General features: G+C 38.8%; 1 protein-coding gene across 1 annotated transcript; it reads right to left on the bottom strand.

Annotated features, from left to right (window-relative positions):
- Positions 1-10,239: 10,239 nt before the first annotated feature.
- jam3b (junctional adhesion molecule 3b) lies at positions 10,240-55,664 on the bottom strand. Its single transcript, XM_084730659.1, has 9 exons — positions 55,538-55,664; positions 18,190-18,258; positions 17,981-18,094; positions 16,672-16,824; positions 15,950-16,152; positions 13,349-13,448; positions 13,067-13,196; positions 12,892-12,946; positions 10,240-11,127 (listed from the first exon to the last, which is right to left on the bottom strand). Exons 1-9 carry the CDS (start codon positions 55,584-55,586, stop codon positions 11,092-11,094), a joined length of 909 nt encoding a protein of 302 aa, XP_084586785.1. The 5' UTR covers positions 55,587-55,664; the 3' UTR covers positions 10,240-11,091.
- Between the last annotated feature and the right edge of the window lie 78,212 nt (positions 55,665-133,876).

Here is a 133,876-nt window from a genome sequence, read left to right on the forward strand (position 1 = left end):
AGAATTTTAATACTTTTAATTAAAACTATTTAATTTTCAGGCACCAAAATAATGACAGATCGGGTTCACAGCTCAGTGTGACTGAATTTTTAAATAAAATTTTGTTGACTTTCTAAAAATTCAAGATTTAGGTTTATCTAAAAAAGAATAGTACATTTTATTTCAAAACATTTTGAGTTGGCCTCAAAACTGATCAGTTGCAGCACATTGTCTTGAAATGCTGAGTTGTCTCGGGTGTAATGTTTTTTACAGTGTAAAGTTGTTTGTAATTGTAAAAATATGTGGCCTATACACCAAATTAAAAAACTAGGTTTTAATATTTTGTCACCTAAAATGTGCGTCATAGCCTACATGTATGGCTCAGAGCCATTTCCCCTAAAGTTTGATGGTGAAGGCGTCTTCTTAAGTCTCCTTAAACTCCTCATGGATGTCAAATAAAAAAAAAAGCCAAAAACGTCTCCTCTGATCATAAAGGTTACAGACTCCTGTTGTAGTGAGATCCACTGAAATGCTTTGGACCTCAGATTCTGGATCCTCTGCTTGAAGGAAAAGAGATGGTGAGCCGCTGTTGAACCTCATCATTCCTGAGGAGAAAAATATCTCCTCCTTCACTCCTCCTCATTTTAATGACACCAGTGTGGTCAGACTGTGTGACGAGCCCTGCAGGGCAGAACTAAACCTGAACCTGATCTCAGAACTAACAAAGGATCTGAAACTGACTCAGAATCTAAAACTTACTGACTAAACAGAGCACACTGCTGAACCTCAAAACACCCACTGGTTAGATTATATTGCAAGATTATTTGGTTTGTAAGATCTGTTAGTTCAAGTGTGTTTTGAAGCTTTAAGGGATGTTTGTAGTTTGTTGTTGATGTGTTTTTATAGAGTTTTTATTTCACTGTGTCAGTTATGCAGTCATGTTAAAGTTTGGGAGGCAGCTCAGGATATTATCATGAACAGATTTGTATTGATGCACTGAGAAAGTTTCATGCACTTACATAACTCACATATTTTGCTTCATCCAAGCCTATGAATAAATGTCACCTGTCTCATCATAGATTTTTAAAACTGCAAATTTCTAGATCGCAGTACTGGATCATGAAAACTGAAGATACCCTGTTATTTACAGCCTACAGCTGTTTTTATTAATATGAAGAAAACTTACAGTTGCTTAATGTGATACAGTTAGAGATTGTTAAAGTCTAGAAAAACATCATATTATTGACATGATAGCAACAGTATTACACTGTAAACTTACTGTATGATACTGTAAGAACATTACAGTAATAAACTGTGGTGTAAATCACAGCAGTTAAGCTGTAGAAATAACAGTATAATAATAAAAACCCTGCTGCCACTTGTTTACAGTTATTTCACAGGGTCATGTGTTACAGTGTAGAATTAGACCACATGAGAAATATGGTGAAATTCTGGACAGAGTTGAATTGTTGCCTACATAACCGATTTGATCAGAATATTTTATAGGATTCATATGTCGTCTATAACAGTTAATTTTGGGGACAACAAGGACACAGTTTGGGACAACTATTTGCAATTCGGGACTGTCCAGAATTTTTCATGACACCTGAACGGACAGAAGTGTTCACAAGCTCCTGCTTCACTGAGTCACATCTTTTAGTCTCACTCATCTCTTCATAACTATTGGTCCAGTATTTTTGTTATCAGTGTTACTTCAGGTGCACGTTGAGTCAGTTGTATTAACATCACTTTTCAGGGTAATGTTGGATACAGGAGTCTTGTCTAAAATAAAAGCAGATGTTGTGGCCTTCTTGACTGATATGACTCTGCTGGAGGTCATCTTCTCCTGAGGCTTGGATCAGAGATGTTCAGTGAAGATTAAATACAAACTGCTCGAGTCTATGGTTAAATGTTTCAGTGAAGCTGGCTGCTGTTTTTATTTTTACTTTAATGCTGCTCATGAATCCATTAATCTGTGGCAGTAATGTTTTAGCAATTTACCATGAAGACTGTGCTTGTTTTTTTGTTTTGTTTTTTTTCTTTATTCTTCTGATGGAAAATCTGACAGAGTTGACGTCATTTCACAGCAGATATTTTATTTTTTAAAGTTGCTCAGAGTTCTTTAAATGCTAATCAAAACACACATTTTTAAACTATAATTCTTATTTATTTTTTTTCTTTTCAGAAGGGCTACAGAGCTGACATGTTATGGTTGAGACACATCTGATAGCAATATTATTTAATGAATTTGTCAAAAAGTAGAAAGTTTGCCTGTTAAACATGAGACCTTTTTATGTCTGACTAAATAATGTTTTTGTGACAACTTTTGACAATAATACAATTATTATAGCACATGTTATACATATCTTATGAGACTATCTATTGTTAGTTTTATATTCTGAAGGTTTTTAACAATTTTTTTAATTGTTTGAAATTGAATTCTTATCTGGGACAATCAAATCATATCAAATCCATTTAATGTCAGTTTTACTCACATGGCAAAATAATTTTTTTTTTGTTTTTTTTTAGAATCAAAGTGCCGGGTTACATACTTAAATAACACATAACTACCTATGGACAGGTATATATATATTGTATATTCTTTCATTCAATATTTTGATGAAGTTGTTAAATTTTAATTTCAAACTGGCTGTGATTTATGTGCTTTAAATTTCCCTCTAACTTTCATGAGGAAATTACAGGAGGTGCTGTTTCTGATTTTAAGTGTGTTCAAGTGTTCATAAATTTAGAAAATGTGCATCCTCCCAATGAACTGCAACTCTGATGTAAAATTCTGGTTAAGTCAGAAAGTCAAGTTGCTCAAACTGAAATGGGTTAAAACTGAAATGAACTTGAACGTCGGGGCTAACAAGCCCAGTCAACAACTGAGCCTGAACAGAATCACTCAGAGCGCGGCGCGTCAGACTGGCAGGAAGAAGAGGACTTGACTTATATACTCACCCTCGTGTGAGGAGGATACTAGGAGATACTAGGGTATGAGGAGGGGCCCACACAGAATGCCTGTGTACGGGGTCCAGAATTTTGTGCTACGCCCTTGGCTCAGACCTCCGTCCTATCAGGTTCTGTCTGTTGGTTGAGTCTGACCAAAATACAAGTGGATCAAGTGTTCCTGGTAGCAGATATTCAAGTGTGAATTTGTCATCTAGAATTCACGCTTCTGAATTTCTGAAACCGATCAGGTTGCCGTGGGACAGACACAAATGATACAAGGTCCTAATAATGGACAAATCTCTAATAATAGAATGGTCAGAAGTCTTCTATATAGGTCACTGAACTGTCATGTGATGAATCATGAGCTAATGTTTTGTTGGCAGTGTCTAAAACTTGATGTTTTTCAGTGTACCATGTGTACTGCATACAGGTTGAAAAACCAGTGTCTCTTTCCAAAGATCATGACTCTGTTACTCACCATAATCCACACACCTTGTTGTTTGCAGTAGAAACTACTTTAGAATCTACCGGAACTTCTTTCCTTCTACTCAAAACAAAATAGTTCCTACATGAAACTGCTCACAATAAGGTCTGTGGATTATCTTGATTAACCAGGTCATGATTTTTGGAAACAGAGACCGGTGTTAAATTTTTCAAATGATTTCTTTTTTGATGTTTTGAAAAAAACAAAACAAAACAAAAGGATGGACATATAGCACTACAGACCAGAGGAAAAAATATGTATTTTTGGGGTGAACTGTCCCTTTAAAATCAGCTTTTAAAAACTACACCATCCGATATGAACTTCTGCAAACATTCATGGAAAACAATGGTTCAAAACCATTGCCAGTTTTCCATTGCATTAATTAACTAGCATTAAAATTAACAAGTTAATTAAAATTAACAATATGTTTTATGTTTTTTTTAAGTTTTGCACTTATATTATCCAAAATGTTTCCAATAATGTTTAAACCCAGAGCATTTCCATTTTAATTTAAGTAATGCTAATGGTGTGTTTCACTTGGTTGCCTTTTGAATGTGCTCTACATCAGAGAAGATGAAGGAAGTCAGATGTAAACAAAACTTCAATACGTCACCTCGTCCATGAACATGATCTGTGCCTGAGTCGTGCCAGACAGCTTTTCATTGAAAACAATAACTCTCATGATCCCACAAACTAAATGTTGGATTATTGTTTCAGTGTGAGTGTGGCAGAACCTACATGTTGTGGGTTAAACTTCAACATTAAAAGCGCTGTGTGGATTTTTCTTGTAAACAAAAAAGAATGTCTTTTTTGACATCCATAGCCAGCCAAGGGTGACTTAAGACAAGCACTGATAACATTTAGAAGAAAACGTGTGGCACCTTTAATTTTATGAAATATTAATACTTGTTTTGCAATCGGAGAATGTAAGAATGACTTCAAACCTATGACAATAATACATGAAAATTAAAATGTTAACAAAACATAGCTGTTATTCATTTCAGTTTAAGTTTTTGTAAAAGCCACTGGAGATTTGAAGGTATCTAGCTGAGTTTCAGGAGCAGGACCTCAGCTCAGCCGTGCCTCCTCTGGCACCTAACCCTCTCCTCCTTTATCCCTCTGTCCGTCGGGTCCTGAGGAGGTCCGTTGAATCTGGGTGCTGATTCCCCTCCTAAGTCTCCCCAGAATGCAGCCATTGTGCGAAGAAGAGGAAGATTCAGTTCTATTCAAAATGTTTTCACTTTTCATTTGTTCCACCTTGTAATTAAATCACTTAAACACAGACTGTTGATGGTGTGGTCCTTGCTAGTGAATATACATGAATGAAAACAGACTTGTGAATATAATATTCTACCAATAAATCCCTGTAAATCTTACTCACTGGATCTTTAAAGTCACTGTTGCTTTGTTGAAAATATGGTATAAAAACAGAAAGAAATTCATCATTACAGATTAACCCCACATCAGCTCTTTAGACTTAACTTTTGTATGGTAGTAAGAGGATGAAGGGATGAACTGAAGTTACATACCAGCAGAACTGACCACAGATCTGTCTGTCGGTTCTGTCAGGATTGTGAGAAAGCCAGTATTTTATAACTTCATAGGAGGAGCGTCCAGCTGCAGTGACTCAGCCTCCAAATCCTTGTGGTTTGTCCAGCATCTAAAAAATGGTCTTAAATGTTGGAAAGTGAGATGATTCATCAGTTTCACAGTCAGGAGGGTGTTTTTTTTTTCCTCCCACGTTGAACCAAACAGGTGACCTGAGCTTTAATAGATTTTCCTGTGAATTAAATAGAAGTGTCCATTGGCTCTGCTGCAAACTACAATATATTACTGTGCTGCTGAGCTCATTGATTATAATGCTCTTTATCCAGGAAGTTGCTGCCAGTTGGCACAGTCACCAGAGGGGAACAAGAAAGCTGTTCTCAGTGTGGAAAGTGGAAATGGCTTAACCCCTCAGATAGATTATGGCTTTAGATCAACAAAGATGCTGTCAGTGGGATATTTGATGGACTTTCATACTGAACAGGATTTCTGTGAACAGCAGGAGACTCTCGAGGAGGATTGGGAGGAGCAGAGACATTATGGAATGACAAGACTGACAGCGCAGATCCAGAATCCTCACTTCACACAGACACACACACACACACACACACACACACACACACACACACACACACACACACACACACACACTAGGGATGCATCTAAAAGCACAAATAATGAAATGGAAACAGACATTTCTGCACCACTTTACAATAAAAATACTTATTTATAAATATTTTATAATTAAGTCAACTAGGCAATTAAATTGAACCATTAATAGATAATTAAACAAGTTATAACACAGTTTTCATAGGTCGATGTGGGCTCACTATTTGGCATGATTGAGCACTACCACTAGTGAGTATGAAACAATTCACTCTGAAAATATCACCATAAAAAATATTACCTAAAATTAAGTGTTTGAATCTGGTATTTTCATAATAGTTCATTTGAGATTTGTTAATTTAATATACTAAATTAAACTTCTTACTATAGTAACTCATTAATAAAAATGTGGTGTAGCTGATAGGTATAAATGCTGCTGAAGACAAAGTGAGTTCAATAAGAAATGAGATCTGAGGCTTCACAGAACAGATAAATGTTGGCTCACTATTTGGCAAGGAAAAAAGTCACTGTTGTCCTGTTTGTCCAATGTTTTGTAACAGCTTAGTGATGATTTATAACTTATTTACAACCTGTTATATAAAGTACAAAATAAAATATAAAATAACCTGTTAAATAAAGTATAAGTTGCTCATTATTCAGAAAAAAAACATTACATTAAATGTAACAGTAATGTTTAGAGTGCGACTTTTTTACTTTTATCTAAATACATTTTTACAGGACTTAATTAAACATATTATAATACTATAATGCTATTATAGTATTATAATACGTTATAATATTATTATATACTCATAATATTCTAGTAGAGTGAACTGCAATAAGATTAGCAAGTCAGGGAACATGAACACAGCATCATTGCAGCTTAAAGCTACTACAAGGAACTTTTTTATTATGTTTATTTTGGAGGACACTGTGGACAAAGGTGGTCATAATTGATGTTTCAGCCACAAAATACAAAGTCAAAATTAAAATGATATAAATAAAAACCTCCTCCTGCTTTTTTTTAACTGGGTAAGGTACTATTTACTGTAACTCGGGCTGTGAGAATGTAAACACAGGCTCGTTTCAAACATGATTCCCTTCAACTGAAGGATATATATCTTTAAATTTCCTCTGTGCTCGGTGTGCTCCAGTTTAAGGGATGGTGGTGGTTGGGTTCAGTTCATAAAACTTTAATAACAAAAATAAAAAAAAAAGTGAGAGAGATGAAAAGTACAGTATGAGCATGTGGAAACATATTTCAGAATAAATCATATTCATGCTTTGAAGGCACAAAAATTGCAGTGCTAATGAATATTAGATTAGAAAATACAACATGTGCCTTATGTAATGTGATTTCCAGTATAAACCACGCCCACTTGAGGTCTTCTATCCAATTACAGATACAGAGACAGATAATTTTGTTGGTTGAACAGATATAAATACAAATAATGACATATGTGTAGCTTTAACACACACAGACGCAGAATAAAAAGCACACACAAACGTCTCCAGTAATATTAGAAGTGAGTTTTATTAATCACAAATAGAGTGGTTCTAAAATGAACAAAAACAGCCCCAGCAGGCCCCAAATGGACATTCTACTGTATGTGAGTTTGGTTCAGAGGATCATGTCTTCCTTACATGACACACCAGTCCTCAGTCAGTGACAGTTTAACAGTGCTGGATCAGTGGAGCGCTGCTATCCATGAGTTGAAAGACAATGGTGAGTTAGCTTTAATACAGAACACACACTGGAAACACGTCTCCCCGTGGTGTAAACGATGTAAATAACCTCTCGCTGTGATGTAAATATAATCTCCATCACCGCTGCCTTACAACATCCAACCAGGTCACAGGCGAGCTCGTTCAGGACCGCCTGTGGGATAAATGGAGGCCTACATGTAGCTGCTGTACATGTTTGCGGCTGACACTGTGCATGAACTCGGCTTCATAAAACGCTCAGACTGCCTGAATAATTAGAGCTCCATCACAGCTGCATGACACCTTCATGAATACAACTCTTGGTTTGAACACTGTGTTCTTTTCTGAAGCCGCAGTGGGCTTCAAAATCAAATCCCCTTGGTGTTTTACTGTAAATGAACGTCTTCTTAAACGCGTTATAAACCACAGCTCAGATATAAACGTCCCTGCTTCGGGTATCCTTCTTTCTCTTTTTGCCTAATAGTGCTATTTATGTGTCTTTACCAAAAATAATTCCCACTATATTTAGGCACTTATAAATTTCTATTTCTACTTCAACATGTCTACACCTTCAAATCTATGGAAAAAAAGCTATTTACACAATTTGCAGATACGTATGTAAAGACGGGAGGTGGAAATTTGCGGTGATATCATTCCTCTCAAACGCCGTGCTCGTGGTCAAATGAATGCAAAACATGAAGTCTCCTTCCGACGGTATCACAGAAATGTACATGTGGGAGAGAGTCTGGCTGCAGAGAATCTGGGCTACTTTAAAGGCTGAAGGCACTTAAGAGGAATGAAATTTGTACAAATGAAGAGGGGAAATGTATGGAAGTCCATTACTGATAATGTGATGAAATATAATGAGCCATTATAACAGGAACCTGTCTTCAAATAATGGTTTAGTAAAATAATAATTTAGATACTATGTCATTATTTTGAGATACTGAGTCACTATTCTGAGAGTTTCTCCTTATTTTGAAAAACTAACCCATTATTTTGAAATTCTAAGTCAACATTTTGAAAACGTTTCTAATTATTTTGAGAAACCAGCTAACTGTTTTGAGAAAGTAATTCATTATCAGTATTAATTCTACTAAGTCATTATTTTAAAATGATGAATCGTCATTTCTTAAAATATTATTATTATTCTGAGAAACTTTGGAAGATAATTTTGAATATTAAGTAATCATAATGAGAACGTTTCTCATTATTTTGAGATTCTGGGTCATTTTTCCAAGAAATTTTTATCATTATTATGACTTACATGATCTTTTTTCCATCTCACTGGCATTAATGAGCTTCCACAGAAATGCATCTGTGTGCTGCAGCGTAACTTGTCTGTCACCATATAATACACCTGTAACAGGACTGATCTGTGAACTTGATTGGGTTAATAGTACACTTTAGAAACATCTCGTGGTTCCTCAATGCAACGTGTTAACTTGGAAAAAAGACTGAGCAGTGTTGACTTCCTATGTGCAAATGTTGGGCTGATCGTCTCTACCACGACTGATATTCGGGTTCATATTTTACCACACTCGATTCAAAAACATTCATAACAGCTGAACAAGAGATTCATACGAGCTGCATGGAGGCTACATAAATACTGAGACATATTTTTGTGATTGTTTTATCTGGTTGGAGCTCAAAAAGACGATGAGAAGCAGCCAAAAATAACAGAACTTTAAGTTTTGTTGTTATAACAATGTACTAGTCACCTTGTTATGATGAAAAATGTTTCACATTATCACATTTTAATATGAAACATTTCATGTCGTAACAAAATAAATAGCATGTTATTATACATCTGTTATTTCTTGTTATAAAATGTTGTTATGAAATGTTGCCAAATGGTGAAAATATATTGTGATAACCTGGAAACATCAATAAATGTTTCATGTTATAAAAAATATATTATTATGCTTTGATGTGGAGTGTTTCATGTTATAACAATAATTTATTTTATAGCAAGAAACCTTTCTTGTTATAATGTGATAAGTTTGTATGTTATAATAATGTGAAAAATGACTTGTTATAATGTGAAAACATCTACAGTTCCATAGAGTCAATTTGCCACGTTGCTGTTAAGAAGCTCTTGTTCATGTGTTATGAATGACATGATAAAATGTCACCTTTTCTCAGTCTCACAAATGGAAAGAGTTTCATATCGCCTCAAATAGGATTTTTTTTTTTTTTTTTTTTACATTTTTCACCACTTTACATAATCTTGAGAGAGAGAGAGAGAAAAAAACAAATATCTATATACAATCAGTACAAGAGTTAACCCTCCAGACCCCAGCTGTGTGTGAGTGTCAGCTCAGGGTCAGCTCTGTGTGCCTTCAGCTCGGCTGAGAGGAATGAGTCCAACATGAGCTCAACAGGATTCTTCTTTCCAACTAAAACATTTAGTCACAACTAAAGGTTAGAAATGTTAGAGGAGCTCTACTCTCTAATTAGCACAAATATTAGCCAAAAAAAAAAAGAGTTTGTAAACAGACTGGACATCAGCAAATACCAACCAGGATCCGTGTCAAAGACTGTTGTGATTAATGCACTGTAGACTCGGGACATTTTACTGATGTTGGTGCTACTTTTAGCAATTTTAGCTTAAAATAGGTGACTCAGTAGTTCAATTAACAATAAAAAATTCTGGTAACAGGTTTCAAGTGTCTCTGTATCAGGTCATCCTTTTTGTTTCTGTTCAGAATTCAATTTTTACTCAGTAAAATGTCAAAGTACCATGTCTAGTTTTTCAAGGTGTTACAACCTTTCACGCAGATTTTCCTCTAGTTCTGTTGGGTCTGGAAGGTTAACTTACAAACCCTGTCTTATTATTATTATTATTATTATTATTATTATCATTATTATAGTGTAATACTGAACGTATGTATGACAGCAAAACTCTATCCTGGACAGTAAATTCAATATATACAAGATTAACAGCAAGCATAGAAGGACACTTAAAATCAAGAAAATGCAGCACTGATTGTGGACAGTGTTTCACAGCATTTGACTGGCACTCTTCAAAGCCTCTTACAAAGACTATCTACAAACATCAACATGGAAGTCTCTCACAACAGAAGCTGGGCGTCCCCAGAGGAGAAATTAAATATGTAAGACCGCCGATCAAGAACCACATCTTGATATGTTAATACGAGTTGTTTTTGTCTTTCTTTCTTCCGATTGCAAAGGTGTAAATGCTTACAGCTTGATGCAAAGTGGTTAAAGTGTTACATATTTTTATCCACAACCAAATAAAAAAAAAAGAAAACAACACATGTTAGTATTTTACAAATATTTAAAAAAGTAAACCTTTATCTATAGGCATTTTAAAATATATTCCATCAAAAATAGTCTGACAAATTTCAACAGTAGAAAAGAAATGTTATACAAATGACAAAAGGTTTGAAGCTAAACGTTTACAGTAGAAAGGTGTCATGATAGACTGACTCTGGAGGACAGAGGCTCCTCCGTTTCTACCTGCAGAATAAAGAAATGTTTTGTTTTCTCCACCTCGGTCAGTATTTGAAACCATGCACTAACTGTAAAGTAAATACTCCATAATTGAACAAAAGAAACCAGTTGGCGGTGATAAAAGTAGACAAATGAATCTCAGTCCCTACGTGTGTAATAGTTTGACATATTGTTTGTCCTGTGGAATCTTGTCACCTTTGGCAAACTTGAGTAGTTGGATTTGTCAGTCATGCTGAGAGCTCAGAGCATGAGCTGTGGCAGCTCCGTGGTCAGACGGCGTGGAGTGCAGTCCCACATGTCATGTCTTTCACTCAGCACAATGCCCCTCATCATCCTCTCCCTTTTCAGATCACAAATGACGACTTGTGTCGGAAATCTCCCTGCAGAGAGGAGCAAGAGTTAACACTTCATCATATGGCAGAAGTGGTTCCAGAGTAATACAGAGATTTTTCTCCTGACACTTTCATGAGTGTATGTTTGTCTTGTATTATGGGAGAGATTTTACAATTAACTTTCTCTAACAGATCAAATCTAAGTTACTTTAAACAGGAATTTGTTTTAAGAATAACTCATTTTTAACCATGTTGTTGTGTCTACCTGACTAATGGAGATGCCTTTTTTGTCCATCATCAATGTACAGCCACTAAAAATGCTTGTTTTTACCACTGATGGGCTCAGATTGTTATTTTAAGTGACAACATTATGGAAAGGATCCCTACAGAGACAGAGTTTTTTTTTATTTAAGAGTAAGATCCTGTTTGTTTAACCAAAAACAGCTGTTACATCGCTCTTGTCAAAGCCACCAGACTCCATTTAGAGAATCAGTAATTGTATCATTGTAAAAGACTCCGAATTCAAACATGACAGAAACAAAATCTGTCCATCTGTCTTGCCACTGTCCCAACAACTACTCTGATTTGGCTGAAAATACTGTACTGAACAATATAACACCAGTTTCAGGTTAACAAAAAGATTTCTCTCTTTAGGAATAACGACACTTAAAAGAACAATCTGAGCCTGTCAGCGGTAAAAACAGTTTTAGTGGACGTATGACGGTGGTCAACTTCACATTGCGGCCTGTTTCGTGGCTGACGGCTGCAGCGGTCTGCCTCAACAGAGGCTGCAGGACAGAGTCCTTAAAGTCAGAAATTATTTAGTATATTAGCACTTTCAGTCTCAGTTCAGAGTCAGTGGGTTTTTTGACAGGTTTTTGGTTAGATGCCTGAAATAAGGTCTGTGGTTAACACAAGCTTAAGAGGTTTTCATGTTTTGTTTTACAACATAAAACACATTAGTAAATACACACCTCATGAATTTTGAAGCTTTTACGTGGTTGCTAACAAGTAACTAAATGAGACTACAGTAGCTGTGCCAGACATTAAATGTCAACACAACAACCACTAGTTCATAGTGCCGGTGATCCTGAGTCACACAACCGTCTTGTAGTTTGTCAGCCATTAGCTAACGTTAGCTTTTCACTTCTGATTGCATTATCTCTTCCAAAATCAAGTGGTGTTCATTTTTGAAGATTATCTCGCTGAAGAAAATGGCCACATGGCTCATTTTCTGCACAAATTCTTAGGAAAAATTTTCGTTTAGCTTTTTGTGGATGGAACCAAAGTGATGCTTACTTTTGCCTACAAAAATCCATCCAAATGCCATCCCAATACTGGACCGATTTCAAAAACTGTCCCCATCAGTCACAAAAGCATGGGAAAATACCTTTTAACTCTTCACATTTTATACACAATCACAGGTACACAAAAACAGAAGGATGCATATACATTCTTGTTGATAGATTAAAATATCTGTATTCATGATTCTGTTTTATAAAGCTCAATCAGTGTGGAACATGAACCTCAGTTCCACTCCCAAAAGTAGGCACCCTCTCAATCAGCTAGTAATAACATGACATGACATGACATGACATGACATGACATGACATAACATAACATAACATAACATCAGAACTCATTAGAACTTTCAAGAAGTACAGTTTTACTGATTGGCAATTTTTCCAACACTGCCAGAGTGGCTGCCCTTATGCATGACTGTGTTTATTTATAGCACACATGAAGTCATTGCATGTACCTGTAACCCATCACCAGCATCTACATTATTATTAGACATCAAGAAAGACAAACCTCATCCTCTGTCCTGACGTAGTCCACTCCATCTCCTTTACTTGGAACCTTGTAGCTAAAAGACACAAAGCACATTGTGGTTTTATGTATGGCAGGTTGGAGCAGAGCTGATTATAAACAGCTACACGTGTGTTTGTTGATCGTGTGAATGGGATGATTGATCTTGATGTCTTACTTGTTCCCCGTCTGTTTTTGGCTGGAGAAGAAGCCCCGCTTGTATGCACAGCAGATCCCCACTGTTATACATAAGAGCACTATGACCACCACCAGAACTCCCAGTCCAATCCCAAGAAAATCAATGTCATCTGTGGAGGTCAAGACGGTAGAAATTAAACACAAAAGACACAATGACAGTGGAGTATACTCTCCAATGCGTCTTTCATTAAAGCGTCTATCAGCCCTGATGATCTGTTCCATCACCACAAAGGTCAGATATTTGTATCTGTGCCACACTTACAGACTTCCATCTGCTGCGGTGGACACTCAGCGTATCCTGCATCGTTCTTCGCTCGGCAAAAATACTCGCCTGCATCTTCTTTTCTGACAGCGATGAAGTTCTGCATCAGGGAAATCAAAACAAATCCGATTAATGAACAGACTCTCTGATGGTCATGCTGTCAATGGTTTGATGCTGCGACTATTGATTGTTTTTATTGTCGATTAGTCTGTTGATTATTTTCTAAATTAATCGATTAATTGTTGTTGTTGTTTCCAAAAGCCCAAGGTGATTTCCTAAAATGTCTTGTTTTGTCCACAACCCAGAAAAAATCAGTATACTGTCAGAGAGGAGTGAAGAAACCAGAAAATATTTACATTTAATAAGCTGGAATGACTGAATTTTGACTTTTTCGCTTAAAAAATTACTCAAATCGATTCTCAAAATAGTTGGAAATTAATTTAATAATTGGTTCAATGATTATTAGTTGCTGTTCTACAATATTCATTTAGTCAATAGCTGATTATAAAAGGCTTTAGAGACTGCATTATGATTAATTCTATTATGAATTTTATGTATTGTTCTTTACAATAAATAAAGTCACAGTGGCAGGATGTAGGTGCAGTCTGCATGGAGGGAAACAGCAGCACTGACAGTTACTGGTGAGTAGAGAACTGACATTCATACCACATTTACATATTTTTGATAACTAAATGTCATTACCATGTCAGGGGAAGTTCAATATGAAAATTGAACAAAACTGGACTGACTGCTGTCTGGTTCTGATAAAAGAGTGAACAAATGGAGCAGCTAAGCGGTCAGAGGTATCAGATGAAATCCTCTGGGACTCAGTGAAAGACGAGACCTGGTGGTGCTATATTTCATTTACCTTTTAAAAACGATATAAAACCGCTGGCAGTCTGCTGCTCTGAGTATTCTAACTCAATGCACTTACTGCCATGTTCAATCAGAAAATACTCAGAAAGACAACTGTATGGTGAACATTAAATCTAACTTTGGGTTTAAAACAAGATTTCTAAAATAATTAAATGAGTAAATTTATGACTATTTTCTTTTCTGTTACCACTTTGTATTGTACAGTTCATTTTTGCTTGTTTTTTTCTTCCTCCTTCTTTACAGTGTGGATTTCTTTGACTTATAGTTTTCATGAACATAATTGTTTTCACTGATGAAAATGAGATGATCTAAATAAAAAGTAATTCATAATGACAAAACTATGATGACATCTACTGGCACTTACTGAAACGGATGAAAATGAGAAAGTTGATAGAAACATCAGTGAGAAAGAGAAGAACAGACATTACATTATTTATTTTTTTAAACATTATATTATCAGTTAACATGAGATGGTGTATTTCTGCTAAACCTGAAATACAATTCACCCTAAAGGAAACTGCCGCAGTCTGCTACTAATTAGAGAAGTGAAAGACCCAGAGATGCTCGTGTTGGATCATAAATTAAGTGACTAATTGATAACAAAAAATAATAAATTAATTAGTAAATTTCACTGTCCTCAAATTGAAAGAAATAAAAAGAACACTTGTTTGAAGAAATTTAAGTTGTATACTTATTGTGAAACATATAACAGGATAAAGGAGCATAAATGTAGTATACTTGATATTATTACGTGTTATTATAATAGATATATTATAATAGATGTTTCCTCCAGGAATCCATAATAAGTTCAGAAATTTTAGAGCAAATAATTAAAAAAAGACACATTTAATTAAACGTACTGGAATTTAGTTACCTAAATAAGATTTAGTCAACTAAAACTAGAATACAACTAAAATAATTCAGATGATTAAAGTAAGACTAAAACTAAAGCAGAATTTGCTGTAATAATAAACACAGCTTTTTGCGTATATGATATTATGTACGTGAAAGTTTGACTCTTGTTTTTAAAAAGCTTGCTTTTCATCTTCAAGAAAAACGACATATTCATATTGTAAAACTGCAGAAATAATGCAATGTAGAATAATGGAGATCAGAAATGTGTGGTCTGAAATAACTTGTGTTCATAGACTTATGATTACAGAAAAAAAACAACAAGAAATTTCCAGACGTTTACAGACATGATTAAGCTGAAACTTTCAAATAACGTAGTCTAATCTAATAGAGAATAATAATAAATTCCACTCTCTACATCAGTCGGTGGGCACTATTTCCTGACATGGGAGCAGCAGAAGGGAGTGATAACTGTGTTTCTGAGAACGTTCTAAAAATAACAGTCAAAACAAGATAAGTCCAGTGGAAAAACCTCATTAGTTTACAGCTGTGACGGTAACTTTGATTGTTGCTACACTTGTGCTACAGTTTCCCATAAAGACAGATAGTGTGGTTTGCTGTGGTGCGTCACATCTTAGAGGCCAGCATGAAGGTTGACAGGAGAGTGTTCGAGGCGAGCCGTCGTGCTGGAAAGCAAGCGAGAATTGAGGAATGTGCAAACGAGGACAGCAGATTCCCCTCGTGGCTCAAGCCCTCTCGCACCATCAACTGTCTCCCCAAAATATCTGCCCCCACCCCTGGGCGTCGGGCCACCGTCCCCTTGCTGCCCCGCCCTTGCCGCTCATGCGTGTCCTTGTCCAAACACATACTAACCAGAGTTCCTGTCTCTGCGCTGAGCGTGTATGAGGAGTTGTAGAACTTGAGGCTGGTCTTTGGGTCGTCAGGGATCTCCTCTCTGTTCTTGAACCACTGGTACTGAGACTTGGGGAAGCCCTCCTCCTCCACGCAGCTCAGCTCAGCTGACTTCCCAAAAGGCACTGATTTTGGGACACTGCACTTTGGCACCACTGGCTTCACTGTGGTGACACAGAACATATGATCAGAGTCTTCATGGAGAGCTGCACACCTCAGATGACTTTCTATTCTCTGTAGCATCACAGTGACAAACAAACTGACACATTCTTTCATGATGCTGCTCTGTTTAGGATCGACTCTGACAATGTCACCCTGGTTCACCGGACTGAGAGGACGTCCGGTACACGATTTTTGGCCTGTGCCAAAAAACGCCACCAAAACACGCAGCGCTTGCTTTCTTTAGCACTGCAATTCAGAGCAGATGCAGTTTCAGAGGTTTCCTCTTATAGCCCAGAACACGCCTTTGCAGCTGGGCAGGTCTGGTCATAACACATCCTCGTATGGATGCCAAAGAGTTGGTGCGACCTACGACACGGTTTCATCTTACACCATCGAAAGTGTGAATCGCTAAGCCAGGTCCCTCTTTAAGGACACAATAATGGCTTGAACTTTGTCATATCATGCATTACAGGTTAACACACACATACAGATGAATGTATGATGCAGGTAAGTCAGAGTACCTCTTACAACGAGGTCGATCACAATCTCATCAAATGACTTCAGGTCATCAGCAGCAGTGACCTCACAGCGATATTTGGCTGTGTCTGATCTTGTGGCGTTTGTTATCAGTAATGTGGCAGGTTCTCTGATCACTGCTCTGTTCTCCAGGTCACCTGTTGGAAGAAAAACATGTTCAACAATTAGAGCCAGACAGATATATTGCTCAGCCAGTATTGTCAGCATATATATTGTGTCATATGCGTCCATATAAAAACTTGTTTTTGTTTGACAGAACATTATGCAGATTGTTTCATTGTATTTTAGATTTGTAGGTAGCATTTTATGTGTCTTTGACCCTTTTTCTTAATTAAAGTTGAACATATATTTTTATTTTATTACTGTTCTTTTTTTCCATTTTAAATTATTAAAAATACCAGTGAAAGTGCCCACTATTTCAGTGCCCTGATGTCATTCCGACACTTTTCAAAAGTCAAATTTAAGCATTTTCAAGCTTTTTCAAGCTGCATTTTTGAGCTTTTACAGCAACTTACAGCTATTGAAAATTAAATATTTACATACTGTAAACACAAAATGATTACTTCACATCTTAATCATATTCAATCAGATATTATTGTGCTATAAACAACCAACATTTTGTTTCACAATAACTTTCTACAGAAAGATGACAAATTAAAAGGGAAACACAGTTTCATGTTTCTGACTTTTATGTCTTTATCTTCAAAGCAGTACTCACTCACTTATTCTGCCATATTTTGGATAGTGTAGAGAAGTGTGGGCAATACACATATGACAAATCCTAAACCTTTGTATGTGTTACAGAAAGGAGTGAATAGACTTAGAAACAAGGTGTAAGGAAGAGGACAAACTAACAGAGCGTTGATTTAAAAAAAATATTAGTAATGCATAAAGCTACATTTAGATTATTACCTGAAAATGAACAGAGAATTTCTACATTGACTTCAAATAGTGAGGATCACAGAAGGAAATTTAATTTCAAGTCTTCAGTCTGTATGCACATACAATATTAAAGCAAATATTATTTTCAAATATTATTAAATTTAGGAAAATGTATAGAGAAAGAATATTTTTACTTCATTTGATCATTTATTGTTAGAGCTTTTTATGTGATCTGTGAAAATAATTATTATAGTTATATTATTATTAAGAAAAGGTCAGGCAATATAAGATTTATCTTCCTCCCACTCATTTTTCGATCACAGAATGTGTGTAATTTGTTTGTGTTGTTTGGTTGTGTACCATCTGTTTTGTGAAATTGGTATTGAAAAATATACGTTAAAAATACGTTACCTGAGATCTTCTTGTCAAAGTACACGTAACTTGGTCCTCCATTTGTTATCTTCTTCCATTCAATTCTGGGATTGATTGTAGAAATGGACTCAATCAAACATGATAACTCAATTTCTACAGGATACAGAAAAGGGGAATAAGATGATTAATGTGAAAAAGACAAGCAGCTTTTGCACTTTCAGTTGGGGTATTTGTTCATCAGCTCTTACTGTCAAACTCGTCGGTCCTTGGCGAGGCGTCATTTGTTTTCAAGACCACTGCTAACACGCTGAAGTAGCCTGCAAAACATGAGGGAAGAGGACGATGCAACGTGAGACTCTCCACAGCATGAATTTTCATGATACACTGATGATCTCATGCTAGATGCACAATACCAGCTGACATCCACTGATGTGCGCTGCTTATTTTAACACTCTCCTTGGGGATGTTTGTAACACGTTCACTCATCTTAAATTTAACAAACACAGTCAAAGTGACGATAAATGTGAGTCCCACATCACGTTACGGTCTTGACATCCTGCTGCTCTTTGGCCGTGTTTTGTTACCGTCCGTCTTCCATTTTTAGTTGTGCTGGTCAAACCATTGTGTGTGTCTGTGATGAGAGTGGGGGTGCTGTTTCTATGCACAGTGGATAATTGCGCAGGGAGGCATGTGCCCTTTTCAGGGCAAGCTCACCATGCCAGTAGTTCAACTGCCTGCCGAGCCCTTCTCTCTTTCCCCCTCTCTCTCTGTGAGCCTGATGCTGTTGCCCATGTGGGACTAATGGTGCAAAAGCACCCTGCAAAGATCCCTGTGTTGGTATGTGGTGGAGGGCTAAGGCCTTGGGAGGGGGCACTGCTGAGTCATCCTGACTGCCTATGGTCCACAAACAAATCCACACAAAGTCACTTCCACATGAATGTGAACTGAGGACCACGCTGGAGAACACTTTCAGAGATAGAAAATGATGGTACAGCTCTTAGATGCAAGGTCACTTGTGCAGATTGTACTGTCACTGAAAATCTATGGAATGCCTAATCTTAATTTGTGCAACCTCTCCTGCTGCCAACTCCTGGCTCACTCTTAAAAAGAGGCTGCTTTCACACAAAGTACTGGCTTACAGCACACAGGCCACTCAAGTCTTGGTACATATCAGTGGTCCATTGTACTGTATAGAAATGGATTATAACACCGAGGTGACCTGGATTACATATGTTAAAGTGTTATATAACTGAAGTGTAAAATATGTTCAGTGCATGTCCAACTTTTGATAGGTAATTGGGTCATTAGTATCAGAGCTTGAGACTAAGGATATTCTGTTGTGGGAGACAATGTGTGTGAGACAAACAGAGATCTATGTGCTAAGTGAAGATCTGCCTGAAATTTGCTTTGCAGCAAAACAGCAGTATTTGACAATCCAGTCTGATTCAGGCTAAAACAAGACAGTGTTCAGTGACATTTTCTGTGCCACTGTGAACAGGTTGTTTTTTTTTTTGTGCACCTAGGAGTTTGTTCTTTTGGCTTGGTATAAAAGAAGTACAGCGAGTATCATTTCTTTATACTAGTTTTGTATCATTGTCATCACAACATTCTGGTATCATGACAACTCTGTTTTGCATAATTTCTGGATGTTTAACTATCGCTTGAAAAATCACAAATTGAACCGAGCGATGACAACAACAAAGCATGTCCTCCCATCTTTTTACAGTGACATTAGTTACTGTCACTGGCTGGCTATTAAGGGATTCTCATTCTGAATTGAAAATTCAAGGTAAATAAAGTTAATATCATTTTAATGGTGCTTTTGTCATGACAGTAAAATCTAATAAACATTATCCCACTATAGTGCCATGACTAAATATTAAATAAATGTTAATAAAGTAAATAAACAACTATTTGAATTTGGCACAGTTTACACTTATGTCAGGGCGGTTAAATTTTTTTTTTTTTTTTGTCACAGTGGTGATGATAATCTCAATGGTTGATTATGTAGAAATGGATCAAGCTCATATATGTGTTAAGTGTAACTTTAATGGCAATGATTTTCAGTAGTTGTACAACTTTAGGGCATATTGTTGTGGACTCAGTGAATGCACTGGGAGTAGGCATAAATTGAAGTGATGTGTTCGAAAGTCAGTCCAAGGAGAAAACAGTCATGAAGACATACAGACGACCACAGAGATAAACCACGGGGGGACACTGAATGTACCCTTGATGGTGCATGCAGTATTTACAGTTGGTACTAATGCTTCTAATTAGTGGAGGAAATGGTCACGGGCCTCTCATTCAAAAAACCTACTCAAACGGGGATAACCTGGCCTCCACCAACTGTCATCTAGACACACAGCAGTGTCTAGGGTCACCTGCTAAAGCAGACAGGGTAAGCTGATTAGCCCACGGTCTTTCTGGAGATCATGACAAGACGACAGCTTGTTTTTAGCCACCACTGATGACCGCACGGAGGTCACAGTAGTAGGTCACACTTACATTTGACAATAAAACATCTACCATCAGAAAGTTGCTCATAAAGATTAATTTTGAAGCTCAAGCACAGGCTTTTTTTTCACATTCTTGTGTCAGATACAATGTAGGTATAAACAGTGTAAAATCATTTTCATAAGTTTAATTTATGTGCTTATTCTACAGCCTCTTAATAATTTAACAGCAGCAGATCTACCAGAGCAGCTTCAAGTGGCAAACGTACAGTTCCATTTTGTAAAACATCTGTAGCTCAGACACCGTTTTCTGTGAAAAGAACAAGAACAGTCCTGGAACTCACAACCTGATCACTTGCAGTCTGCTGCAGACTTCATCACCTTTAAGAGAGCTAATCCTCCTTAATTCAGCAACAAAGCTTTACTCACGTCTAGTTTTTAAATAAAATGTGTGCTTAACTGTATCTTGCTGTACAACTTGTACCTTCACGTTTTCATCTCTTACTTTCATAAAAGCTCTTTCAGCTCTTGTCGGCTGTTGCAAATTTGTATCCACTATAAATACTATGAACACACTGCCCCTATCAGATGAAGCTTAAATAATAAAAAATAAATAATAGTCGGACAAGTAGGTCAGAAATTTACTTGCTCAAAGTCAATTTTCACTTGAACCTGTTTTAATAGCAGTTACTGAATAAATACCAAGATTAAGGTTATTTATCATGCTTAATCTAGGACCTCAGCATCTATAAAATACCAAAAAACAAGTCAAAGTCCAAGGCAATGTCTTCAGATGTCTCTTTTGTCAGAGAGATATTCAGTTTGATATGATAATGAACAGAGAAAATCAGGAAATTGCCACATTTGAGAGGTATGGCATATGACTATAATGATCAATCGATGACCAGAGCAGTTTAATTGTTTTAATCTGTTTTTTCACCACTTGCCTGGTCGGGCAAGTGAGTTGCCAGATTTACTTGCCAAAGATGGTATTTTATTTGCCCCAGGCAAGTGGGTCAACTTTATTGTTGAGTCCTGACAGCAGAGATGCACTTTTTTTTGTTAGTAGTTACTTGGTGATGACAAAAAACAAGCAAGATCTACACTATCATCTTTGCTGATGATGAGTCCAAGAACTGACCAGTGTGTTGCTCTGTACATAGCTGTCCCTAATCTCCCAGGGGAAGAAAGAAAAACAGGAAATTTCCCTACAGCAGGGGCCTGCAACCTGCAGCCCCTTAAATATAGCTCGGCAATAAAACTATTTGTTCTGATTGTTATTGTAAATTTCAATAAATATTTGATTTGCCTTCACATTTCCAGGCGTAATTTATTCTGTACTGTGCTACAGCTGCAATGACAACAAAGTTTGGTCCCAAGTGAATTAAGTTTAGCTCTACAGCACTAAATGAAAAAGTTCTTGACAACCTAAAAAAGTCTCACTGAAAACTTGAACAAAGAACTGCAAAGGAATAAAGATGAGAATCTGCGCTTGTGTTCACAAACGTGATAGTCGAAACATCACCGATGCATTCGAAGCCTGTCACCTATTTAGCTTCCTCTCCACATGCAGAGAGGCACACACACGGTTGTGGCAGAATTAAAAGCTGTGTGCAGAGGAGAGAATGCCTTTTAACTCCCGGTGTTTCGGAGAGCTCCTTGTACTGAAGCTATATTCTTGTACAAATGTATACCATCTTCTGATGAGAAGTGACTGAAGGCTTTTCTTCACGCTGAAAGGGAGAAATACGACTGAATCCATGTTTATACAACAGTGCAGGTACCTGCTCTTCAATAAAAACCCCTGTCAGTTAACTTAGCTCATTCATGTACTTGAAGAAATATTCTATTTTTACTATTTCTGACAAAAGCTTGTGTATGTGAGGCATGTCAGTGCTTACTTCTGGGTTTAAGTTTCAAATGCACTGCATGTACTGTGTAACTCAACACCAAATCTAACTAGGCCAAGTATGCCAAGAGTCCAAAATACCAGAATGTGCCGTGTTGAAATAGAATACAAAGTTAGTTTACAATAAATTATTGCAGGTGATTCAGTTCATAGTGTGTCTTTGTGTTAAACGCAGCAGCACTCGGTTTCAACTCTGTTCTGACAGAGCTAATGGAGTTTAGCCCCTGTCCCTGTGCTCCTCCTTAATTCGGAGAGTATTAGCGCAGATTAGGTGCCTAAGTGAGCTTGACGTAGAGATAAAAAGCTTGAGAGGTCTGCCATGGAAACAGCTGTCCAGGAAAACACATGAAACCCCCACTCAAAATGACCAGCTCTGAGGTTCATCTAGGCCTACATTATATAACTCAACACAGGGAGGGGAAACAGGGAGAACTGAGCAGTTATGACTTCTGATTCATTCATTCATGGCAATTATTGTTGTGCATTACAGAAAACAGATATTTAGATAGAAGCATTCAATGCAAATTGTGAAATGATATGCTGCTGCACAATGTTAAAATGATGAGCTGTAACAGTGTCTAACCCTCTGCTCCAACCTTACAGAAGGGAGGACACCTGGGGCCTCATTACAGAAACTTCATAGGTCTGAAGTCCTATTTTATCTCAGTTTAGGATGACATTTAATATTTTTGGTATGAGAGAAACATATTTTCTGACTGCATTTTATCTTAGGATAGGAATTTAGCTGCCACAGAACCTAACTGAAGATTGTTTAAGAGTTACAGTGGCATAGTAGACCATGTCTTAAATTCAACATAACTGTCAAAAGTAGCAGCACCACCGTTGTTAGGTCTGTAGTGTGATGACAAAGATGAAGAACAACATTTTGACTGAAATACTCAAACTGTCTGGTGACACCTTAATTTTCCTAGATCATATTTTGATGTGTGTACTGACTGGAAAGACTGTTGATTTAGATATTTTTCTGTAATAGGAAAACAGGATTTTTCCTTTCTTTGCAACTTAAGACAGAACAAGCAGTTTTTTTTTTCTTTAACGACACCCCTGTTTTCTGACAGCTTTCAAGTTTTTAGAACTGTTTTTGAGAATTGTTTTTGTTGTTGATAAAAAATTCCCCTTCTTTGACTTGTCTCCGATTTACAGCCCAAGGAAAAGCAGCATTTTAAATGACACTGAATATTCCAGTGGAGAACTGGAGAATTCTGGGAGATTGTGTTTTCATAATTTTCTTGAACTTTTTAGACAAAACAGTCATTTAACTGAGAAAATGAAGGTCAATATATTAATGAATTTTACTGTTAGTTTGCAAAATATTTCAAGTAGAAATGTTAAATTCCTATAGCCTGGGATCCAGATGAATCAGTAAGTTTGCTCTTTGCTCTTTGCCTATACGTCTGGTCAGTCACGACTGTGCATTTAATATGGGGCGGGTTTGTTACAATGACTGATAAAGGAGTGTCACTGTCAACACACCAGGCTCACAAGACTCAGATCAAAATGACAAACATCTCAAATATTTTCAGAAACGCATGTTCTTTTAAGATGTAATTTGAGAAAGTTTGTCACTTGGCTGCCATTTTTGCCGTGCTTGAAACCAGACCAAGCTCTGCCCCAACTTATATATGTCACTCAGCACTACCTCTGACTGGTTGTAGGTCTGTCCAATTAGGTCCAAATGCAGAAGACAGAAGATGAACCGAGAAATCCCAGACTAAGGTGATGCCAGGCTAGAATTCATAATCATTTACTGGCAACAAGGTGTTTTTAGGAAGTGATGGTGTATTGTGAGAAATCTTGTAATCTGCAGGTCCTCCAAACTGTGTGCTTTTTCATAATGCTGATAGGAATAATAGTGACAGTTTAGCCATTCCTATGTTTTTTTATTTCCATTCCTTAAAAAAACTCCTCTACCAATTTATATAGCTACAAAACAGACAAACATAACAAAAAAGGTGCAACTTTTGGCAGGAATTAAATGACACCCCTCCTAAGTATTCTGGGTATCATTTCAGCAAAGACTGCATCTTTTTGGGGCGACAGCAAGAAACAGCTGGACTATCCAGTAAAGTGTCTGAAAGCTCAGGAAGCGCTGACTGTGTGTTATGAGAGCAGTGTTTTCCATCTCTCCTCCAGTCTGTCTGACACATCCTTCCCCGCTCATGTCATACTCATCCTCTCGTCTCCTTGAATAGCCTCGTACCAATGGAGCCAATGATAACTAGATATTACTTATTTTTATGTGTGGTGTGGTCATTATGAAAGTGGGACACATCCGTCTGACACAGTAAAGGCTAGAAGTACATGACCGGGTCTGCGTGGAAGATGTCTGTGATGTGGATTATTAGCTTTTAAACAGTGCAGGTGCTCAGTGACCTACATATGCCATGAATTTCATGTCTCTGTTTCCCTTCTCTCTTGTTTCCATCTTGGTTGGACACATCTGTGTGAGATCTGGCAATCTGCATCAAAGTTTTTTTTTTTAATCTTCCTTGCCGCCCCCATGATGGGCGCAGGGTTTTCTCTGTAATCTTAGTGTAATGCCCTCGTAAACCCCTCAGGTTGTACATCACTGAATAATACAACAGGCACAGAGGAGCTGGGTATTTCCTGATGCCTGCACTGTGTAATGAAGCCCTCCTTTTTCTGTTGTTCCCCATGGGAGGCAGTGCTTGTTTCCTGTACCGCTGCTCAGTGAATCCAGAGAGGTGAGGCCGGTATCATAAATAGAAAGGTTCAATTAAGCAACCTAGTGATATTCCCTGCAGAACACCTCCGCCTCGTGCCTGTGGAGAATATTCCCACGCCCCACTGGAGACTCACACTTCAAAGTACATACACCCAGTTTCACCTACTATCAACCAGTTGCTGTTTGTAAACTCTTTACGTATTTGCGTGCTGCTGGAGTTGCACAGAGCCTCTCAGCTGAGTCTGGCTTCCTGTCAGTAAACTAGCTCTTAATATGACTAGGGATGCATGATGGATATTTTTTTCAGCCAACTCCAATAGATAATTAACTGCTTCTCATGGCCGAAAAGATAACCGATTTTTTGTATTTCTAAAAGAGGTTTGTATAACAAGTGGTCCATGTACACCTGAGGTTATGACAGGCTAAGATGTAGTGAGCAAAGATGGCTGATTTAATATTCTGTAACTGACCGAACCAACTCTAACATCACTATTACAAAGAAACAAAGAACAGTTCTGACTCTGCAAATGTTTCTGACATTTGCAAAATAGATTGATATAGCTGGATAGGCCAATACTGACCAATAATTTATCAGCCCCGATATTTATCATGCATCCCTGGATATGCCCAACTGTGAGACACATTTATGACTGCATGCTCAAGGACCTCTTTTGGTTGCAGTGATTCACAACCTTGATTAAACTATTTTACTATGACTCCTCATAACCAGCTGGTAGGCTGGAAGTCATCAGCTGCTAGACTAAAAAGAAGTGCATGCATCTGAACAGTTGCTATATTGGATAAGTCAAGATATACTAGTAAACACATACAGAAATTGACTGTTACATGTTTGATGCTGAACTGATTTACATGGATACTGCTATGTTATAAATGAGAAGTTGAACATGACAGTGGTCATTTGTTGGAATTAAATTCAGTTGCTGCGATGATCTAATCAGCTTTTTGCCAAAACATTGTTAACTTTCTGAATAGCCACAACATCCGCTGGGACATGTGCGTCCCTAATTTCTCTCTATGTAATATTGCTCTAAAACTGCCTGTTTGCTTGTAATGTTCTAAATAAAAAAAATGGTTTAAATAAATAATCAGGTTAAAATTGAGAAGTCTGGACTCATCATCCGGTTAATTGTTTTCTCATTACAGTTAGGCAAATCCAGGACACTCAGTTACATTACACTATTCTATTGGATTCAGTTGATTCCCCAAACAGAAGTAGTGTCTGTTCAGAAAATGCAGGTTGATGAATGAGTTTTGTCCCCAGTCCAACAGAAATGACTGGCCATCTCAATAAAACACTCTCCTGCTCCCTGACCAGCCACTCATATCAACCCCTGACACCTCCAAGGCCGTGTCCTCCAAATGATATATTTTTTAACAGTTTATAAAAATGACAACACCAGAGAACATGCCGTATATGTCTGACATTTTCTGCGCTACATTAAGAACATCTCACTTTATATAAACGCGGTAGAATGAGCACGTGCATCCAAACACATGTATAGAGCCAGGTTCATGGATAGGAGAACATACAGTACAGTACATGCTATTCACTGCATGTAGCTAATGTTACATGAATAACATGGCCTAGATACCCCTGATACATATTCAGCACCATGTCTCCAATTGAAACATACTGTAGGTAAACAAGCAAAGCAAGGAAGCAAACAACGATACGGCTGGTGAAGAGGGATTCTGTGGTGGAGAAATGAAGAATGTAAAGTCTCAACCGGGCACACTGGTTCATCATTTATAAACACATGACCCTATGCTGCTTGTTCTCTCCGCAGCCTCTCAGGAAAGAAACTTAACTATACAAACAAACAAAAAAAGAGGCCAGGAACATGTTCATCATCACATCAAAAGCTAACCAAAGTCAACAAGAAAACACCAAGCACCAGGTAATTAGTAATGTAAATCTGTATGTTGGAGAAAGTCATAAGACTTCTAAAAATCAAATAAGAAGTGTTTGCAAAACACAAGCAGCACATTTCTGTTTCCATCTATTTATGAGAGGGAAGAGATAAACTCTGAATCCTGTACAAGACGCCTCCTGTTCCTATCACATCTTTATGTTAGTTGCATTTGTCTAGTCATAATTAGTTAGTCGTAATTGTAACTTTCATGTAAGCTAATGGTGGAATCATGAAATGTTTCTTGTGCAATCAAATTACTTGGTCAGAACTAACTGTTGTATAAGTTTAATCTGTATGTGCTGCTAATCTTTTCACTAGTGAAAACTAAAAAAACAACAACACTGGTTACAAGTGTTACTCTAAACACAATTTAACTTAATTAGGCAAAATGCTTCATTATAAGTATGTTCTTAAGACTTATAAAGTGCATGATCTTTACTTTAATATAAGGCTGTGACTAATGATTAATGTCATTATTGATTAATCTGCCCTTATTTTCTCAAATAATCAATTCAAGGGTCAACATTCACTATGGCCCAATGGCCTCTGTCCACATAACAGTGCTCTATGGCCACCAAATATTCCATATATTCTCAAACTGCAAGCCTTTGCTGACAAAGCGTTACCGTTTCACAAACATCCTGATTCCTCTGTAACGTAAATGATAAATCAATGATCAAAATAATTGATTTTGGATTGATTTTCTATTGACTGAATGACTGAATGATTCATTAATGGACTGCTGGTTTTATAGTTTACTATCTTTCCAGATGCATTTAGCACTAGCTAAGAAGGAAAACAACACAAACAAAAAATGACCTGAATAGTTAGAATAAGGCAGGAGCTGACACACTTAATCAAAGAGCTGAGATCATTAGATCACTTCTGCGATTAAAGTCCCTGAGAATGACTAGATGACTTGGTCCTGAAGCAACCCCAGATAAACGGATAAAGACCTGCCCTTCATGATTCATTCTGTGTTAAGAGGTTGCCAGGTCTCCTGTGGGCTTTCACTTGTGCATCCCTTTAAAGAGTCTCTGTTGGAAATCCTCCTCTGAAAGCACACAGAAAATCTTTTAAGGGGTGTAAATGTTTCTGTTCTCCTACAAACTAGGTTAGAGTCTTTGGCACTGAACACATGACCGCCAAGTTTCTGGTCACAGTGCTCAAAAGGTCAATGTGAGCCCCAGGCACAATATAGCCAAGCCAGAGAAGGGTAATTTCCAAAGTGTTTTAAAGGAAGCAAGATGAAAGGGACAAAAATAAAACTATGCCAACTGGGTTGTGAGATTTGGAGATTTATTTTACAATGATCATCACAAGAATGACTGAATTAAAAGGAAAAAAACAAAAATAACAGCCTAGAGTCACTGCTAATTGTTGTTTTACACATAAAAACATTCAAATGGTTTAGAGCTGCAATGATTACTCGGTTAATTGATCAAAAGAAAATAAATTGGCAGCTATTTTGATAATCAATTAATTGTTTCAGTTATTTTTCGAGCAAAAATGTCAAGCATTTGCTGGTTCCAGCCTCTTAAATGTAAGGATTTGCTGCTTTCTTTATCATTTATGACAGTAAGTGAAGAGTCTTTGGGTTTTTGGCTGCTGGTTGAACGAAAAGTAAGTAAGAGTTTAACTGAATGAATGTAAATAATCTTTAACTGCAGCCTTAAAATTGTTATTTTTTATAAAACAAATACATTAAAATAAAGTATCTAGTCCCAGTCTAAAATTATAAATTAACAAAATGATATGATTGTAAATCATTAGTGAAATGGCCCCCTTAATTATAGACATTTAAACCACGCACTGTAACACTGGGATGCTGACTGGAGGCGAGTTGAGCAGTGTATTGCCGAGGCCCTCTCATGTCTTGCATGCTTTACCCTGAGGAGACGCTAATTTCCATTTGATAAAGGTCTATGATGTCAGCTGGGACACAAAGCCTGACAAATTAATTCATAAGAGCATCACATATTACCATAAGCTTCTTTCTGAGAGACGATTACAGCTAGATCCTAGACAAAGCGTGCTCTGGTGCTCCAGTTCCCATAGCAATATTGGTGATATTTCCATAGTAACTGGTTCTTTTTCTGTCTCACTTGTCGTTTCCCCTTCCTCCCACCGGTGACCGGTGCTAAGACAAGATCCCACCTGTTTTGGGTAGCTGTGGGAGAAAGTGTCTCAACAGACCCCAGACGTCTTCATCTGTGAAAACAGCTATCTCATGACATGATGACAGGGAGGTAGAGTTTTTAGGGCTGAGTAGGCAGGGAGGATGACCCCAGGTTGTATTGTCACAGCTGTGGTCATCCACCAGTGTGGCATTCTTCCCATCCTCAAGTGTATGTTCAACCTTCTTCTCCCCACTCACACCTACTTCTTCTACCTCACTGGTACATTGTAGCTCTGTAGGAACTCACGAGCAGTTCAGATTATCACAAAAGAACTACTCATTAGATAAGATAAAACATGGTAAGACTTCAGGCTGAGTAATCTCTTTGTTTGATCGACTGGGGAAATCCTCTTCTATTGCATTAGAGAAAAACAATTTTGTTCTTTTTTTCATTACATACTGAAGCTTTCAACAACTGACTTGTGTTCCACTGAGCCTGAGCTGAACTACCAAATGATCTAAGGAACAAGCATAAGGCATTTTGTTTCCTTTTTCTGGTGTTAGTCTACATTTATTTTATCCACTACACGACTTAAAGGGCCTTTGGGAGAACTGTCAATCTGCGTGAAAATGCCTGAAGTTGTGTCAAAAGGAGAAAATCTGGGGAAATGCACATGCTGCTGAGTGGTTAAAACAAAGCTAAGGCAAACTCTACCATATAAATGCAACAGTCGTTCCTTCAGCTGCTTAACAAATGTCACCACCTTTGATCATAAATGGATGGACCCAGAGCAGCTTGTCACTGTAGGAGCAGCAAACTTCGAGTGTATGTAAAATATGCAGCTATATTAAACCTGCATATAAATGTATCACATGCTGAACATGGGTGGAGTGGTCCATAAATTCGTGGTTTGCCTTGTACAGCATGTCAGTATTCAGGTCACAGTTTCCTGTAAAGGCCTTCCAATTTCTGTCTTGGATGTGACTAGTAAACATAAATCGCTGTGTGAAAAAAGCACTTTATTTGAAGGGGTGTTCATAAGACTGACATCATAGCCATGACATAAAACCTGTTATGAACATGAAGGGGTCTTTATGAATGACTATGACTGTTGTCATTACGTAGAATTTGGTGAACTGTGCCATTTTTAATGCAACAATGACATTGTTTGAGATGCCTTTGTAATGGCATCTTGACATTAACCAAGACAACATAACCTCTCATTGTCTTTGTTATGACAACAGCATATTAACCAAGACAACATTACATATCAATGTCTTTGTTATGTCAACCTGCGATTCATTCAAGACAACATAATCTGTCAATATCCTTGTTATGACAGACTTCCATTAACCAAGACAAGAATGTCTTTGTTATGACAAGTTGACATTAACCAAGACAACATAACCTGTCAATGTCTTTATTATGACAGGTTGATATTAACCGAGACAACATAACCTGTCATAAACATGCCATAGAAGGCCTTGATCTGAAGTAAAGTGGTACACGTTGGACTTGTCATAAAGATGTTATTGCACTGTCAAATTCTTTTATAACAATGTCAATAGTAATTTATACATAAAGATTTCACATTTGTGACAGGTTGTGTTGTGGTTATGACATGACATGTTTCTAGTCTTCGTAAGCTAAGCTAACTCTCTGCTCATGATAGCTTTATATTTACAGTACAGACAATAGAGTGGTATTGATCAACTCCTCTACTCTTGGCAGGGAAGCAAATGTAAGTGCATTTCCCAAAACTTCTAACTATTCTGTAGCATCTAGCATGTTGGATGGATTAACCCAGTCACAGTGCCTCGTCCTGTGGCCAAGTACCATACAGCCTGCAGAATTATAATGCTCAGAGATGAAAGTGGTCAGCCTTACAGTGTGTTCAGAATGCTAAGTGGCCTGCATACAATCAGCCTCATCATGCACATGAGCAAAGCCCTGAAGACGAAGAACAGGTGGAGGTAAAGGAGAGTATGCATTTGCATTTACAGGCTTATAATGGAACTTCATATCAGTATGTTTGAAAAGTCATCTGAATACAAATTTTTAATATCAAATCTATCTAATCTATCAATTCCATTTCAATTAAATTAAACTAGGAAGACTCACAAAAGTTACCCTGTTCACATGTTTATCCTGAACTTGGTGTGATGTCCCAGACACCACCCATTCTACCCCTGGTGGATAAACTCATTCTGTCGGATTAAAAGTTGTATCCTGGTATCAGGAGTTAATTCAAATGCCTCCTATCTTTTCCAGGTGTGCTCAAACACGGTTCAGCTTTCCCCACAAGGGCTCCTTATGTATTCATTTATTCTGCATTTACATATGAGGCTGCTGCAGGCCCTGATCTGTGAGCCCGGTAAGGCCGGGGCAACCCATGTGCCTTGCTGCTGGTGAGCCCTCTGATCCAGGCAGGGTCAAAGACTCGGCCTGAGCCAATGAGAGGATGGAGGGGGTGGGGGTGGTGGGTAGGGGAGGAGCCGATGGTGTCACTGAATGCCTGGGAACCTGTCACTTTGCGTCAGTGTTAGCGTCTACATCTGGCCTGCTCTCACTTTGACCTGGAGCTAAGTACGACTAGCTCACAGGACTGGACCACAGAGTAGGAAAAGCAACTTTTACTCTTCCACCTTACATGCAGCGCCTTTCACTTGCTGCGCTGCCAGTCACCGCATTAAGCCATCAGTTCACATCAGGGGACTCAGATTCCGCAATCTCTAAATGGCTGTTTAGGAACACATGTGCACATGTCTAAAAATACTCAGATATTCATGAATCTCACTCAAGTCTCACAACACTCAGGTCTCAGTTCATTATCTCCTGAATAAGTCAGTAAAGTTTATCTATATTTCTAATAAAATTATAACAGAAAATTGCAGTTTGTATAAACACGTCCAAATGTTGCTCAGTTGTTCACAGCAGAAAGGTCTATATATTCATATTCATTTCTTGTCATTTCCTGAGAGCATGACAAATACTTTGAACACATCATATGTTTCTTTGTCATTGAATTTTACCGTGGTATTAAAATATCCTATGACAAAACATACATGTACTGACAGCATTAATGTGCATTGTTTACATTCTACACAAACCCTGAAAGCATGTCAATTCATATCAGTCACAAAACAGATGTAAGGCTATATAATAGACACTGAAATGATTGCATGTCTGACAAGTGTCCATTATATAATTTTTACATTGTATGTTGTTATATAATTTTAATTCTTTTAATCCTTTTATTATTAACTTCATTATGCAAGATGACCACATGCTGCAGCATTACTGAGAAAGTGAGCACATTCTGACCGCTGATGATCATTATTTAAAAAAAAATGATGTCACTTTCTATAATACACATGGCCATAATACATTATAATCCATTATAAACATATTCACAATGCAATTAACAGTTATAAGCGCTTGCATAAATTGCTTTATAATAATAATCATAACACATTACAAATAATTTTATAATGACTTACAAGTTCAAGTCATTATACCACATAATTGCTGGTCACTCAGTGAATTTTTCTGGCAAGGATCATAGTGGACTATATGCCTCATACTTGTAATACATTATAACAATTTTATAATGCATTGTTACATGCTTTGTTAAATACTTGATTGGTTAATTATGACATTCTGAGGTTTGTTATTTCTCAATAGTAGACCACTGCTATGAATGACACACTGTTATAAACACTTCTGATCATAGTGGAGCGATGAAATCATTTTTAAATCAATAAAATCATTTTTAAATGAATATTTTTGTGTGAAGTTATTAATTACTGATGGTGATTCAAGACCCTCCACATCGCATCAGGGTCCTGCACCACACTGTTGGGATTTATTTTGCAATAATGAACCCTTAACTGTACATTATCCTTTACTTGTAAAATGATTATACTACAGCTATGTAAATGCCCGTCATTCAGCTGTTCATCATCAAAATATCGTGTCAAATTGGATTAGCGTACTCAATTTCAGTTATGACCTGTTATACAAATAAATAAATGTGAGTGCTTGGACCTATAATTAAACATTTCTATACATTCCATAGTATGATGCATTGTAAGTACATTTATAATGCATTATAGAATTGGGCATCATTGAATGTGTTACCAAAAAGTTGGTGTATAAACACCTTCAAGCACGTAGCCTCTGTTTTTTGTTTATTCATGTTTCCTCTCATGCTGCCAAAGTTGTTCTTGACAATAAAGCATTTAGAGGGAACTGAGTCTCAGAATGATCTTCAATGATAATATCACTCATTCATTAAGTCATGTGAAAAATCTGGGCCCTGATATAATCAGATCCTGGCTTCTGTATAAAAATAGTACTGTTGTTTGGTATCACACTGCCTCTTCACATGGTCCCAGCAGCCATGCATGCCAGTGGAGACCTTTGTTTTGTGACACAGTTTCAGGCAGTAGGAGTGAATGAATGCTTAATTAAGCAGAACAATGGTCGATGGGTATTGTGACTGAGGGCACAATAATCGTGGACCACATATATTACGGAGGGGTAGACCTAAATCTATTGACCAGAAATCCAGTCATGAGATCCTCACAGACAACATGATACTCCATAGAGTTATATTTGAGATGCAGTGTAATTCCAGTATTGCACTCACTGCTGAAACACTGTGCCCCCTCCTCTTGCTGTGCCAACATGAATTATTGCAACATTACTATGTCTGTCACCTGTGCAATGACACTAATTCTGTTTTATGAAAATCAAAATGTAAGAATTTAAATACCACTAGAAAATGTAATGTGTACTGTATCAGTTTATGGTGTTTTCAGTATTAACTTGTGAAATATTACAAAATGAGCTGGGTATTGCTATTAATTCCCAAATAAGGTCCAAGTTTGATTTGATTCGATCTAATAATGATAATGATGATGATGATTATATTTCTGTTATAATAATAATTTTACTTGGTTATGAAAGAGATTATCAGGGAAGTAATGCTGTAAATTGTACAATGAACCCTTTAACCTTGTGCATTATTACAAATATTAATATTTACATTAAGAATTGACCCTGCAGTCACAGGTCAGATGATCCGAGCTACATTGTAAATACACTGTCATGACCAGGCCTTCATGGCCTCTTTAAATCACCTCCAACACAGCAGATTTTCCACTCAGAGACGCCCTATCTTTTAACACCAGTCATCTTGCTGTTTAGGCTCATTTTGAGGTTTTACAATGTTGATAAATTATGTACCAGTCTTTGTATGCCCTCCAATTGGCAGAGCCCAACTCACTGCACTTTGCAGCTGGAGAAACAAATGAAGGAACAGCAAACACTGATGGCTGGGGTCCCGCTGCAGCTTGGGGGAAACGGAAACATCCCAACCTCATAAACTGGAATACAGGTAAACACCACTTTCATACAACTGGTTTGATTCACCTGAGGTTCACTGGTCTTGTCACACATCCCCGGTAAAAGGCATATATATATTTGTATACTCCCGTACCATTTCTTACAACCCTAAAACAGTTTGTCCAATCCAGTTCAGAATCACAAAAGAAAGACAAATAAAAAAAAACCCACCACAGATCACCACAAAAACAAACCAAATGAGTAAATTAAGACTGAAATAACAAAGTCTGCATTTGCAGTTTAATAACAGAGATTATGTACAATATAAACACCAGGTTGATCAGTCAGTCAGTCAGTACTTTAGTCAATCAGGTTTGCAGCTTAGGCCTTAGCTCCGCTAAAACACTGACAACTGAGAAATACACAATCCACCAGATTATTCCTCCTCTTGACCCAGACTCCAAAGGCCTTCTGCTTACCATGAGCTGTCCATAATATCAAATAGCAATCTGATGTCAGAGGTAAACCTGGTGTCTCTTTCCTCCACAGACCATAATATTTAGCATACAGGATGTTGCTGGGAAGTAGCAGGGTCCTGTATGGGGGCTATTAAATTAAATCAGTTTCACTGTGCATTCAGTATATCAGTGACAATACAAAATGTAATGTAAAACACCAGCTGAATGGGAAGTAACAAGCCTGTAAGTGGTGATACATGACAGATTTCTGCTAGTCCTGAATCTCAACTTCAGTTTAATGATGATGAGACTACTGCAGGTAATTTCCTACTATCATGAGCTGGTCCTCACTACAGTGAGAGCAGGTTAGCATTCAAATGCCCAGGCACTATTTATAGTGACTGTCAGCACCAGCCAGAGCCCCCCACAGTCTGCTAATTGGGATCCCTCGCAGGTAAGAAGTGTGAGCTCTCCCTGCCTTCCATAGGCGACCGCAGAAACCATGACCATACATCATGATGAAATAATTGCCCGCTCATTTTTTTCTAGCCCAGGTCAGCCTCTTGAGGGAGACTGTGAGAACGCCTTGTCAAAACAGATCGAAGCATAAGGCCAAGAGGGTGAGCGGGCCTCCCCTGGCGCAGCATCCCTGTTATGCGAACAATCTGACATGCCGCACATGTTGGATGTCCAAATGAATTGGGGAGCTCCATGGCGTCAGCTTAAAGGAGATCTAACAGGAGGGGGTGGGGGCTAATTCGACTCACTGCAACAGTTTTTTGGGCTGCAGTCAGAGTCAAATCCCATGCTTGAATTGGAGCTGCTACCACAAAAATCTGTGTTAAATCGCGCCACACTCAGTGCCAGAATTAGCTCCTCACCGTGCTCTGCACAGATGGCATCAGCGGCGCTCATTGCAAATGCTTCACATTCTAGTCCAGGCTGCCTGACCCCTTCCTTAATCCTAATTAGGAATGCAATTTCCACACGGGCCTTTTTCAAGCATGATGAAAATAAACATTTGTATGGCTAGGGCAGTGGCTTATGGGTAGTATCATCTCATGATTCCATGAGTTCACTGATTGTGACGCCATTTTAAACCGATCACTAGGGCAGGGTTTTAATGACTATTGCTACTGTGCACTAACCTATATCCTCCCTGCCAGTCAACAATGAACTGGTCAGATGATAATACATGCTGGTAAATCCCTGGATAACATCCTGCTGCCTGTCCTTTCAACCACACACACCAAAACCTCCCCCCACCCGCACACATACACAAACACACACATTCGACCCTCAATAGAAATATTCACCCTCTTTTAAAGCTTTCCACTAGCAGCACGCCACAAAGGATTAACAAATAATTCCTCTACGACATATAAAGATCTGGAAACACTCACATCTGCAGATATGAGGCTAATCTGGATGCTGGGATATTAACATGGGTCAGTTTTTTTTTTTTGACCAGCCAGCAGTTCCTTTACCTAATAATGCTCATTTGGCCAGCACACTGACAGAGAGATGGGGGCAGCTGAGCCACTCTGCCACAGCCTGCAGAGATAAGCGCTCATTGTTGAGTGCGTGGATAGTGAGCGTAGCCGACCACGATGAGCTAAGGCTCGACTGACAACTGAACAATAATACAACAGCACGCAGCAGAGACGTGTTGACTTAGCAGGTCCAAAAGGTTTAATCTGCCTCACTTCCTGCGTGCTCCAAGGATGCCCACTGTGGGCTGAAAAGAGCTGAACTGAAAGGGTGGTTTTTGTCATGCAGCCTTTAGGGATATACAAACTTTTTATACAACTCTGCTGACTTTTATTTTTAACTGTTTTCATAAGTTGTGTGTGATCACAACCTGCACACCTCCACAGCGTGGACAGGAGTTCAGTGGTCTACTTAAAGGGATAGTTTGCATTATTTGAACAGGGGTTGTATGACGTACTTATTGATATTTGGTGTATTATCTACAGTAGATGGCGATCAACACACTCCTAGTTTGGGGCGCAAAGAGGAGTAGAAGCATGGAAGCTAAGTAATGTACTGCTGTGGACAGGGTCAGCAGGAAAACAGATTTTAACCACCTAAAAAAACAGTTAATATCAGTTTACATGGTTGCTTTATCTAGAATATTTTAAGTATTTTCCAGCCTTTTCTGAAGATAAACTGGCTTTATGTAAATATCCATCTCTCTCACTCAACCAGACTCCTTTGGCAAAAAACATATTTTTTCCTCACAGAACATGGAGTTTCAAGTCTACAGCTGCTTCTATTGGTTATTTTGTTTGTGTTACTGTGTGACTGCAGTGACTATGAATTAATGTTTTAAAACAGACGTCACACAAGAATGTGATCAAATTAACTGACTGGGGCAGCAGTAGACCAGCAACTGCCATGGTCTGTGAGCTAAAATAACCAGTTTGGCCAGAGAAGCCTGGTTGGTTTAGAGAGTGATATCTGGCCTATATAATGGTGGTTTCCTGTTGAAAAGGCCTGTCTGATGGCAAGATAAAGCAGTGTAAATGTCCTAGATACACTGTTCACTTAAACTGATATCGATGTTTTTTAGGTGGGCCTGTTTTAGGTGGCTCCCAAAACTAGGGGCATGTTGAACAACATCTAATTTAGGTAATACACAGGCTATTAGGGATGTAACAATAGTCAATTATTTTTTCCATTAATTGATTATTGATTAAATAGTGGTTTGGTCCAGAAAATGTCAGAAAATGGGGAAAAATGTTGATCACTGTTTTTCAACTCCAAGATGACATTCTCAAATGTGTTCCTTGAAGATTAAGCAAACCAGAAAATATTCACATTTGAGAAGCTGAAATCAGAGAATTCTGATTTTTAATTTACAAAATTACTCAAAACAATTAATCGATTATGAACATAGTTGGCAATTAATTTGATTATCTGTTAGTCCATCTCCAGTGTACAGTATCTTTTGTTCATCTAAAATATGTTTTTCCATTTTTTTCTTTATTAAAATAAAAGTTGGCAGCTATGGCCTAAACGTGCAAGAAATGGTCTTGTGTGGCAGTCAGTTGCAGTTCATTTAATACATAAAATAAAAGTAATAAAATAAAATAATTAACCATGTAATATCACAGTAGATATCGTCACAGTCCAGAATGGTATTGCGACACTTTTTATTGTGATATCGTGATATTCAAAATGTTGTTACATCCACTGACTATGGATAAGCACCTCATAGGACCCCACTTAATCCTAACTATCCTTTAATGCCTCTGCACGGGGACTTCTCTCATCTAAGGCTCATTGTAACTAAATGACACTCACCAGCTACGAATGAATGCCAACAGACAAATGCAACAGTGCATTAAACACACGACAAGAGTGTAGCCAAATGCACTCATGTCTTGGAACTGTGTAGCTGCACATTTATGGCACTCAGGAGCATAATGTGTGAGATGGCAGCAGGAAGCTTATAAAGTCTTCATAATAGGGCCTCCCAGCAGTGTTTAGCTCAGTCATCAAGATGCTATCAGCTCTGAAACAGCAGGGCCAGGACAAATCCCAGTCTTTCTAAAATCTACTCTTACAACAGTGGCTCCCCACAGTACAGCCTATTAACTGGCCTTTGTTTTCACTCAGGAACAAAAGCCATGTTGTGTACTAGAGCTCTGGATACTGGTAAAGCATTGTAGTTAGATTGACATGATGCATTACTGATCACTGGTGGAAACAATCATTTCAGAAAGCCTCTCTTTCAAAGGTTTATTAGCAATAAAATATGTTCCAAGAAAAAAAGAAAAATTCTCAACATGTTTTTTCCACAGATAACTCGCGCACTAAACTGTTTACATTCTGAGAACCACGGACATGCCATTTGATTTAACTGTTTTCCCCACAAACCATAGGCCGCACAGAAGTCAGTGACAGCTCTAAAAGCTGATGGACTGTATAACTACAGTACACCAAATCAGGCTATCAATCACAACTAACAAACTCCAGATGCTTTTTAAAGAAATACAATATAAGAGTTTTAGTGTTTACAGTTTCATATCAACAATTCCAGAGGAAAGTGTCTGCTGCCTTTGTGAGAAAAAAAAAAGCTCAGTTATCAGCATGGTCAAGCAAAGAGTCAAGGGTCAAGCACATTACTGCTGCAAAGATTTGCTCTTTGACAAAGATTTCCTTTAAAGCAGCCCCTCGCAAACTGTGGCAACTGGCCTGCATGCTGTATAATGCTGTGGGAAGCAATTCTAACTGTTTCATTGTTCCTTAGTAAGCACTAATGTGGTGTACATGAAGAGGAGTGCAGAATGTGGGGTCGCCAAAAGTGTGTGACTGCGTGGGGGGATGACTGGTCACAGGTGAAATGAGCTCTGACAGGCAGGCGTGGTTGAGGGGACCAGGGGGTCACTTAATGCCCCTGCATTTTTAAACACATGACTTTAAATGGAGAAAGTAATGGCATGAGGGCAGGATCATTTAGAAAAAGAAACAACTTTCTCCTCTGTGTTTGTTTATGAGCACCTTTGGAAAGCACTTTCTGGTTTTTGGAATACACACATTACACAACAAGCATTTATTTATTGTCTTAGGTATTAAAACCACAAGGAATCTTCAATTTGAGAGAGCTGCTCAATATTTAATTATATGTAACATTTATTAAAACTCCATGGCTATGCAAAGAATTGAAACTACATAAACATACAACTTTGTTTATTCCAATCTCTGAAATAGCTCATAATTAAAAGGGTGGAGACGCCTGCTCTCATAAGCCACATGCTGAAAACAAACTTCCAAATTCCATTTTGCAAGACATAACTGGGGATAAATCATGACTGTTATGATTGTCATTTCAAGAGTCAGTTGTTTACAGTATGAGCATTATGTGCCGACCATGGCAAAAAAAAAAAAACAACCCAAAAAATAAATATTGAGACATCAAAGTGTGTGATTTCCAAGCAGGAATTTGCCAACAAGCAGCCCCCTCAGACAACAAATGTGCATAAAGGCATACTCTGGACTCAAATAGTTTGCACAGGCTGGCTAAGCTGTGGGACAGGGAATGTTGCTTAAACAACAGCTGGGGAGGGAAACCATCTGAGGCTCCTGCTGCTGACCCCCCACCCCCGCTGGAGCCGCACTTTCATCACCTGCTCAGGGAGGAATCCTTGATGGGTTTCCGTGGGAAATACCAGACAAAGGCCTCAGACTGGACATTTCATGCCACCCATTCTGTTTCTAACGGGAATTATGCCACCATGCCTGAGGTCACACAGGAAGTAAAGGTGTGCTGTACACGGTTACAGTGCGACCTGCTGGTCTGGGAAACAATGGCTAAGTTCCAAAGTGCTTTCATGGTAAGAATAGAGGACAGCTGGCGACCTCAGTCACCTGCTGTCTCTGTGTGCGTCAAACATAACTTCTCCGTGGCGTGCAGTGTGCTGACTATGGTGTACATGTGCGTTTCTGTTCAATATTTTGTTGATATACAGAAAATTATGTAAACATCAAGACAAAGTTTAATGCCAAACACACATGAAAATAATGACATTTCCAATTCCAATTCTTTTTCCCCCCTGCAGCTAAGAATGCAGGAATATTTGACTAAGCAGATTATAATGCACTTTCTGGTGTTTACATGCAAATACAAAAACAAAAACCTGCACACATCTGGCGCTTGATCCACTAAGGAAATCCAAACCTCAGTTTACCTCTGCCTTACCTCTGACTGTCCAAATCATTTTTGAATACTAACCTTAAATTTTTCTTTTTTTCATGCAGTTAGCTTGAATGATTGGGCCATGTCAGATTCAGCAAAGTAACTTCGTATAACTGTGTAAATAATCTGCTTGTGTACAAATGAGTGCACGTTCATGAGCCTTGTAAATTGGCAAAATTGACACCCCATTAACACAAGATAAAGCTACACATCCTGCCCATATGTTGACTGCTATATAGAAGTATTCATTGATGAAAATGACATCAAAGAGAAAAATGAAGAATTTTACAAAATTGGAGATTGAAAGTCTTGCTTTTCAGAGATCCACTGGTAATGAATAGATTAATAATTTCAATAATTTTATCAGCGTCAGCAGTGGAACACCAAGGAATGAGAAAAAAATAGCAAGTGCTATTAAAAGGGGAACATGTAATATAAAATGACCACGATATGTCATTAGAGATTAAGGAAACGTTCTAAGTTGAAATACTGGCGTCTCTGTCAACAATGCTACAGCCAGCATGTTCTCCTTTCAAATTTCAAGTGTTTTTGTTTGCCGGTGTCATGTTTATTCACTTTATAAATATTTAAAATTAATGCTGAATGTTCAGCAAATGAGTTACAGTCTGTTTGAGTTGTAAGAAAACATTAATAAACCTTTAGAAGGAGTAGATGTTTATAACAGTTAGACTGAGCAAAATGTTGGCCAAGTCTGGCAGTCAGTAAGGCAGGCAGGCGATGAACTCCAATAGTGTGTATTTGCGTAACAATGTGCTTTTGTTTTCGGGTAACAGGCTGATTTTACAATGACAGACAACTGTAAGAGTTATAAACAGCTGACGGATGAGGACATATATTGCTCCTGAAATGCTGTGTCACCTGAAACTGAATTAAGGAAGAAATAGTAAAATATGAGAGGAATGCCTTTAAGAAAAACTGTCTCATCACAGCAAAGAGATGGAAGTCTGCAACAGGAGGAGGGGGTCAATGGGAAGTTTCCATCACAGAGACAGATGACAGAATAAATTCCATAATGGGTGATGCTGCACTGTCAGACACTGCAAAGGAAGATGTTCTCGTGGACAGACTTGTATAAACCTGAATGTGAACGTATGGTGTAAACAATGGCCACCAGGCCTGACAGTGATGGTAATAGCCCATTTAAATTAATGATGATATTATTAGACTATATGAATACATTTAGAAATATATTATAATTGGAAATGCAGGCTCCAACAGGATAATGTCAGATAATTAAGACGTGCAATTTATATAGGGTTTTCAAACTCAAAATTCCTTTTAAGTAATGAAATATGCAATCCATTAGAGCAAAATTAAATTGGATGACAGCAGAATAATTGCAAATCTGAACAACTTGTAAATTGTGTTTGTAATTAAAGGAAAATCTAAAATGCAAAGAAACTGGTGAATCAGTCGTACAAACCACTTAAAAATGAATTGGTTCGTAAGTGTGGTTCTTGCATGAGGCCCACTGTACTGCTGCTTTACATGCAGCATAAATATTCAGTGATGCAGCTGTGTGTAGGAAAAAATAACCCGTTAACTAATTACAAGATTACAGCATTAGTCACCGTGAGCAGAATATTCCATCAATTAGAAACTAGAGTCACTTGACTGTCTGATGCCCCCAGTCAGAAACATCCAGACTGCACTGAATTCTGTGGTGTGTGCTGAGAAGGCCCAGCCCTGATAAGCCATAATAGCTACCACTGATTGGCGAGACGCCAGGCTCAATCTGCTTAAATGCATCTATCTCAACACTGAAAGGAAAACAGCACAATAGATCAGGCATAAGTGGTTAAGTCATGAGGTTGGTTGTCCTGAGATCTGACTGGGACCTTTGGGTTGGATACCAACACATCTCAGCAGTCCTTCAGAGCTCACCCCTCTACGCTGAACTGAACGTCTCACTGAGCAATGCTACCACGCTAACAATCGCCCCAAAGGAAGCCGCCCACAGATGTGAACACTGATGATCTTGAGTGTTGATGATCTGAGATAAAACTGTACAGTCGCTCAGTTCTGCATGAGTGAACCTTGGCGAGGGAAGGGAAGGACGGAGGGGTGGGGGTGTGAGTGGGGAATTCATTACACCGAGCGCTGGCTGGACGGAGACTGTTCAGACACAGGGAGATACAGATCCCCTATGAAAGTGTGGAGGAAAAGCTCATGAAACCATAGGATCATTGTTCTTGCTAAAACCAGATCGGGTCAGAATCAATGCCTGTGAGGGAGCCCTGGGTTCAGCTTTGAGGGTGGAGTGCAGTAGGTGCAGAGGTTGGTGGCCTGTTGTATGTTTTCTCTTCTTGTTCACCACCCACACACACACGTAGTCTGAGGCCTCCTGTGCGCACTGTAAACTTTACCCCTGCCGACTAAATGGCTTTTGTTCTTGTGTTTTCTGCTGTTGTTTTTTTATTTTCTCAATAAATTATTTGTTGGCTCTTTGCTTTTGTATGTTGAATATTTTAGGAAGCACACATCTGTGCTCTCTGTATTCTTAGGTTCAGGGGTATAACTTTGAGATGTGGCAAGACAAGAAGGAAGACTGCAACTAATCAAGAAACTAGTCAAGCACCTGAAAGACCAGGTAATATTATGTCTTAGCAAGGTGCATGTTTTCTATGCATAAAAACTCCTAAGCAAGCAAGATTATTCCAAGTTGTTTTCAAGGTTCAACCAAGGTTACATACAGGTATGATTTTCTGTCTAACAGAATATGCAATCCTCTTACCTGATGATATTTTTTAACTCCATCAATTTTACACATTAAAGTGTTTTACAGGTCCAGGGGAATACTACTGCAAATGTGAAAATGTAGCATGAAGCCTTTTGTGGCTCCAAAAGAAGCTGTGTGTAATCTGATAAATTGCAGGGATAGATCAATATTTTTAAGTACCAGCCCCTACAGCCCCTACAGCCCCTAAATTTAGGGACAAAAGTACATTTATGGTTCCCCAAATGTAAACTTAAGTACAAATCATACAGTAAAGGCAATTTAAGTCAACTGTGACACTTATGTTGTCCATCTTTTCAATAATTGTGACATGGTGTTTCCTGAAGGCATTGCTTCTAATGAAAAATGAGCTAGTTGAGGAAACTGGCGGCATACACTGCACTAAATCATGTCTTCAGATTTGTCATGTCCTAGCTACTAAAACTCTTGCTTCCATTTACTTTTACATTTTTGTTGTGGTTTGTTTTTTTATAGTCTTTTGTGTTTCTGGTTCTTCTGTAAGGATCATGTTAGCAATTTGAGTAGGCTTAGTAAAGCCAGACTTTAGTTGCCCCAACATATCAGTAGCTAGCCGGTGAAGAGTACTGTTCACTGCTTTTGTAGAATGTTAAAGTCAGAATGTTTGTAGAACTGTACCGTTGTGTATGTTGATAAAAACTTGGTGGCCATAGACAGTGAACTATGTGGAATATTTGGTGGCCACAAGCCATTGGATCATGGTTAATGTCAAGTCAAGTCAAGTCAAGTCAAGTTTTCATTATGGTGCATGAGAGCGGGTTCAAAAAGGATTGCTTGTATTTCAATTTTCTGTCCTTTCCACGTAGTTTCAATATGAAAGATCAAAGAGGAAACAATGCAAAAGAATGTGGTCATATTACTGTCACCTTGTGCTTGTTCCCGTTTTGCTGCTGTCTGTTAAAACATCTCTAACTGCATATCTGGGTTGAGTTTTTTCCCATCTGTTTTGGGATCTTTCCACACACTGAGAATAGTTTAAAGTTTTGGAAAGTCCTATATAATAATGCTGTGTAATTATGTGTGCTGTGTGACGAATCTCCACGTTCCCAATGGGTTCTTTTAAATTTACCTTTTAAGCGCTGATAATTACCATTGTATAAATACTGTATATTAATCTGAGTTTTGTAAGTGGGGCAGTCTTGTGAAAGGAAATGGCACAGTAGATAACATGGCCATTTTGGGAATGACTCTGCACTCTTACAGGATATGAGGTTTAATTTTAAGAAACCGGCAATTTAGGTTAATTACAATCTTGACAGCAAAGAATTCAGGAAATCCCTGAACACAGACGGGCTGTGGAATATTCACTGGCTCATCTTCCGTTTCTTCGTAATTGCTTCCCCTTTTCTTGTTTTCCATCATTTAGACCAGGTCAATAGAGGACAGTATACATTTGTCGTCTAAGTGTTACTGGTGGTTCAGTTCACTCAAGTCTCCATGAAGGTTTGGTAGCTAACATTACAGGTCAGTCACAACTTAATACTTACTGTAAGTAAGTAAGTAAGTAAGTAACTCTGATCAGCTTCAAGGCTGCAGCCTGGCCATTTTGAGTGACCTGTTACAATGATGACAAATGCCTGACAAACCACTGAGTCACGATGAAATCCACCCAAATTGCTCTCTACTCTTTCCCCTCTATTGCTTTCTATGACACACATGCAAAAGCCCCCCTCTGCTGGAGCCCAGACTGGGGCCAGCAACCGTGCTACAAACTCGTCGCCTATGTCTGGCATCCTGACAAATATCTGAGGCACTTACTTACCCAAAGTATGCCCCCCTCACACACATGTGGCAACAGCGCTATGTACGCAGAGCTTCTAACTCTAGCATGATTCACAGCAAAGCCTAAAAAGCATGGACGAGCCATGCAGGCACTCATGATCTTTTCTGACAGAATCAAGAAATTCCATTAATGCTCCTGGATATCAACCATTTCCACTCTCTTTAAGTATTTATTCCTGTACCATCCGATGACACTTTGAACCAGGACAGTTCTTCACTCTGATGAGGAAGTTTTAGAGCCTTCAGCTGACACAGCTGAACTTTGTCATCATTTGACCTGAAAACCACTGGCGTAAGATGTCAATACCATTCAGATCAATGCCATTTGGATTACTGTATACCAAAAGATAGTTTGGCAAACTCTGAAACAGTATAACAGTGCCATCAATTCCAGTTCATTCTCAACATATTTACCACTAAGTAGCCCAGAAGGGATAGCCCTCACACCATATGGCCAGATGGTCTGGTTACAATCTGCCAGCTCTATCTGTCCAGTCAGCTGAATGCATTCTGACAGTACTGGTGTGTTTTTTTACAGTAGCAGCGCTATTGATCATAGCTACAAAACAGTTTCGGGAAATTGCCTAAAAAAAAGACCAAAAAACAAACTGCATGTCTGTCTATTCTCATTTACTAGTTTAGTAGTTGGATGTTTGGGGAAATGGGAAATACACACATTATGGCTTTGTTTTTGTGTGATTGACTGTCAATATATTTTCTCAAAATGTTATTTTGTCATGAGTGTTTTCACACAGAATGCAAATATTAAGCAGAGAAAAAGTGGCATAAAGATTTTGCTTTCGCACTGCAAATAAAGGCTTCAACCCATCAAGTTGTGTGTAAAAGCCGTCACATCACAACTTTTAATGACACGGGTGGACATGATGATTTTTGAGCCTCCCAGGCCGAGGCAAAACTGCTGCCGTCACGTCCCGGGTGTTTAAAGGCGTTTGGCCTTCTGGTGGAGAGTTAGACAAGATGATTGATACCACTCTGTTTGTACGGTAAATATGAAGCAACAGCCAACAACGTAGCTTAGCATTAATACAGGAACCCCTGTCCAAAGGTAACAAAATTATCCTACCAGTCCCTCTAAAGTTCACTGAATAACACATTATATCTCATTTGTTTTATCTGTACAACTTGCCATTTTTAAGGGGGGTTATGTGCTGAACTATTTCTCCATAAAAAGTGGCCACTCCAGGAAGTTACTGCTGCCGGCCAAGAAATATTCCATCAGATAAACCCCGGTAAAATAGAGAACTGTTGTTTTTATACTTGTGTGGATTTAACAAATGAGATATAACATAGTAATGAGTGCACTTAGCTTAGTGGTGCTATTTTGTCGGATTTTGTTACCTTCAGACAGAGCCGGGTTAGCTGTGTCCTCCTGTTTTCCAGCCTTTGTGCTGAGCTAAGCTGACCGGCTGCTGGCTGTAACTTCATATATAGTGAACAGAATTGAGAGTGATATCAATCTTCTCATCAAATTCTCTGGCAGAAAGTGAATAAGAGCATTTCCCAAAATGTGGAACTATTCCTTGAATATTTAATAGATATAAGACAATATATCTTTTGGGTGAAATAGGAAAAGCTCCCTGTGCTCTTACTGTAAGTGTAATGTCTTATGACTTGTCACAAATAGTCAAAGTGACATTTGATTTCCATTAGGTTGGAAATACTCGAGTATCAAACTAGCAGACTAAGGCATCCCTCATTTGAGCCAAAATCTAATTTGTGATTTATTTTCACACTCAGCAGTGTCCTATATTATTTTCAGCTGAACTTGAGATGGTGTTAAGAATGACTGCAGATGATTTCATGCTGAGCTTTTACCTCATTGTACCTCAACAGTGAACGTCTCACTGAGTGGATAAAACTGCAAACGCAACATAGGCTAGAAAGAAACGTTTTTCAGAGAAATGCACTGCATTTCCATTATTACTCTTACACGCATGGACACACACACAAGTTAATCATCACTAATAACTAATTTGGATGAGCACCAAGATTTCTGTGTCATGTCTTACCCCAAGCATTCTGAAGTCCCCTCCTGCCAAGTCTGGATCTACTGAGTCCCTCTTTTCAGAGATGGAGCACAAAATCAATCTTCAACATGGATTTCTAACCACTAAGAAAATGATCTGTTTGTCCTTTTCAATTAGAAGGGTGTTTCAGACATATTTTAGAGCTTGGTTGTCATTCCTAAGCTACATTCAGTGCTCACTGAGACTGAAAATGCCAGGCTAGCCTGCACATAATAAATAATTTCCTCATTTTATTTATTTTTAAGTTGAGAACATCAAGGTCTAGGTCTCGCTCACTGACCAAGCCCCATCTATCATTTCTATGTTGTGCTGTTTTGAACCCATTTTGCACTGCCTCCCAGAGGAGGCCGGTAACTCACATCAAGTCCTCTGTCTGACATTTACTGTCTCTGCTAAACTGGCTGCATTTACCCCAAAACATTAGCACAAACTGACGAACCTGTCAAACATCCATGTTTCAAACATGGACATCACAGCTTGCGCCTGAAATTATTTAGCAAACAACATGCTTTTTGTTTTGATAGGTGCCTCCACACCCCTACCGCCTCCACAGTATCATGCTGTAGGCCTGACATGAACCTGGAGGTACTGGAGGTGTGGAAACCCCCTAATTACAGGCTACCAGATGTAAGAAAAGGAAATGAGCTTCAAGCACAATTGCTCCTGATTAAGACAGGGAGTTCTTGTGGTAATAATAGGCTAACTAGTGGTATACCAATCTTATTTGAAGCATTGCAATGGATCACAGGTACAGCTCCTCATATTGCATCCTGCCTGTTATCACCCCATAAAACCACAAAGTTAAAAATGGCAATTTGTAAGCCAAAACCAGCCTATCATCATCCAAAGCAAAGAAAATTCCCAAAAGATCTGCACTCACAACAGCCAAAAGTCATTTTCTTCAGCCTCCTCACCCTGCACTGAGAGGCAAAACATTATGTTCGACATCTCTGAGAGCTGGAGGTGGAGAGCTGGGGTCTTGTCTCCAAGGTAACACACATACACACACACACAGAGTTGTGTTTGTCATCACAAAGCCCCCCACCCCCCCCATATGTGTCATCAGATGAGTTCGATTCCATTTCACTGGTTCAATATCATCCAAAGAATAAATAAATATAAATCAAATGAAATTTACATGAAAAAGAACTAATAATTTCTGATTAAAAAAAAGTCAAAAAGACTGTTCAGTTTCTGTTTTCCAAATAACATCTGTAAAGTCTTTTTAATCCTTGACATCCTGAAGCCTCCCTGCTTTATTTCTTTTCATTACTGCAACTCTGTTAGCTGCAAGGAAACTTAAAAGCCTGTCTGCTGCAGCAAAGCTTTTAGCCAGACACTGGCTACCTTTAGAGCTGATTTTAATATTTTAGTTTAATATTAGGGCTCACCTGTATCTGGTTCCTACCATTATTAGTTCTTCAAAATCCCTACATGACCTGTCATCTGACTGAGCTGCAGTCACAGTGGCAACGATTAGTCAAGTGAAAGAAAATTAATCTGCAACTATTTTGATAATCAATTAATTGTTTCAGTCATCTTTCAAACAAAAAACATTTGCTGGATACAGCTTCCTAAATGTGAGGACTTGCTGCTTTTCTTTGTCATTTATGATGGTAAATTATAGCTCTGTCTCCTAGAAATTCTGTTTTTATACAACTAATTTGAAACAGCAAATGCACGATGGGTAAACAATTGTGTTTTAGTTTGGTAGAAGAGAGAAACTTGAAATCAGGAGGTGTACAGTTTGTTTAATAAGCAAATACGGTGTAAGAATATTACCTTTCTTGACATTTTGCAAGTTTATGTTGTCATTTAGATGTAGATAGTGTACGTAACATAGGAAAGTGGTCACGCATACACGTGTCCCAGCTGATACTCGGGAGGGTGGGAGGACGGGAAGAGGTGCATGGGGTAGGGGGTGTACTAATATATCGCTAATTGCTTTGATGGGTTGACGGTGGTGGACTGGAAAAATTTACCATTGATCACCAGACCCTATCTGTGAACATGATTCAGGCAGGATCATGTCATTACCAAATATATGAAAAATATTTAGAATTTAGAATTTGGACTTTGGACCGTTGGCTGGAGAACAAAAGCACTTTGAAGACATCACTTTGGGCTCTGGGAAATCGTGATGAGCAATGTTTGTCATTTTATACACTACAAATGATTTAATTGTGAAAATAATCTGCAGATAAATCAATACTGAAACAAACTGTTGGTTGCAGCTCTAGCTGTAATGTTATTTTATTTACATTGTTGTTATTATGATTGTTAACATTTTAAAAAGAAAGTTTCCTGCGGCTGAAAAGTTACAAAAAAACTGAGGAAGTTGTCTAAGCTATTGTTATACTACTGTGTACGAGTTTTTAATCACAGTGGATGTTTTTAATGATGGGCCCAATGGTTTGGAATGAACTGTGATCAAACACCTGAGGTTGTCAGATGACTCTGCCTTGTGGCTATTTTTAGACAGTAATTGCCCTTTTGTTACAGCCTGGTAAACAAAAGATGAATCCAGAGCGATTATCTGGTTATGACTCTCAGCGGGAGCACAGCCTCGAGCTTTTTCCTTTCAGAGCGACAGCGGCTCAGCCACATGTAGTTCATTGCCTCTGCCATGTCATTAATGAAGCCCCTAATTATTTCACTAAGCTGACAGTGTCCCAATGTTTGATCGATGGCGGTCTCTTTTGACCTATTGATGTACTCCATCGGTATCCAGTGAACACACGCGCAGGAGAACCGCTATGGCGCTTCCTCCCTCCAGGGACCATGTGACCACAGATAAAGATCATCAAACAGGAAACGTCTCTTGCTGCCCTGAGCTCCAGCAGCCAGCACATAGGCATCTTGGAGATTATCCTGTTGATCTAGAGTAGCCTAAACATCGAATAATAATGTCCTGTCAAAACAAACAACCACTTTAGCCTTCTTTCAGGGAAGAGCCATCATTTCCCAAAGCTCATTACCCCAAACAGGACGACAATTAACCTCTTTTTCTCATGGATCTCTCTCTTGTGAGGTCTCTGATAGTAAGTCTGAGTTTAACTGGACATGATAAATTCCTTTTAGACCATTATAACATTTTCATATGGAGTTTTTGGCCAGTACATTCTGCCTGAAGGCCGGTTCTACTTTATGACCGCTGGTTCTTTCACATGGTAGTCTTATTGACATTTGAAGCATGCACATGCCATTGCCATTTCTGGTACGTGAGCACGTTAGTGTTTGCCTTTCAACCTCAGCATCTGCTGTAGCTTACAGCGAGCGAAAAAATGATAAAAGCAGGACAGGCAGCTGAATCCTTCTCTGTGTCAGGTTAAAATGGATTCCTGTCTCAGGAGACGTATCGTCACACCCAGCTTGCTTTCTGAACACTACTGAGCTTTCTTCACAGCTCCCCCTTTCTGCTCTGACCTCAGCCAGCTCATCAACAGGGGTCCCTTTTATCTGTTAGGAAAACAGGTGGTTATGATTGTTAGTCAGTGCACATATGATGAGAAGGCTCCTGCCTCCATGTGTTTTCTATTTGGAATGCTGCATTTGCTAACACGCACACTCAGGTTTGGGAGGGACGCAGCAGATATTTCTGGTTACGCCTGCGACGCTGCTCAAAACACCACCACCCACGCCTGCTCAGCTGTTTCGGGTCATTCCACAGTGAGGGCCATGTGCTACTTTGACTTGATCCCATGGAGGGACTGTTGTTGCACAGATATCCACATGGCTGACTGCAGCAATTCAGGAATGATTACAAAATTGTACAATTTTGTAAAGTAATTACACAACTCTCACTTAGGCAATAAGCACAAACAAACCCATGGTAATGGCAGAATTCCTGTGACCAAAATGACAGCTATGATAAATGTGTTATGCCTCTAACACCTCTCACTCACGGGTGTTTGGAGAGAAGAAGAACTCTGACTTATAGCAAACAAACGCTCACCAGTGAGGGACTCCTCTCTGTTCGTCTGTCCCTGTTTTACTCTGCCATTTACTGTCTCTGCAGTAAAATGTCAGACTGTATGTGACTTGCCCACAGGGGCCATACATGCCATTCAGAGAGTGCTCCAAACATTTGCTCACAAGCTTTGGGTGGGGAGGGAAACATCTGACAACATGCACTTCCTAGGGGAGCCACTATCCACAGTTATCTCGGGGTGCACCGACTCCTGCCACGCCAAACGGCTATGCCATGCATGCCAAACGATGAGAAAAGTGCCGACACTTGGCTCTAAATTAGACAAATGTTTGAAGAGTGTGCTGGGTAACGTCACCCGATGGACACCCCAGTTATGTGTGGGTTAGCGGATGTTCAAAGCTTGCCGGGTGATGCAATGACTTATCAGCAGAGAGCACCAGGGAGGCTCAACAGCGATCCAGTGGACAGCTTTCACCCTTATCTTATCTACTCAGATAAAGAGAGGGCACCAATTGGATTATGCTGAGAGCAATGAGTGAAAACAAAGATAATATCAAGTCATAAAAATGTCAATTGCACAGGAAGGAAAATCATTTTCATCACTTGAACAAGTGTGAAAGCTGTTTAATCAAATCTGAAACAATATTTTCACTCTGGGAGGCTCATTTTTAGGTATGAGTTGTGAATGATCACATTTTCACAATTGTATTTTTTGTTCCAAAGATTCAGCAATAAGCCCTGAGACAGGGCTGCCACGATATCAGATTTTCACTACATGATTATTGTGGCCTAAAGAATTCATGATAGTGATATTATCGTGATATCTATACAAAATTTGAAAAGGGTATCAGTCAAATTCATCTTTAACTTTGTTGATTGTGCATTTGGCAAATCATTTACACTCAAAATTCGAGTGTAGTGGAGAGAGTCTGTAACACAACTGCATAAAAATGTACAAAAAGTAGGGCTGTTACAGTTCGTTACAGTTGCACCTTTTGTGCATAGTGGAAAACAACTAATCAATCAATCATCAATAATTAATACACTTTTAATACAACAAGTCTACTCACAGATACATATACCAGCATTTTAGACACTATTGGAAGTCGATACCAGTAGTGGTATCCGTATTGGAATGGACCTAACAAAAAGTGCAATTCCTTTAATGGATAGTGAAGAGCCGGGTGTAGGGCGGCCATTGGGGGAGGGTGACAATGCAAGAACAGAGAAAAACAGACATGATTTAAGAGCATACAGTATGTTTAACAGGCACTCGACCATATAAATGATAAATATAACAGTTATCGTCCATACCGGTATATAGCCACACCCTGAAATGTTCCAATGTCCACAGGTGTTTCTTATAAGAGTCAGAGCAGTGATCTCAAAGTTTATATTTGCTCAGTACTAATCCACTTTGAGCATCTTCCAAGCTCCCACATATCTTGGCCATGCTCTTGGCAGGGTTGTTCTGGCAGATGTCCTCTTAAAGTGCGTAGCCCCTTCTTTGGAATATTTTAAGTGAAAAGGCTCAGGTGAAGCCAACAATGGAAAATTTCAATGCATTCCATTAAATCAGGATGGAAAGTCTGCTGTAAGCAGCATGTGTACTTAAAATAACAATGGCCTTCGTCTTTCACTCCGCTGACAGATGACTGGGCTGATATTTGCAGCTATGTTCAGCCATGCTGGGTTTAGCCCTTTACTTGGAATGGGCCGGGGTTGTGTAGCCATTAAGATGATCGCTACCCATAGAATGTCATGAATTGAAAATAACAAGCACATCACACACACAGAAATAAGTGTGACCTACAGAACATTAGGCGATGCAAATGACATGCCTCATTCCTCTCTGAATTTCTTTACTTGCTTTGTAAAACATCAGAAACTGCATTTGGAGCAGAGCCTTTCCAAAATACAAGAAGGATTCTAATTACAGTCTGTGCCTATTAGTAATCAGTGCCTATCAGCACCAAGCAGTAATTCATAACACGGCCTGCGGCCAGCTTTAGTCCAGATAGATTTGCCCTGTATCTAAAGACAGTGGCGATGCTGGCTGGGAGCCAGTCGGCCACATGGTTAAGCCCTGTCCAGGCGAGACAAAAGAAATTCTTAAATCTTCGCCGGCTCACTGCCCCCCCTGAAAATGTCAATTGTGCTGCTGCTACCATGCCCTGTGACAGATTCACTCAGGGGAACATCATTACGAGTACTGACTTTGAAATGTATCCTCTGAAAAAAAAAAAGAAAATGAGCACACAGCCCCAAGGTATGTCAAGAGAGACAGTGTTGATAGTACAGCAACAGATTTCAAACAAGCTTCACTGCTATTCCTAATTAAAGCAAAGAGAATAAGCCAATTCACACACTCGACAGATCACAAGAGGTTCTCATGTCTGTACTTCCCTTTGATCTGTATGTCTGTCCTCTCACACCTTGCTCAAAGTCTATGTCCAAGGGGAAATGGGAGAAAAACAAGGCACACATTTCGTGGAAAACGGGTATGATAAAAATGATTACCAAGGCACAACAGAAAAGAAGTACTAAGTTTGTCAATGCACTCGCAACATTTTTATAAGAACATATTTCTCTTGTTACAGTAAAACCAATGTACTTCTTAAATTTCAAAGCTGACGCCAAACCAACAACTCCCATGCCCCGATGATGATCAAAACAAAGTTTCTGAAACAATTTCCAAATAATGGCAGGACCTCAGACCACGGACTCTATGACCAAGCATAGACTATACTGGATGTAACAAAGGGATGAATAATTCCCCATTCTTTTTGATCCGATTGCTCTAAATTTATGAGTTGTCACAATACCAGAATTCCAAACTTTAATACAATACTAGTATTACAAAATCAGAAAATAGGATCATTTTTTCCCCTTACTTTTAATACTGTCTGGTTTTGCTGCAAATTTGCCAAATTTCAGGCAGGACAATTTAGACTGACTCTTGATTGAGCACTTTTTTGTAAAACTTTGGTACTTTCAATACTATAATTAATGGATACTGTATTGTAATGCAACATTTCTCTAAAAACAATGTATAGAATCAAGTAAACAAGCATATAATCCCTTACAATCATCATTTTTGACCTGCTAGAAGTGTATAGTGGTGGCTGTATCTGCAGAGACCCTGCGCTCTGTCTGTGTTTCCCTATTTTATTATTTTGCTGTTCTCTGGAGGCTCGAACAAATTCTTCTGATTCTAGCTTTAAATAAACTCCTGTAATAAACTGGGAGCAGCTGAAAGCCTTTGTCAAGCTCGAAGGCGAGAGCAAAGAGGAGCACTAAATCCTAAATGGACAAATGGCGACACACCACAGCAACAAGTGGCTCAATGTCGTTTTTTTAATAAACAATAATATGTGAGCATATATTTCATTGCTAGTCATATATCGTTACATGTTACATATAACTCTGCTATCCCTACAAATATCGTCCATAACTAAATTTTAAAACTATGAAACGGGATTTCCTGCCCGTGCGTTACTCTTTAAATGACCTGCCTCGCTCTCACAGGTGAGCATTTAATGCTTCCAGCTTCGGGGCTGATGAAGCGGGGATATTGGGGTCTTTCAGGAGGATAAACTGAAACGAATCGATTTTCCGACGGCTGTTTCTGTTTACCAGCTCAGCTCTGGTGCGGTTTGAAAGGGTCCAGCAGCAGCAGCAGCAGCAGCAACGGGAGGAGGTGGAGGAGGAGGGGGTAGAGGACACTCACTCACTGGCCTGGCTGGCTGGCTGGCTCCTCCCGCGGACAGCCTGCTTTATTCCGCCGCAGGAAAAACCGTTATCTCGCATCACTACTTCCAACATCTCGGCCGTCAGCACGGCTCCAAAACCACGTTAAATAGTTAACGGCACGGGATACGAAGACTGTCTTAATTCATATTTAATACACAAACACCAAGTCTCAGTCCGAACTCGCGAGGCTGAAACTTTTTGAGCGCGAGGAGCACAAAAACCATGGTGGCTTAACGGAACTCTTTGAAACGTGCCGCCGCTATATGAAGTGATGCTATGCTAATATGTGGCTACATCCAGACAGTTTGTTATTTTACATACAGCAGCATTACTCCGAATAAAACAATGAGAGGAAATGAGCGAAACAATAGCTGCCCGACCAGTCATGTTGACAGTAAGTTGTATCAAAAATGGCGACTAAATTTCTCATTTCGTTAACAAAATTAGTAACTATATAGACTTCACGCCGGGGAGACTGCTCTGGCTGTCAGTCTGGCTTGAGTTTAACGTTAGTTGCGTCCCGATAGGGTTACTTCTGAGGCTGTCTATTTTCTGCCTCTCGCTGGTGTAAAACCTCCACCAAACAGATGCAGAAGTAAATATCATTTGACGGCCACGTTCCTGGAGGAGAAAAGAGGAAAAATAAGCGCCACTTAGCGTGATTTTTGTACTTACAGTGAGTTGAGAGGAGAGTCAGGAGACAAGCCAGACGTGTTTTCGCCATCTTGGAGTCGATGCAATGCTCGGTTTGACTGGCCGTACATGCGCAAAGTAGCCTAAAGAGCTTTGGTGTGGATGAGAGAGGGAGAGAGACACAGGCAGAGACTGAGGGAGAGAGAGAGAGGGAGGGAGGGTGGGAGGGGGTGTGTATTATATTAGGTTTCCATAGCTACCGAAAGCATCACTCACACAGACAAGAATTTATAGTTGACACGATGTGGGAGGCTTTTACTACTGTGGCCTTATACTGTAGGGAGGCAGCAGCTGGGAGCTCAGATAGGAAAGCACCAGCCTCCAGTCCTTTATATGTTGTGAGGGGGAAGAGAGGCGAATAACAAAGTGTACTTAAAAGAGCACATTCACACTTTTACTTATTGAAATTAAAGGTTGGCCAAGTGTCAAGAGGTAATATCACACTTATTATAAACTGCATTGTAGTGAAAACCACAGGCAATAAAAGCTATTAGGTGTGATGCACACAAAAATGGCACTAAATTGCGCTAAAAGTGGTTCTTTGGCTCGTAATCATAGGGGGTTATATACATTATGTAAGGGATAATATACAATGAACAGGTTGTTATTGTGAAATAAATCCCGACAGGATGATGCAGGACCCCAACGCCAAGCGGAGGGATCTTAAAATAAATCCCTTCAGGATGATTCAAGACTGCATCATCCTGTCTGGATTTATTTCTCAATAAGGACCTGCTCACTGTACATTATCCCTGTCTGATTTAGGATTTCTAGATATTGCTTGATGTTGTACAGGCTTGTCATTCAGAATACCAAACTATATTAATTTTGCCAGAATCTTTGTTTCTTTGTCATTCTAGACAGGCACACTTGTGTAGAAAAATACAAGGATTATAAATTCAGTGTAAGCCTCTTTCCCCATAGGTTCCAGTTACAACAAGTTTCGGGGTCCAGTGTGTAAGATTTAGGGATATTTATTGGCAGAATGTGATTGAAATTGAACATAATATTTCTAAGTTTGTTTTCATTAGTGTGTAAACACCTGAAAATAAGAGTCGTTGTTATTTCATTACTTTAGAATGAACTCTTTATATCTTACCATGCAAGGCATCTGGATTCATGAGATCACCCGAGAATCCATCTCGCCAGGCTTCACGTTATCTATTTGTGATTGCACCAAATTGGTGCAGCCAATCAGCGTCCTAAGAGGGACTACTGCTGCTACATGCATAGTTTCAGGTGTGATGACAGCGAGAAGCGTCCATGGAAGCACTGATCTGATTGGTTGAAGTTAGCCTATGTTAGATGTGATAGACAGATGGCTCATCCAATCACCTGCAAGGTATTTTTGAAAGTGCGTGCCCTTTTCCAAACAAGTTCTAAGGATGACTTCTCAGATGGTTCTGTGTAACAAGCCATCTGGCGTGTCAGGTTACTTTATATATGCAGAGGAGGCAGATCCTCTTTCATGGAGTCCACCATGTTGCACCTCCATATTTCCTCAATAGCCATGAATGGACAAACCAAATACTGGCTCAAGATAGCGCCTTTCAGGTTTCTTGCAAGTTTTGAGGCCACCATAGGTTCCTCTACACCATAGTTCCTCAAAGTGTGGCCGCGAGCCAATGGCAGTCCTCAGAAACATTTTGAGCAGGTCACGAATGTAACATGAAATGCATGCACTATATTTGTATCATCCATGGGTCATTTCAGTACTTGGCAAATTTATTTATATAGCACCGTTCAGACACAAGGCAATTTAAAGTGCTTTACATGGGCATAGAAATAAGATAACATTAAATTGCATTTAAAATACAATAAAAACAAAAAGTGAAAGCAAAAAAATAAATTATTATTGATTACTCTAAGTAATGTATCTTTTTTATTTAAAAGATGAGATGTTTTAAGCCCTGATTTGAATGAGCTGGCAGTTTTAGCAGACCTCAGGCATTCAGGAAGCTTGTTCCACAGGTGGGAAGCATAGAAACTAACTTGCTTGTTTTGATCCTGGGAACAGTTGAGTAAATAGACTACATTTATAATCAGTTACTGCTGAATTCATTGCTCAAGGAATTTGATAAGAGCCATAATAGGGCTGATCACAGTCATATGCTGGCTCCCTAAATTAGTGCTCAGCCCTTTTCCACCAGATAGGCTCAGGTTCTTGAACAGGTTCCATTCAAGATCCTTGGAACCTTGGTGCTACCACCTGTTTAGAGCAGAACCATTGTAAACAACGTTGTCATCAACAGAAAGAACAACAACCTGTAAAATATGTCATGCCCACTTTGGTCTCCAAGAAAAACCCACTGTTTTTTGGTTCCATCTGGGAACTTTTCAGGTTCTGGACCAGTTTATATTTGTTGAAATTGCTCAGAACGGTTCAAAATTAGGAACTGGAAGGGGATTATGTTGTTGGAAAAAGGTCATCAAAACTTTGAGAACCCCTGTCTTACATGCTTGGTGAGGTAAGATGTTTGCAGTCTGCAACTTCACCGCTAGATGCCACTGAATCTCACACACTGACCCTTTATTTAGAACTGGATCTGGGTAAGATGGCTGCCAATATGGCTCCATCCTGGAATGGCAAGTGGTAACGACACACCAAATGTAGAGTTATACGGGGGAATCACATTTGATGGTGTAACCCCTTTTTGAACAACAAAAACGTAGTGATAGTTCAGTGTTGGTAGTGTCAGTTCAGAGAAGGGGCAACTTGTGAACCATCTAAGAACCAGCTTGTTTTTCCACAGGCTAGAGAAGATAGAGTCATTATGTAAGTGTACACGCCTCTTGTTTCCTAGCAACACTAACTTCAAGCACTTCACACTCTGTGCAACACAGTAGGTGGCAGTAATGCGCCATAACACTGGTTGCCACTTGCAATAAAAAGGAAGAAAAAGAAGCATAACAGCTTCTAGTAACTACTACTTCTGCCTACTAAATGAATGATTGTCTGCCACCAACAGTGGATTGATCACACTGAAGTGGACTGACCACCGCGATGTCACACAGTGTTACGCTATATTTGGTAGCCCATTAGATTGTGGGACCTGCAGAGATGTGCTCAGATTGAGCTACGACTGACTGATATATAAAAAGACGAGCTCGTCAGTACTTATGATGTACTTTATTAAATGTATTTAATATGCTGAGTACTTCCTCAAATGATGTGGGTCGCAGGATCTGGTGAGTAACCAAACACAATGTAATACCAGCCTGCAGCCCCTCGCTTCAACAAAACACATTGCAGCAAACTTTCCTAACAGACGTTGTTTGGATAAACTGACCACGCGGGGAATCTTGCTTGAAAAAAACATTAAAACTTAATAATGTGAAGTACTGAAAGCCATTTCCTTTTGGTTGCTCATGATAATCCCCCTGCACCTGATGTAGTGGTTCTTACTCTTGGCCCAGCAAAGAGTTGGTGCCACTCAGTAACTGGTTTTCAGTGCTGACTGCCGGTTCGTTAGTTGTCAAAACACAAAGAACTGATTCAAAATTAGTCTTTGGTTCCATGCCAGCCAGGAACGGCATCGATCAAAAAGGGTAAAATAGGACCTAAACAACCAGTAGAGAAATTCTAAAGAACCATAGAGGGGCTTAACAGGTTCTATGTACAGCAGCGATACTATATAGCACCTCAACCACCCCAAAGAACTGCTGAAGAACCAGTGTTTTTTGTGTATTTTGTGCTATAAATCCACTTTTGAGTATGACTGACACTGTAAGCTGCTAAATGATAACTGGTCTGGGGTTCTTGCACAGAAGATAAAAATATTAATCTCTTGCCATGCATGTTAGGCTATTTAAACTTCCATAGAAATGTATTTAAAAGTTGAGTCTGGCAGCCTGTCACTACTGTGACCAATTGCATACGGCAGGCTTTCAATAAAATATTCACTTACCATTTTTCACTGGCTGTAAATCATGGCCCTGTCGAGGACTGCAGGCCCGCTCATATGTTGGAACTCAGTGACAGCCAGCCAGGCACTACAGCCATGTCAGCCCAGAGCTCTCTCATCCTGTTTACAAGATAGCACAACCCTGTTCTTGTAAAGTCCTGTTTTTGTCATAGTTGATACGGTCTGGCCTCCAGTTCCAGTGACATGCATTGCTTACATCAAGCCATATTCTCCCACTGAGCCCTGTTATAACTCTGCCATGACAGCTGATGCAGCCCGGAATATAAACCATGCCTGTGACATGCTATTCAACCTCGTCAAACAGTTCCACCTCAGGAAAAATAAGGTTAAATACCTGCAAAAAAAAAATCTAATATCCATGACTGTTTGACATGATCATTAAGTGTGTATCAATACTACATTTGTGAAAGTAAAAGCTGAGATGATTGCAATCCTCACTGCATATTTCATTACTGCACTAATTACGTCTAAATATAGAACTATGTCTAATTATGCTAGCATGCGTATGAATTGTATTACGTAACACATGTAAATCTGTAATTCAAGTGAGATTCTAATATGAATCAGGTGTAGTTATTTTAACCACGCTGTTGCCTTGAGGCTCTGCTCTCTAGGTTTCTATTGTAAGTTAGTATTTGGCAGTCTAATGTTGAAAATGTTTCTTTCTGATCCTGAAAAAAGGGAGAATATATAAATTACAATCTGGGATTTTCTAATCAGGCCAATACATAATTATTTTCTGAGACAAACATGAAATAATATGTGCCTTCCAACACTCTAAATTAATTTTAAATCTGAATGAATAATTACTCTATGAAATCAGTGAGTTAATCTTTACTTCACAATTGTGATGTTACACAAAACTTTAGAAATGTCATAGCAATTAACACACATTTTGTATGAGCAAATACTGAATGTATTTGTAAGGACCCTGATGACTGCTAAATGAAAACTGAACTACCATGGCAGGTTGAAGAAAAACTTTGGATAAAATGGTTTAAAAATGTTCAAGAGAGAAAACTTTGTCTCACAGAGCAACAGCCAATGATTTTGCTTTTTTAGCAACTGGCAGGATAAAGCAGGGTTTAGCCTTTGCTGTTCCACTTCCACAGCATGCAGTTTATTTTTACTTTTTATTATTTATTTATTTATTTGAAAGCCTAATCCTGTCGGTGACGCTTTATATCAAGGTCCTTGAAATCAGTGTTAGTTAATAGGTAATAAGGCCCGTATAAGTCCTTATAAAATGCTTATTAAGGTGATTATGTGTCAATAAGAAAATATGAGTGTTAATAACAGCATCATGAACACATTTATTGTTAAACTATAAGACATTTATAAGCACATGAGAAACTTTTCAATACTTTATACACTTGTTTCTTGGTATTGTTTATAATTCTTATAAGTTCTTACAAGGGTACTATATAACTTATTATTAAAAACACCTTAATATAAAGCATTATAGAAATGGGTATCTTTAATATGTCATCATGATCCTAAAGCCTAATAATCCTTCATGACACGCTGTGTTGTTATGGCAGGAAGTGCACAGGTGTAACTAATAACATCAATGATGATTCTATACACTGTAGAGGCCAAGTAGAGGCAGTATGCACTATACCACATGATTAATGTCATTTCAGTCTGACAATTCATGTTTAAAATGTTTATTGCAGCAGCAGAACATAGTTAGAGTCTGGTGTCTCTGCTCCGACGGCATCACTCCTCACAGATCATGTTTACATAGAGGTACTGAGGAGTGATGAACACATATCTTGGACCCCCTGTTGGAGCCTGCAGGTAGATGCTGGGGAGCTGGTGGGGTTGAACGAACAGGCAGTGATGCTGATGCAAGGCAGCAATGGCACAGACAGGCAGAGGGAGAGATGGGAATTTTTTATGGTTTAAATAGACTGCCAGATTGGAAGGGTGCGTTTGGTGTGTGAGGCGGCGCAGTTTGTTTTGACTGCCTGAACTAGCTCGCAAGCGTCGCCACATTAATTACACCTGTGCTTTTCCTACTGTGATGTGTTAAAGAGATAGTTCACCCCAAAATAAAAAATCAAATTGGAGTTTGGAGCCACAGAGATGTCTTTTGGCGTCTTCCCACTAAAATGGAACAAGATAACACTCGACTCATGTTGCACTAAAAGTCCCAGACAAAGTGATTAATGTTATTAATTACACCTGTGCTTTCCCTGCTATGTCTGTTGCTAAAAATGTGTAGTAATAGTGTTTTAATATCAAGAGCAATGTGATTAAAACTATTAAAACCAACAAATTAAAAAACACTGGGGATGAAACTGCAGTTGAACTTTTTCATTAAAGCATTGTTTAATATACACACACTTGCTCCCAGTGTGGATGATGTTCCCGCTGTGTGTCAGGGAGCACTGAGGTTTATTGCTGACACTGACACTGTGTTCTTGTATCTTATAAACTTGTCGATTCGTTCACTGGAACACTTCTCTGCAGAGCTGGTCTGCCTGTTTACTTGAAGTACTCTTTTGTGGGAAACGTGGAGGAGAGTGTGGTCATGGGAGTGTTTTTTTTTTCCTCTTCTTCTTCTTCTCGTTGAGGCAAACAGAATTAGACCAAAGGGCTTTCATGTACTCTGCTCTCACAGCCCATAGGGAAATGATGTTAAACTGACTGAGCTGGGCTCTGACTTAGTTTAAAATGATTATGAAGGATTTCAAGGCAGATTCAATAAGAAACTGATTATTCTTTGTTCAGCTTAAATCTATTTCAGCTTGTTGCACTGCTCACATAACGACTTTTGACTTAGCATTTACCTGTACGTGCCTTTAATTGTTTTTCCTCATGAATATTTATCTCATTATGGTAAGTGTGCACAGCTGCACAGTTTGTCATGATGCTTATTTCTTGGCCAAGTCTCTCTTAAAGAGACAGTTTATCCCAAAATCAAAAATACAGATTTTTCCCTTTGCCTGTGGTGCTATTTATGACCCAGTTACTCAAGATAATCCATAGATCTAGTTGTGAACAGTTTCATGTAGGAATTATTTTCTTTCTAGTCGAAAGAAAGTAGTTCTGTGGGGCTTTTTCATCGTCACTTTTGGCCGTGCCAAAAAGTGAAACATGCCAAGCCGTGCTGAGTCACACCTGAGATGGATCCTCTCTGGAGTGGGGCTAAAGCGAGCCTGACCAGCCTCCAAGCAGGCTGCTGTGTTGTGTCACCGACCACAACCAACCAGTGAAAACCCCCCTGTCTTTCCCTCAAACAAGCAGGTGTTGTGAGACTCATCTCATGTCTGTGTCACGTTTCTAAAAGTGACTGTGTGCAGTTCAGTTTCTCTCCTGTTGCTTTTTGAACATGTGCATCTTCCCTATTTTATGGTTTTCATGTTTACTTTGAGTTGAATAGGAGTTGTGTCAAGTTACTGCAGATGAAAACCAAGCATTTCCTGATTGATTTCCTGATTCCGAATTAAATCTTTTAAATACCAAAATTACAGGGGGCTTTTATTGTGAAGAATTTAAGGAAACAAGGGGCCTCAGGAAAGAACATTTTTGTGTTCTTATATATTAAATTTCTCTTACTTTTTTCATATGAAGGGCTTGTATGAACACGCCACATCAGATTCAGCAAACACTCATAGGTATGGAGTTTGACGTCCTGCTTTCGGAGATCCATGAAGGAAAATCTGTCATGTTAACAGCGTCAGAAGTGGAATTAAAAGACCTGCTAAAGCAAAGAAACTGGAAAGGTAAGCGCTGTTAATGCCGTGTTACCGGAGGGTCGGACTGTCACTGAAATAAAGAGGACATGTCTCGATATGAAAATGACTTCAGAGAAAAAAAAACGACTCACTACAGCCACAGTAAGGGACGATTCTCTGCAGTGAGAGCAGAGAGTTAAGGAGAAGTTTTCATTACAGAGACAGAGGACAGAATAAGTGAGGATGTTCGCCTGGACAAAGACTTCATAAACCTGCATGTGCAGATGTACAGCCAGTACACCTGGCAGCAGGTAATAATAGATCAATGAGTGAATGATGATAGGCTTTATGTGTAAAGTGAAGTGTAATTTAGTTGTCAAACTCAAAATGTCTTCAAACTAATGAGATATTCAGTCATTAGTGAAAAACTTTGGTTTGGATACCAGCAGACTGACTGTATGTGACTATAGGACAGGTCTGGACCACTCGCAAATTGTGTTCGTATCAGACGGAAAATTCAAAATACCAGAAAACTGGTGAATGCCACAAGTTCTCTTAAATCACTCGCACACACCGCTTTACAACAAATCTGTTCGTACAAGAGGTTCTTGCATGAGACCAAATGTGTTTATCCACTGCTTTACAGTCAGTTGACTCGAGCTTCTTCGAGCTCATCTTCAGTTAAAAGACGCACCTTCAAGGGAGTAGCCCTGTTTTAATGGACATGCTAATCCCTGCCGTGCCCTTCTGATGTGCTGAGTCAAACTATAGTAAGGCCATGCCAGCACATGTATGAAAAAGCTGTACTGGTAGATTCTAGCTCGGGTAGATTTTAATGCAGAAAGAAAGTAGTTCTTGCACGCAATAAGTTGCAAGGTGGAATATCTTGAGCAAGTGGGTCATGATTTTTGGAAAGACAAACTGGTTTTCAGTTTTTTTCAATCAAATTTTTTAGTTGCTTTGAGCACCGCGAGCTGAGTGCCATTTAGTCCTATCACACTGGAGAGAAGGCAGACATCTCTATGGCCGATATCTCCAAGACTCTGCAACTCATGCCAAAAAAATCTAGATGGATAAACAGCAGTACAGGCAAGAGGAAAAATATGCATTTTTCAATTCTGGAGTGAAATGTCCCTTTAAATTGTTAAAAAGGCTAAGCATTTTAATCCCAAAGAGACGGCCTGCTTATATATAACACAGGAGACAGTTTTTGTATTTCTGTGAAACAAAAATTAACTTCCAGGTTTTGAAAACATGTCACATTTCCTGGAGAGCTGTAGCTGTAGTTAGCTGTAAGGTGGGCCTTCGGTGGTCATTGCTCCTGCATGGTGAGCCTCTTTGCACAGAGACAAGCAATCCATGGATCAACCAGCCAGATGGTAATACCTAATGGCATCCCAATGGACCTGAAATTCCAGTCTTTTATTGCTGTCATGCCAAGTTAATCCTGCACTACGAACAAGGCACAGCAGTACCTCCAGTATACCACCAAATTACAACTCAGCGTATGATGGTGGAAAGATACAGTTACATTTCACTGTGCAGCTCAATCAGATGTAAATGTTTTTTTTCCTTGCATATGAAAAAGATCTATATAAAACATGAGTTCTCCTAGGTTATTGTTGTGCAAATGATGTCTAAAAGTCAAGAGCAGCTATTCAGAATGGCTGCTATCACTGCTGCCAGATGCAGACATCACAGCCATCAGGTCAGGCAGTTACAGGGCTGAGCACAGCCTCCAAGAATGTTTTTCTTTCAACGAGTAATGACTCAAACTGTTTCAGTAGGGAAATCTTCTTTTATACATGATTCAGGAATTAGATAACCATGCAGCAAAGTAATTGACATGTAGCATATACCCACTCAAATCTTTACGATTAAAAAAACAACAACAACAACAAAAAAAAACAGGCTTCATTTCCACATTCTTGTGTAATTCTTCACATATCAGTATACATTATTCCTTTTACATTGTCTTTTTGAGAGTGTTCTGCTTCTCACACCCTCTTCAATACATCTTAATTGGATTGTAAAAAGTGCCTGCAGCTGTGTGGAAAATTTCATGTCACATGCCTGCCATACACTCCAACCTGGAAGAGAAAATGCTTAAGTGCAGGCGTAAAGTCTGATGAATTCTTTCTCCACTGACTTGAGCAATAAAAGAAACAGAGAGTGAGCAGCTTACAATTTACTAATTAAGATGACCTGGTAGAAAAGTTCTCAACAATATCAATTACTGATTAGTAAGCCATAATTATCCAATTATATAGGACTTATAAAGGACTAGTGAAAGAAGTACTGAATCAATTTCTTTACTGAAGTAAAAGTGAAAAAATACAAAAAGAATAAAAGTAAAACACTGCCCTATAAAGCACATTTCTGCCAGTTGTTTCAGTGCAAAGTTGTCAGATTTTCATGTTACGTCCATTATGTTGTTTTGTCGTAGTTTTTGTGTTTTTTGTTTTTATCTGTCACATCTTTTGCATACTTTTTGTCTTATGTCTTTTACATAGATTTTCATCTTGTGTGTTTTTCATCACCTTACATTGATTTTTTTGTCATGTTACGTCTTTTACATGTCTTTATTATTTGTCTTGTTGGGTGTTTTTCATCATGTCATGTTGATTTTACTCTTGTTATGTCTATTATGTCTTGTTATGTCTTTTACATTGTTTTTCATCTTGTTAATCTTTCTTGTCTTGTCTCATTCCTGTCATGCACTGACGCAATTACACAAAGTAACAATAATCAATATTTTCCCTCAAATGCATTAGAACTAAAGTAACAAACCTGTTTTGAAAATGTAAGGAGTAGAAAGTACTGATATTGGTGTTCAAATGTAGGGAGTAAAAGATAAAAGTTGTCAGAAAAATAAACACTCAGACCAAAATATTTCTCAAACCAGACGCTATTCATCTGGAGTTCATGGACAGTGATACTGTCTCTAGACGTGTCCTTGCTTTTTGTGAACCCAGCCTGTACATCTGGCCTGCAGTTTATGCTGCAAAATACTGACATCTAGAAGCTTCCTTTGGTTTGTGTCCATTTGTTTGAAGGGGACAGGGTGCAGAGAGTCAAAAAAAAGGTAGTGAAAAAGCCGATGAATCAGAGAAAAACAATTATTATACATAATTAGTTTCTTAATTGTTTCACAGCAGTTATGCTCTAAAACACACAACCACAACCCTGGCAAATCCTGCACGAGGGTTTGGGATGACTATTAACTTTATTAATCCCAAAGGAAATTCTTGTGCCAGATTGCTCCAAAATTACAGTAATAAAAGAAAAACAACAATAGAGCATCAAATAAATGAATTATGAAAAAAAATATATAAAGTATATATGCAGTAAATGCAAAAGCAGTACCTACTAGCATAACATACTAGAAGTAAGTAAATAATATTGCACATATAGCCCATGATATTGAAAACATTACACAAGATAATGAACATAATATTGCCCAGATTGCAGGGTTGCTCTTTGATCCTCACCTCCCCTCTGCCACTCTTGATGTGTGCATTCCCAAATTGCCAGTCTCTAGCCTGGATAAATGGGGAGGGTTGCACCAGGAATTGCATATGGTGTAAAAACCCGATGCCACATCAAATATGTGGATCCTCTACTGGGTTACGAAGAAGAAGACAGTCTAACAAGGGTCTACAGCCATGCCAGCAGCTCTGTCAGGCTTTACTTGCACACAGCATTGCTTTGAGCAACTGTTAAAGCTAACTTTAGCATGCTAACATGTCATAATGACAAAGCTAAGATGCTGATGTGCAGAATGTTGTCATAGTTCAATGTATAAGTTTAATGTATAAGCCGCATAAAAAAAGCTAATTAGAGTGAAACAAAAAGCACACACTACAGTACTGGAACATTTTTGAGCTGATGGTGGAACAAACAGTGCAGACCAAAATAAATTCTTGATCTTGCTGCAGGTTGAAACAGCACTGAAGAACTAAAGTATGCAAACAATCTTGAATCAACATGTTGCTTTTGGTTTTGATAAACATAACAGAGTCTCCTGCATAAGTGCCAAAACTTTGAGCCATTTTTTTGACAAAACAAATAGTTGAGGGAGTGTGTGCAGTTGTGGAAACAGGTAGACCAAGAGGCATCTACCCAGCAAGCAACACGGCTGCACATGTACTTCTTACAGTTCGGTTATCGCCATGGAACAACCATGTCGTGTCCCACAGAGTGTACAGATACAACACAGCTAAATTATGCACCAAACGCATCAAGCTCTCCACTGCGATGTGGACGGGAAGAAGTAGAAGCCTGCAGCAAACACACACACATTTCCACATGCATGTCCATACACACTACACTGCCTCTTTTGTTTTCATTGTGTTCCTTGTGTCTTTTGAATAATAGAAGTGCCTAGAGACTTATTGAATTCTCAGATTTACTTCCAGCACTTAGAACAACACTCCCTCCTTTCTCCATTCACTCAAAACTCAAGCTGCTGGCACTAAGCCGACATTGTATTCACAAACCTTGTTTTTTTCCACTTCTTACTTCTTACTCTTTTACAGCGTTCGTCGAGAATCGGACGGATGGGGGAGCAAGATGTCGAGCAATGCATTAACCCAGGATTGAATAAAACAACAGGGAGGGCACTTGAGGATCACCTCTGCTTGTTTTCAACAAACTTACATTATGTTGTGTTAGTACCCTCTGTCAGAACATTTTAAAATTAGGGTGGTGTACGTCAAGTATAATACTCTTACTCTACTCTTACTCTCAAGTATAGTACTCCTTTTATTTTTTCTTATTTACTATTGTTGTGTGATTATCAAAAAGGAGCTACAACTTAATCTCTTGTATAACCCCGTTACTCAACAAATATATAAACACAACACTTTCAGTTTTGCTTCCATTTTTCATGAGTTGAAGTAAAAAAAAATCTAAGACTTCTTCTGTGCACACAAAAGTTTCAAAGGTTCTTCATTATGAAGAACTCTTGTGGTGATTGGCTGTGAGCGAAGCCATATAAATAGTCATTTTGTTCTAAATCTGTGCGTGAAAAGGATTGAATCCAGGTATCATTTAACTGGAAAAGTTTTGATAAAACTTGGTACTGGCTTAATTCAGCTGATACCTTAAAAGTATTAAGTACCAATACCCAGCCCTAGTTGGTCGTGAGTGTCCCTTCCTGGGAAAAAAAGACGGGATCTGTATCCCTGTGTGAAATACCCATAGCTCAGTGCCTAATAAACATATGTTTTCAAGATTAAATGTCCCATTTTAGAATGGGGCATCTCTATGTGCCACACCTGTCAGGTGGTTGGATTATCTTTGCAAAAGAAAAGGGTTTCAACACATTTGTGGACAAAATTTAAAAGTAATAAACCTTTCATGTACATAGCAGAAGTATTTGATTTTTATTTTTCAGTTCAAATCATGAAAAAATGAAGTAAAAACAAAGGGGTTGTGCTTATATTTTTGTTGAGTGTTTAATGACTAATAAATAACAAAGCTTGTACCTTTGACTTTAAATATTGCATAGAAAAACTGATTTTAAGGCTTCATCATTTGTGTTTAGACAATTTTATGATGGATATAATATGTCTGCTGTCTCATCTTCACATGACGTGAAAAAAATCTGCATATGAACGCCCACTGCAAAGACTTAAGACTAGGCTTAAGTCTGGTTGGTGCAATGGACGTAAAGTCCTTTTTAAAGACAGGTCTTAAATGGGACCAACTTAGCAGTTAGGACCAGGCTTAGTAAAGACCAGTTGGTGCAACCCACTGGTGTAAATCACTGTGTGTGAAAATTCACACTTCACTGCTGTCTTCACTGCTGTAAATGTGAGAAGATAAAGACAAGATATGTACTTCTGAATGAACTTCCAGGTGTCTGCTTTAGCTCATGTAGTGACCTTGAGGTGCACCAGGCTCTGTCAACACTGTAAACTGTGACTCTGTGGTGTCCTCATTTCATCCAAACACACACACGTGTACCACCAGACTGCACACAAGCGAAGCCTTCTGCCGCTCTCTCACCCCAGGCGAGCCATTTGTTTCTCCTCTCACACTAGCCTACATCTCGCGTATCCGCCTTGGAAGTCCCCTCAGTAATCGAACGCACTGCAATATTGTGAATGGACTCGCAGCTCGGATGTGCAGCTTTTCAAATACCAGATGGACGTGTTGGCCCATTGGCAGGGAGAGGAACAGAAATCCCTCCAGCTTGCCTGGCATGAATAAGAGTCAACATTCACCAGCACTGTTAGTATCTGCAGCAAACATTTATGTTTCCACAAGATCAGGGAGTCAAGAGTCATCCTCAGGTCAAATGACAATTTCCAGACTCAAACTGTTAAAATGTGGCCTTTACATCAATAGCATAGAGATCAATACAATAAAAATGATTATTATATTATTATTATAATAAGTCTATTTTGCCTATGGACCCAAGAACTGAACCTAATGTTAACAGACAGATGTTTAGCAGATGTAATGTTTTCCATATTCACTATCTTAGTTTATCACGTTGAGGCTCAGTTTTGCCCAAGGTACGTACAAAAATATTACCTTGCAATGCAGCTGGATTCATGAGAGCACACGGGAAGATGGTTCTGAGTAACAAACCATCTGGTGTGTCAGGTCAATGAAAATAGATATTTCAGTTTCAAACAATATAACCCTCAATGCACTTCATCATGATACAACACAGGGCTGTACAACAAAATTAGAGTTGTAGTTTCTTCATAATACACACAAAATACAATACAGATGATTAATTAAATTCAAAATGTAAAGGGTGAAAATGTTAATATATATATAATATATGTATATACCAAGGAAATAATTCTGTAGTGTTTTTTTGAATTTGCATCAGATTGGTGATGATAAGAACATCTTCATACAGTTCAACATCTGGGAAACAGTGTCCATCAACTTTGACGCCCTTTGAGCACAAAGCATCGATGTAAAAACAGAGAGTCCTTCTCCCCTCATCCTACTGGAGTCTTGTGTGTTGCGTCCTGTCAGGTCAGAGTGCGATCTGCACCTCAGTTGCAACACCCTGATCCAGGATGCTGTGGACCAGTCCTGTCTGTCTGGGCAAAACAGTCTCTGGTTTTCTGTTGTTTGGCCAGCTTGAGTCCCATTTCGTCCGTTTGATTTTTCCGGCTGGACATTATACAGGAGCAGCCTTAACTCCCAGCTGTAGCACAGCTCGTATCTGCTCACATCCTCCTCTCCTGGAGCAGTGACCTGCAGCGGTGCATCCAGCTGATCTGACTGCATGTTTTTAAAAGATGCCATCCGCATTTGTTGATCATCTCAAGGTCTGCTGTTCTTAAATCCAAACCCCACATCTTCATCTTCCAATGTTTATGCTTGCATAGTGATATATGTTTCAGCAATAAAGCCGAAAAGAAAGAACAGATTAAAGAAGAAAAGCTTGAAGGAGCTACTGGCTTACATGTGCAGCTGTTGTTTTAGCATTTTTTATGTTTCATTCACTTTCCATGTGTCCTTTATGTTGGCATGGATGTTAGGAATTGATCCAGTAGATGGTGCTGCTCAAAGAGTCAAAAGTTAGTCCAAAGAAGAAGAAGTCAAGTCTAAAGTTTCAACCAACATGGCAACAATGGAGGAGATTATAATAACCTACGTCTTGAGAAAGAGGTGAAAGCAGAAGCAGCAATTATCTTTACTAACAAATTTCTGATACTGAGGATTTTTCTGAGGATTTCTTTGTTGTGCCTTGTGGTCATGTTTTGCTTTAATTTTTCCAAGGTCTGTTTCATTCAACCCACCTAAAGTTCTATTTCCAACCACAAAAACTGAACATGGTCTGTCTGTCTATGGACCTCCTCCGCTCTGTTTTAATAATATGGATAGTGCCGCACCTACACAGTCACTCCCAATGAAGCCTTTGGTGTTGAGCTGTGGGGCGCACAGGAGCAACACTCAGCCTCATTTTTTTTCTTCATGTGAGGAAATACCAGCAGTTCACAGTTCACATAATCTGTTCTTTTAAGTTTTCAAGAATCATGAGTGAAGCTAAAGCCTTGATCAGACAGAGAGCAGTTTTGGCAGTGAGAGGTGTCTGTTAGCGCAGCAGACAGACAGACAGACAGACAGACAGACAGACAGGGAGAGGGAGCGCACATGTTGACTGACTGCAGTGTAATATTCTCAAGTTCATCATGATGAAACTACTCATGAAGTCAGTGTAACATTTGAATGTGTACTCAGTTATAGTTGACTAATGTATATAAACTTAGCACTACTTAACTTCAGGTTAAATGACCTACAGTATAATGGCTACAATACATAAGCGTGTGCCTGGATGGATGCTTGTGTCATAGGTGCACTCTGGTAGTTAAACAAACAGCACTAAACCTCTGAATTTAGTCATAGTTATTTCACCATTTCAGAGCGCAAATGCTTACTTGTTTAGTTGTGGGGCTTACAGTAATCATCAGATAACTTTAAAGACAACACAAACTTTATTTAAAGATTTTAATAGAGACAAAGGAGGTCTTCATGATAATCCATCTAATTGTTATTTTATCATATTTCAGTTTGGACCAAAATGACTCAATGACTGATACTGCTGCTACAAGTGGTGCTAATAGAAATTGGAGCCCAATCCGTCTACAAATAACATGACTTTATCTTATAAATTGTGTGCAGTGCATACGCCAAACTTCAATTTTGCATGAAGGTGATTCACAAATCCTTTCCATCATCAGGTGAGGTAGTATAAAGAGCAAGAACATCCACGTATTGAGGTCAGGTGGATGGATGAGTCAAAGAAACACAGGACTTTCAGCCAGGAGACTGGGGTCTGTGTCCCGTGTGAAACAGAAGTCAATGTTCTTTTAAGTTCAAAGTTCCATAATGTTACATGTGTCACATGAAGTAAATCTCATGACGCGATGCACTTATTTTAACCCAAACCATGATCTTTTCCTAAACCCAAGTAGTTTTGTTGCCTAAACCAGTGGTTCTCTGAGTGCCACGAGGCAAGTCCGTGTGTGCCGTGGGATTTTGTGATAACCATTAAGTGTTTTTGCAATATACAACTATGCAAAAAGTTATTAAATAAATTTTAATTTCCTATGCTTTGCACTCATTCCCCATTCCCCAAAGTCTATACCCTAATAATTTCCTTTAAAAACCTTCCTGACAACACAAACCCCAGTTTTCACTGTTCACACAGTTGCTGGATGGTGGGAAATATTAGAGTGTGGTGTATCAAAGGCCCTATTTGACTGACGCCATATTTTATTTCTCCACCCACACTCTGAGACATCTGTCTCTGATTGGCTGGTACTAGTTGCTGGTTAGGTTCGTTATGGAGTAAATTTTGCATGGAGATGAATACAGGTCTGCCTTTAGATTTTGGCGTGCAATTTTTTTGTTGAGCCTTGAATAGAAAAAGTTTGAAAACCACTGGCCTAAACCTAACCAAACAGCAACTGTTTCACAATGTTATCCATATGTTGACTTTTGTTACCATACCGGCAAAGCTCATCTGACTATAAATCTACTCTCCACTAAAGTAAATGGAAAAGACTGGTGTATCACCTGCATACAAGACTGGAATTTGATGTCTGCACTGCAGTTATTTGAAAGAATAAAGCTGTGTTATTTGTAGGCAGATTGAAGAGACCAGGTTGGAAATTCACAGGGCTCACAGATAAACACTCATTTGATTTGATTTAATTATAAAGTACCACCATCTAAGCAACAGACAGACCTGTTGTTGAACCTGACAGAATCTACTCCTCAGCAGACCAGGAAATCAGTAGAGTGAAGGAATGTACTGACGCATCTGGTCAGACATGTGTGGATAAGGTGATGTTCAGTCCATGCCAGTAAATCTGATCTTACTGTCATCTGAAATATGTCTGGCACAGAGAACACATTTTTGTCTTACACACACTTGATAACTTATGTAACTTCACATCCCAACTGCCGTCTGTTGTTAGGTTCAGGTAACAAAGCACTTTGGTTAAAGTTGAGGAAGGACTGTGTTTTTGTGTCTCAAGTCACTGAACAACCAGCTTGAAGACCATGACCTTTTGGTTTAATAGTTTAATAACGCTATAGTTGCTCTGAACAGATTTTATATTTCAAGATTGAATATATCTGGCTGAAAACAGGTGAAATAAATTGTCAGAGAAGATTTTTCAACTTGCCAGATATATTCATTAACAACACAAAACGCATTATGTTTCTTTCAAAACATATTTGCTGTTGCAAATTAGTTGTACAGCATGTAAACAATTTCTAGGAGAAAGGGTTGTATCTACAAAAACAAGAGACTCTTTTTCACAGCAGATGTTTTCACTTGTCCAAGCAGAAAAATACCTGGTGTCAGTAAAAACATTTACAATGGCTTCATTCCTGTAAATCCCAGTAAGTGAGTGCACAACATCACAGCCCTGGAACTGGCTAACCTAAAAGGAATGCAGCCATCATTGTTGTTATTATCTCCACCTGCTAATGCTAATCATGACTTAACTTAATAACTTAATTAACTTAACAAATTAGGCTACATTGCACCAAACACTTCAACTAGCTTACAATTTAAACCTCTCTTTCAAGCTCAATTCAGTTTTTACTTTAAACTGTGATTAAATTGAATTCAGTTGCACCAAAACTTTAAACTCAAATTTAAAATGTGATCCAATATTAACTTTAAAATTACACTGAAGGAGGATTAACTTTTAAAATCACTGCCTTTTGAGATGGACTGAGCCAAGTAAGTTCCTTGAAAAAAGTTAAAGGACAGACTCAAATCAATTGAGTTTTTTGACAATGTTTTTTCCCCCCAAACGGTGTTGTTGTTTGTTTTTAATCTTCTTTTATTTAACCATTTATGTAGCTAGCAAGCAATATATTTTGTTAAGTGTTAAGTGGGTCCTGGCAGCTAAAATTTCATGTATTTCAATACATTTGAATTCACTTGACAAAGATTGGTTAATGAAGATTCTGCTTAGTTTTAAGAGTTTAAGAATTTTTAGAGTTTTGCTAAACTCTGATTCAGAATAATCTTAGATTAAATGAATCTTTGTTGGTGCAGCCCAGTCTTGAAGTAGTAAATGATATAGAAAAGATCAGGATGGACTGATTTAAATAGATCTAATTCACTTAATTTATCAGTTGATGTAACTTCTGCATGACAGCACTCTCTACAGCACACATGCAAATAAAAATGATGACACTTTGTCTTCTTTAACTTTCCTCTCATTGCTTTTCATCTCTCTGGAGTGCCCATCATTTAATGCTCTTTGTATAAATAACTGATGGCTGAAGCTCAGCGTCACTGCAGAAGCACTGTAAAGTAAATGTATGCAGGTAATGTATTTCTCCAGATATAAGCAACATTACATCGATGAGTAAAGCTGAGGAGACAGTAAAACATCCCTCTAAAGTTAAGCTCTTATTGATCAGTTCTGCTGCGAAGCCATTGCAGCGCTATTACAGGAGCAGACAGCAGTGCCGGCTGTCAAAGCCCCGTGGACTTTGCTGATCCAGCTCCTCACACAGCCAGAGAGCCTCCGATTGATAAAGATTCAGCCCCTGAGTGATGCAGTCATATGTTAACTTGGGCTGACATGCTTTTTCACATGATGCAGCCCAACTCCATCTCTCCTACCCTCAAAGGTATAGTGCATGAAGTGCGTACTCCGTGGTCCTACACCAAATGTGCCAGTCAACGAGCTTGATGGTCTGATTCATCTTGTAAGTGTTTGGCTTTCTCCTCCGACTCTGAAAGCATCCCGTCATTTTCGCACTGCACATTAATTCTTCAGGACTTTTTGCACTCAGCAAGCATATTTTCGTGAAAAATGAAACCTTTTCTCTGGGTTTATGCCTGAGGGAGTGAAGTTGTCAGTTATCCAGGCGCGTGTCTGCCAGATCTCAATTTCACTTAATTTATTGCTTCTCTTGTGGTTTGTTGGGGCTTGTGTTGCAAGGTGTATTAAAATATTAATAGTTTCGTATATCATAATGTGTCTCTTTTTCCTAGTTGTATTGTGTCATGATGTTTTGAAGTAATTTGACTAAGGGCGGGCACAGACAAGCTCATAATGCAACAAAGGGAGCCACTTGAGTGGTTTCAACTCACAGGACAGCAGCAGGAGAGACACAACAAGTGAAAACATTTAGTTCTATGAATAAAGTAAGCTTCAATGGCCAAGTCTGGTTATGCTTGTGGACCAGGATGACATGCCAGGAGAAAGCATGAAACTTTGTATAAAGGTGTTCTATGTGTAAGCACCCAGAGAGGGGATTGTTGAAATTTTTCTTTAATAGGAGTCCTATGTTCCCAAGGGCCTATATTCCTGGGGTCCTATGTTCCTCTATGTCCCCGAGGTCTACATATGTGCTCACCCAGTCCTATGTTCTCAGGGTCCTATGTTTCCTAGGTCCTATGTTCCCAAGGTCCAGTGTTCCTGGAGTTCTACATTCCCAGTGTCCCATGTTCCCCAGACTTCTATCCCTCATAATAGGAGTCCTATGTCCAAGAGTCCTGTATTCCTAAAGCCCTGTGTTCTCTAGTTCTACTTATGGGCTCACCCAGAGTCCTATGTTCTCAGGGTCTTATGTTCCTAGGATTACAGATCCATTTACTAAAAATGAGGATTATTAGTAGGATTACAATTTTAAAATAAAGATTGATATTCTACCATGCACAGTGCACACACAACTGCTGATTCATTATCATGGCCTCTAGTGAAAAAAGGCTTCACTGGGTGGAACTTTCAACATTTTTAAATCAATAAATTGTGTGCAACAAAGGAAGGAACAGCTGGACAAACTAATAAACCTAACAACAAACATAAAAGACTTAGAGCTGCAATTATTAATGTATTGTTAATCAACTATTAAATTAATCTGCATATATTTAGATAATCCATTAATCATTTTGAGTCATTTTTTCAGGAAAAAAGCCCAAATTCTCTAATTTCAGCTTCTAAAATGTAAATATTTTCTGGTTTCTTCACTCCTCTCTGACAATCAACTTAACATTTTTGAGATGTGGACAAAAACAAGACATTTGAGGATATCATCTTGGACTTGGACCATTTTCTGATATTTCATGGAACAAATGACTAATTCATTAATTGAGAAAATAATCAACCAGTTAATCAATGGTAGAAATGATCGTTAGTCGCAGCCCTAAAAACACTATATTAGGTTAAACAATTTCACATTTTATATTGAGGTAATCCAAAAGTAACATAAAGTAATCAAGTTACATTACTTTAATATACATATAATATACATTTTTTAACAGTATTGAAATATATTTTTAACCCTGCCTGTCTATATACTCTATTTTTTGTGATTTTCCTGAAGTAAACACAGTAAACACGATTTTCTCTCTATTTGTCTGGATGTGCTGTTGGCAGCTGGATGGGTTAACAGCAATCATACATCCTCCCCAACATGACATGCATACACCTACAGTCAGCTTTGCATTTAAACACCACAACCACCTGCTGTGTGTGTGTGTTTTTTTTTTTATTTAAATCAGCTCATTTTGGCTTAAAAATAGAACAAAGGAAAAAACTGGCACAAACAACCTTCACTGAAAAAATCACTGATGATTGTGCAGCAAGTAAGATTGACTCTGACTGCAAACATCATTGGTTTTACTTGAGCAAGAAAAAAAAAGCCCCACCTGTAATATGAAGATATAAAATGGTCAATATATGATGTATTTCCCCCCGTGCGCTCTGGATGAAGGAGGTATTTCTGTGTGCAGTATTTCCCCTCTGGCCCCAGGTGTTTGATCTGGGTCACTGCATCAGTGTGCAGCTCAGCTCGTCTGTCTACGCAGCCAAGACATTTGTTTGACCAGCAAACTAGACATGGACGCAGAGACCGAACTGAACAACTCTGCTGCTGCAAGGTCACATCTCTGTTCAAAGGTACAATCCCTATAATCAATCAAATTAATCTGCCAGTGCGCCCGCTGCGCTGCCGTTTTACAGACTCGTCATGTCAGATATGAAGACAGAAAAGAAGCCCTAATGCAATAATAAAAGCACTGGATCTGTCCTGTCGGTGGGTTTGCTCATTACATTGCAGCGGTTGGCCAATTTGAGAATGATGGAGGCTTTTGCTATTTTGAGGTCCTTATCAGAGTCATGGAGGGCGAAGCACTCTCAGCACTCAGACGGACCTCCAGCCTCCATGTGGGGCCATGGGAGGCGGGCGGCGTGCAATCAGAGGGAACCACGTGAGAGAAGATTGGTGAAGGATGGGGACAAGGGTATCTAGGCAGTGTATTTATATCCCTCATGTCTCACGTCTTACAAAGTGATAGACAGGCAAACTGAAAGCTTCTGTCACACAAAATCCTCCATGGCAGCATCTTGCCCCGTACCCCCTTCCCCCAAGGTAAAAAACAGAAAAATAATCTGCGGCATAGAGGGGACTCATGGATTTCCATGGGTTAATAATAGTTTTTCTCCAGTCTTAGTAATTCCCACTCAGGCCCGTAATGCCAGGCTTGGGGGAATCAAAAGCTTGGGCCAGGAAAATAAATAGAAAGTATAAAATAAATTGAGATCAAAGAAATAGGACAGTTTTTCTCAGGGGGACACAATATGTCTCAAGTAATCATTTCTCATGCTTAGCAGATCTGTCATGGAAACATCAAGTATGATGCTGCCATGCTCTTATTATACAGTAGCTTAACTACTGTATTTAGCACTATTTATTCTCCCATCACCCCTGAGGCAAAACCTTGATCCTCCAGGGAAGAAAACAAGTCAGGGCTAAATTTAGATCTGCAAACTGAGTGTGAAGCTTTGGACCTTAAGACAACAACCCTGCCTGTTTTGTGTAAAGGTTATTTTCACGCTGCATTGAAGCAACACCCACAAACCAAAACACATCAGGAGTTATTAGCACTTGAAATAGAGACAGGAAATATTTCAGTTAAATGTATTTCACTCATTCTTGAGAATTGAGACAAATCAAGTTTTGCCAAAAAAGACCTGAAAAATAATTAATACATTTTTTTTTTTGTGTGTGTGTGTGTGAAAATGTAGTCTTTAAGGATTATTATTATATGTATGAAATATATGTAATTTATAAAATGTTTTGGTTTACTTTATTTTTTTAAATCTCTAAACTTGCTCTGTGCCAAAAAACACCCTTGTTCTTTACAAGAATTCACAACTTCAAACAATTTAAAAATGTGTTCTACTTTTAATTTAATAAAAAAAAATAATCAGGAGTTTGGCCCGTTTCAAGGTTTAATAGCCAAGAGTTTGATCTTTAAAAATATATTTTCCAGAATAATTTAGAGTAAAACTGAAACTCCCCTCAAAATATGGTTTTGTCCCAATTCTCAAGAATTAATGATTTACTTTTTAGTAATTTTTGTATTTTGATGGGCAGAAAAAGATAAGATGTAATTTGTGACTAAATACTTTGTGTATCTGAAATACAGTGGAAAGCTCTCAGCAATCACACCTGTGCAACTGATTACTATAAACAGATTATCACTGTCCAATTTTTTTTTAACTTTTTTTATTTTCATGCTTCATGATTACAGCCTTTAACTTTATAAATCTTTTTAGAGAAAGTGTTATGACTTTCTCTTATTGTACCTCTGAGAGTAAACAATGACAAAAGAGATAAATGACATTTAATAATCAGCATTTGTTGAAGTCCAGATCTTTCAGAATGTTTAATGGGGCGTGTCTTTTGAGGTGGGAGGAAACTGGAGGATGTGGAGTGAACCCACGACAACACGAGAAGAACATGCCAACTCCACACAGTAAAGGCAGAGAGCACAAAGTCAATCTTCAGTTGATTTTCCTGTGGACCTGAGACTTCACTGGAGCACAACATGATGTGGTGGATCACAGGATCCACCAAAGTAAGCCTAAGCCAAGAACTGATGATTGTAGTTGGTTTAAAGTAACATTTAGCCTTTTTGTTTAGTTTTAGTTCAGATTTAGTCAGTAGAAGTCAGTCTTTGAGTCTCATTTTAGTCCATGTCAGTGTGTTCATCAGTGACAGCTTTGTTATTCTAACATGTCACATATAGTTTTAAGGCAGACAAGCATTATCTGTGAAACATCATGACATAGGTTGAATGACTCCCAGAACAATATATATGACTGATAGGTGCACTGGACCAGAAGTATGTGGTTAGGTCCAGTTTTGGAAACCTGCCCCGACCTGCTGAGAACCAGGACTAACCTGTTACCTGTAATTGTCTCTGCACCTAAACCTGCACCTCCCCAGAACAGTTAATATAATCTCCATGACCTGCTTTGCACCCGTGATTAAACACACACACACACAGTCACTCACTTGGCCCAACTGGCCCAGCACCTGAGCTCCTGCAGCTGTCATTGTGTTTCCATAGTGATGATGAGCCTAGCCCGCAGCTATCAAAAGCTAACACTTTTTAAAACTTTTTAGAAGCATCAAAGTCACTGACAACATAATTGTCAGAGTCTTTGAGTGCTCCCAAATCCTTCAAAACATCCAACTCTGCCTTTGACAAAATATTGTCCACAATTTAGTATCCTCCACTGGCAATGTTTGCTGTTACGTCATCCATCTTAGCCAGCAGCTAGCCTTACACTGCTATCAGATCAAAGGTTGATGTCCCATTGTTTGGCAGGATGGGATTTTCACAATAAAATCCTGCCATTTGTTTTGATGTTACTGTATATAAATGTTAAAAATACTGAACCATCCCACCTCCAATATATACTGAATGGCCATTTCAGATCTGTGGTGTGGGAAATTAACAGGGCAAGCATCTTATTAATTTAGGGGGTGTTAGGGTCAGACCCATACTGGGGCTACATAAAATATGATTATCAGTTTGTATAGAATGTATTTTTTCTATTTTCAAATTACAAATTACTTGCATTTATTTTATTTTATTTTATTTTGTATTTCAAGACTTTCTGTAGCACTATTTTATATTTCATTGACATATAGTTGATGAAAAAGTATTTATTTGTAACAAGATACTTTTGATGTATTTGTGTTGCTTTGCTTGAAATATTTAGTGCAACACAAACAGAGCTGGGAATTTTTATGATTTATCACCAAGGAGTGATCCTAGATAATCATCAATGAATATTTATAGGCCTATAAAAGATTCAATAACATATATCTGTGTTGATTAAATTGGTAAATAAACAGAAGCAGTGCCTCCATGGGAGCGGAGGCTTTCCCACATTTGTTTACCTGTCAAAATAAACTAACAAATGAGTAAACAGAGGGTGGCGAAAAACTGCGATAAAAGGTGAGATCAATAAATCATGGCATGGCGGTGTTTACATGTATAATACTGGAGAACTGCGTCTCGGTTCAGTGCACACGCTGTTCAGAGTCACGCAGTCACACACACACACACTCCAATAAACAAGCAGATAGAGAGTAGGTCTCCGTCATCTGGAAAAGGGTGCCAGATGGCTCGGTGGGAGGTGGTCAGTGAGGATGAAGTGGGTGAGGCCCCCTCGGTGAGCTTACGTGAGATCATCCATGCGCACACACATTTACCCTCTCGCACAAGACAAGTCATTACCGCAGAGAAAGAAGGGGGAAAAGAAGAAGTACAGGGAGCGTGTCAACGGGAGGCACAGCTGCCTTTTCAGGAAATGCCGGGTGTTTAAATCTTTAAAGTCTTTAATCAGGTTTTATTTTCTAAGAGCTTCATACAAGACTGCAGCATGTTCCTGTGAGACAACCTGTCACCCAACAGCTGATGACTCACAGTGGACAGACAGTGTAAAAGTAAAGATGTTGTAGATAACACAGGCTTTAAAGGGATAATTCAGATTATTGTAGTGGGGCTGTATGAGATACTTATCCATGGTCAGTTTATTACCTACAGTTTATAGAAGCAGCTGGTGTAGGAATCTAAGCAATATACAGCGTGATCAAGGTCATCAACAAAACAAATTTTGGACACCTAAAAAAGGTCGACTTAAAAAACCTGATATTAATTTAAGTGTACGCGATATTTACAATATTTTAACTGCTTTACCTTGCTGTCAGACAGCCTTTACTAACTCACTCTCTCCAAAGCAACCCGAGTTTTTTGACAAAAATGTAATTTTATCCCATAGAAAAGGGGAAATGCTAGATTACCACTGCCTCCATCTGTTAGATTGTGTTATTGTGTGACTTGTGAATCCCAATGAAACCCTCTACACCAAAGTCACAAAACAACACAAAAAAAAATCTCGGGGTTATGAATATAACCAGTGTTCCCTGAAGGAGGGAAACAAGGTACAACACATGAGTATGGGGACTGTGTCCTCACAAGACCAACCCAAGGAAACTTCATCAACACACCTGTCAAAGCCAATGAGACTGTAGCAGGCAGGGGAAGCCCTGCCTTCCCCTCGGAGAATAAAATGCCCTGCTCAGTCTCATCACGTCAATCTAAACTGCACTTCTCTGAGTAAAAAGGTGGTGAGTTGCCAGCCTGTGTTGTACCTTGTTCCCCTCCCTCAGAGAACATTGATTACATTCATTAACCCCAATGCCCTTTTGGTCGGTATACTCAGTACAACACATGAGTATGGGAATCTAGTATCATGCCCCAAGGCACCCTTGCAGCTTGTGGTGGAGCAGACATTATTCACTGAAACTCCTTTAAAGAGAGCCCAAGATGTGGTCATGCCTCTGTTGGAGTGGGAGCGCACTCCTCCAGGCATTTGTGTGTCCTTACATGCGTAAGCATAGGAAATCGCCTCTTCCTCCCAAGTGAGGAGCCATTGTTTGGATAGTGCTTTCCCCTTAACTAGGTTGGCAAAGCAGGAGAACAATTGGTCTGTTCGCTGCATCTGTGTGGTTAATGTACACATGCAACATGTGCACAGGGCATTAGTTGTGCAAACACTGTTGTTCAGCAGATGCAAACGGGGGTGGTGAGAAAGATGACAGCTTACAAGTCATTGCTCTATATGACAAAGCAGGCACCTTAGAGATGTATACAGGATTAGGACATCATTTTAGAGTCATCTAGTGCAAATTTCATGCACGACAGATGAAAAGAGAGTGCATGTATATCCCCAATACGCTTCACTGATCACAGGGATAACAAGAAAGCTGTTTTATACAAGAGCATATCAATACCCACAGACTGTAATGGTTTGAAGGGAGCCCCTCACAGCACCTCAAGGAACCAGCTTGAGGTCCAACTGTTGAACCATAGGTTTGCATATGGGCCTTTTCCTCAAAACACCCTTCATAAAGTGCACCACCAAAGGATGACAACCAGGAAATTTTCCATGAAAACCCACATGACAGGCAGAGATAGCTGACAGATAAACTGTTATTGTGGAAAAGGAAAGGGCTCTTTCCAGTAATTCCTGAGGGAAAGTCAGAATATCAACCACAGAGCTCTGAAAAGGAAGCATGCACTTTGCCTTACTCCAGGTTTCAAACGTACTATCTTAAGTGTATATACCCCTTGCAGCGATGCTGGGCAGATCCTCATCCCGTAATGAGAAAAACAGAGGACAATGTGTGTTTTCCTTTCAGGTGAACAGATCTACGGTGGCTCTGCCAAACCACGCCCACACCAGTTCCTATCTTCAAGGTGGAGTCTCCATTACATCTCCAAAGGGAGAGCAAGGAAATGGAACGTGTCCTCCTGTATGTTTATGTGCACAATCATGCACACATTGCAGCTGTGCACTAGGACATGGCGCCTCACATCATAAAAATGTCTCAGTGACAGAAAGCTATAGCTTTAGATTGAGCACAGTGATATGCTATGTCCTCTTTTCGTCCATCCACATCCTGTTCACATGAACATTCCTGCAAATGCCTCCCCATCCACTTGTCTCTGTGGGAAGAGGGAAAGACCTGTCTGGCGTGCGCCCACCGCTGGAATTTTCTCATCATTAACAAGCCCAAAGGCACCACTGCAATCATCAAAGCCATTAGTCCCAGTAGCTGCTGGCACTGACAGAGACGAACGGTGTGATGCACTCGAAACAGCGACAGACACCTGTTGAAAGCAGCTATTCTACATGGTGATAAATGAGCTCGAGTCTCTATAGAATCCAATTCCGAGAGCTCTTCTCTCGGTTTATGACAAAACCTAGAGAGTGCAGATGCATCATTGTGTTGGATGTGTGGGTATCAGTCTTATGAGCTGAGTCTGCTAGAATGAGCAGATCGTCCAGATAATCGAGGGCTCATATTCCCTCGCCTCTGATCAGTGTCAGTACTGCCTCTAAGCATTTCAAGGAATGAGAGATAAGCTGAATGGCAGAACCTGGAATAGAATAAGTGTCCTTTGGTGCAACTGTATGCTTAACACTTATCTTATGCTTATCTTTAACACTGGGGCATACTGAACATTAGGCAACACTCAGTTTAGCCCTGTAGGTAGAGAGTCCCTGTTCAAAGGGAGGCAGCAAGAACCCTTGGCTCGTCTGTCCTCCCTGTTGTCCCCCAAGTTAGGAAGATGTCTGTCTCCTCCCTCTCACCACTTGGGAAGGCTTAGGGGCTGACGCTTGCTTTGGGAAAAGATGATGTTTAACCCACACAGACTGTTTTGGCTGGGGTTGGGGTCTCGGCTCGGGTGTGGCTGCTGGCTGCTGGTGAGAGTAATCCTCTGGTGAGGGTTTCTTCTGTGCACACTGAGAGAGACTGGGAGTGGGGATGTGAGCATCTCTGGTTGCTGGGAGGCTTTGGCTGAGTGTATGTGCACCTTTCATAGCACCTCCTCCTGCTTCTGTGAATCCTATCCAGAGCCTGTCTGAACAGCCTGGAGGGTTTGACTGCCTGGTGGAGGAACTCAGAGTGCTGCACCTCAAGGAGCTCAGTCAGCATAAGCCACAGATGATGCTGAGCGACGACAGTATTGGCCATGGCCTTTCCCAGAGCCACTGCTGTCGTGCTGGAAAGCCTCAAATTGGCTGTCCTGCGTACTTCATTCAGTAGCCCAGAAACACTCTTTCTTTGCCAGAGCCTCGTGCAGGTCCAGTAGCTTCTGTGCTTTGTAGGCCTGCAGCAGGGAGGTTGTTTTAAGTGCACGGGCAATGAGTCCCTGGGCGCGATAAATCTTTTCCAGCTGGGAGGCAGAAAATCTGCACTGTCTGCTGGGGAGAGTGGCCCCGCCGGCTGCTGCATTGGGCTTCGGCACCAGGTGGCTGGCCAGGGTTTCATCCACTGGGGGGATGTTAGTTAATCCCTTGGCCTCCATCCCTTCCAAATTCAGGAATTGGGAGAAAGGCAGAGAAAGTGGGGCCATAGGGGATGCCCAGGACCATGACAGCTCCAGCGTAAAGTCAGGGAACACCTTGCTGCTTGTTGCAGGAGAAAGTAGTAGCCCATGAGCCAGGTCTGCTGCTGGCACTTGGCTGCTCCGGCATTGAGGGCCTGGCTCTCCAGCTTCTTCTTCTTCTCTCCCTCACAGAACCCTCCTGAGGTGGCAAGAGACAGCTCGTCACTGGAAAGCAGACCCAGCGATGCCTCATCCATAAAAGTGTAGGTGACCAGGTCCTCCTCTCCACCCTTGCACTTAGTGGTCGGATGAACTTCATCCATGTGTTCCCCCCACGACTGTCCGACTCTGCACTCATAGTCCTCACTCTCCAGGTCTATACATGAGGGGGATTTGGTGGCTTCAGATGAAAAGGGGTCCTCCTGAGCAGCCGGGGTTCCTAACACTTTCATCAGGAAAGTCACAAGTCTCTTCAGAGTTGATTTGTGGAGCCGGCAACAGTGCGCACAGGACTCCAGGTTAGCAAGTGCATCCTTAGCATGCAACATGCTGAGACAGGCAGGGTACACATCATGTGTGTCCATCTTCGAGAGAAAGAAACCGCAAGCACTAAGGCAGAAACAAGGTTTGGGCCTTCTAGACACAGAAGCTTGACTACATGTGCTAGGTGAGCCATTCCAGCCTCATGTCAGCGCAGCTAAACAAGCGAGAGTGGTGTGGTGGTGCATGGCTAAACGGTTAGCCAATTAGCAAGTTAAACGAGCAAAGAAATGAACCCTGCTAATGACACCCTGGGTAGGGAGCTAGCTCACCTCCTGAAGGACAGTTAAATTTCTAGCAAGAGTTCTGACATCAGGTATGCGAGGTGAAGTGCAAAAAGACAGAGGTGAGGAGACTAAGCAGGGCAGTTTGGTCGCTCAAGGATGCAATCCCCATACTCATGTGTTGTACCAAGTGCACCGACCGAAAGGGAACAAACAGATCGAGGCAGCATTAGAGAAATAACTTCTGTGTTCTGCAACGTAGAACTACTGTTTTTGCCAAAGGAGTCTGGTGACTTTGGAGGGGACTATAATTGGCTTAGACAGTGACGGTTGGACACAGCAGTCTGACAGTAAGATAAAGTGGTGAAAATATTTTGAAAATAGTGTAAAAGGTTCAACATTAACCAATCAGTGGTGCAGATGTGCCATGCTCAGTGGAATCAGCAGGTAAGCCTACCTCTTACAGCCCCAAATTATCCCGTTAACTGCTGAAACTTAGAAATCAAACATGACCACATGGCTCTTAACTCTTTACTCTCTCACCTTTACTCTGCCTATACTTTTCCCAGTTACTGTACTTGCCACTAAACATAGCAACCCATTACCATGGTAACCTGTGCAGGAAATTGAACTTGACACCTGTAAAAGCGTATGGAAAGATTGAAAGTAATAAATGTTTTACTTGTCATTTCAACAGAATGCTCTTGCAGCAACACGAGCAAGCTGTGAGCGTTCAAAACACACTGAGTCGACGTCAATCGAACGTGTGTTTCCAGCAAAGTGCTGTTGTTACTTTCATCTCAAATTCAAACACACCAAACAGGGAGAGCCAAGGCTCCATGAATCTTACACAGTGCTCTCAGTAACCGAGTCAGGCGTCAGGTAATGATGTGCTGCCGCTGCGGTCCACAGACTCCAGCAGTCCACATTACAGTGATAACCGGTGAGAAAATGGAAACTTGGGCCTGGCCTGGATAAATGGATTTCTGTGACAGAAACCAGAGGTGGAGAGAGTCCCAAAATAACCTGCACTAGTCAAAGTACTCTGCTGAAGTTTCACTCACTCACTTTCCTCAACTGGATTTTGTATAAACCTACTTACAAAAAATTAAAAAGGTTTTTAAAAATAAAAAGAGTTAAGTGACTTTTTCAAAAAGTTGTTTTTATATAATTTAAAACATAAAGCATGACAGTTCAAGGAGTTTTTCCTGTCTATACAACACATATTATCAATGAATTCTCCACTATGTGTTTTATTCAATGACTTGAACACTTCTTGCTTAAATTGATGTTTATTTTATAATAAACTAAATATAGTAGTTTCTCTTGAAATACAATTTTGAAATTAATGTAATTAATATACATAAAATTTGTAACTGGTTACCTAACAAAGTTAAAGTTGAGCAGGCCTTCTCACACAACACAAACCAGCCTGGATAGCGTTTAAGCTCAAAGTCATAGTTCAGGTGGTCTGGTAGCTCAGTTTGTAGAGCGGTCGCATCATGTACTGAGGCTGTGAGTCCTCTGCAGCGGCTGTGGGTTCAACTCCTGCCTTTGCTATGTGTCATACCCAACTCTCTCTCCCCCTTTCCTGTCATATCTTCAACCGTCCTATCAAATAAAGGAACATTTGACCCCAAAGTCAAAAAATACATGGCCTGTAGTGCTATTTATCCATCTAGAAAGTCTTTATGTGAGTTGCAAAGTTTTGTAGCTACAGGCCATAGAGATTTCTGCCTTCTCTCCAATATAATGGGACTACATGGCACTCGACTTGTGGTGCTCAAAGCACCAAGAAAGCCAAACATTTGAAAAATTCAAAATTCATGTCTTGGAACCACGTTCATTCTTGTAGAAAAGAACAGTTCTGGTAGATTCTAAAGCAGCTCCAGTAAAATCTGCTGAAGAAGGAAGGTAGTTCCTACATGAAACTGCTCACATTAAGGTTATCTTGATTAACTGCGTCATGAGGAGACCCTGATTTAGAATTTTTCAAATGTATTTTTTGTGGGCTTTGAGCGACACAAGCCGAGTGCCATTTGGTCCCGTCATACTGCAGAGAACACAGACATCTCTATGGCTGATATCTTGAAAAGTCTGCAACTCACACCAGAAAAATCTAGATAGATAATTAGTACTACAGGCCAGGGGAAAATATGTATTTTGGAGTGAACTGTCCCTTTAAACTGTGTTATACTCAATGTCCTTAACACTTCTTGCTTAAATTTATATTTATTTTATGATGGACTAAAGATACTAAAGATCAAGAGAAACAATTTTGAAACTGCTGTAAATAATGTACATAAATTATCAACATGTTTTTGTCTTGTTTGTGAAGCAAGAATGAGAAAGAATTTCACTTTCAAAGCTTCAACACTGAGTGTTGTCAGTTCCCAAACCCTTATTGAGTGTTGATAAAGGAAAAGGAGAAGGTGAACTAAAGCAATGGTAAACATGCCCCTGCCCTAAATTTTTGTAAAGTGTTGCACTCATCAAAGTCAGAATTAGTGCGTGCTCACAAAACACATTCGTTGAATATTGTATGTTGTTGTTGTCTTGAGAAGGATTTGCAAATTATTGCATTCTTTCTTTATCATTTTACACGGCATCCCAAAATTTTTGGAATTGGGGTTGTAGATGACCAACAACATCCACTGGAACCAGCCATGTTTTGCTAGCTTGTTGAGAAGGGGACAAAATAACGCTTCAAACTTGAATTAACTAAAATTTGTAGAAGGAAGAACTGGCATGACCATTTCCAAAGGGCTCCCTTGACCTCTCACCTCAAGCTATCTGAATGAAAACTGGTTCTCTCACTGCCTAAGAGTCCCCCCTTCACAGACGTGCCCATTTTATGCTAAACCTATGCACTTTTGGGCAAAAACCATGTGTTTTTTTTTTTTTGCATGAGGATCTGATGATGTCACCAGTTCTAAACTCTTAATTGCTTCATGACCTCACAGATGATACCCCTGTTCAGATGACATAGGTGTCCATGCTTGGTTTGTGACATAATAGATGATGTCACAGTGCCTTCACAGATTATCCAGAAATGCTGCTGAGCTCTCTGGGCCCGAGCTCACCTGAGATGGACTGACAAGAACTGGAAAAGTGTGTCTTTGTGTCTGACACATCCACATTTCAGGTTGTTTTCGTAAATCATGGATGTCCTGTCCTCCAGGCTAAAGAGGAAAAGGACCACCCATATTGTTACCAGCACTAAATTCAAAAGCCAGCATCCGTAATGGTATGAGGATGTGTTAATGCCCATGAAATTGCTAACTGTCATGTCTGTGAAGGCCCCATTAATGCTGAAATCTACAGACAGGTTTTGGAGCAACACATGCTGCCATCCAGACCATGTCTCCTTCTCACCTCAAGCTATCGGAATAAAAACTGGTTCTCATTACCTAAGAGTCTCCCTTTTCCCAGTCATACCCATTTCATGCTAACCCATGCAGTTTTTTCATGAGAAACTTGCTATTTTGAAATATACCTGTGGAGGCGGATGTAGTTCACAGTCAGCTGCAGGAGAGAGAAAGAGGGGAGGAGGATGGCTCATGAGACTAGTGTCAGGTGAGCTGATCAGCACAGCTGCTGCTAGTTTCCTAATTACACTCTCCCCTTCTTATGCAGCATTGATCTGGCCCACAGATGACTTCTGCTCCCATAACAAGAGGAACTCTGCCTGGGTTTTTGGTTGCTTTTGAGCTGACTGGATGACGTGCTGCAGGAGCCAGGCAGCCGCAGACAAATGTCTTACATAGTTGAGTTATGTTGTAGTCTTTTCAGCAGGAGCCGTGAAATAAAGTGTATTGTCTGAGAGCTGGATCTGTGTGTCTGTGCTGGGGGAACTCACAGAGGTAGAGAGATGACTACAATATTCTTTTAAATCAATGTCAGACCTTTTTAAATGACAAGCAGAAAGGGACAGTTTAACCCAAAATAATAATAAATAAAAAAGTGTAGTCATTATCCTCCCGTCGATTGAAGGGCTAACTTCAAAAGCCAGCATTTATCATGGTATAGGGATGGGTTAATGCCCATGGCATCATGGCTAACTGTCATGTCTGTGAAGGCCCCATTAGTGCTGAAAGGTACAAACAGGTTTTACAGCTACACATGCTGCCACCCAGATAAAATCTCTTTTATGGCCATCCCTGTTTATTTCAGCAAAGACAATGCCAAGACCTTCTGTATGTGTTATAATAGTTTGGCTTGGTAATGTAAGAATCCAGGTACTAGACTGGACTGCCAGCATTCCAGACATGTTCAAGTGAAAATGAGTGGCACATCACAAAGCACAAAACACAGTAACAGATCACATCACAGGTGCTGGCTTTTGAAGTTAGCACGACTAATAATAGTGATGGTATTTTTCTTCTTCAGCCCTGAGGACAGAACATCTATGATTTACAAAAACAATCTGAAATGTGAACTCGTCAGGCCACAGCACACTTTTCAACATCTTGACAGTCCATCTCAGTTGAGCTCGGGCCCACCGAGGTCAGCAGAGTTTCTGTATGATGTTGATAGATGGCCATTCCTGTGCATGGCAGAGTCTTAGCTTGCATGTGTAGATGCAGAAACAAATTGTGTTGACCGACAATCGTTTTCCTCAGTGTTCCAGTGGTAAATCCCTCAATAAGGAATGAGTATCTGCAGGGGTCCTACAGCCCACAGCGACAGAGGAGGGTGTGGAGCGAGTTGAGCCCAGCTGTCCCAGGCTGTATGCTGACTTTAGGTCAGAGCAGGTGATCATCAGCGACTCAACTCGTTCACCTCTGAACATGTGAAAGACAACAGCAGCCAAACAGTATTTGTACAAAATTCCAACTCATCCATGATGGCCATTTTAAATGATCTGGTCCTGCTGAGGTACTGTAATGTATGCCAGTGTCTTAGTCCAGCTTTAATGTGTATTATCTGAACAGATTAGTCCAAAAATCTGCTGCTGCGGACTGGGAAACGCTCAGCTTTTCCAAGGGCCTGGCTGAATGCCTTTCAGCCTTTTGTGTTGGATAAATTACGTCGGTCTTTTGGTCTCATCACACAAGGGCTACACATTTGTTCTCAGTGAAAATTGAAGTCAGATATCAGCTATCCCTCTCTGCTCCTCCTTCAGCATATCACTCTCAGGACTGAAGACCTTTCAGATGGGGCTGTAAATCTCACTAAAGCTGTCTGTATCGCGCTTTTTCATAGAGGAACTATTTCAGGCTCCTTTATGTTAAGAGAAATGGCTAAAGCCACCTCGAGGATGTGGAAAAATCAAGCTATCTGCTTTTACACGACCTTTACTGTGAGCCGTCTGAGACCAGACAGTCAGAGAAGATTTGCCTGCTTGGGAAAGCCAATGTGTGTAATGAAGACAAATGGCAGAAGAGGACCTCTCATCAAAACTCTTATCAGCTTCCCTGCATCATTTCTAAAGTAACAAGGACTTTAAGACAATAAATTATTTCCTTTTAGCTGTTAAGGGATCTCTTTCACATTTGCTATCATTTGCATTTCACAGAAAAACACACGGAACAATAAAAGCTCCAGTACACTGACTATGAGGGACAAGCTGAAGACTGGAACAAACTTATCTCTTACAATTAACACTCTTCCTTTTGTTTCGGAGCTCTCATTCTCTCACAAAAGCTGTCCTCAAACACTTTCAAATTTGGGTCATTTGCCAGCAGTAACTCTGCTAAGTTAATGGATATTAATGAGCTATAATCCATTTGATGTGACATGCTACTTATATTTCCCCCCACGGAAAGGAGGAATCATTCTTCCGCAGCTATGGTGAAGAGAAAATCACCAACGATAATGTGATTTTTCATGCCTGATAGTACACTGTAAATTTGTTCTCTCAACTTAAAGCTATAATAATGTAACATTTCCACATTAATATATCTGAAAACACTAGACATATGACGTATTTTGTTAGGCTATGTATTTAGATTATCCCAAATGTTTCCAAAAATGTTCAAATGGAGAAACACTATTTATTCGAGGTAAAGGTGTGTTTCCTGATAGCTGTTGCTAGTGCTAGCTAGTTGCTATAAATTCTGGGAAAACACAGGATTCATAGGAGGAAGGAAGTTGTGCATGTGACTAATCGCACAATAAATGACACTTCAGTATTTTCCTCCGTTAACACGATTCCTGGCTGAATCATGTCAGATAGATTTTCATCAGCTATTTAAAGGTGAACATATAAACTCCCATGATCCCATGCTACTTAACAAAATCATCAGACAATGCCTTTTTTTTTTATTAATGTGGAAGATACACAAGATTCAGAATTTACTTATTGTGCATTTCAAAATCATTATTAACATATTTCACACAAAACTTTAATATGTACTTTTGAGTTGGTTCAACATAAAAATGTAAGTTAACTGACTGTAGTTTGTAGTAGTTTGTTGTTTAGTGTAACATCTTTGTTTGGTTATTCAGAAACAACTGACCCTTCGCTAAGCCCCACCTCCAACAGCAACTGTCCAATCATAGCTTAGCAACCGTAACTAGAGCTGTCAAGCTTTCCATCTGTCTACATGTTGAAGGTGTGCAGGAGGCTCTGAGAAGAGCATCAGCCAGCTACACTTATAAAATCCGCTTGTGAGTTATTATTTTAGCCGACAAATTCCACTGTTGTCAGCTAGAAATGAGAAGCTGCTTTTGCTTATGGCTCTAAGGACTCCAAGACTTTATGTTTCAATGATTACTCTCAGTTTCAATGTTAAATCTGCCACTGTTATCAGTATAAACTGCATAAATGCAGTGTGAGAATGGAAAGTTTTGCAGGCTTAGCAACAGTAACTAAGGAGGACGGGACTTAGAGAAGGGTCAATTGAGTTAAGGTAACTGAACTTGAAAAAACATGTTGCTCCAGATATGAAGCTTAGAGTAAGTTCAATCAGGGAGACTATTTGTACGCCTCATTCATTCGTAACTCTCTCTCTTACTCTTATTCTCAATCAGCTGATGATGGGTGCTCACTTTTCAGTTAACCAACCAGATGTAGCCACTATCTCCATCAGCTGATCATGTAGTTTCACATCCTGATCTTCAGCCATCCCTTCACCACCATCAGTGTCTAGACTTTGCTATATGATGATGTCACAATGGGGTCTAATCACTAACGACTTTCCACATTTCTCGTTCAGATTGTGCACATGTCAAAATAAATCTAATTTGGACACTCAGAATAAAGTCTCCTGATTGAAATTAAGTTGAACCAATGACTGTTTAGTCACTCTGACCATCACTGCAACTCTTTTACTGTGTTTCTGTCATGCTGAGCGAACATTATTATCGATTTATTATACAAGAAATTGATTACATTGCATATGAACATAAAACATTTGATGACAATATACTATTAATTTTGTTAAAATGTGAAAAGTTTCATGTTATAATGTGATAACATATTGTTTCAACAAGAAACTTATGACAATGCACGTGAAACATTTACGTTACAAAGACAAGTACCACGTTATAGCAATAACTTATCACATTATACATGACATGTTTGACGTAAATAGCATATTGTCTGTCATTGCCAGAAAAGTTTCTTGCAAAAACATGGTAAGTTTATGAGTTGTTATAACACGAAAACATCTTGTTATAACCTGGTGCTGTGTGGGCAGAGAACTGATCTAATTGGCCATGTTTGTCAGACTTCTATGGAAGAAAATCTTTTATTTTCCTCCAACTCTGTCAGCCTGCTGCACAGTCAACCCTTCACCTTACAGTGTATTACAAAACTGGACAGATATTTGACACCATTTAGGCACAAACTGATCACAACTGAACACATTCCCATTCCCTGTGCAAGCAAGAAGCTAAAATACAAAATGATGGAGTTAGATCACTTCCTTGTTACTGAAATGCATAAGTTCAATAAACGGCCTAAAGCTTTATTTTAAAAAATCTAGCTAAACATCATGCTGTAGCAATAAACTTAAGATGTGATTTTTCTTTTTCTGGTTCAGCAATGCACTTCTGTATTAAAATTTGTTGGCTTAAAAATAAAAAAATGTGCCAATTTCATTCTCTCAGGAATAAATGGTTGTGTGAAGTCAACATAAAGTTTTCATGACATTTTGACAGTCCTGAACATTTGTGTGAACTCTGCACTGAAATTCTGTGCCATGGATGAATTGGGGTTTACAGCACATCCAGCTTTATAATCCTCAGCGCCGTGTGGATATAAACGTAGCTGTAGAAGTGTCGCCGTGAATCTCGGACCTGGAAATGCAAGGTCACTGATCCCGACAGATAAAGACTTTGAAGCACAGAAGCTGCTGTAATTTCTTACCAACAGTGAAGATGAAGCTACTGTAGCATGACAGATCTCATGAATTAAACAGTGCTCTTATTAACTGTAGTGAACCGCAGGAGTTGCCTTCCTGCAGCGGGCTGTGATCTGCTCCGTGCCATCTTTCTTTCTTTTTTTTTAGCTTTGTAAAAGACTGTTTGACCACACATCAGGGAAAAGAAAGCCTCTCCCAGCGGGATGGCATGAATAAGAGTCCTAGAGAGAGAGAGGGGGAGAGAGGGTGAGGTGAGGTGGGGGTGGGAGCGTTATCTCCACCAGGAGTGCAGTTCAGACAAAAACGCAGGCCAGATGCATCTCAATTCCAATTAGGTAATGGGAGCTGACAGCAGGCATGAGCGAGCCACACGTGGACTCGCAGCCAGAGCGGAGGGATGGATGGATCTTTACAAGCTGCGTTTCAGAGGCCCCTTGACCCAGGGTCTCTGGGAGATGAAGGCTGGTGGTTACACTACAATCAAAAATTAATAGTGGCGAATACAGTCGGGAGGAACTGGAGATGTGTGAACAGGAGAGGAGGGAAGGAATTAAAAAATGATGCTGTTATGAATGAGAATTTGCAACAAACAGTGTGAATGACAAAGAAGGAATATGAAAAAAATGTCCAGAAATTTATTGTTATAACAAGATTGTTATAACAAGATGTTTTTCATGTTATTTCAACATAACTTATCACATTATAGCAATAAACTTGTCTTATGTTATAACAATTAGTTATTGTCTTGTTATGTGAAAAGTTGTTATAACGTGAAAACTTTTATTATTATAACATTAAATGTTTCATGTTATAACATGATAACATATATTGTTATAAAACTTTTCATGTTATAGTGTGAACATGATACATTGTCATGAGAGGTTGCAACAATGGTATGTGAATGAGAAAGAAGGAACGTAAAAATAAAATGTCCAGTAACACTTTATTTGAAGGGGTGTGCATAAGGCTGACATAGCACTGTCATAATCAGGGTATCAAGCTTCATAAATGTCTATGACTACTGTCATTAAGTCAATTGCGTCATTTTTGATGCAAAAAGGTGACAATGATGTCTTTGTTATGACAACTGACAAGCATTTGAGGGCGTAATAAAATCGAATATATGAAATGGCACCACTCTAAAATCATTTTACAGTGTAATAACACTTGATAGCAAAGACATCATTTGAGATGCCTTCGTTATGGCAGCTCGATATTAATCAAGAGAGCAATGTCTTTGTTATGACCACTGACAAGCATTTGTTTCATTAAAAAATGTAATGTAATCTTTATTAGTCCAAAATATATTACTTAAATTGAGGGCATTATTCATGACACCCTTATACAATAATTTGACAGTGTAATAACACTTAATGAAATCTTTATGACAGGTCCACAATGTATCCCTGCAATTGAGATTAAGTGAGATTAAGGAAAATATTCATGACACAATTAAAATTATCTCATGACAGTCGATGTCAAGATCTGCTATGGCACGCTTATAACAGATTATGTTATCTTGGTTAATGTCAAGCTGCGATAACAAAGACATCTCAAACAATGTCAAGTTTGCATTAAAATTGACAACTGACCAAATGGCACTTATGGCAAAAGTCACAAACATTCACAAAGACTCTTTCATGTTCAAGCATGGTTATGACAGTGTCATGTTAGTCTTATGCACACCCCTTTAAATAAAGTGTTACCATTGGCCAGGGTCTCTGGGAGATGAAGGCAGGCGGTTACACTACACAATCAAATATTAACAGTGGTGAATACAGGCAGGAGGAATCAGAGATGTGTTGAGCGGGAGAAGAGAAAAGGACTGTGGAAGGAAGAATGTAAAAAATGATGCTGTTGTGAATGAGAGTTTGCAACAAATGGTGTGTGAATGAGAAAGAGGCTTCTGTGGAGGCGGAGGCAAATTGATTGTTAGTGCCAGGTTGTCAAGCCAAGGAGGTTTTTTCCATCTTTTATTCAACAAAGTTTGACCAGAGAAGGGCACAACAGCAAAGTTCAACCCAGGTTTAGTTTGGGATGAATGTGGCTGCAGTCCAGCTTCAATTCATAAAGGTGTCAAAACAACACCAGCTGTAAACAGGCTCTTATATGTTTCAGATTTACCGTCACAGATAAAATGTCAGTCATCCTGCACAACCAAGCACACCCCACCCCCTCTCATACACGCACACTAGCACACATAACCCTGAACTGACCGACTGAACGAACCCTACTAATCTGCTCATAATTTAAGTCATTCAGGCTCGCTGAATTTTGCACATCTGTCATCTCTGCATCTTGTCCAATCTGTTTGCATGATGCTATTGTAACCAGTCTCCTATTCTTCAGTACTAAGACTGTTATAGACCAACAATAAATGTGTGTTCTGAGTTTGTCACACCACAGAAACGTGTTATTAACCACACAGCCAAATTTGAATGATTGAAAAAAAAAATATGTCTCAAAAACCCCCCAAAATTAGCAGTTTTCTCTGCTCTGGAACGCAGGAGGCATGTCTCATTCTTCACTACGATCTGAAAACGACTTGAAACATAGCAACAACCTGAAAGTCTAGCATCTTTATTGTACATGTCTACACATGTTTGGGGCACCAGAGCCAGAGGATGGTGACAGGATGTTTTTTTTTTTTTTCTTCGGTGTTGTGTTTTTGGAACTGAAGTGAGCTGAAGTGAACTTCTGAGCTGATTTGGACTGACAGAGTCGTTGAGGGTATGTTTGTAACTGACTGTTAGGGAAGGTCAGGGGAGGGGGAGGTGGTGTTGTTCGTGTGTTGGTTCATGGCGGGGGACCGTGGTTCTGGCACGTCACCGGGCCACGTTTCAGGTCAGCCCAAAAAAATCCTGATCGCAGAAATCATGAACAACAGTTTACCTGTCTAACTCTACAATTCAGTACTACATAGTTCTCAGTCTTTCCACGTGTTTTCATGTATAATATGTTCAGAAGAAGTTCATTTTTCCTTTGCACAGACTTCAACAGTCATGGTACAGTCTGTCAAGCCAACATGTCTATTATAATTTGTCCAGACGTTTGAATTCACCTGCTTCATCGAGCTGAAGTAGACATTTCTGTCTGATATCAGGCAAATATTGTCATAAAAACATAATGCAAAACAAATACCAACACATTCTGTCTAGTCACCATGACAACATGACCAGCTGATCCTGGCACTGTGTGGGCGCAGAACTGAGCCATGTCCGTCAGACTGCTGTGGAAGAAAGTCTCTTCCACTTCTGTCAGTCTGTCACACTGTACATTGTTAGATATTTGCCACAATTTAGGCGCAAATCAGTCAAAAGGAGCTGACGTCAGTGAACACAACGCAGCATGTTCCCACTCCCGCTGCAGACAGGAAGTTAAAAGTCAAAATAACGGTCTGACCACTTCTGTTTTGCTGCATTGCATAACGTTATTATCATAATGCAGGGGCGTTTCTGGGAGCTGACGAGGTCTAGGGCTAAACCCAGACCATCTGGGGCTGAGGTCAGGGGGTTTGCGCACACAGAACACATGCCACATATTTTATTTATTTATTTATTTTGGAGTGGTCCTTCCTGGAACACAACTGCCTAAATTTCATTTAATTTTACTGCCTTGTATGACTAGTGAAGACATTACATTTAATTTGAAATGTAATTTTTAATAGTAATGTTAAGACAGCTGCTCTGGACAAAATGGACATCTGCAGGGCAGCTGACATTTCTCAAACCGCCAGTGATTGATTATTACTTTACTTTTTAATTTTGGTTTTGCATTTTTATTTGATTGCTGTTGCTCATGTGTGAAACAACTCATGGCAACTGGGATGTTCCCCCTAAATAATGTTCCAGTGAAGTAATACACAGTGACGTGTGTAACATAAAATAAAAAAAATCGACTGCTTTTCAGGTTGCAGCATCGCTTCATGACTATATAATAATTGTATTGTGGACCATTTGCAGCCACCCATGGAGGAAAACCTCACCAGAAACAATATATCAAATGTCAAAATAAAAGGAAACACTGCAACAATATTTTCCCTATTCATATTTGTGAATGAATGTTTTGCATTTTGAATAATGAATTGCAAGTGACAAACACTTTTTAATTTTTTTTTTTCCAGAACCCAATAAATTGTTGCTGTTGCAGCTATGAGGGAGTCTCATGTGTCAGTCAAGGGGTCTTGAACCCCACAGACCCCCTGTATTTTGCATCATGGATCTACACCCACATTGTATTAACTTCAGCATTGTTCAGTGCTTAGCTGTGTTTTCTGGCAAAAATATCAACATGCACAAGCAGCAGATATCACAGATATGTGTTTGCGTAGTTACATAAGCAAATAAATCAGTGGTTTTCAAATCTTTGGGCTGTATGGCAACTGCCGGAGGTGGTGCGAGGCAGCTGGATTCGTGAGATCACAAGATAACCTGAGAATCCCTCTTGGCAGGCTTCAAGTTATCTGATTGCCTCCACATCAAAAGTGGTGCAGCCAATCAGCGTCCTAGGAGGGGCTACTGGCAGCTACAGGCATGGTTTTAGGTGTGAAGACAACGAGAAGCGTCCATGGAAACGACTCGTCTCACCCAAACAATGGCTGCTCTTGTAGAGGTTAATGTAAAAACTGTGATAGCATAAGTTACATCTGAACTGGAGAGAATTTCTTCCTTGAAAGAAGAAGAAGAGAAAAGAACGGCTCTGAAGGCTTTTCTCCATGGAAAAGATGTTCTCGCTCTTCTCCCAGCCGGCTTCAGCAAGAGTTTGATCTGATCAGTTGAAGTTAGCCCGTGTTAGACGTGACTGGATGCTTCATCCAATGAATACTGATAATGATGATAATGAACTTGTTAAAAAAATTGTACTCATTTATTTGATGGTGGTAATTAGCAAACAACATTGCCATCTCCATTTCCAATCAAGCAACAGCTGACAAATATTTACGTTACATTTTGTCTTAATAGAAGCCTATCATTCGTTTATTTTAATGAAGTATATAAAGCAGAATTTTGTGTTCTAAAATCAGGTTCTTTTAAATTAGAGTCAAATACTTAATTAAAGGAGATGCAGGAAAGACAATAAAAGACTAATTGTTTTTCAACCTTTCTGATGATGAAACCTGGAACCCCGTGGGTTTAATGGAATGGAAATGGATTAATTAAATACTTCTGATGCACCACCCAAGGTCAGAATTAATCAGATGTGCAGCAGGCTGGAATACAAATACATGTAGCCTACTTTGTACATGTGATTTAATTCTGGTAAAAGTGGTTTAGAGCTTAGGTGGTAATATTATTTTCTGAAAAGACATCTATTAAGCCAAAAAGGTTTTATTTTCTTGTCTTATTAGTGAAAATAGGAACTTATTGAACCTTTCCTCTGTTACTTTTTCAGCTTGTATCTTGCAAGTCTTTCATTTAAAGTTTGTATAAAGTCTGTTTTTCTTCTAAACTCTGATTCACAAATGACAGCAACCCCCCCGTCCCCAGCGGTCAGTTACCAATGTATCTTTAGCATCTCTCTCAGTCCAAATCAGCCCAGCATTTAACTTAAGCTCACTTTAGTTCCAACAACCCGACACCGAAGAAAAAAATAGTATCCTGTCACCGTCCTCTGGCTCTGGTGGCTCAAACATGTCTGTACAAGCCCATTAACGCTGCCAGACGGAGCGTCCATGTCTCACGTCATTGTCTGATTCTTGAGACAGCGGAGCAGACACGCCCCCAGCTTTCCAGAGCAGAGAAAACTGCTCATCTTTTCCTGATTTTGACATGTTTCCGTGCTGTGACAGACTCAGAACACTCATTTATCACTGCTTTACACAGACTTTAAATAACTAAGTGACAATGATGCTCGAGGGTGGGACAGTAAACCGTATCATGTCACGTGTCCTCATCAGTCAGTGTTTTCCAGGGCCTTTACTCTTTTCAGGCATCAACATGCAGCCCTGATACGGGTCATGTACTGGATTTCTGCATTATGATGATAATATGAGGCTTTGGCCGACTCAACCCCCTCACGCATGCAAGACTCAATCAGATGAGCTCCGTTCCACCTGTCCCTCCTTTCCAGTTGCCAAGACTGAGCGAATGTCTCTACTCTCTGCCCACAGCTGTCACAAATCCCAGCATGCCTGGCATGCATGGTGCACAGGACGCTCGGGCCAACACACTGCCTGGTCGGTTTGGTTGGAGGGAGCACGTCTCAGCTACGGAGCGCTCCCTTGGCGCTTCCGATGTGGCTGGAGGCCAGAATCAGGCCTGATTCGGTTCCCTACTTCTGCCTGTTGACCCCACTTATGTGTCGCTAATGTGCCAACATCTGTACGAACACACGAGTCAGCTTCAAACATGGACGGGAAAAGAGAAAGATCAGCTGGACCGGTGCCAGCCCTCCAGATGCTGTGCCACAGCACGCTAGGCTCAGTATCACCTCGTTGTGCTCTGCTGCTTCAGCTCTGCCCCTCTCTGGTTACCCCTGATGATGAGGCGAGATGCTCACTGAGCTAATGCTAATTAACACGGATTGGGACTCGATTGCATCTGGCTTGTGCTGCTGTTCTTGATTTCATCAGGCGAGCTCACCTTCCCCTCCAAGGTGATCTAAACAGATAATGCTTTGAGGTATGTTTTCATTTCTCCAGCTCATCTCATCACACTGTTTGAGTGATAGATCAGGTGTGATATGCTGATATGGGAGCTGATAGTGATCTGCAAAATGGTTTAGTGGGCAAAGTGTTTGATCACCTTCTCTCTGTCTCTCAGTAGTTTCTGTTCATGAGACTTTTAGGGAGACTTTGAAAGAAAAAGTTGAGACGGTCTGTAATTCAAAGTTTAGAATTCAGTTTACATTTGTGTGATGTATTTTTAATCATTTCTAATGCAAATGTATTAATAGTGGTCTTTAGACAGTCCCTTACAAAGTAATTAGTAAAATTTAGGCTCAGTGTCCATACGGCGCTATTTTCTTTCAGAAAAGTGCTGGTAGGGCACTGGACTTGCTATCTGATGTATGATTGGCTACGCTGAATTTTCAGAAAGGCACTGCTGTGGTCACTGTCATTTTTTTCAGAGATTTTTTAACTTGAATTCTAATCTCTTTCTAATGGCCGAGGGGGGGGGGGGGGGGGGGGGGATTGACTCAGCTATTTGCAAAACAAACAAACAAACAAACAAAAAAAACACAGAAGGATTGTGTGGAAATTTATGAGAAAATGACTCAACTTCTCACTTGATTTATTACCTCAGTAAACAGTTTCCTAATGAGTTTATGGTCTCAATCAATAGTTTCAGATCTTCTTATACAGCATGTTACTTTAAGAGTAAAATAGATGATAAAGCAGAGTTTGCTTTAGGGTGGAGCTTCCTAGTGATTGACAAGTCATTCTCAGTGAGTCTGTCCTGTGTAACACACAGGAGTCATGAAACCCACAAGAAACTGTCAAACTAGGCAGTGTTGATCATCTATTGATCAATATTGCATTACTACACTGCTGTTAGATATTTTAGTGTGTTTAACTGAGATAGGTGTAATATTTGAAAGCTTGCCATTATTTCCTGATGAACAGACAGGCCAAAAACAAGCCCCGCCCAATTCGTTGTACATCACCAACCAATTCTATGCTAATGGGATACAGTTACCTTCTTTTTTGGTATCCAGATGATGTATTCCTGTTACAAGTAATCTGTTACTCCCCAAACCTGGTCGTACCTAGAACCAATATTTGGTTTATTATTCTGGGCCTCTGAAGAAACATGGCGGTGCAACATTTTGAACTTATGCCAGGCTCGTTCTGGTGTAATGCAAACACAGATATTCTTATTTTCAGGTGATTATACACTAATGAAAACATACTTAGAAATATTATTTTCAACTTCTGCTATATTCTGCTAATAATCCCCTGGAAATTTACACACTGGACCTTTAACTCCACTATATTTCTGATGGATGTACATTTGACTTGTCTACATTTACAGCTATAGTTAGTAGTTAATTTGCAGATTGGGCTATTGCTCATAACATATAGGGTATGATCACCTTATAACTACCCAACAACACAGTATAGAGTAGTCAAAATCACCTTCACCTTGATTTATAATGGACCTTTTTAAAAAAATCTATCACAATACTTCCACTGCTGGAAACACCAGTGTTAGTAAAGAAGACTTTCTGACATCGTCTTTCTCTTCTTCTGTCTGCTGTTCTGTGATAAATTTGATAAATCTGCACATTCCATTAGATAAAAGCAAAGCAGAGATATCATTTAAAAAAAAAATACAGTGACCATATGAATGTCAGCAATAATGAGATGTGGGCTGTCATTTCCATAAAGCTATCCGAGGTCACATGCAGAGCTGTAGCCCAACAGGGTGAGCGAGTGTGTGGCTTGTATAACTTGCTCCATGTTTACTGAAGATGGAGATGATATATGCCCCTGTGTAAAAATAAATAAATAAACTAAATCAAGCAGCACAAGTAATTACCAGCCTAATTAAAAGCCACAGACATATCTGAAATGCTTCAAGTGAAAGCAGACTCTCTTTCTGTCTGTCGGCATGCATGTGCTCAAATGTCATTAATTCTTAAGGCCTGGAAGACTCTGTACTGTACGTCTCTCACTGAGATTAAACATCATCAAAGTACATATTTAATGAGGCGACTTAGGATCACATGACCAAGACATCTCAGTGGCATACATTACTTTACAGTTTACATGCTGTATGTATATATAGCTCTCACACGTTAAATGACGGTAAATATCCTAACACCAAATAGTGCATACAAAGTGTTTCTAGACCAATGAAAAGCTGCTGTTACATTAGGCCTTCTGCAGAGAGCTGAATTAATGTACATGACTAACTTTTTTGAATCGCTCCTTAAGGATTTATTCTCAAATATTCTGCACACCATTTCCTGGATATTTAAGTACTTTGAGCTGTATCTTCAACGCAGACATGAATGTGAAATGTCACATTTGCATTACATTAATCTTTTTAGTGGAACATCTCATATGATTCTTTAACATTAGGATTCTTTTAACCAGTTATATATTTTGAATTAGAGTCCAGGATAACATGGGTCTTTCTGCACCCACTATTTTTAATGATGTGGTAAAAAAAATCAAACCCTCACATTAACATCTGCTTTTGAAATGTGAACTTTTCTGGCTCTCTACACTACGTACTTTGTCTCCTACGAGTCCTAAATGATAAAATAGACATAATACCTTTTGTAAGTATTGTATTTTAAGTGGTGCACTTGTAACTCTGTCCTGTGAAATCAATTACCTGTCATCCCCTGTGTCTGCTGAACTGATCTCTGACATAATTTTGTTTTGTCATATTGCACCATGTACAGGACTGATGACAGCCTTGAGGCCGCCCTATGGACTGTCTTTGTCTTAATATTTCTCTTGTGTAAATATACTTAGGGTGTTTTTTTTCATAATAATAATCATCATCATATTTTACCAAACAGTGTTTTGGGGACATTTTCTGAGTGTTACTTTACATTTTTACATCAGATACTTTATGGACTAAAGGCCACGTGCAATACCATGTTTGAGATTTTGCATTTATGTATGTATGTATTTTTGCACTCTCTGTCCATGTGATCCAGTGACTGTTCTTGTCTATTTAAGATGGCGCTGTGCAGTGTCACTCTACTCTGATTAAGAGCAGTGCTGCTAGAAACATCACTATTTTGGTGCATTAAATAAGTGGACAGTGGAGCCCTGCAGTGTGCAAGTCGTTTTTTGTTTATTTGACTAAAAGACCAAATCAAATCAGAGCACTCACTTATGTAACACTTCATGATAACCATCTTTTATAAATAGTAAATTGATCGTTAATTAAACTTTAGTTAACAGTAATTTCACTGTGAACAAACAATGAAATGATATTTTTGTTATTGATCACCAAATTATTTGTAAAGCTTTAAGAAATGATTACATGGAGATATGGACCAGATATTTGTAATACTTTGTTAATGGTTAATAATAAGATTGTAAACAGCCTATAAACTTATTGTGAATGGCTATTACAAAGTTTCAGCTGATGATTATAATACCTTATGTACTTATGTAAGCAACATTCATGTACATGAAGTTAGGTAGGTAACATACTTATTTGAACCCAGACTATGACCTTTTCCTACCCAGTAGTTTTATGCTTTTATTTTGAAAGTCTGCATAGTAAAATACAAAACTGAGGCTATAGGTAACTATACAGTACAGTTTGAAGCATAGGGCCACTGAACAAGCTGCTTTATTTGATGAGCTGGGAAAGATAACATAGTGTCTGTAAATATTATCTGGACAGCCATCACAAAGTTACAACTGATGTTCATAAAACTTTACAATAGCTTAATAAATGTTTTTTAAAGCATATATACATATTATTTGAATGTTAACAGTATTTAATTCAGAATTCTAATTAAAATTGCTGGTTACATAAGCTGACCCTTGTTTCTTACAGGTACTTATTATCTTTTTGAAAGAGAAGTGGATGTCACAAAATGCAGCTAAATGCTGATGAAACTATAATACTGATCATAAGTTAAGATACTCAGATATCAAACTGTTCAACATTCACTAACTCAGCAATACAGAAATCTTGGCGTTACTTTCAGTCAAGACTTCAGCTCAGCCAAATTCAAATTCAAATTCCTGCTTTTATCATCTCAAATATCTTTCAAGGACCAGATCATTTCTTTCTGCCAAAAATGTGGAAATTGTTATTCATTCCTTCATAACTAGTCGATTAGATTACTGTTAATCATTGCTCTGTAGCATCAGTCAGAAATCCCTCCCCTGGTTCCAGCTCATCCAAAACTCTGCTGCCAGCATTTTGACTTAGACTTTGAAACATGATTATGGCTTACCACTGGTTACCTGTTACTTTTAGAATTTAGAAAGTGTCCCCTGCCCCTTCCTGCTCCCTGAGATCCCTGGATGCTGTTCCTCAGTTGTTCCTCAGTCCAGATCTGTTCTTGAAGACGATAGATAACTGTGTTTTGAAAGGTGCTATATAGATAATATTTAAAATAAATGAAAATAATGTTTCTTCTGTCCAAACAGATGTATGTCTCTGAAATCTGACATGCAACAAATACACAGCAGTAAAGGACCTAATGGGCCACAGTTGGTGTCACGTCACAGGTTTAAAGATATTAATACATTTAGTTTAAATACTGTTTGGTGGGGTTATAGTCCAGTCCACCTTGAATGATTGGGCCATATCCATTCCATACACTCCCTTATTTATGCAAGGCAAATTGTTAGGATGTAATAGACACTGCTCCTCTTCCTCTGGGCCTGTGGTCAGAGTACAGCTGAAGTATTTGAGCTATCTTAATGCATCGGGGGTCCCCATATCAGTGGGTCTCAAACAGGGCTCTATGACACTCTGCCAACGGGGGTCTGTGAAGTTTTTTTTTTTTTTTCTTAAATTCCTTAAAGTCTTGACTACATACATTAAGTGAGTCTGGACAGACATGGATGTAAACTGCAGCTTGACTGGTTGGTGGAGACATACAACTTGTGAGGCAGTAATTCTAGTTTCAGGTTTTTTACCATCAACTGAGCAAATCTGTCTGGAGAAAAGGATCTGACTCTTATTCTACCTCTGAGAGTAAACGATGACAACTGACCTGGAGGACAGCCACAACAGCACGGGGAGAACATGCAAACTCCACCCAGGAAAGGCTGAGAACACAAAGCCAATCTTCAGTTGTTTTTCCTCTGGACTCCTGTGCTGCCCCCCGTCCATTTTAAAAAAAGGGAGAAGACCTGAGACTTCACTGGAGCGCAACATGATGTGGTGAGTGGCCTGAGTCAACTACTTTTGATTGTAGTCGGTTTAAAGTTTAAAGTTTTAGTCCAGATTTAGTCAGCGGAAGTCAGTCTTTAAGTCTCATTTTAGTCCATGTCAGTGTGTTTGTCAGTAATAGTTTAGTCACGGCACATATTAAAGATAAAGACAGAGCCTAATCAGGACGCTTCATCTTAGTGACAGTCAGTCATTATTGGTTTTCAAACACTGATGATATTTATTACCTGTAAAAACAGATTTTTTATATTTTACTGAGGTCTTTTGCTAAATTCAGCCTCATGTTTGACTCAGTAAAACTCTGAAAACTAAAAACACTGCAAGGGGTCTCTCACATTTAAACAGTAATAGACTATGTAGTTTGATGATGTTTGATGAAGCGTGGGATCATGGGAAAAAAAAACAGACATGTCTGTGCATTGAGGAAACAGCTACAGCACCACTGAGTCCATTAAAATGTGTTGTCATTCTTTTTTGTAATTAGCTTTGATGATTAGAGAGCTCATATACACTTCCATGCAAACTTTTTTTGCAGATACAGTGGTCATGTCTGTCCAGGTCAAACTGGTAAATATACATGATAATTGTAAATATTTCAATTTATTTTTTTCATTTTTCAGTTTGACATTTATCTATTTATTACATGAATTGTATTGTACAAATGAAAATACTTCCCTGTGTCAAATTCAAATGCACCATAATACATTACAGTACCATATTTTATAAAATATAGCTTGCTGTAGTTTTGCTGCTGCATCCTATTGGCTCATTTTTTGGCAGTTTGTCATAAGCTTCAAGGAGAGTACAATTTTCTTTCTTTTACCCGCCATGATGTCAGTGTGCAGCAGCAACGGCCTCTGGTAGCAGCTGGAAGCAGATGGGTTGCTGCGAGGCAAAGTATGATGGGAGAAAAGGTTTTTAAAAATTCAGTTACCATAATTTTAATTTTTTTTACATGTTGTCATGCATGAAAAGCTCAACATGAACACTTAAGCAGACTACTTCATTACTATAAGTGACTTATTTAAACGGTATTTGTGTAGGAATGATTCTGACCTTACCTATTTGATCCATGTAAGATGACTATAACTGGCTTCCACTATAATTATATTTACTAATTTTTAATAATACTGTAATTTAGAACTAGATGATGACATAAGAAATTACCACAATTACATTCTGATTAAATCGGAAAAACAGTTTAATGTTTGATTTGACTTGATTTGATTTGATTTGATTTGATTTTGATCTCTTTTATCCATTGGCTAATCTTCCAAGAGTCCATATCAACATTAAAAACAATTAAACATACAGTAAATCATAATACTTAAACATATAATAATATACATGTATAAATACACACACACACAGCCAAAATACATTAGCACATTTTGAATACCATATATGTCTACATGTATACACATATTCATTCAAATGAATGTGTGTATAAAATGAAATATTCATGTGAATGAAATATTCATCCACATAAATATCAGTACTGTTCAAACCTACTGACAATAAAATATTGTGATGATAATAACATTTAAAATACAAATCTTGCAAATCAACAATCTGACTGCCGTACTGCTCTTGAGGGATTTATTGTAATGAATTCCATAATTTAACAGTTCTGAAAATGAAAGTCCACCTTCCCATGTTGCAGACATTATAACATTTTATATTCTATATTAAGTATTTGTTAAGGATTACCGAGTGATTTTTAAACCTTTAAAGAGGCAGTTCACCTAAAAATGAAAATTCACTCATTATCTACTCGCCCTCATGCTGATTGAAGGTTGGGTTTAGTTTTTTTTAGTTTTTTAGTCCACAAAACTGCTGGAGTTTCACAGGAAAACAATGGAAGTGAATGGTGACCAGAAAACAACAGAATAGAAGATCCTTAGCTTGGAGCCACGTTCATGTGCACATACACACCCTCTGAACTGTGTGTGTGTGTGGTGTGACAGTGTCCAAACGGCATGTTGGGACTTTAGGAGACTCAGATTATGCCAGATGAGCAGTATGGAGGCTTTATAAGTTTTCTTTTTCTTTTTTTTTCCCAGTTGTTTTTTATGTTTGAAAACTGGTCACCATTGACTTTCATTGTTTGGAAGATTCTGCAACACTGTTTTACTGTGAACTATCCCTTTAAGAAATCATTACATAGAGAGATGGACTAGATATTTATAACACTAATCATCTACAAACATTATTTGGATGTCTATTATAAATATAATGTATTCACTGATCACAATAGTTTTGATTTCATTCATTCATGATGTATAAAATATGACAAAAAAAATCATATATGTAAATGATGTTTTTTGTCAAAGGGTCTAATAAACATGTTAAGTTAAAAGAATTAGATTTTTTTTTGGCAACTATTTGACGTGTCAGGTTTTGCAGGGTTTAGGAGCCTTAGTAACAGTAACCCCCAACACTGAAAAGATGAACTCTGCTGTATTTCCCACTTCAGAAATTCTAAATTTGTACCGAGCACAAAAACAGCTTCTTTCCTCAAGCTACTGGTCACGAGGAACACAAATGAAATACAGTAATTAACAAAGGAGGCGTCAGAGCCGGGAGGACATGCCACGAGACTGACTTGCATTTAACCAAAGTCTGTGATGAGGCTAATTATTATACAGTTTTTCCACAGTTTAAACATGAGGATAAAAATTTCTTATTTGAAAATAAAATCATAAGATGATATTAAATAATTTATTTTAAATACACAAATGCAAGCTCTTCAAGTGTTTTGTTACAAATTACATCTTGATTTTGTCTTCAAAATAAAATGACAAAATACTAAAAGGTAATTAAATATGCATTTTAAACAGATTTAACTGAAAATACTGCCCATCTCTGAGTTGGAGAAAATTGACATTGTCATGCATGCATAACCTTAATAACTGTTCTCAAAAACTGAGCAGGAAATAAAGACGGAATTTATTTGGGTTGAAAGAAACATACACACAGAGTTAATCCACAAAACCAGTGTGTAACTGATATTCAGATGTAGCTCCAGAGAGCATCCCATGATGCCCGGCAACAATATGACGTCTGTTTTAAAGACTGTTTCACAACTCTGAGTTGTTCCAGCTCTTTTCATTGATATCTTATCCTCTTTGTAAAAGTTTAGACATCCCTGAAGGCTTTTTTTCCTTTAACCTCCCCCATTCCTTTCTATTTCTGTCCACAGATATCTGCTCCCTCCACCATCACAGCAAAATCTGCTCTTGCTTAGTTTGTAAATCTATCACAACATATAAGATCTTCGACAGAGCACCAACCCGCAGCAGAAACGGCAAGCGGCCTGTTTTTGCGAGGCTGAACCTTGCTGGAGAGGATGGTGAGGGTGGAGATGTGTGATAGGAGGAGAAAGGAAGGGTGAATGTGAACAAATGTTGAGGGTGTGTGCGGGCTTGAGATTATGGAGGAATGCCGGCGGTGCAGGCCAGTCTCCATTTGGATCTTGAGAGGATTTTCTGCACAATTTTTAGCTCCAGACCATTTGAACAGAAGCGCATGTGACAACGTGTTCCCTGTCTTTTCTTCTGTTTGAAGTCCAACAGGTACCAGACAGTGCATGTGTTTGAAATGATGCCAATATTATTTAATAGGCAGTGATTTCAGTTACTCTCTGTTATAGATTTTATTTGCTCATTAAGATGAAAGGTGTGCAAAGCTTTCATTTTTATTACATTTTAATATGGTTTACATTGACAGAAAGCTATACAGTAGGAACACTGTCTTCAAATCATGAGCAGATAGGTTAAATTAATTAAATTAAATTAAGTTGGTAACAGTATGGTTTTTTTATTGAAATATATCAGATTCACTCTATGGCACCTTTGAATACACCTGAACATGAAGTTCAGCCATTTTTTAAATATTTCGACAATTATGGTAACAGATTCTTTCTCTTCTGTGAAAATACCTATTAAACATTGGTCTTCACACCCTCCTGGTTTTCTGTTTTCTTTGAGCTCATTTTACACCAGCATTTAAACATTAAATCAACAGCTGCATTCAAAGATCGACATTTTATGAAACAAGCAAATGTTGCTCCATATGTGTATATGTCACTAATGCATGTTTTGTGTTACTTTGATGAACTGATGAAGCCATTTTAACAGCTTCATCAGTGGCTACAGGTGAAACTAAACTAACTAAATTTAACTAAGCTTAAATAAACTGAATAAAACTTTCTTTTTGTGGTCCATTGGCCATATCATTTATTATTTGGTAATTTCAGGAATGAAGTAGAGGGAAAATATCTGAACAACATGATCATTATGACGGGGAAAGCATTTATATTTAGAGCTTCAGAGAGACAACAATTAAACATTTAATGTTTCACAATGTTTTGGACTATCAGCAAGTTCCTGAAAAAGATGTCAATAGAAATATGGAACAGAATTTAAATTTTGATCGTGGGTAGGCTGGGGTCAAAACTAATTTTTAAAGTTGATAAAAAGCTCAATTAAAGAGATGTCAAGAGAGTATCTGTTGTTTGTGTTTACAAAGTATGTGTGGTTACATCCAGATATGATATTATGTTTGTATGCAGAAATATGTGTCTGTATATATATGATTTATGAATGGGCGGTTGAATTATGTGTATTTAAATACATGGCCACATTTGCATATTTATGTGATTAGGATGAAATGAATTTACCCTTTGTCCTAAAATGCATTGTCTTATCTAACAAAACACTTACAATAGGATGGGAAACTCTTTATTCTAAGATTTATTTTTCGTTTCTTTTTTCTTTCTGCCTGTCTTGTCACAAGTATCAAAATAGAGTATTTTAGACTCAGCATAATTTGTTATAAATATTATGAAGATCAGTTACAGATTCTGAGGATGAAGCACAGTGTCCTGGCAAAGGTGACAGGTGTGTTAAAATCATTTTAAACATCTTTCCAGCATGTGATTGTCATTGTCCTGATTGTCATTTTAGATATTTTTTTCAAATCACAAATTCCTCCCACGGTGGCAGATAGACTCATGAATGACATCAGTTTATTATTTATGGTAGCCTGATCAGTGAAACAGGCAACTGAAAACACATCAATAATACTCTAAAATACGAGTATTTTCTCAAATTCATATTTTTGTCATTATCAGAATCAGAATCATTAAATATTTAATTGATCCCCGGGGGGAAATTGTTGACACAACAGGGGCTCTCATTCAAGAATATATATTCATAGAAAATTATAATGATAGAAAGGAAGAAATTTGAAAAATGTATACATTCTACTACAATATAGAATAGAGATAATACAATGACAATAATAACAAATATATACTTTAAGAAGTGTGTGTAAAGGTACATGTGGCTTATCTGCAATATATAACAAATATAAAAATATAAAACTGTATTATTTAGAAAATACAACATGAATAGAAATATGAGTAAGGATCTAAGAATAATGTACAAAAATGTGCATCAAGCTATAATCATATATAACAGTGTAATAACAGTTTTATAGATATTGACATGAATTTACAACAACTCAACAATAACTCACCATGTAGTTTATTCAACTCAGGACAGCTGCTTGTAATTTGGGACCGTCCTGATTTTTTCAGGACGTCTGGTCACTCTGTGGTGGAAGCATTACTCAGGCAAATGTTGCAAAATCATAATTTTAAAATAAATACTGGCATTAAAGATGATACTTAAAGGTAAAATAAGTAGGATTTGTCAGTCGCTGTTTGCAAATGCATCAGAAACACAGCTGATTGATATGTCTCCATTCCATCAGAATCAAATACCAATGTCTCGTGTTGGTAAAGCATCTCAAGTTCAGTAAAATAATGTGAAAATAAGAAAGCACAGGCAGAAGGCGGGGTCTCTGTGGACGCAGGCGCCGCCACACACTTCTGGTGGGTGGTGGGTGTTGATTGAGAGGGATTATTTTTGGATGAGTCTATGGATTGTCTCTTGCATGCCTTTCAGTGTTTGCCTTTTATATATTATTATAATGGATAGACGGGAATTACATTCTTATTATTATTATTACACATGTATTAATATATAAGCAGCAGTCTAATTTTGCATCTGTAGATGATGGAAATAAGTTTGAACTATTTTACATTCTGTTGATTAAGTGGATGTATAGAAGTATTTGTGTATGTAAAGCAACAAAATGTACTCAAAGTTTGAAGTTGCCATTGTGAGTCTGATATTTATCATATGTGATGGGACTATTATGTTAATGCATGAATGCATGAATTTGTAAGTAGCCTTTTAATGTCAAGATGGAGCTGATTTGAACTACTATACACTGAATATTACTGGACAGATATTGCTGTATTTGAATAGAGCAACATACAAGTCAAAATGCAAAAGAACATTCATTGCATCTTGGAGAAAAACCATACAGCTGGGTTGATAATTAGGATCAGACACATACAGACGCACTGTCTGGTTTGTTTTAAGTACCAAATGAACTCTGATAAATCAGGACTGTTTATTAAAGGAACAGATAATTATGGGACACAGTCCCTGAAAAGCCAAAAACGTGATGGCGTTTATTTATACTGTAGTTATATATGTACAGTACACTGTGTGAAATTTTAATCTGGGCCAGTAGAAATTTTGTCCAGGCCGGTAGATTCTTGACCCACTTACCCGACTGGGCTCGTGACAAAAAATGTTTTTTTGTTGGACCCTTTAAGGCATGTCAAAAAAGATTTCTTCTTTCTGTTGCAAACCTATACATGAGGAGAAGTAACACAAAGGAGATTCAGTAGCAGCTCTCCATCAGTTTCCATGTGAACACAACACATCTATAGGATCCATGGATTATCTGATGTCATGTGGTGCACTGCTCCAGCTTTACATCTCACATTGGTATTAAATATAGACTATAGATCAAGAGGTGAAGGGTTGGGATGGAGGCTAAAGCTGCGCTGGATCATTAAGCCCAGTTTACCCCCCCAGAGTCAAGTTTACTCACCATTGTCAGGCTGACATGAAGCTCTGTGGCCTCAATGGTGAGAGGTAAATGGAGATGTGAGGTTTTTAATTGGCAGTGCTGCTCTGAACATAGAATTGATTTTTGTTGCTGCACAGTAAATCATTTTAACCAGGTTCAACTAACAACTAAATCTAAGAAAACATTCAAGTTGAATTAACTCAAGATATTAAGTTGTATCAGCAAAGTATACAGGGGTGGGGAATGAATTCAACACTAACCAGGATCATCATATGACAGGAAACTTTTAATTTTTAGATTTATTTCTTTTTCTTTAGAAAAGAAAAAAGAAAAAAAAAAAGGCTATGCTAGTTGTTTAAGAAAAGTTTGATTTTGGCTGAAAGAGAAAGATGAAAAGACTTCTTTTTCATGTTGTTAAAAAGACAACTATTTAAGGATGTCCATCACTTTGAGCTGAAAGTAAAAAGTGAAAAGTCAGAAAAGACAGATGGACTAAACACAGTCCAAAATTTTGGACCAAATTGGACAGACTACACATGGTCCAAATTTCAACGTCTATTTTCAGGGCTATGTTTGGACCAAATAGATAGACCAAATAAATCCCATGACGGACCAACCAGATTTAGCACAACATTGAGTTCTCGCTCCTATCTTTTCCAATTCCACAATGCTTTGACATTGTGGAATTGGAAAAAAAATAAAAACCTAGGAATTTTAACTTGATTTAACTTGAGTTTTAAAACATATAAATTTAGAATAGGTGCAAGAAGATTAGTTGATTCCATTGAATTCCTGTATGATGCTTTGTTGAGACATATTCTTCTTTTTATTTCTATTGTCATAATTTTTCTGTTGTCATTTTGATTTTGTCACTATGTAATCCATTTGTTTTAATTTGTAATCTTGATTCTCAATTGCTGCACCAAGACTTTAAATGTGATCCTGACAAAGACCCAGACACACGAGGCGGTCTGATGGAACAGAAGCAGGTTTTAATGTGTTTCAGACATTGCCTTCCTTCCTACTCTGTTAATAATGCACCCATGATGTCAAACATTATTTATATATTTCAGAGGAAAACACTGCTGTGAGGCACGGCTATATTTTCAGAAAAATCCCATCAGCAAGGCCACGACCCTTCCCTTAATCCACTGTTTTCAGCCACTCGCAGCCTGAACGCCGGAGAGCAAAACCATGCACCCCCCCCCATCCGTCCTCCTCCCCTCACCTCCCCTCCCCTCTCAGCAGAGAATACACATTCTCCTTTTGCTAAATGCTCAAATGACAGTCTTAGCCCGCGGGGTGCACGCAGCAAACCCTGTGAAAGTGATTTAATTGCTCTGTCAGGTCAGTGGAAGCTCACAGGCTACCTGTTAGTGCAATACACCTGCCCACAGCCAAATCACTGGCAGTCAGTCCTCGATGAAATGGAACGGGGGCACCAGGGTCCGTGTAAATTGGCCCTGACAGAGAGAAGAATCATCCAAGAAAAGAGCCAGGCTGCAGTTTACTGGCAGCCAGCATTTGACACTGTGTTATATCCCTCCAGATTTACTGCCTCCCTTTTTTTTTGCCTCTTTAGTGTGATTGCTCCTGGGCCTATAAAGCTTCTCTTTAAAGCTGCAGGTGAACCACACTGTATGCATCATTAGAACTGCTCTTTTTCTCACTCGCAACCTTGTAAGGTCATGTGTTGCTGTTCAGAAGAATGAGAACGCAATGATCATTTCTTTACTAGGCTTTTACTCGGCACTTTGAATAAAGAGAAACTAGTTTCCCTGGACAGCACAGGCTACATACATGTTCAAATTTCAACACATTGTCATCAGTAAATTGTAGTTTTATCCTGTAAAAGAATTGGAAAAAATGATATTTCCAGAAATGTATGTTTCACTCATAGCTTTTTTTTTTTTTAGCTGACCACAGGCTGCAAAGGTTTTGTGGTGAAATGCTGCCCTCTTGTGGTCACTTAACATCTGCAGTTGAACCAGTGCAACATCCCAACTGGATGAGAAGTTTGAAATATTAATTTATATAATGTTCAAGGATGGACAAAGTACTCCTGGTCATTTGATACTATATAGCCTATATATAGTGTACCCAGCCCAACCAGGCTCACAAGTTTCAGCTTAAATTAAGAATGATACTCATCAACAGGTGCACTTATAGAGGTGGGGCAACAAGGATGAAGCCCCCCCCAAAGTGTCTACAATAATAAATATATATATATATATATATATATAATGTAATAACTGGGATAATATTTAGTGACCAGGTTATTATTGTGAAATAAACCCATTCAAGATTATTCATCATATACTTACATACTTATATATACTGAGCTAAAAATATTGAAAGCTTGAACACTGTCACTTTCCAATAAAGCTGCTAGACGGAGCCTCCATGGTTGAGGTTGTTTTCAGGTCGTAGTGGTGTTTGACACTGAGACAGTGGAACGTTTTGTTTTCAGGATAACAGGCTTCACTTTATATTGACAGACGACTGACAGTTATGAACAACCGATCAACTCACAATGCAGGACATGTTGCTTGTCATTGTCAGTTTACAATGTTGAGCGTGTCCTGCGGAGCTCCTGATGTGCTCCTGCAGCCTGAATCCTTCCTGGAGTCTGAGGAGGAGAGAATATTAAATACAATTTCAACCTATTTAATATACAGCCTATGGCTCCAACTCACTATGTGGACTGCTGTACTCATTTTTGTATGCACATTTGCTACGTGTTGCTTCATTAAGTACATTACTTAAGTGATGGTCCTGTCCACCCCTGTTAATGTCTACTTCACGTTCATTATATAGCCTGCTGTTGCTCTGTAAAAAGCAGTAATGCTGCTGGTTTCTTTGACCAGATGATGAAAATGCTGCGACATTTAAGTTAGGGAGCTAAAGGATGTTGCCCTCTGCTTTACCTCAGAATTGGTAAGATTTGTAAAGCATTAGCTGCACACTCAGCATGTGTCAATGAGCTGTTTTTCAGCTCAGCATTTAAGGAGACCAACCTAATGTAGCAGGGGGAATAGAGAGAGTCAGGCACAATTGGCCAATCAGGAGGAGAGCACTGCAGTTGTTAAGAGGCCATGAAGCACAGGTGTGTAAGCCTCACTCATGCTCCTGAAATCACTCTGGTGCACATGCTCCTCTGGTAAGCCAAACAAATCCTGTTCTGAGATTATTTGTTTTTAAGGGTAATGTAGGGGTGCAAAATGCACTCTGAGGTATTTTATTTGTATATAGCATGTAAATATAGAAACTGTAAACATGTGGGTCTGCCAATAATTTATTCTTTCTTTGTAAAGGGTCCTAACAATCCTACAGTAGTGCCAGGGGCAAGGTATGAGAATGCCTCCTTATTATCAAGCATTGTTTGCATATTTGTAGCCTGAGATTTAACATGTGCTTTGTTAAATTTACAGGGAAAGTGCTGGTTGCCGTTTACGGCCTACTATTATATTTGGATTTTGTTTTTAGTAGTTGGAGTACATGGCTAACTTGTAGCTCTGTTTTTCTATTCTAGTGCTGCAGCTGGTGTTGGCCTTTGGTCACAGGAGTGGCTGGTGCAGTGGAAGTTCACCTGTCGGTTTGTGGTATTATCCTTTAAGGTTTGCTGTGGCACTGATATTAGTTTGGGTGTGTTTCTGTTGGGGTAAAGAGGGTTTATTTTGTTTTCTAGTTTCGGCATTTAATTATCTCTTTGTTTTGTTCACATGTAGTATACTCCCAGTGCACCAGCCTACTGACCGGTGTGCCACCACCACCTGCAGCGAGATATTTGACGTTTTAACTTTTTTTAAATTGATGTTAGCGACCCTCCACCATAATAAAATAGCCTGTTACGGCATTTCGACCCACACTGACTGTTTGCTTCGTCATTGAAGTTTGCCTGTGTGTAATTTTAGAGCATAGCTGAGTGTCACACTAATCTTGCTGTCTACTACTGTTATACTGTGATTTCCAACCACATAATACAAAAAATATTTACTTGAAGAAACAAATCTGATACGTATCTTCATTTGAAAAAATACCCTCTTTGATAAAAAATGAAAAAAACGCCTCTTTGTTAATGAAAACAGCCTCATCAATTGCAAGGACACATGATTCTGCACTTCTTTCCAGGGGTATGAAGTTATCTCCGACCTCTGTCAGCCTCTGGTGGTGGACAGTGTGAACTGCATCAATGTTTACAGAACTTCAAACTCATGAGCAAGACTCTGGTACAGATTTGAAAATCTATTCAAGAGCATCCTGTTCTACTTAAGTACAACACTCATTTGACTGAACTGAACTGAAAGCTCAGGTAAGAGCTGAGTATCATTTTAAAAAATATGATACCAGTACCATTAAAGTGATACCAATATCAGAAGAGTACTTCATTTGATTGCAGCATTTCCATGGATTGGAAACATTTCTGAAATAATCCTCGTCAATTCTATGAATTTATTTTTTATCAGAAGCTACAGGTGTTTGGTATAATCATATTTTTGAATGCTTTGGTGGCATCTTGGCATGTTGAACTGCAAACTCAGTCAAATACACCACACTGAACTTCACCACAAAGCAGAGACTATGTTGGGTTGTAGCTGCTGCTGCTGCTGCTGTAGTGGGCCAATCACACCTAGCATTAAATCAAAGAATGCTTGTGGTGATTGGCTACGAGCAAAACTGTACTAATACTTTTTTAATGCAAATATCTAATCAACCAATCACATGGCAGCAACTCAATGCATTTAGGCATATAGATATGGTCAATATGACCTGCTCAAGTTCAAACCAAGCATCATAATGTGGAAGAAAGGTGATTTAAGTGACTTTGAATGTTGCATCTACTGGGATTTTCAAACACAATCATCTCTAGGGTTTACAGAGAATGGTCCAAAAAAGAGAAAATATCCAGTGAGCGTCAGTTCTCTGGGTGGAAATGTCTTGTTGATGCCAGGGGTCAGAGGAGAACGGCCAGACTGGTTCGAGATGATAAAAAATCCAACAGTAGCTCAAATAACCACTCGTTACAACCAAGGTATGCAGAAGACCATCTCTGAATGCACAACACATCGAACCTTGAAGCAGATGAGCTACAGCAGCAGAAGACCAAACCAGGTGCCACTCCTGTCAGCTAAGAACAGAAAACTGAGGCTACAATTCACACGGGCTCACCAAAATTGGACAACAGAAGATTGGAAAAACATTGCCTGGTCTGATGAGTCTCAATTTCTGCTGTGACATTCAGGTGGTCGGGTCAGAATTTGGTGCGAACAACATGAAAGCAGGGATCCATCCTGCCTTGTATCAACGGTTCAGGCTGCTGCTGGTGGTGTAATGGTGTGGGAGATATTTTCTTGGCAACGCCAGAGCCTACCTGAGTATTCTTACTGACCATGTCGTCTTAAATTTCTGAGGAATGTTTCCAGCACCTTGTATAATCTATGCCATGAAGAAGTAAAGCAGTTCTGAAGGCAAAAGGGGGTCCAACCTGGTACTAGCAAGATATACTTAATGACCTGGCCAGTGAGAGTATGTATATACTATGTATATGGTTTGACAAGTTAACATGACATGTTTGGTAGCAATGGATGCCACATGCTCAGACTTGGGGAGTAACTGATTACAAGATGGAATTATGTAATCTGGATACAAAAAGTAATTGTATTCAATTACAGGTACAGATAAAAAAAAAGATGCAATCAGATTACAGATACATTTGGCAAAAATGGGGATTAATAGCAGGATTATTTTGAAATAAAGAATGATATACTATCACATACAGTGCACACATATTTGCCATTTCATTATCATGGCCTCTAGTGAAAAATTTCAACATTTTTTGTCTTTAAATCAATCAATCAATCAATCAATCAATCAATCAATCAATCAATCAATCAATCAATCAATCAATCAACAATAAATTGTGCACAAAAAGGAAAGGACCAGCTGGACAAACTAATAAACCTAACAACAAACACAGCTGCAATGATTAATCTATTATTAATCAACTATTAAATTGAACTGCATCTATTTTGATAGTATATTAATCATTTGAGTCAATTTCTGATAATAATAATAAAAAATCTCTGATTTCAGCTTCTTAAATGTGAATATTTTCTGGTTTATTTACTCCTCTCTGACAGTAAACTGAATGTTTTTGAGGTTTGGACTAAACAAGACATTTGAGGACGTCATCTTGGACCTTGATCATCAAGATTTCTGAACATTTTCCAGCATTTCAAACACTATATTAGGCTGAAGAATCTCACCATAATGTACACTGAGGTAATCCAAAAGTAACATAAAGTAATCTGGTTAAATTACTGAATACTGTGATACTTTAAAATAACCCTCATGAAGTTTCATGTGGTATCAGCCTAGTGACTACAGTTTTAAAGCTAGTCTGCTGCTACAGTCTCTGACAGTAATGTCAGATGAGGACAATGGAAAGCAGCGCACATTAGATTGTTTCATTTCTCCAATCTCCAAATGATACTTCTGTGTTCATCTTTGTGCTCTGCTCTGCTGCTGATTTCATTTTTATTCCCTTCGCCTTGGGCAGCTACCACTGGTTTATGACTATTTGCTGGAATGTATGAGCTAATTTTAACAGGCTTAATACACTCATAGTAAATGCGCATGTCTTGTCTGATCAATTTATAAAAATAAAGTTGCACAAACATGCGTGTGCACACAGTCTGATATCATGATGAGTTCAGACGGCTTGCGAATGAAAAGCATCCCTCTCTGGCTTACTCAACATCTAATATGGATTGTTTAAATAAATGATCTGCAGCACTGTGTTAATCATGAGGCTGCTGATAGAACCTTAATGAAATAAGCATTTCCAAAGCAGACGATTCTAAATATTAATAAGTAGGAGCCAGACAGTTTAGTTTATTCATGTTGTAGATCTCCACCGAAAAGTCCAGAAAGATCAACTGATGAAACCAAAGTGAAAATGAAGTTTTTTCTCCTTCAGTCATTTACATATCTGAGGATTTTGCATCAGAACTGCAAAAAGCACAACGGATTCACCTGATCTTCACATGGTCCAGTCATTCATTTAACAGCTCTTTCCTACAGCTAATTCAACACTGATCTCTGCTCCACTGCAGACCCATCTGAGGCCGACTTTATGGACTCACTGCTTCTGCACCCACGTTACTTTCATCAGTCCATCTAACAGCAGCCGTCTTGTCACTTTCAGCAGTTGAGCAGGTGATGCTGCTTTCAGTTTTAATGATGATAATGCAGTAGGTGGGATGGCCTGCCTCATGAGCTGAGAGCAGGTCACTGAAACTTCTTCTTTTAAAGGTAAATTAAAGACACTTTCCCATTAAAGTCACTGGATTGTAAACGCTGCATCTAAAATTGTCAGTATTTTTAATACAGCAGCCGAGGATTTTTGTCATTATTATATTATCATCATCATCATCATCATGAAAAAAGTGAAGACTCACTTTTGTCCATTTTTGTAAAGACTTTTTTCTGTATTTTTCTCAAAATCACTCTTTTCTTGGAAATAAATTTAACCTGCATTAACCAGAATGTTTCATCACATGCATGGTCGTATTATTTCATTAAAGGGATAGTTCACCCAAAAAATGAAAATTCAGTCATTATCCACTCAACCTCATGCCGATTGAAGTTCAGGTTTAGTTTTTTAGTCTACAAAACTCTGCTGGAGTTTCACAGGAAAACAGTGCTGCAGAATCTCCCAAACAATGGAAGTGAATGGTGACCAGTTTTCAAATCCAAGTCTCCTGAAGCCCCATCATGCCAAGTTGACTAAACAAAAGTTATTTACATCATGATTTTAGCCTGAATCTTCACTGTAGATCCTTAGTGTGGAGCTGGGTGAACTGTCCCTTTAAGTGTCTGTCTTCAACTAAAGGGCAGGTCCTTTTTTTTCATATCAGTCTGTGTCTCCCCATTAGTATTGCTTATTTAAATCCAAACATTCAAAGCATCATGCTTTTTCAAAAATGTCACCTGATGTAGGAGAGGAGGAGAGGGAATCACTATTATAACCTGTCACTCAGTGGGAGTTTCCATTTCAAAAACCTGGAGAAGAACGCAGATGGGTTTAACCTTTAACTGTGGCTGCTTGAATGTAAAAGGGACTGCCTGAAGTAATGAACACAGAGAATGAACAATTCCCTGCAGCTCTGCAAAGCATCTTAGTATCCCTTACCTCATTGTGTTGCTTTTATGGCCCACAACTTTGCTGTTCTGGTTGAGGGATGTGGTTCTTTTCAGCAAAAAAAAAAAAGCTCTATAAACCCACTGTACATTACCAGCACCAAAACAATAAACAGACTAAGTTAAATAACTGCTGAAGAGTCAAATTTCTCAGGTCTTTTTTGGCAGAGACCAAAAAGTAAAAAAAAAAACAAATAAATAAAATAAAGTAATAATGATAATTGTGTTATAACTGCAGGGAAAGTTAAACTCCCCCTTTGTGGTGCATTTCAGTAGTGTAGGCTGTAGATTTTATACTTCCTGTAAAATCCACAGAGGAAGAAGTTAGACAGGAAGTGAGGTTTTCTCTTGTTAGTTCAAGGTTGTTTTCATGAAGCCTGCTCAATCCACTGTCATCCCTTTGTGCCCCTTCCTTTAAATGGCGCCATCTGTAAGTTTTACAGTACTACAGTGTTTTATGTTCATTATCAAGTGATTATTTTAATGATTTTGTATTGAAGAGCATTTTTGGCTAATTATGGCAGTCTGTTTATTTGATGTATAATGGCTAATTACAGACAATACTTACCTTGGATGCTTAGATAATACTTACCTTGGTGATACCGTGGGGAAAATTCTGTTTTAAAACATATCCTAAACTAATTTCGACTTAATATTATTTACGGTACCAGAAAAAAAATTAAGTTATACTCATCAGTTTTTTTTTATTAACCACTTTCCTGTTTACCTGTAAATCACCTCACATCTAATGTGAATTTGTGTTTGTATTTTCAGTTTCACAACTCTGGCCTGGAGGAAATAGTACAGTTAAGAGTTTAGGTTCCTGTTGATCTCATCATATGCTCACAGAGAGCACGCTGAGGGAGAACAGAACAATAATAATGTTGTGTTGTATCCAGGAACATTTCTCAACGGGGTTCTGGAGCAGGGGACTGTCCATCTCTGAAATCTTTTTTTTCTGTGCACATTCATGACTGCATGCTGAAAAACCTTTGTGGTTCAGAATTCTTAAAAATCCTTAAAAAACAACAACAAACAAACCTTTTATATGGCTCCACAGTGGCAACAGCCGTGACCACAGGCGTTATGTTTTTCAGGTCATCTCGTTCTTGTGAAAACGATATCTCAAGAATGCTTTGAGGGAGCTTCTTCAAACTTTCAAGCATCCACTTGGATTCAATGGTGAGCTGATTAGATTTTGGTGGTCAAAGATAAAAGTCACGGTGACCTCAGTAAACACACTTTTAGGCCATAAGTCAAGAATTCATGCGCTAATTATGACAAAGTTGCACACAAATATAGGATAATATAGGAAATACAGGACAGGATAAAACATTGAGGTGATGATATTTTCTATCCAAACAGTCAAAGTCAGTTTCACTTTGGCTGTATCAGTCCTCTGTCCTCCTCTCCTCTAAAATAGTCTCTAAGTGAAGACTGCATGTTTCTCACTGGAAATTATTCACTGGGATCACACATGTCTGGTGAGAACTTCCATTTTGCCAAAAATACACTTAATACCTTTTTATTAAATTCCCTCAAAGTTACAGATCAATATGGTGGTAAGCTCCATCTTAAAGTCTTCACCACATGCATTATATGTGTCTGGACAGACATGAATGTATAAGTTAGACTGTAAGAGAGACTATAAGTATGATTGGTGGAGACAACTGTGACTGACTTTGATTTTATTTAATCTACTAGGGCTTTTTTTTATGTTTATTTATTGTGTAGTTACATATGCAGTGCATATGTGTGTGCTGATCTGCTGGATGTGTTTGTTCTTGTGTTTTCTTATTGTATGTACAACTCAGGAACGCACTAAATTTCGTTCACAGCTGACTAACTCTTCTTAACCAGACACTAGGGGTCGCAAGTGATCAACAACTGCTTCAGTTTGGAACCTTGTTTCAGCTCAGGACAAAGTATGTGGAGGTGATGCTAATGTTGTGTTCATAGCTCGCTTCAGCTGTTTCCAAGTGACCAAAACATCAGTTATTGAAGGTTTAAGGTCTGCCTCTATAGACGGTGAAGTACCGGAAGTTAACAAGCCACAGTTGCTGCCTCCCTACGGATTGAGCATGCATGAATGTCAAGTTTACAATGTCCTACTTTTACTTTTGACAGCAATGTCTATGAAGTCAGGAAGAATCTGTGCTGTTCAGCCGCTCCAGCAGTCAAGTCAAACTTCAGCTTTGGACAAGTAACAGACTGCAAAATAAACAAGCCTTTACTTCATGAAGAGTGTCACTGTCTGAGACCAAACACTCTCTGAGTGTACAGAGGACCACAATGTGTCATAGGGGATCAAGAATATTAACAGAAAGGAATACATTCTGAATACCTGATGAAAAATGTGAATTCATAAATATGTTAATATATATTACACAGTACTTCATCGCTTAAACATGGTGGAGGTGGTACCTTTTTTGTCCTGTCAATTATCCATTTCTGGTTGTTCTAACTACCATGTGAAATTTTAAGAACATCATTATGAACATCCTAAAAGGAACCTTCATCGGTTACTGAGGGCCGCTATTTAACATTGTTTATCCAATTATCTGTGCTGTCACTGTTAGCAAGCAACAGCAGACGTGGTGTTTAGAAGGTAACCCAGATCTGTAAGATTTCACAAGTAAACATTTTGACCAAAACCATGACAAATCTCGCAAATTTGGGGTTCCCTTCTAGACCCAACCAGCAGACACCAAGAGTGAAGGACACGACCTGCCACCGCAGCAACGGCGGTGCTGCAAGATGTCGGAACACGCAAAGTGGTCACCGGATTTGTCCATACTGTACATACTATAGCAGTGCTTCCAAACCCTGGTCCATGAGATGATTCCCTGTTTCAGCAAACTTGATTCCTTAATCAGGCCTCTGCAGGGGCTTGATGACATGTGGGGCAGGGTGCCCACAGGACCAGGGTTGTTACTGATATCGATATCTGGAGTTTAACGTATCATATGACACCATATGAGCCAAAAATACATTTCATAGTAGCTGCAAAAATGAACTTGTCAGCACTCTCTGGTGGACACACTACAGAATGCAATGCTGACACTCTTCTAGTTTCATATTTCTGTACTTTTTCTCTACTTTGATCTGCATTAAGCAACTGTAATATCTGCCATTGTATCAGCCTGACCAATTTAGCATTTAGTTCTACTAACAACATACACACTTCTAGTGTTTGATCCTGTACATGGTTTGACCTCAGCTCACAAATCTGTCTCTTCATTGCAGCTCACAGCAGAACTATTTGAATGTAAGAACTTTTACAGTGACTGCAGTGATGTAAAAGCTCGCACACTGAAAGCACGTCAGAGCAATTTGTTAAGCTGTGATTACATGACCGAGTGAGTGTTCTCTGCATCATTTCTCACCTACCATGAGCCAAAGTGCGTAGGTACTGAGGCTATGAACACATGCTCACACTGGCTCAACCTTTACTTCGGTGTCAAAACACTGACCACGGCCACCTGGCAGCCACGATGATACTGAACCAGAGAAGATGCAGTCTGATGTGCAGCCCGATACTCCTGTGTGTATTGCAGCCTTCTCTCTGCTAGATTTCTCTGCCTTTCAGGCACGCAGGAGCCTGCAGTCTGCGCCGCCAACAAGAACTAATGAATTAACATGAGGGTCAATCCGAGCTCAGCTGGCTCGCTCCAAAATAGTATTACAACACTAAATTATGCTCCACCATCCAATTATGGAGCAGTAAATTGTTTGAGACAATGAATTGTAAATTCATTCACTTAGATTTGATAATGAATAGGGGTCATAATTAAAAACTAAACCCAAGATGATTAGCTCACCAATTTGCACTTTTACATTATTGTGTGTGTTGGCTCTGTTAGGCTGCAACACTCCTCCACTGAGTTGAGACTCGACTACAGTTACAGTTAACATGTTAGTAATATTACTTCATCTACAATATAAGTGATTTTTCATCTTTACTTCACTTTTCAGAGTTAGCTTGGTACATACTGTTAGTGGTATTTACCATTCAGTGTTTTTGAGCATTTCGATCACCTCAGTGTCTTTGATACTGGTTAGCAATGTTAGCTAGCTAGTTATCATGGTCGTCTTCATTCAAACTCAACAGAAACAAAATAAAACTCGCCAAAACATCTTGGTTTCTCTTTCCACTGCTCCTACAATCACCAGATCTGGTAGGTTGAAATTAACCATTAATTTACCACATTAGTATGGTGGCTGACAAGGGCAAACGTGCAGCATATATAGAAAGGTGTTGTAAATACAGAATCGTGCTGCATATAGTAAAACAAATGCAAAAGGAAAACGCTGCATATCCAGTCAAACAACGGAAGTGCTCCAGGCCTCTAGGGGCAGTGCTGAGCTTCCACCTGAGAGACCAACAACAGATGTATAAGAAGTTATGGTTAGAGGAAACACCCGTTGACTGTCTCTTGGGTGGAAGCTCAGCACTGCCCCTAGAGGCCTGGAGCACTTCCGCTGTATGACTGGATATGCAGCATTTTCCTTTTTCATTTATTTTCTTATATGTGCATGTTTCTATATATGTAACCCTTTTCTGTATATGTATTTTTTTTTGTATACGCAGCACATTCGGCCTTGTTGGCCACCGTACATTAGATGTTTTATGCCTTTAATTTTCATATTCATTCAGAGCTGAAGATATGACAGGCAAGAGGGAGGGAACCCTGCAACAGCTGCAGAGCACTCACAGCCTCAGTACATGGGACAAATGTTCTACTAACTGAATTAACAGGCCGCCTCGAATGGTTTCTTTCAACTGAACTAGATATAGTTGATTGTTGCAACAGCAGAGTGAAGTTGAATGAAGATAAAGACTGCAGCTGCTGACACAAGCTGCAAGGTAATCCTCATAAAGAATGTCCACTAGATCTTGTTTTTTGTCACAGAGCGTCTCAAAATACATTCACAATGACTGTATTTTAGTAGTCATTGGCTACTCTCAAAAGGTAGTTGATTAGTCATAGGTAATTTTTTCCACCCGATAAATTCTAATCAAAAACATCTTAAATAGATGAACAACCAGTTTAAATAAGATAACAGAATCCTTGATTGTCTCTGAGATGCTGTTTATAGACAAGATTTGATTGGACTAAACCCCCAGCAAGCTTGTCTGAGCTGGAGCTACTGTCACTGACAGCATCAACACTGTTGGAGCACTGAGCCAAGATGGTCTTTGTATTTTTTTTTCTGTTTCTGTTAAGTTTGTGCTGATGGTTATCGAAGACACTGAGGGGATTATCAAAATTCAAAATAAATATATACATATAAGGTTTACAATTTAAGTTAATTCATGTATTGTAGTAATTTGCTGAAAATACATTTACGTTTGTACAGTTAACTGTTTACACGTTTGTGTTCAAAATTATTATTTACATGTCAAAATATTCACAGCAGCATTGTTAAAAACAGTTAAAATAATTTGCTGAATCTGCCTCTGTTCTCACACATGTAGCTCAGTCTAAGTCCTTCTAGCTTCTCATTAGCATTAGCATTAGCATCACATGTGACCCATAACAAGGAAGTGTAGCCAGGAAATGTTGTTGAGAAGATGCTGAAGTGTGGCGAACAGTAAAGCGCTGCTGAGTTTATTCTTAACAAGAGTAATCCAACCACCACACATCGAACCCTCATGTTACATATACATAAAACAAATGCTCAATATCATCAAAAAGATAACTATGAAAATTTAGTTCAAATAATCTGAACTATCCCTTTAACACCAGTGCTGCACATCTACCTACCTGAAGGAGGTGAAAAAATTTAAGCATTTTAAGTCCAACACACTGACCGATTAAACTGTTTCCAGCCCATGAAGTTGCCTCAGTTTGCCACAGAGTTACACTACACTCCTTCTGCTGTGGCTGCAGGTTTACCTCGAGCCCACGGTGCAGGTTGATGTGAGCTGATGTAGGTGGTTCACCATCACTGTATAGTACTGAAACACACAAAGAGGCAGAGGAACAGAATTTGGGGAGTCCTTAACATCACCATGATATAATAAAGCAGGAAACCATAGCAACACCAGGCGGCAAAAAATGATTCTTTAAGGCAAATTACCAGCCTGCTAGCAAAAATCTACTATGTGCAATAAGAAAGCAAAAAGCCCACTGATGGATTCATTTTTTATTTTGCATAATCTTAATGTTTCATAACACAGCCGATAAATGATTTAGGTTGAAAGGCCGGGAGTTTAATCAAAATGTAGCTTTTTGTGGTGTGAACATGTCCCTCTGTGAGCTTAAATGAGCCTTGAAGTGCTGAGTGACTGTGCTGCTGCTCACTCAGAGGCCCGGTGGGAATCTGAACCTGGAGTTTGGGTGAGTCACCCTCAGAAACCTTTCACTCACTCTGTCAATGATATGAAAAAAAAAAAAAAAAACAACATGTGGGAGCAGATGAGGGGGACAGAGAAGTGGGTGAGTCATTCCTGTCCTCCCCTGTTCACCACACACACACACACACACACACACACACACACACACACACACACGGATGGCGGACGCAGCGAACGATGTGAGCAGCTGATGATGAGAGGCAGCATCTTGATGACAATACTCGAAGGACAGCACAGCGACATGCCGCTCGCTGGCTTGCATCAGGTGTTGGTGGGTGGCTGCTGACCGGATGATGTCATAGGGAACAATTGCCTGCTCAGGCCGTACGGTACATGGTGTTGGCTGGACCAGAAAGGTCATCAATGTTAGTCATGATTATTCATAGTTGGAGCCCACACATGAAAATATCAGCCACTGAGTCAGTTAAGTTTCACGCTGGCTACGACTCAGCGTGGAGGCTGGACGTATGCATGTGTCCTGGGGATTCTGTACTTAAAGGTGGAAACACAAGAAGGTTTTAAAATATGTTAGGCCTATGTGCTTTTTTTTTTTTGTCAAACAGCGTTAGAATGGCACATTTTATACATGCAATCTACTTTTAATTATTAATTTTAGATTCCTGTCCATATCTTGTACCTTTGAGTTAATTAGGTTGCACTGAAACTGATTTTTGAGAAGGGAATATTTGGTCACACTTAGGCAAAAACTACAAATAATATTGACCTTTATTACATCTTATTGGGGCCACATGACACCAGAACTGTACTGTAAACTAAAGTGTTTTATTGCCCACTGTTACTCCCTTATCACACTTTATTAGATGGTAATTAGGGGTACATTACAACAGAAATGTACTGTAAACTAAAATGAATTATTACCCATTGTTACTCCCTTATTAGGCTTCATTACAGGGTACTTAGGGACACATTACAACACTGTAAACTAAAGTGTATTGTTTCCCACAGTTAGACCCTTATTAGACTTTATTAGAGGGTAATTAGGGACACATTACAACAGAACTGTACTGTAAATTAAAGTGTATTACGTACAATGTGAGCAGAATTTGACATGGCCACTTTGGTTCCCACAGAAGTCTCCCTATTTGTTCATTCCAGCTGGAAACCAACATTTTTGTGTTGCAAACCAAATCATTTTTTGTGGCGATGCTCAAAATCAGATGCTTGAACTGGGACAGGCCTGGTTCCATGTTGGTGGAAAAGCCCTATAAGAAAGTCTACTAAGGGTCTAACAGTGGGAAACAATACACTTTGGTACAGTAAGTACAGTTTTGCTATAATATGTCCCTAATTGGGCTCTAATAAAGTAAATGATGGTCTAATAAAGATTCTAATACTGTCTGATAAAGAACATATTTATTTCTAGTTTTCATCTAATGGGACACAAAGTACAGCTTGTCACATCTTAGCAGTGTACCATGGTGTTTAATTAGTGTATACCTACAGTCTAATAAAGAAAATATTACTTCTACTTTTTGTCAAAATTGAAACAAATTACAGCTTGTTAAGTCTTATTAGTGTACTGTAAAATAAAATGTGACCAAAATATTATTCTTGTCATTAGGATAGAGTGTAAGATTTAGGGGATTTATTGGCAGAGTATGAGTATGTTTTCATCGAGGTATTAAACACCTGGAAATAAGAATTGTTGTGTGTTCGTTACCTTGGGCTGCCATGTTGAAATGGCATGTTTCTACAGTAGCCCACAACAGACAAACCAAATACCGGCTCTAAATAAATTAGCATTTTCACAGTTTCGCAGTCACTGAAGGTTCTCCTACACCAGGGATACTTTACTTGCCTGGGGGCCTCTTTTGCAAATTGACAGGAGGCCAGGGGCCAGTTAATAAATGATCAATAATAACATTATTTATTAGATACAGTGAGTAAGCCTTAAAAGGCCCATAATTTAAAAAATTATTAAATTAAACGGCTTATCTTATCAATACACTTTCACAGAAAGGTCATCACTCAGAGATTAGCCTCCTCTGTTACTAACAGCCTCATTTATCCCATCATAATAAACTGGTATATCTGTCCCTCCATCCTTGGAAAAGTGTCTGGACATATTTTTCATTGTGAAATAGAAAATGGTCGGAGGGCCACCCAGTACCCCGTCAGAGGCCAGATTTGGCCCATGGGCTGCAAGTTCCGTACCACTGTCCTACACTCTTGGAAAGGGAGGGTGAGGCAAGGTGTCTGCAAGCTCACCGCTAGATGTCACTAAATCCCACACACTGGTCCTTTAAAACGTGACCCCAGTAATACACATTTAATTTAATTCAAATATTTCCAACAATGTCACCAAAAACTGAACACTCCAAACTTCATAAAAGTAGAATTTATAGCAGAGCTGTTGTATCAGGCTGCATAAGATTCTACAGGTGTACCTAATAAAGTGGCCACTAAGTGACAATGCCATTTGGACAGACTGTCTTATGCATGGATTTGACTGGGTAATGTCTTTATTATGGCTGCAGACTGCTGTCTCATTCATATCAAAAAATGTTTGGGTCATTAAGTGTGTGGAGATTAAGATTTATGGATTATGTCAGATTTATTCTATGATATTATCATAATGATAATAATCCACACATCCAGTGAATGTATGTCTGTTCGCCTCAGTCAAGGTAACCAATTAGAGAAGAGATCCAACGGTCGTACTGTATCTTGTTAACAGTTATTTTACATTACATCACCAGGATTATACTGTACTGTCTTTTTGCTTTGTCACCTGCTTTAAACCAAAACCTTTCAGCCTTTGTAGTTTTAATGTCACTGTGTTATAGCATCATACACTATGCTTAATTCTTTCCGTTTTTTAATAAAGTTGCTAGACTGATTTTTCAACACCCATATATCAAAAGAAAGTTTCAGACACAAAAAAAGTTCTGTGCTGCTTCATTATTCTTTTTTGTCAGTAGCTGAATGTTGGTTGGTCGCATCAAAAAAAAATCCACGTTTCTGACAAAAAACTGAGAAAACCATTTTTAAGCAGAATAGCAGCACGTTTTTACTTTTGATTTTTTTTTATCACTTCCTATTACCTATGTGACATCACTGTCACCAGTGTGGTTAACATTATGTTGTGGCTGCTGTGGAGGTCCGGGGACTGCAGCCCCGCTCTGTTCCCAGGCTCTGTACCAACACCATGTTCTTCTTCTGCTGCTCAATTCCAGTGGTTCCCTTCTTCTTAGTGTGACAATTTTTTTGTCAGATGATGCGTCAAAGCATCCCCTCCTGCCTCGCAGTGAAAACAGCAACTGACGGAATATCTCGTCATTGGTGGGGAAGCGTCGTGGCTTAAATGACGACATATCTCGTCAATGGCGGGGGAAGATTAAAAATGCACATTCAGTAGTATGATAATATTACCACCTACAGTGTCTATGAATACAATGCTAAACGCCTTAGAGAATTCACAACTCTGCCTATGAAAGTTTTTTTTTTAAACATAATTACTGCTGTTAAATGAAGAGTTAAGAAAAGTCCTCAACATCATCATCCACCTCTCGCCCACACACTCTACAGCTCAGCAAGGTATTTACTGGATGAATTCCTCCCTTATGCAGCTTCACGATGTAATAGCAGAAATGGATGAATGGAAGTGAGGATTACAGTCATCGTAGTGATTCACAGAGCTGGGTGGTACTCGGTCAGCTTGACGTATTTCTCCCACCCAGCTCGCTATTCAATGGTGTCCTTGCAACCAGTCCCTGCCTCGTATCAACATGTGTAACAGCTTTGTTGGTCCACAGCACAAAATATATCTGCATTTTTCATTTCCATAGGCCTGTGTCAATGACACGTGCTAATTTCTATGAAAGCAAATTTTTAAAGAAAGACATTTTGAATCTTATATTTAGTTTTCATTATGGTAAAATATACATTTGAGGCCACTTCTTTAAAGACATTTTTGACATAGAAGATTGTTTGATGCGTTTTGTTTTGAGTATACATAACTTACACAATGCAAAATATGTGTCACACCTAAAACATGAACATTTAAGACACTGTCATTAAATAACGCTCAACAACACTCAACAACTTACAGTAGAATAGCCCCTATAGAATGAATGAGGACTGAATCAGGAGCAACCTGCTGATTGATGGTTAATGAGTAATTCCTGTGATTTGAGGACTGTACAGTAGATAATGATGAGTTACTGAACACACTGGGAGATACTCGACTTGTGAATCATTAGGCAAAGATAAGTTCATGAATATGTATGAATCATACTGACCACTTCATAAGTCTCTCGTGATTAACTCTGAACCAGCCACAAACTAGTCACAAGCCATTAAATACTGGTACTAGAACCTTAGGTAAAGTCATATATCATATTACCCTGTATATATGCATATAATAGGGGAATTTATGATAATTTAGCCAGGAACTTAACAGGAAGGAGAATATGCGGTATGCTCTGGTAAATAAACCATGGTTGCAGCAAAAACAGAATTAGACAATCATTAAAAAACACAAGTTAATGGAGTTACAGGTCAAGTAAGACGATGTTTATCTTGAGAGACCTCAGGGGGACTTAAAAAATCATGAACGATGTGGGTTGAGTCAAGTGAGAAGAAGAATTACTTAGAAAAGAGTAGATACTGCTTTCAAATTTTTGTCTTATGTCTTTTATGTGGTTACTGTCTTGTTACATCTTTATGTTGTTTTCATCTTGTTTGTCTTGTTACATCTAAGATATTGGTTTTGTCTTGCTACATCTTGTTACGTCTTCTTTGTTGTGTTTTTTCATGTTACGACTTTTTCATCTTGTTATATATTTTCCTTGACTTTTGTCTTTCATGTTGTGTCTTTGTCCTTTGCGTCTTTTTGTGTTGTTATGTCATTTATGTGTTATTACATCTTTTTGGCCTTGTTCTGTCTTCTTGGTCTTATTACATCTTCTCGTTGTTTTTTCATCTGTTATGACCTTCTCATTACATCTTTTTTGTCTTGTTACGTTTAAACCATTCCATTCTGTTTTTATTTATTTTACATGTTATCCCAGCTTTTTTGGAACCAATGTTACATTATATTGATGTGTTTTTCTTATTGAGCTGTTTGAATGTTTGCAGTATTTTAATGTAGGGGGTTGAGGTGGACCTAATTTGACTATATGATAAACTCATGGGTAGTTTGAAGCTCCTGCACACTCATGATCCACCCTCACAGGTATTTTTAATCATGGTGTGTACAGACTAATACAGTATCTCTCTTCTTCTCTCCTTCTTAGTTTTATTGTTGAACAAGGTACTACTTTATCATTCTTATTAGTATGCAGAGTTGGGTGACCTCAGGCACAGTAAACTCCAGCATTGCACAACAGCATGCAGTGCATTAAAATGCATCATATTTTATGAATTGACTGTATTTGTATCATTAGTCACTAAGTCACTAATATTATAGCCCTCCCCACCACTCTTTTATACATATCTCTCTTTTGTAAATGATAGCAAACACGCAGCACCAGACTGACAGAGTCTCACAGCTCTAAGCTGCTTTAAAATAGTAGAGGCCCCACTGAGAAATTTCCCCTGCAGATGAGACTTAAATTCTGATCTCCCAGCATGCAGCCTGGAAATACTGGCTTACACCTAAAAAAAAACACAATCCAGTGTTTGGGAAGATTATTTAGCAATTAACCAGTGGTTGCCATCTGGCTTCAGTGTACACTGCACCCTGTGTTCAAGCCTCTGTGTTCTGAGAGCGTGTATTTAGCTGATATGTTTACAGGTTTTGTTTAATACATTTATGAGCAAATTAGTTTTATTGTAAAATGGATCATTAAGCTCATTAGTGCATTACAGAGTCACTGGCTGAAACACTTGGCCCAATCATTCCCCTGTGATTAAACTACCTATAAAAAGTCTTCTTCCCCCTTGAAAATTTCAGTTTTGTCAGTTTTACAATATGAATTAAAAGGTTTAACCCATTAATTTCCTTTACAGCTGAGATAAGTACAAATCCATCTCAATGTTTCAGATCGTTCAAAGTACGAGACTAACAAAGGGTTTCTTCAACCTTTGTTTAGGTGTTGGTCACTAGAGATCGCAGGAATCTGTATGTGCACCTGTGTTTAATGAAAAATAATCAAATGAGCAGCCTTGCTTGGTAACACTGGATTCTAACCAGCTTCCCTTCCAGTAATATGTTTTTTGATCCAGTGTAAATCAGTTATTTGGCATGTAAAATGAATGTTAATACTGTTAATCTACTTTATCAAGTCAACCGATTAAAGTATGATAAATATATGAAATAAAATAAAATATATATAATGTGTAGCTACACCTTTACAGTTTACACAGCAAATTTCCAGCAAGTTTCCATTTTTAAAGTGATAGTTCACCCAAAAATTAAATTCAGTCATTATTTACTTACACTCATGACGATAGCGGGTCGGGTTTAGTTTTTTATTCCACAAAACACTGCTGGAGTTTCACAGGAAAACAGTTGTAGAATCTTCAACGATGGAAGTGAATGGTGAATGAGTTTTCAAACGTAAAAAATAACTGGAAACAAAAAGCATAAAATGCCTCCATACTGCTCATCTGGCATAATCCATGCCTCCTAAAGTCCCGACATGCTGTTTGTACACCGTCATGACACGCACTTCAGACAGTGTGCACATGAAAGTGACTCCAAGCTAAGGATCTAGAGTGAAGATTCAGGCTAAAAACATGGTGTAAATAAATTTTTTTGTAGTCAGCTTGGAAATTTGGGACTTTAGGAGACTTGGATTACAACGGATGAGCAGTATGGAGGCATTTTATGTTTTTATTCTGTTGTTTATTATGTAAACCTGGTCACCATTCACTTCCATTGTTTGGGAGATTCTTCAACACTGTTTTCCTGTGAAACTCTAACAGTGTTTTGTGGACTAAAAAACGAAACCTGACCTTCAATCAGCATGAGGGTGAGTAGATGATGACTGAATATTTATTTTTGGGTGAACTATCTCTTTAACAAAATTAAATTTGTGAGGCTTTTCCTTACCATACCAAATATAGTCATTAGTCATTAATGGGTTGTGTTGTTTTGACATTAATGAGCAGAAA

This window comes from Lutjanus erythropterus, chromosome 11 (assembly GCF_056507025.1).
Source record: "Lutjanus erythropterus isolate fLutEry1 chromosome 11, fLutEry1.hap2, whole genome shotgun sequence".
Taxonomy (NCBI): domain Eukaryota; kingdom Metazoa; phylum Chordata; class Actinopteri; order Lutjaniformes; family Lutjanidae; genus Lutjanus; species Lutjanus erythropterus.

Excerpts from the sequence above, each read along its gene's own strand:
- jam3b (XM_084730659.1), bottom strand. The coding sequence starts at position 55,586 with ATGGCGAAAACACGTCTGGCTTGTCTCCTGACTCTCCTCTCAACTCAC. Across the intron at positions 13,449-15,949 it reads GCGCAGAGACAGGAACTCTG|AACTTCATCGCTGTCAGAAA; the intron begins GTTAGTATGTGT and ends TCCCTGATGCAG. Across the intron at positions 11,128-12,891 it reads ACGTCAGGACAGAGGATGAG|GGAGATTTCCGACACAAGTC; the intron begins GTTTGTCTTTCT and ends TCCTCTCTGCAG.